The sequence below is a fragment of the Podarcis erhardii genome (genome assembly GCF_964252035.2).
Source record: "Podarcis erhardii genome assembly, chromosome: 4".
NCBI lineage: Eukaryota > Metazoa > Chordata > Lepidosauria > Squamata > Lacertidae > Podarcis > Podarcis erhardii.
In genome coordinates, this window is record NC_138508.1 from 58,661,590 (window position 1) to 58,793,066 (window position 131,477).

A 131,477-nucleotide genomic window follows, 5' to 3' on the forward strand; every position below is an offset into this window, starting at 1 on the left:
TTCTTTCGTTCTCCCCCTCCCCTATTACACCCACATAATTACAACAGCATAAAGAGTGGGCTGGTGAAGCAGCCGCATTTTAAAAACCACATATTCCTGATCTCCAAGCAATCTTTCCCACCTACTTCTTCCCCCATCAGCAGGGGTGTCAGCTGTGTTGCTTCTAACGTGCTCTGAGTCATCTTCTCAGCCGGCTTGTAAATACTTGAACGCACCCATCAATGTCAAAGCAAAGTACCCAGCTACAATGTGACAGAGGGTCTTCAACTTTTCTTCAAGTTGACATAACTTTGGCGGGGTGGGGGGAGATTGGGGGGATAAAAAGGGTTGGCAACTTTTCAACCAGTTTCTATAGCAATTCCCTTAAATAGCAACACACCCTGCCTCAATTAGAAGGTGATAAACATTGATCTTCCCATTGTGAAACACTTCATTCGATGCATCAGTGCTACCTTGTGCAGCCAAAGGTGATGGAGCTGGAGAAAGGAAGCTGATACAAGGACTTTCTCTCCAACCTTGGGTGTTTGCATTTGTAGAGAGACTAGCTGGAGCTCATGGGCCAGGTAAAGATATCTCAGGTGTAGCCTGTGTATTCTCCCCATCCACTTTGACTACACAGTTTGCAGAAAATATGCTCACATTTCTTTCAGGCATGGCAGTTGTTGGAAACTACAGGAAGGGACAGAGCTCTTGCACTCATTTCCTGCTTGAAAGCTTCCCACAGGCATCTGGTCAGCCACTGAGAGAACAGGATGCTGGACTAGATGGACCATTGGCCTGATCCACAGACTCTTCTTATATGATGAAAAGTGTCCATATGAGTCCCCCTGCCCCAACTCTCGTGGTGATTATTTTCTTGGGTAGCAAAATGTTGTGGCCATGTGTACCTGGAAAAGTTTCACTTCCTCTGTTGTGCAAAACAAAAATAATCAAAGCTGTAATGAAACAGACACCGATGAATAAATATTTAGATAAATGGCTGAGATCGGAATGGTCTTTTCATTCCACGTAGCTATTGAAGAGACATTTCATTCAGTGGCGCTCCCTGTGGAGTCAGGGATTAATCAAACTGAGTGAGCCAAGGCAAAGAATCTGGGTCCTGAAGCCAGAACTTTTTCATGTTCTCTGCTATGACTCTGGGGAAACATGCATGGCACTCCATTCATTCCCCTGGGCACCAAAATAAAGAATGAGAGTGGCTTGTGAAGCCAAAAAGCTTTCCATCTCCCTCCTTTATTTACCTTTTCCATTATTCCCTTCCACTCCCAGGTAAAAGAATGTAGCTTGTCTGAAAGGTTGACCTACTGGGGCGTGGCAATAAAAGTTAACGAAACATTGTTGAATAGTTAGTCACTCTTTAATGAATTCTGGAGGAGGCTATGAATCATTTGTTAAAAAATCCTTAAATTCCTAATTTGGTATGCATATGTTCCATCAAGGGATTAATAGAACCCTCAAACAAACATGCCTCTAGCTTACACCTTACAGTTACTTTACCGTATTTGTATACACACTGATAATGAGAGGGAGGGAGAATATTACTTTGGCGTTCCTACTGAAATGAAAATAGCTGCATAATTGTTTTCAGATTCCAAAAGGATTACTAAAGAGCTGCAGCTCTTCCAGAAAAAGTATTGTTCCTAGCCACAACCCCATCAGGGACCCTGGGGGTGCTCTTAATTGATGTATATCATAGGGCTCCCCCTATTGGTGGTTGACCCTTAAGAGACGTCCTGCGGATGTGCAGGATATAGTCAGGATATAGTCTGGTTTCACCCAATGCCTGAGCCAAGCCACTCACATCTGTAACCAATAACTTTGTGGCCTTATTTTTGTGTGGCTATCTTTGAAGGTGACCCGGAAACTACAACTAATCCAGAACGCGGCAGCCAGACTGGTGACTGGGAGCGGCTGCCGAGACCATATAACACCGGTCTTGAAAGACCTGCATTGGCTCCCAGTACATTTCCAAGCACAATTCAAAGTGTTGGTACTGACCTTTAAAGCCCTAAACGGCCTCGGTCCAGTATATCTGAAGGAGCGTCTCCACCCCCATCGTTCTACCTGGATACTGAGGTCCAGCGCTGAGGGCCTTCTGGCGGTTCCCTCACTGCGAGAGGCCAAGTTACAGGGAACCAAGCAGAGGGCCTTCTCGGTAGTGGTGCCCTCCCTGTGGAATGCCCTCCCACCAGATGTCAAAGAGAACAACAACTACCAGACTTTTAGAAGACACCTGAAGGCAGCCCTGTTTAGGGAAGCTTTTAGTGTTTGATGTATTGCAGTATTTTAATATTTTTTTGGAAGCCGCCCAGAGTGGCTGGGGAAGCCCAGCAAGATGGGCAGGGTATAAATAATAAATTTATTATTATTATTATTATTATTATTATTATTATTATCCCATTAACTCAAAATATTTGTGTCCGTGTGTTTATTATCTAAGGGGAATTGTGAGGCTCAGGGCCTCGCCACGCAAATAGCAAGTCTGGCTGGCTGGCTGGAGCAAAACCTGAAGTACTCCACAATGCAACATCTTGTTGCAGGTCCCACTTCTCATATATAATGGTAAATTGCTAATCTCTATGATGTACCGTTAGGGAATTGAACAGCCCTCCTTGGAATAGAGCTTACTTTGATGGTGGTTCTTACTATCCATAATTTGTATAACTCTAATTCTAGCATTGTGATTCCCTGCTGTGATTTCCAAGGGAGAAAAATGTAAAATCTAAAAATATTATTATTAGAAGCTGCATTTCCTTCTTGAAACTGATTTAGGGGAAGCAGTGATATAAAGCTTAGTTCTGCCCTCAGGGTCTCAAATTCTTAGAGACTTGTGGAAAAGACAAAAATCTTTGTGGTGTAGTGGTTAAGAGCGGTAGTCTCGTAATCTGGGGAACCGGGTTCGTGTCTCCGCTCCTCCACATGCAGCTGCTGGGTGACCTTGGGCCAGTCACACTTCTTTGAAGTCTCAGCCCCACTCACCTCACAGAGTGTTTGTTGTGGGGGAGGAAGGGAAAGGAGAATGTTAGCTGCTTTGAGACTCCTGAAGGGGAGTGCTAAAGCAGGATATCAAATCCAAACTCCTCTTCTTCTTCTTCTTCTTCTTCTTCTTCTTCTTCTCGGTGGTTGCACCAATATTATGGGACTCCCTCCCTAAGGAAATGTGCCTCACTATTGTCTCATGGCTGACCAAGGTTGTGTGGGTCCAAAGTGTTTTTGGACTAGTATGATATCTGCCATGGCTTGATATTCATAGCTGCTGTTAAGGGCTTGCTCTACTTTTGATGAACTAGTTGTTCATTTGGGGCATTTTTATATTCTTTTTAAAAATCACCAACACTATTTGTAGTCTAGATTAAACACATTACAAATAAACAATTTATACATAACTAATAATGTATAAGTAAAACATTTATTTAAAAAGCAATAGTAAAATTGTAATCTAATCATTGCTGTTGAATGTAAATATATCTGCATGAAGGTTTTAAATCTGCATCTGCTGAATGAAAACTCTCTACAATGTTGTTGATCGCTGTGTTGGTCAGTTTCTTCTTTGCAAGGGACCACATTTTTCTTACATTACCACCAGCATATAGAAAGCTCTGAGTTATTATTTCCTTCTACAATCCAGTGCAGCTGCATTTAATATGTGAGGTAATGTGGAAGGGTATGTGTTGCTAAGTAACAGGTAGATGTTCCTAAATTTGCAAATGTGTATTTCTGATATGACTGTTAGTCAAGACACAACTATTCAACTGATTTGACCTAGAGCACTTTAGATCTGGCAATGCCTATCTGCGCCTTGTCAACACTTCCCCCTCCCCTTACCATTGTACACTCAGCATCTGCTTAGACTGAAGTTCAAGAATAATGTTATTGTGCGTTCATCACTATTAGCTCAGGGGTGGTGTTGCAGCAGTTGCCTTTATTATCTTGTTCTAGAAATAAATGCAACTCATAGATCTACATATTGCTTTTATAGTGAATGCTTTACTTGGGAAAAAATGCTCTAAGTTGCATGGAACTTTAGGGAAAAGAAACTCCAATCCTATTCACACATATTTGGTGTTCTGCTTTACCCATTTACCTGGCACTGTTCCAATAAGGAGTCTGGATGCTTTCACCTCCATTTCTGATTAACTGAAATTTGCTACATTGTCCAAACAACGGCAAACCATACTTAACATTAATCATAGTTTAGGCTTCAGAGGACATGCAAAACTGTGGTTAATCAAAATAGAAACTTCTAATCTCCTCACTTCAGCAAAGAGAGGAAGGGAAAGTGTGTGAGCCCAGTTGGAAGGTTAGACTTACTCTCTTATCATCAAATCATGTTTTGATGCTCCATCTGAACACAAGCTATAGAGACTTACTTCTGGGGGGGAAGGGAAACCCATAGATTGGATTGGACTGGGTAAGGTAGAATTACAAAGGAATTATATCTATCCTGTATTTTTAGCACCCTTTACCAGAGTATAAGTATCAGCTGGAACTGAAAGCTAGATGTATAGATAAGATAGATGATCGGCTAACCTAGTAAGCTTTGACTTTCTGATCACTTCCTGATGTAATACTAGCTGTAATATCTGATGCCAGCTAATGAAACAATTAATCACAATATTTCACTTTCAAGTTATCAAGTGATAAATGCAGCTATGTTGGCATACATAACATGAAGGATGAGTCAAATTCCACTCCAAGACAGGCAAGACAAAATGTGTGGCAGCATCTTGGGATTTATTGTGCCATGAGCTTTCATCACCAACTTCCGATTCAGATACATTATGGGACTGAATATATATGATATTGTAAATGTCTGACCTCGCTTCTTTTCCTTCCTCTACTGGCAAATGTTGGAAGTCTTCAGTCTTTGGAAACACATAAATTGAAGCACTGGTGCTTAAACAAAGGCAACCATGGAAGAAGGAAATGAAGTGGAAATGCAAAATAACCACAGTGTTTGCTGGGACAGTAAAGATGCTATGAAATATGACCCATAACCACATGAAAGAGAATTGTTTGTTGCAATGAGAGATCATTGTTAAAATCTTTAATTTCCTATAACCCTGATTCAAATAAAAACCACTGCCTTTGGTGGGCTTTGGACACATCTACAGGATTGCACCCTGTATGTGTTTCCACTTGCATGACCTAAAATTCTGGTGCAAGAGCTCATATACAGTAAGTTATCATGTTGCTTCTAAAAACTGAGATTTGTATGGCTACATGTGCTCTTATGGAGACACAAAAGAAGCAAGTGTTCTCCAAATTCTTGATCTTAACTAAAATTAACCTTAATTGCAGGACACATTAGTAAAAAAAAGTCATCATGTTATTATTTTTCATAGTGCTGCATATCAGTTAAGCGCCAGAACTCTTTCACTAACCATTGCAGATGTATGCCAGATTTAAATGCCCCTTATGTCCAGGGTTGCACACATTTTTCCAAAACACCAGAGCCAGGTAGGAGGAGGAACCAGCTTCCTGAGCTCTGCAGTAACTCAAGGGATTGATTATTGGGCACCTGGATTGTGTTCTAACTTAAATTTGTATGTCTTGACTATGAACACATTCAAAACCATCTCTGGACAAGTTCACTGTTTCATTCCAAAGGACTATGTGCCACCAGCAAATCTGATCTATGTGTGCATGTGTGTGTGTGTGTGTGTGTGTATGTGTGTGTGTGTGTGTGTGAGAGAGAGAGAGAGAGAGAGAGAGAGAGCGCACTTAGCAACCAAATACATAGCAGCTCCAAAGCAAGTGAGGTTTCCATGGACACGTTTTTCCCAGTGACAACCCACTTTTAAAAAGAAAAATATAGATTTGTTCGGTCAGGTTAAGAACATAACAATGATTGACATATAAAGAAAGCAACATGCATCTACCTGTGTTGCCACATAACACTTGGATCAATCAAGCAGACAAATGCGAAGGGCCAGCTAAGCTGTTGATTGTGTTGTTGCTGCACTATAATTTTATCCATAAAGACGGAACCGAACCTGATCCGAATTGTCAGCATGCTGCATCAATCACTGAGACTCACAGAAGCCATTTGCTGGCATGGACAAAGGCTCAGACATTGCAGGTGTGCCAATCCATCAGGGGTAGATGCCAGGCCACACACTAGGTGTACCGCCTACACATGGAGTAAAGATAAGAGCAAGGGCCAAATTCAGTCAAAGTGAAGCACTTTCGAATCCTATTTATTTAAGTGGGATACATTCAGGACCATACTTTAATCTTCGCATTTAAATAAATGGCTTAATCATGCCCAGTGCATTATATGGAGGTTATGCGGACCGCCTCCCCACCACTCGCCATGACATATCAACTGATGATGGTAGTGCTCTTTGGTAAACAGGAATAGATTATAGCACTCGTAAGATTGACATTCAAGAATGAAAGATTCTGCAAGAATGAAAATTAAGTGTGACTGAACAATATATTAGTAAGGCAAGCGGGGAAAATCATCTTAATTTTTAAGTGTTTTTCTTCCTTCATATCCAATCTTCTCATCTCAGCTGCGCCCACATTTGGAGCTGGAGGGGGGGATAAGGAAAATAAAGAAGCGATAACATGGGAATCTTTTGGATTAATTTGGAATCCTGAAAGATGTGAATTAAGTAAAGTTAGTTTCATTCTAGGAAGGAAGGAAGGAAGGAAGGAAGGAAGGAAGGAAGGAAGGAAGGAAGGACCTTGTTTGTGAGCGTTGGCTATAGACATAGATGGGGAGAGTTACTTTTGCTGGCCACTCTCCCTTCCAAACTGAACTGAATACCAACAGACTTTCACTTAGAGCAGGAATGGCAGTCCTCCAAGTGGTGTTGGACTTCACCTCCCACCAGCCCCAGCCAGCATAGACAATGGCCAGGTTAATGGAAGTGGTAGGGTTTTCCCTCCCTATCTTAGAGAGTTATCTTAGAGGGCTTATCTCCTCTGGAATTTGGGATGCATACCCTCTACCCCACTGTGTAACTCATCCTTTGATATTTTACCCTGGAGTGTTGGACTGCCAACCACTGGGCATTATCGTTGTCCTAGGTTAAACTGTGGCCTTCCAGTTGTAGTTGTTGAACTACAACTCTGATCAACTACAGCTATGGTCAAGATCAGGCATCCTCAACCTCAGCCCTCCAGATGTTTTGAGACTACAATTCCCAGCATCCATGACCACTGGTCCTGCTAGCTAGGGATCATGGGAGTTGTAGGCCAAAAACATCTGGAGGGCTGAGGTTGAGGATGCCTGGTCATGATTGATGGGAGTTGTAAGCCAACCTCCAACATTTAGAAGGCCACAGATTAGTTATCTCTTTCCTAGACTTTTAGCTTCCTGGCACAAAGGTCCTCCATTATTACCTGAAGATTTTAAAAGTTAACACCTGCCAAGAAAACAGGACACTATTCCACCAGGTGTTTGACTCTCTTGCTGCTGCATCATCGCCATGACGACTCCCTTGATTCACCAATAATCACTGAACTGTGTTATGTAAGAGGCAGTAATTAATGTGAAACAAATTAGTGTATTGCCAACAAGACAATAGACATTAAGAAAATGCCTTAGCATTGGTTGGAAATGGTTCCTAACTGCACGGAGACAGTGCGTATCATTTAAAAAGATTTGAGCTTTCTCTCTTAGGCAGCCCACTCAGATGTACCACACATTCCTATTTTTTTCCATCAGTAGGAGTAATAGGCTATTGAGTGACACTTTACAGACAAGTGCTGCCCATCAAATTGAACTGAAAGGAATGCCCTGTTTTGGATTGATGGAGAAATATTGGGAGACTTGTGGAAAAAAATCAGTAAAACGTAAGAAATGTCTAAGAACATTCCATTGGAAGGTGATTTACCCTGGAATGCCCTCTAGTAGTGAAAATGTCGATTCCTTTGAAGGAGCCAAAGACTTAAAACTTTGACAGGCCAATTGGATTGATAGTTTTTAGCTTTCTTTGGCTGGGGGGTGAGAACAAGTTGAGTTTTCCTGCCTGCTATGAATCCCAGGCTCCCTGTTAGGTGGGGTACCTACTTCTTAATCTCTGTGGGGCATAGAGCAGCTTGGAGGGTCAGTTTCAGATGGGGAAACGGTTTGCCATGCACCCTCTGAGCTGCAGTCACTCTCCAAATTCAGGGACTCCACAGCTGGGGGTGGGGGAGGAAAATTGGTACAGTTCACATTTAAAAGTGAACTTACCAAATACAAACTTTCTGAAACAATGCATGAACCAAAACACAGCCATCTTTCAAAATTCACACTTCTCAGAAGACATATATATGAGGCGAAATTGTGCAAATAACACGCATGCATTATATTAGGGGGAAATGCTTTGCAATTTTGTGTATAGTAAATACAGTTCTATAGAAAAAAAAATATGTACTGGGGGGAATTGGCCCTGAAATGCTGATTGATTTTCATGAGGACTTTTCTTAAAAAATTGCAAACTGATGTGGAAACATGGAGAAGTGAATTGAAGACTGGGAAAAGAGAAAGGAAAACCCAGCCCAGCCCACTTGTCCTTGCAAGAAACCTACAAGAGATTTACTCTATTAAGTTCCCCCTTCGTCCCTTTTATTATTGTGCCAACCACTGTAAAGGAGCTGCAGAGATGCATGCTGGGGAAAATAGCTGTAATAGAGTTGGCTTTCCATCTGTACATCTCATGGAGCGTCTTTCTAAAGCTTGAAAAGAATGTGTGCAAAGTTCCTAAATGATTAGATATTGAATCAAACCCATCTCTTTTTATAAATAAGGAAAAGAAGGAGGAAATATTGCCAACAATGAATATCTCTCTCTCTCTTTCTCTCTCTGTGTGCGTGTGTGTGTTCCTATAGTATGGTTCCGAATGTTTTGAATATTTTCAGGCTTAAGTGCATCAGTGCTAAAGCACTCTAGTGGGAGCAAAGTACTAAAGCAAAGCTATGATTCATAATGATCAAGTCCAGTAACTTATGTTCTAGCACAGATAGCTCTGCACAATGTAAGTAATCTGTTTAATGGACATGTTTTTGGTTTTTGTTTTAATTCTAATTTAGCTGTTGGAAACAATTGTTCTGGCTGTGACTCTTTCATTAGTGCTTTGCATTGTGGGCACAAGTGATTGTGAGTGCAACTTAAATCACTGAGATATGCGTGTAAAATTATTGAGCTAGCCTGATAGCCTCCACTGTAACAGCGGAGATAATTATAGCTGAACAATTACTCCTTGCCCACAGTTTTCATTGGGTGAAAAAAAAAAAAAAGACTCCCTGGAATTGTTTGGTTCCCCCCCCAAAAAATACAAAATGGGGAAAAAACCAACAACACCCCAAACTTCTACCCTTGTTTTTAAGTCCAAATGAAATATCGTATCCCTTCCAACGCACAGGAAATATGACATCATGCACAAAGTAGACCCAGGAAATATGGGCAGAAGAGCAATCCATTGAGGCATTGCCCATCCTAAGTGCAGTGCAGAGGGATTTAATGGGTACCTGCCTCTTAGTAGTCTTGTTACTGAAATGTAGTTAAATAGCGGCAACCCATGTGCAGCACCTGAGCAATGGGAGGCCTAAGGGAGTATAGGAGTTTATGTGTATCATTTTCTTCAGCAACTTGGGTTGCAAAAGGGGCTCCACAGTTACCCTAAACTCCACCCCATTTACTGAGCTCTGAGCTCTTTCTACAATCCTGCACAGATACACACACACAAACATCAAATTAAGTGGGACACATCCAGTAAGTTGATGAATGTATGGCTAACATGTCCCCCCCCCCATTAAGTGATTGTTTGCAGGGGCTAGAGAACATGCATATAGGGACAGGGGGCCACACATATTTTTCTAAGTGCCCTGCTTCTCGGTGGCTAATGAATTTAGGGGAAATTAAGTAAAATATTAATTGGGGAAAATAAATTAATTTAAGATGACTTCATATAAAGATAACTGAAGGGGAGTTGAATTCATTTGGAGCAGCATGCCAAGAAATTCATTGGGAAAATGAATTGAAAGGGAATTGATTTGGAATGATCCATGGTAAGGTGCAAATTAATTAAAGAATTCATCTGGGGAAATTTGGTAAATATTTTGTAAAAATCTAAATATTCCAAGAAAATTTTCAGATTTGTCCAGTGTATACTATCCTAATATCTTATGCAAGTGATTAAATTCTAAGCTATTTGTAGAATTTAGAAATGGATGCAGAAAGAAGTTTAGATGTCAAAGTTCTGCTATGGTAACTGTGAGAAGAATAGGAGGACCCAAAGGTATTTGCAAATATGGTCATTACAGTTTAGTATATTTTTCGTACTTGACTGCTTGTTTTTTGTTGTTTGCTGCAGGATATATTACAGTCGTGCTTTCAAAGGGCAAGACAAAGGTGAAGGTGTTATTGTCTAGATGGCAAGATGATTATCAGAGATGTTTCTGAAGATGTAGTGGTGGAACATAGATCTCAGTATGTCCCTTCAGTAGTTATGTTTAGGTAGCAATAAAAATGACAGATGGTTATTGATTATAAAAACAAGGTGCAGATTGGGGTCTGAACGGCTAGTAATCTGAAGTATGTAGACAATGTGACGCTCATCTTTGGTAAAGAGCATGTGCTGCACATTTTTATAGAGGGAATAATGACAAGTAGCACCCTTCCTGGCTTTTCTCAGACTGACTTGCCACCAGGCAGCACAAGGTTTGGTAATTTGTTTAGTGTGGAGGGTCGGCCTGAATATATATCACCAGACAGGAAAAAGCTGCCTTAGACTGATCGGACCATTGGTCCATCTCGTAGCTCAGTCTTGCCAGGATTTCAGACAGGGAGTCTTTTCCAGGTCTAACAGGAGATGCCAGGGGCTGAATCTGAGACCTTCAGCACGCAAAGCACATGATCTACTACTGCGCTATGGAGAACTGAAGCTAATTTAAATACTTAAGTTTGTTGTGATCAATATAATCTGCATATGAGTTGTCATAGATATCAGTGTCCAGTTGACCAACTGAAGGCAACAGTGCTGTAGCACTTCTGAAGTAGTGTTAGTGTATTTCCAGTGTAAAGTTAGACGTTACGGCTCTTGAGGGTTTTCTTTTTTAAAGGTGGCTGTAAAGTTTAGGATCTTTCAATTTATGTTTATTAAGGTTTGAATCTCTCCCTTGCCACCCAGCTACAAGGAATACTACCACCAATAAGAGGACTGTTGACTTTTGGATTTAAGGGGCAGATGTTCAAAAATGCAAAGAAAGACTGGTGGATATTGACAATCACTTAAATGCTGCTCTCTGGAAAAGGGAGAAGCGTTTATTTTTGGACATTTACAAGCTGTATCTGAGGCATAGCTGTCAACGTTTCCTTTTTTTAAGGGAAATTCCCTTATTCTGAATAGGATTCCTCTCAAGAAAAGGGAAAAGTTGACAGCTATGATCTGAGGTGGTCTAAAAAAAAAAAGAAGGAAAATGAATGTTGATTCATTCCTTTCAGGCATTCTTAACATCGCTGGAGGGGAACTGCTGGTCCCTGGGCCTTTTTAGGCCCACCAGGCATCAGAGCAGCATTTTGGGCAAACCATAACTGCCCATCTCATATGGGCAAATTCAGAAAGTGTCCAGTTCAAGCCACGGCTGCAAATTAAGAATCTTTCTTTGCATCTACATTTAGAATATAAACCACCGGACCTCATGTGATACAATTCTTCACCCCTTCTCTACATGCATATATAAAAAAAATTTCTTTTGCAGCACAACTATTAATCTGAGTTTGTCCAAAGTCTTGACAAATTACAGGTGCAGATATTATTATTTGTTCAGTTGTGCCTTATTCCATCAATTTGCAGTGGAATCCTGCCTGAGGAAAGCAGCTGTGGGGAAGAATTTCAGGGGAAACCTGGCAAGAAGTAAGACTTGCTCTAGCTGGAATAACAGGCATGTAAGTAATATTTCACAAGCTGTGAGGGATCCATAGTAAAGGCAATAGTGTGTCAGGAATCATATGTCAGAATTTATTTTATCCTTTGTTCTGTTTTTATTTGTAATTAAGCATAATGTTTGAAAATAAAAGGGATATTAAAAAAAAAGTTAAAAATGGCAAGCAACCTAGTGGCCGAAAAGGATAAACAAGGCTGGACAAAACAGTATACTGTATTTTGATTTTTTATAATATATTATAATGCTGCTACTTCATCTTTTTGCTCTGTAAGAGCTTCTGTTACAAGGCACTACAGTGGTACCTCGGGTTACAGATGCTGCAGATTACAGACACTTCAGGTTACAGACTCCACCAACCCAGAAATAGTACCTCAGAAATCGCACGGTGATGGCGCAGTGGCAGCGGGAGGCTCCATTAGTTAAAGTGTTAAGAACATGTTAAGAACAGATCAGGTTAAGAACAGTTTCAGGTTAAGAACAGACCCCCAGAACGACTTAAGTTCTTAACCTGAGGTACCACTGTATATACATGTGGTAAATTTTTTAAAAAGGTGCTTCTGAAAGAGCATATGATCCCAGTTAATTACACTGGTGTGACTTCAAGTGTAACCACATTCATTCTGTTTCAGCTGCACCACAGAATTATCCAGCTCAGAAAGAAGTTATTGAGGCAGCATTCACAGGTGAGGTTTGCTGCATTAGTTTCTGTCCCATTTTCTAATGTTCCTTTCACACTGCACATGCTTGTTTCACCACATCTTAACCGATATACTGCCATTTACAGGTAGGTAGCCGTGTTGGTCTGCCATAGTCAAAACAAAATAAAAAAATTCCTTCCAGTAGCACCTTAAAGACCAACTAAGTTAGTTCTTGGTATGAGCTTTCGTGTGCATGCACACTTCTTCAGATACACTGAAACAGAAGAAGTGTGCATGCACACGAAAGCTCATACCAAGAACTAACTTAGTTGGTCTTTAAGGTGCTACTGGAAGGAATTTTTTTATTTTGTTTTGATATACTGCCATGTTCTGGAAAATGTTCTGGAAATCCACCCACCATATATGCGTATGTGCACTGTTGTTCCCTTTCTGGAATCAAGTAACATGGAACTAATCACCAAACGTGTGCTATATTGCATTTGCTTTCTGGAAATGGCTTTTATTTCATGTGAAAGCTCTAATAGAATGCACAAAATTAACAGTTAGGGAAACAGAATACTGTAAAACGCTGTGTGACTGCAGCCTGAGTTGGTCACAGCAGCAGCTTTGAACAGGCTTAGGCTAACTTCACAATATATGAGTGTGAAGCTGAGGCTCCAATACTTTGGCTACCTCATGAGAAGAGAAGATTCCCTGGAAAAGACCCTGATGTTGGGAAAGATTGAGGGCACAAGGAGAAGGAGAAGGGGACGACAGAGGACAAGATGGTTAGACAGTGTTCTCGAAGCTACAAACATGAGTCTGACCAAACTGCGGGAGGCAGTGGAAAACAGAAGTGCCTGGCGTGCTCTGGTCCATGGGGTCACGAAGAGTCGGACACGACTAAACAACTAAACAACTAAACAAGAACAACAACAAGCTTCATAGAATTCAGTAGTGTTTACTTCTGAGCAAATAACATTAGGATTGTGCTGTTGGGGAAATACATTTGTCTGCCAGTGTTAGCTTTGATAGTGGGTTGCATGTGATGTTAGAAATCATCAGAGCAGACCCCCCCCCCAAAAATGGCTATGACTAACTAAAGTCTACTCTGAGTAGACTGAGTTGGATACCACCTATTATCTCTGTGTGCAGAAGCAGATCTGCTGTCTATCTTATTCTGGAGACAAACTACATGGAATGGATATCTCCAACATGGAACTTGCCACAGAAACTAGGTTGGCACCAGTGAAGGTTCTGTGTTGGGCTAGATGGATCTGGAGTCTGACTAAGAGTGGCAATTCTTACATTTTAGAATGGCATCTGATACTTTCTCTTTTGTGAAGACTCATAGAAAACAATAAAATACATTTTTTTGTGGGTTTCTGTAACTTTTGGGTGAAAGGAAGTAAAAAATTGAATTCCCTCTGTGCCTTTCACACAGTGTGATTTTTTTGAGTGCAAAAATTCCACAATTGAAAGAAAGTTTCTAAAGATGCAATATTTTAAATAATAAAACCTTGATCTGAAGTGCAACTAAGCATACTCAAATTATAGCATGCGAGATCTGGCAAATTGCCAATCTTTTTTACCTCTTTCCGAAAGGTATGCTATGAGACTTCTAACTAACTGGCAATAATTGCTGCTTAACATCTTTGACAATATGAAAAATGTCTTTCGGTTTCTGCCTTGGGGAAGCTTCTGTTTTCCTGTTTCATCAATTACATGTTTTCACAAAAACACAACACTATTGTAACTGCAAATACAATAATAAATGGGAACACCAAAGGGTTGTTGGAACAAGTTCAGATTGATCTCTATTATTTTCAGTTAGGAAGCTTTGGGATATATATGAGGAAGCAGATGAGACAACAGAGGGGAATTTCCACCTCATTTTCTGTGGAGATTATGTACAGAACAGAGTTTAGCCAAGACAAAAAGATCACATAAGTTATGGCAATGTGGCTGTCTTACTCGCAGTACCACCACATCATCTACTCAGAGCAGCTAAATACATTGTTGCACAATACCCCAATCTCTGAGCAGTGCAACAGGGGTTCCAGATGCTTACCCAGGTCCATGTTTCCTTTTGGAAACAAGGAACAGCATAAACTGCTGTGTATTTATTTACACATATATCCCATCTGAGCTTATGATGAAGGGGGTCACAGCATTAGCACCTCAAAAGTGTCCTGTTTCTCCCATAACCACAACCTTGGATTCAAATAGACATCAAACATCATGTTCTGCCTCTCTGGCTTTCCAGCATACTGCGTTACTTCTCCAGCATCTAGCTCACACAGCTCCTAATTCCTCTAACCTGTCTACTCTAAACTCTGGTTTATCTGTTGCACGAGTCCTTTGCTCCTTTGTTCTGTTAGTGGCTCATCACTCCAGGCGATCACCTCAGCACAGGATGCTAGCCTAGCTTCATTAGCTTTTAACACTTGCTCGATCTAGGGATTAGAAGTGTCTGGCCCTTCTCGATGAAGCCTCAATTCAATTATAACACTTACTGGATCCATGAAGTTAGAGAGATCTAGCACTCCCGAACTCATAACAATATGTTTGAGGCTGTATTTTAAATTGCTGAGAGAATGAACTTACGTGTGTGATTGTATCAGGGAAATATAATGCAAATTCACAAGTAATTAGTGCCTGGTGGAGTTACAGATTCACGCTCCTCTTCTGAGTTTGATTGTGGGGAAGTAAATTTGTTGAAGTGTTCTGTCCAAATGTTGAAGAGACATTGTGGAAAGCACAATTTCCAGTCAGGGCTGGCCTAACCAATAGACAGAGATGACTGTCTGCCTCAAACTTTACTTTGTAGCATGGGAGCATTATGGCATGTCTCATCCCATGCTGCTTCAGTAATGCTAGTAAAGAAGCACTATCTGGCTGGGTGGGATAATATACTTTCTTCCCACACCTCCATGGCCAGGGACAGGCAGAAGTGTTGCAGACACTAGACAGTAACCATCTTTACAGCTGTTACAGGAACCGGGTCACCACACCACATCTCCCATGGTACAAAAGTAACCTTTGAATCATCCTTTAATTGTTCCTTTACCTTCAATTCCTACTGCTGCTCTATTACTGAAATCAAATCAGCTTTAATGGACTTCGCTTTGGCTGGGTTCTGCTCACCTTTGCCTTTGAAGTAGATGTGGCATAACGGAGTGGAGGTATTCCTTTGCTGATCAGTTTCTTCTGTTTTATACCAGTGGAGGTGTCTCTTATGAATGTGTGAATAGGCATCCTGCTGCTGTTGGTTTGTTGGGTTAATGAGAGTGCTCCCTAACCTTGCTTATGGCTTTGTAACCTAATTGTGCTATAAGGAACAGACAAAGCTTTCATTTAAACTGGCCATTAAGCACTAGGTTGCCATAGGAGTGCAGAAGAAATAGTTCATTATCATTCAAGGTAGCGTGAGTAATGCAATGAATAATCCTATTGTCTTCACAGCATTGCTTCAGGTCTTCATTAGAAAAACTATATAAAATGTATCTGCATGACTCTGAGTAACAGCCCTTGTTTTTCTTAAGTTATGATTAATACTTTTAAATTAATTAATAAATGAAGAAGCAAAGTTAAATGTGGACTCCACACATACAGTAAATGTGCCATTTCCCCCCAGCTGATAGCCCTTAGATTCCTAGAAATGAGTGAAACAGGCAGCCTAATCAAGAACAGATCAAATTTGTCCACTGTGTTCGGCTCGCGGCACAAACACCTTCATGGAACTAAAAAAAACCCCCAGAAAGTGATCAGTTCTACCAATTTGCTCTTGGGGGCTAAATACTCTCCATGAGTAATGCTTTACAAATTGCACGCACATCAGATGTGTGGTTTTCAGATAATTGCCTCTTCAGTGAAGGGTTTTGGTTTCATTTACAAAAACTGTCTGGGGAAGTTTGCGCCATCAACCTTAAATACTGTTCTATTGGCACAACATTCTTGATTTGTGGAATAGCAGATCAGCTGGGGCCACTTACACCATAACCCTCTTTACCAGCTCAGCGAAGGGAGGGGTGGGTTTGCATTCACTCTCAGTGCCACCCACTCTCACCCCACGTACAGCGAAGTGTGCAAAGAGCTCTATATGTGTGCAGCTGTCTGCATGACTAGGGAAACTAGCAAAAGGCATGGTCCTTGGTAACATAGAAAGAGCCTCTCTACATTCATGGCTTCATGTCCACCCATCGGCACATGTGGAATCTGGGGCTTCTCCAACTGGCTGGGTTATGAGCACAGCTCATATGGATACAGTGGAAAGGTCGATGATGAGCCTACAAGTGCTTAACTTGTGCTGGAACTGACTGTGAGTGACATTGTTTAAAGGATTAGCAGTCGTTGCAGCAAAAATGGTTTCCCCTTTGGCTGCTGTGTATGTTTGCCCAATAGGCAATGCTCTACTGCAGCTCTTACAGATAGTGGCAAAAGGTCTGGTGAATCCAGTTCCGCCCAGAGGATGAATCATTCTCTTGCTTGCTGTGACATGTTTGACGTGTTCCTTGATGCTTAGGTTTGTTTGAGGACTCAGTTTGAGGACTGGCATCTTAAATACTGGTTTATTTGGATCAGTTTCTGTTAATAACATTTTGTGAGTCATCTTTGAGAGAGGTGGGTGACCGTGTTTGAACTGAACCCCTGAGTATGCTCCTAGCTGCGGAAGGTAAGCTAGAAGAAATGGGATCCTCTGCTGAAGGTGTGGGAGACCTTTGGCCCTCCAGATGTTCAGTTGCAAGACCCAGCATCTCTGGCTATTGGCCATGCTGTCTGGGGCTGATTGATGCCACAGTCCAGTAACATCTGGAGACTAAAGGTTCTGCACACCTGCTCTACTGGCTGGGGTATCAGTATATCCTCTAATGAAGGCAAAATGCCAGGCAACCTGAACCTCATGGCCATTGAACACCTGCTCAGATGATTACATTTGGAAACAGCTTCAGCACACCTGGATCCTATCATTTCTGGATCCTGGCCAGGATGGTTTTTTTCTGGGTCAGACCTGAAAACTGCATTTTGAACTCTGGTAGATGATCTTCACATAGAGATTTATGAGATGCTTGCATCTTATTGAACCTATTAGATTTTTCTGTGGCTTTGTATACCATTGACTAGACATCATAGATAGTAGCCACTGATAGCCTTATTCTCCATGAATTTGTCTAAACACCTTTTAAAGCCATTCATGTTGGCAGCCATTACCGTAATCGTGTATGAACATTTTACTAGCCTTTTGTACACATAGATATGTGGAGGGTGCATGCTTGGTGTGCCCAGGCACACCCTAATGTTTCAAAAACAACAACAAAAAATAGGGCTCAAAGGAAGCAGAGAGAGAGAGAGAGAGAGAGAGAGAGAGAGAGAGAGAGATATGCAGGCAGAATGAAAAGGCTAGAATGGAGCTGCTGCTTCTGCCTGTGCCTGTTTTTGGAAGCTGCAAATGCTGCAGATCCATTCCAGCCTTTTTCTGCTGCCTGCACCTGTCTTTATCTCATGGCTCTGTCTCTATCCAAACTCCTCTGTCCACCTTCTGTGGAGAGAGATCTGTGGAGTGAGGAGCTCCTTTTGTGGTGCACAAGTAAGGAGGAGGAGGAGCTATCCCACCCTTGATCCTCCTGCCACTTGTCTGCTTGGCACAGGTCTTTTTCTCTGCAGGGGCAAAAATTCCCCCTGTTTCTGCTTCTTGACCACTCTTGTTGTGGTTGTTTTGTAAGCTTTTTTCCTATTTACCCTTTTCTTGTCCTTATTTGTTTGTCTTGACATTCGCCTCCTCCTTCCTTTGCTGAAATCAACCAACCAACCAACCAACCAACCAACCAACCAACCAACCAATCCCTGGGTGCACACCATAATGGAATGTGCTGCACACACCTATATTCACATATTAGAAAAACATTGCAGTGGCTATGTAGCAAGGATTGCTGGAACTCTGACACTGATGTGAACAGCTTCTTTCCAATCAAGCTAGCCCCAATCTAGCAAGTAATTTTGTTCTGATGCTTTCTGCTTTGGTATTTATGCAAAACCCTGCTCTCTTTCTCTGTTTGCATACACACAAGCACATGTACGCATGCACGCACACACACAGAACGAGAGAGAGAGCTTTTTTCTTTTTACACTGCTCTTAAGGACAAAACTCACATTAGAGATCATGAAAAGCTGGCAGCTTCTGCAACACACTGCTTCATTTCAGAATGTACAACTACAGCTCTCTCTTTCTCCCACCTCCATAGTTTTTGCTTATTTTCTGTTTCAGTAACATTAACAGAAGAGACATGATTTAGTATTTTCTTCTAAATGCTCTTCAGGCCTCTTAGGCCTTCCTTTAAAAGAAATAATCACACTTGATTTTAAAGCAGCATATGTTTTCCAGCACTTGCATTTTCCTGGGATAATAGCTAACACCACTATGCAGTCCATCTTCACTGAAATGTTTTGCTACAGGACATGTGGAGTACATTTTCCAAATGTTCAATACAATCTCTTATTTCTACAGTCTAAAATTTGTTGCCTTTCCTGGGGATAGTACAGTTCACAATTTCTCCAAGAGGCCAACAGCTGAAAGAGAAGGCGGGAGAGCTGGCTGCTATTGACTGGTTTTGCATGCTTTTCTTTTTACACTGTACATTTAATAAGATTCCCTTAATAAGCATATAGCTTACACAGGTCCCATCTGCACTATACATTTAAAGCAGGAGCATACCACTTTAAAGAGTCATGGCTTCCCTCCCTCAAATAATCCTGGGAACTGTAGTTTGTTAAGGGTTCATAGGAGACCCCTATTCCTCTCTCAGAACTACAGTTCCCTGGGAAGATAGATAGATTGTTAAACCACTCTGAGGATTATAACTCTGTGAGGAGAATAGGGGTCTCCTAACAATTCTTAGCACCCATAACAAACAAATGTAAACATGATTTTTTCATACAGGTGCCATCTAGAACTGCTCCCCTCACTCAGTGATTCACTTTAGTTCCTGCTTTCTGCCATTATTACTACACTACTTATCTAGAAAACTGGAACGTGTCCAGAGGAGGGCAACCAAGATGGTCAAAGGCCTGGAAATGATGCCTTATGAGGAACGGCTAAGGGAGCTGGGCATGTTTAGCCTGGAGAAGAGGAGGTTAAGGGGTGATATGATAGCCATGTTCAAATATATAAAAGGATGTCACATAGAGGAGGAAGAAAGGTTGTTTTCTGCTGCTTCAGAGAAGCGGACACGGAGCAATGGTTCCTAACTACAAGAAAGAAGATTCCACCTAAACATTAGGAAGAACTTCCTGACAGTAAGAGCTGTTCGACAGTGGAATTTGCTGCCAAGGAGTGTGGTGGAGTCTCCTTCTTTGGAGGTCTTTAAGCAGAGGCTTGACAACCATATGTCAGGAGTGCTCTGATGGTGTTTCCTGCTTGGCAGGGGGTTGGACTCGATGGCCCTTGTGGTCTCTTCCAACTCTATGATTCTATGATTCTATGATTCTAAGACACCTTTCACAGATCTTATAAATACACCTTTAAGTATCTGTTCTATCCAACCCAGGTTGTAACCCTGCATGCTCATTGGATGCAAACACTGTGGGGCATGGAAATGAGTGGGTGCAAAGGGTCCCACCTTATTGTTTCAGGTCTCCTGGTGGGCTCACAATTTCATGAAAGCAATCTAGAAATGAACAAAAGATGTGAAGCTGTGGGTCATGTATTAATCTGTACTTGTTGTGCTGTGCCTGAATTAACAAGAGGGTATCAGTGTTAAAGAAATAAACATTTCTCATAACTGCTACTATTGTACAGTGTTTTCTTCCCTGTAATGTTCTCTCGTTAGATCCAGCACAGTCTGTACAGATTACAACTGTACTGAATCCCATCATTTTCTTGTGTGGACATTTTCCTGCTTCCTTTCGGAAAGTGATATGTATTCCAAAGTCATGCTGTACATTTTGAATGATGAGGGTTATGGTAAAACTAAGACTGTGATAGGGGTGGTGAAACCCATCTTTTCCCTGTAAAAACTTGCCAAAGCCTTTAGGATGCAGTTAAGTTTTCAGATGCATATTTTAAAGGTTTCTCAGCGTTTGCAAACTCAGAATTTTAATTTTCATAAATCATTTCAGGTTTAGTATTTAATTGTAGGCCCCTAAATGTCAACAGCGCTTCCATTTTTATTTTGTTGTGAATGGAAGGGATTGACCTATAATTAGCTTTGTAAGCAGTATTCAGATTTTTATAACCAGATTGTTCTTTTTGCCTGTTCTTAGAATGTAATCAAAACCCTTTCAATATTCTATAGATATCTATGCATCAATAATTATTATAATACTAAAAGTATGTTCCCAATCTTAAGTTTTCTTTCCATATAAAATAATCAGAAAGCTTGTTCACATGACAATAATATGCAACAAGAGCAGCCAATGAATATTCAGATTTATTTATGAAGACTACTTACATCCCAATTTATAGTTCTGAGAGGCTCTCACACCACATTAAGAGAAACTTGTATTTATCCACTTTCAGAAAATGTCTCTGTACATGTAAAACTCAACACCCAATACAGAACCCCAGAGTGCGTGGATATGTCTATGTGAGCACCACTTAATTCCTTTAGTAGGTGTGAGCTTTTCTCTTTTTAAGCATCTCTTGTTGCCTCCTAACGTTTCTAGGCCCTAAGTGTGTGAGATGTAGGGTTGGTGAGAGCATGATTTAGCTTTGGAAGGCCTTCTTTCATTCCTGTTCCTCTACGCTGTGCTTTTACTGCCTTACATTGTTTGATTGAGAATATATTATATTTTACTGTATACTGGCAGCTTTGAATGCCACATTGCTCAGGCATTCCAATAAAGCAAAAAAACCCCCAGCACAATCTTGAAATCAGTGCAGTTTTGAAAGGGTCATTCTGCCATCTTGATTCAAAATGGGATCCAATTGTATCCAAACATAAACAAAAACTCGCCCTTTTTGGAATAGGTCACTCTACAGAACTCCTGTTAAAAGGGTGGTGTCAGACTTTTGCACAGTCCTTGGGCAGAGTGTAGCCTCCAGAAAAGGGTTGTTTAATTATGGTATGGGGGTAATCAAAGTACTGGCGCCTGTTCATATTCATGGATCTCTAAGGGTCACCATTTCCAGGATAGGGTAGCAACAAATGCAAGGAAGAGGCTGCAGCTTTTGGATGCCTGACTTGCCAGAATATTGTGTCATGCTGGCATGACTTGAAGGGTGTTGTGGGAGGCTGTAGCCAGGTGTGGTTGCTTCATGCCTCCTGTGGAACTCCTGCTGCAGTGTGAACTTGGTACACTGCCCAGTTTCAAGGCTTAGCTTAGTGTCCTGCTTTTCCAGTCACATACCTGGAATTACAGAAGCCATCCCAGTTTCTGATTTGACCCCTATGTCCCACTTGTCCTTTTAGGACATCCCACTTTTCATTGGAGAAATGTTGGAGAGGATGGAATAGGATGCCCCCATTTTCATTGGAGAAATGTTGGCGGGTACGTATGCTGTTGCCCTGTATTTGTGACTGTTGATTAACAAGAGAGAGGCTGTGAGAGGCTGCTACTGAGTCTTCAAGGCAGATATAGTTTATAGCTTATCAGAGCCCTGAATGGGGCAGCTCTCTTTGGGAAATGCTGGGACTGTAATGGAACCAGTAATGGTATAAACAACCTTGTTATTATTTGATTTGATCTTTCTCCCTCATGTGAATAGATGTCAATGGAAAACTTAGGGACAGGGGACATTCCCTGGAGATGCCAGGGATTATACCTGGGACCTTTGGCAGTACAAGCATGCGCTCTACCACTGAGTCACAGCCCTTTCCTATGTTGTAGTCCAGAACAACTGGATGTCATCAGGTTGGGGAAGGCTGGTCTATGGACTGTGTTCATTGCTCCGCCCGAGGCACCTAAGTGGCTTCCTCCGCTGCTGGCTTCACCACAACTGTTCTGATCAAATTAGCAGCACCTTCCGGCTACATTTTGTCTTTAAACAAAACACTGAGAGATCTAATCATGGGTTTCCTGTGTATCATATAGTTTGGTCCTCTATGAAGGATGCAGTTAGAGACTCTGAAACGGTGGGTTATCTCATTTCCCATCTTAGGTAGGCAATTTGAAGTTCATTTTGCTTGGCTGATGTACAGCAGATGGCAACCTGACCTCCTCTGCCTTGTGAACAAAACCTGTAACATCAGGGCGAGAAACCTATAAATGAAAAAAATAAAGCATAACAGCACTTGGATCTTAGACATTCAGACTATAGGGTAAATGGCTTTTAAATTTTAACTACATTGTTCTGATTCTAGTTTCCCAGGGCAACAGTTTCACTTCAGCTTTAGCAAGTATTTGTTTTAAATTGCCATGTATTTTTGAAAATAATAATCAGATATTCATACTATCTTTTGTCTTGATACCTAATGGACTGAAGTGCTGGTTCCTAAAGTTAATAGCAATTATGAGATAGTCACCCTAACTCAAGCACGGGAGCCATGTTGGTAGGTGTCTAGGCTAACCTCTGTTGGTGTGAGCAGGCGATGTGGGGCAGTGGGCTTATAAGACCCAAAAATGTGTGTTTCGTTATATGGAATATACAGATTTGTTATTGCCCTCCACCCCCATGATGTATAAGCATTTTCTAAGCTTTCTGTTTAGGACACATGGGGCAAATGTAGTCACACACCACAATTCTTATCCCACAATTGGCTTGGGCTCCCAAGGGATCAGAATATGATCAACAAAGTCATCTTGTAAAGTTGACAGAGCACCAAAGTCACACACCTTTGCTGGTATGGAGCAATCTTACTGCTTCTGCCTTTTCTCTCTCACCCTATCCATGTCGTTGAGAGAGGGCAAATGGACCACCTCAAACCAAATATAAGACATTGTTAGCTTGAACCATTAGACCAGATACCAGTTCCTTGTTTCTTGTGCCAGCCTGCTGATTGGAGGAGGAAACAATAGGCCTGGCAATATATGCTGCTAGCCACTAACTGCACAGCCCAAGGTTTCCTTTCCACTAACTGCACAGCCCAAGAAACCTGCAGTCAAGATGTTGGTGTTATATTGGTTTATATAAAAACATTTTGACCCCGGGTCATTTCCCCCTGTCATTTTGTTATACAAATTCATGGTGGCACTTCATTATTCAGATTTCTTTTCAGGGTCTTATCAGCAGTGATTCCAAGATGCTGTTTTTGCAGGCTAGTGCATACTTCATAAGATAATAAGTACATCAAGACGTGGCACTATTAAGTTCACTTTCATGTGATAACTCACTAGACTTCAGTTAACCATTCTGGTAGTTCAAAGATTTGTTTCTTTGAAAAGTGCACTTGTATGTGACCAAATACACCTCCAGACAACCTCTTTATTGAACATTCAACCTGATTTGCCGGCACAAAGCTTACACAGCGGTTAGGCTATAAAAAGGTAAAGGGACCCCTGACCATTAGGTCCAGTTGTGGCCGACTCTGGGGTTGCAGCGCTCATAGAGCTTGCAGGGCAGCAGCTGAAGAAGGAATCATAGAATCATAGAATCATAGAGTTGGAAGAGACCACAAGGGCCATCGAGTCCAACCCCCTGCCAAGCAGGAAACACCATCAGAGCACTCCTGACATATGGTTGTCAAGCCTCTGCTTAAAGACCTCCAAAGAAGGAGACTCCACCACACTCCTTGGCAGCAAATTCCACTGTCGAACAGCTCTTACTGTCAGGAAGTTCTTCCTAATGTTTAGGTGGAATCTTCTTTCTTGTAGTTTGGAACCATTGCTCCGTGTCCGCTTCTCTGGAGCAGCAGAAAACAACCTTTCTCCCTCCTCTATGTGACATCCTTTTATATATTTGAACATGGCTATCATATCACCCCTTAACCTCCTCTTCTCCAGGCTAAACATGCCCAGCTCCCTTAGCCGTTCCTCATAAGGCATCATTTCCAGGCCTTTGACCATTTTGGTTGCCCTCTTCTGGACACGTTCCAGTTTGTCAGTGTCCTTCTTGAACTGTGGTGCCCAGAACTGGACACAGTACTCCAGGTGAGGTCTGACCAGAGCAGAATACAGTGGCACTATTACTTCCCTTGATCTAGATGCTATACTCCTATTGATGCAGCCCAGAATTGCATTGGCTTTTTTAGCTGCCGCGTCACACTGTTGGCTCATGTCAAGTTTGTGGTCAACCAAGACTCCTAGATCCTTTTCACATGTACTGCTCTCAAGCCAGGTGTCACCCATCTTGTATTTGTGCCTCTCTTTTTTTTTGCCCAAGTGCAATACTTTACATTTCTCCCTTGTTTTTTGCTCCTCTGTTTACTATACAGCGGAAAGGAGCAGCCAAGCATACTAGGACTCAATTTCTTGACTTTAAGAAAGCCGACTTCATAAAACTTAGGGAAGTGCTGGGTGAGATCCCATGGACAGTAATACTAAAAGGAAAGGGAGTTCATGATGGCTGGGAGTTTGTTAAGAGGGAGATAGTAAAAGCACAACTTCAGGCAATACCAATGAGACGGAAACATGGAAGGTGTCTAAAGAAGCCAAGGGGGCTATCTAAAGAACAGCTAAAAGAGCCAGACCTCACCTGGAGTACTGTGTCCAGTTCTGGGCACCACAGTTCAAGAAGGACACTGACAAACTGGAACGTGTCCAGAGGAGGGCAACCAAAATGGTCAAAGGCCTGGAAATGATGCCTTATGAGGAACGGCTAAGGGAGCTGGGCATGTTTAGCCTGGAGAAGAGGAGGTTAAGGGGTGATATGATAGCCATGTTCAAATATATAAAAGGATGTCACATAGAGGAGGGAGAAAGGTTGTTTTCTGCTGCTCCAGAGAAGCGGACACGGAGCAATGGTTCCAAACTACAAGAAAGAAGATTCCACCTAAACATTAGGAAGAACTTCCTGACAGTAAGAGCTGTTCGACAGTGGAATTTGCTGGAATTTGCTGCCAAGGAGTGTGGTGGAGTCTCCTTCTTTGGAGGTCTTTAAGCAGAGGCTTGACAACCATATGTCAGGAGTGCTCTGATGGTGTTTCCTGCTTGGCAGGGGGTTGGACTCGATGGCCCTTGTGGTCTCTTCCAACTCTATGATTCTATGATTCTATGATATCGCTTTATTAGCTGAGGTAGGCGGTGTACAGCTTCTGTGTCATGTGGCCAGCATGACTAAGCCGCTTCTGGCGAACCAGAGCAGCTCACGGAAACGCTGTTCACCTTCCCGCCGGAGTGGTACCTATTTATCTACTTGCACTTTGACGGGCTTTTGAACTGCTAGGTTGGCAGGAGCAGGGACCGAGCAACGGGAGCTCACCCCGTCATGGGGATTCAAACCTCCGACCTTCTGCTCAGCAAGTCCTAGGCTCTGTGGTTTAACCCACAGCGCCGGTATTTATTGAGCATTTCTGCTGATTTGTTTACATGGGGGTTATAGGACATTGCACATTAATCCATATTTGCATATTCAGTGTTCACACATTTCCTGTTAATCGTTAGTTCGTGCCCCACTTTTCAGTAGATTTCCCCTCCCCCCATCTCTCTCCTGACCACAAAAGTCTCTAGTTGCATACACACCATACATTTAAAGCATTTCTAAAGCAGATTTAAAGTACATGGCACCCCCCTCAAAATCCTGGGAATGGTAGTTTGTCCCTCACATAGCTACAATTCAGCACCCTACATTTCCCAGGATTCTTTTGGGGGAAGTCATGTGGTTTAAATATACTCTAAATGGATAGTGTGTCCATAACCTGTGACAAGAGAGCTTTAATTCACGTTAACTGTGAAAATTTGATGTTCCAGTATGCACCTGAAACCCTCCTGCAAAATATTGACAGTCTGCAAGGGGCCCAAGACACTGAGTCAAAACAATGCCTTGTAATTACTCTAGTTTTACTTAAATGTTATGGCATCCAAAGCAGGGCCATTCACCAAGACTTCTTGCTTGCTTGGACCTGTCTGCGTTTCCTAGAACTTTCCATGCAGAGCTGACTGTTACCATGGCTGCAGCAAGTACCCTGAACTTTTTGCACAGCAGAGTTTGAGGTAGACAATATAATCATGCAATCATTCGAAGTTTTGCTTTAGACAGTGCTAATTTTACTTTTTCATCAACTGCCTTGATTCTTACTTTCCTGCTGAAAGGCCATTAAGATGTTGAAAACAACTTCTGGAAGCTTGTTAACAAACAACAACCACCAGCCTCATGAAGTTCCCAAACATCTACCTCAGAGCTTGGGTTTGGAATTTGGAAAGTGCTGAATTGTTCCAGGCATGATTAAGCAGTGACAGAAATAAACAAGACCCACCACATGCGCTATCAGGCCACAAATCATGCTTGGGTGATCTTGGTGATAGCCAGAGGAATGCTTTCCCACAGGCCATTTCAGACTGGTGATCTATCAGTTCTAGGGTTTCATCCAGTGCTCCTACTGCATCAGTTAAATAGATTTCCATTTGTGCAATTTGATCTCCATTTCTTCTCTTTCCCCCTGCATCCCTGCCCCCTCGTACAGCTTCAAAATTTGATCCAGAGATTCAGGGGCATGGGGTGGGTGCACAACAGGAAATTTGTTCTCTTCATGGAAAAGCAGCCTGGGACACAACTCTGTATGGAGTATGGGGCTGTGTGTGTATCTCCACCTACATGCTGCACAGGACTGCTGTGGCTTGATCAACAGGACCCAGAAGAGCCAAGTCCCATGTGCCTCTTCATGTTTTATACAAGGCTTTTTTTTGGGGGGGGGAACCCTGCCAGATGACCGGAGAGCAAGGGAATTTTTTTAAAAGAAAAACTACAACTTGTGGGCATTGTCCAGAGATTACCGTATTTTTTGCTCTGTAAGACTCACTTTTCTCCTCCTACAAAGTAAGGGGAAATGTGTGTGCGTCTTATGGAGCGAATGCAGGCTGCGCAGCTACCACAGAAGCCAGAACAGCAAGAGGGATCACTGCTTTCACTGTGCAGCGATCCCTCTTGCTGTTCTGGCTTCTGGGATTCAGAATATTTTTTTTCTTGTTTTCCTCCTCCAAAAACTAGGTGCATCTTGTGGTCTGGTGCGTCTTATAGAGCAAAAAATATGATATTTACTCAGGATGTCTTTTGTTCCCTCTAGGGCCATCCCTACTATTAGGCAGAGTGAGGCAGCCACCTAGACAGCAGGTGCTGATGGGTGGGCAGAGTTGTGTGTGCACCATGTACCTTGCCATGCATTCCCTGTGCTAGCCTGCTGCCTTCAGGTGATGTGGAGGATGCTGTCCCATTGCCAGTCTTGCAGTAACATGCTGGTCAGCTTCTGCTTATGGAATTGGGGCAGGGGGCTGCCATATAGTTCTCAGACAACAAGATGTCTTGAACAAGTCCTGGATGACTCTTCCTTTTCCCTTCTAGGGACATCCATCTTCCTCTGCCTGACACAACTTTGTCTTCCCACATCTCCCTGATGTGGCTTCTGGAGATCTTTCCCTGCAGCAGCCCCACCTTTCCCTGTTTATTATAGAGCAGTGTTGCCCAGACTTGGGTCTCCAGCTGTTTTTGCACTACAACTCCCACTATCCCTAGCTAACAAGACCAGTGGTCAGGGATGATGGGAATTGTAGTCCCAAAACAACTGGAGACCCAAGTTTGGCCAACACTGCTCTAGAGGGACAGGTTCTGCCTATCAAGGTACATTCATGGGTTCTAAATCACAGTGGGAGCCTACATGACTGAGTAGGTTGAGTGGGGATTTGAATTCAGATCTCCTCAGTCCTAGTTTGGGGGTGGTTGGATCCAGAGGTTGGATGGCCATCTGTCATGGGTGCTTTAGTTGAGATTCCTGCATTGCAGTGGTTGGGACTAGATGAGCCTTGTGGTCCCTTCCAACTCTATGATTCTATGCTTCTAGTCTGTCACTATAACTACTACCCTGTATTGTATCCCATGAATAGCAAATGTGGTATCCTGATGTAGTTGGACTACAACTCCCACCAGCCCTAGCTAGTACAGCCAATGGTCAGGGGTGGTGGGAGCTGTAGTTGTACTCCACCCCATTGGCTACTCTTCTTGTGTCCTATATTAGGGAGGACATGATATAATTCAGTACCCATCCAGCTCAAAAGTGAGACTTTGCACTCCTAATCAAAAGTGCCCATGGTAATATTTGCTGCAGTTAGCAACAGACCTATGGAGGAAAGCTGTTGGAGCAGTGAAAAGCGTGTTTCTAACCACTGCAAGCACAGTACTGCCTTGAATCTAATGGGTGGAATGAAGATTATACAATTCTTCAGCTAAGCGTGGGAGGGAAAACTGTCTTTGTTCTATACAAGCTTTGCATTAGTGCTTCCACATTCATGTGAATAGCTCTCAGGAAGGTGTAGAGACCTTAAAAGGAAGGTGAAATAAAACTTGTAGATAAACTTTAAGAAAGCAGTGCAAGCGGAAAAAGAAGGTTTCTCCCTCCCTCACAACAGTTTGTGGAATATTATAATCATATGTTAGTTAGCAGCTCTGCTGTAATTAGGTTAAAACATAATAAATTAAGGATGCAAATTCAGCTTTGATTTCCTCCTTCTGTTTGGTGGTTTGTTTTCCTTGTCACGAGCTTTTAAATGAGTACAAATCTTTAAAGTGTCCTCTATAAATGCATTTGTTTAAGCTTATGAAAATATGTTTAAATAAACATATAAGGCTGTTAAAGTGTAGGTGGATGCCCCCCTCCCCACAAGGAAAGCAGTGCTGTTTATTCACCAAGAGCTGCAGTGAAGCTTATTCCAAGTCTGAAGCTTATTCCAGTGAAGCTTATTCCAAGAGCTGCAGTGAAGCTTATTCCAAGTCTAGGGCCACAGGTCATTTGCACATATGCACATACACAAGCATATACTGTACACACAACAAATGCACACACTACCAGCACACACAAGCGTACACATGCAGACACCCACTGACCCACAAACAAACACACAGCCCCTGCTTGTTCGTTTTCTGGATCGGGGTCCATTGTTGGGTCAGTTCCGTCACAGTACATACACCATGAGGCAACTCCAAAGGAGTGTTCTCAAAGCAACAGAATGTGTGTCTAAGACCTTTCAGTACACATTGCAAGTGGCTGTGCTTCTTCTGCATCCCAAAGGCCACATTCCTTGACTAGGTGGTCACTTTGCAATGTCACCACAGCCAACCTCCAGAAAATATGTATTCCTTCTTTGTCAAACAATAATTTCTGTACTTCTGGCACCTATCTATATATACCATCCTTGTCTCTCCCCCAACATTGAATTGGTTGCATTCAAGGGGCTAGCTGAATCTTTCCTGACAGTAATAGAAAGGTGGCAGAGGGAGAGGTGAAACATAAGGCACAATACCTTAACAAATGAATATTGAGGTCTTGCTTGTTAGGTTTCACCGCCCTCCCCTTCTATCATTGCCAGACAGGATTCAGCCAACCCCTAGTACTATGTATTTGGAGGGAGCATTGAGGCAGAGCGGGGTAAGGTGGTGGGGAAATGTTATGGGGAAAGAGATGGGAGGGCAGATGGGGCTACACAGGAATAACCATGTCATTGTTTTGTGTTTTGTTGGTATATGACTGAACATTTTAATGAACTGTGAATGCAAGACTTAATTCAATGAAGATGCTCTCCATAGGATATCCTAACTAGTGTGGAGTACCTTCTTTGAGGCAAATGATGAATTGCATCTACCAAATATTAAATAAGTATATGTTTGTTTCCAGGAATGCTTTCTGTGCATATATAACTATAAAAATGAATAAGGAATCAATGATGTATGTTCCTTGGAGATAAAAACCCCTAGTAAGGGATTTTTCCCATCATAAAATGATATATTATACACAAACAAGGATTCACTAAGGTTGTAAAGAGTAAAATAACTCCCCAGTTGTATAGCAATTATATCAAATTACTTTCTGGGTTCCCATTCAATGAAAGTCGTCATCTCCCCATTTGCCTTTATTCCAAAGTATTCCATGTGCACTGCTCTGAATTTTGTTGGAAATATCTCATAAGGACTATAGGAAAGAAGTGATTAGCAAAATCAACCTGTAGCTCTCAGCAGGGGGCTTAGAGTGGGATGCTACTCAACTGCATTCTTAGTAATCAGTTATTTTCAGTCAAATAAGTTATGTAAATAAATGCGAGTTTAAGAGGGTTCTTCATTGAGCTGTTACTACTGTATAACTTACAACTCTGCCTAAGAGCAGCATGAGTCTTGACAGGTCTCAAATACACCCTGGACAAATGACTTTTCATTTCCATTCTACGGTCATAGCTGAAGGGGTGGAGCACAGCACCCCCACATAAAGGGCGACAAGAGGCTGTTTGCAGAATAATTAGGAATCATGACTGCATGCATGAGATTTAAATGATGCCTTAGTGAAAACAGAGACGTGGCTATAAAAGTGCAGCTGGGGTCTTTGGGCACTTCTAGACTACAGCATTTTTGTGCAACTGAATCATCATACTTTGGAGCAAAAGGTGGGATTGCAAGAAGGTTGCTACATTGCACCTCATATAGCTATCATAGTTCCAATATTGCAATACTTGATTTCAAAGTAAGCAGAATGATACATATTACTATCTAAATCCACCCCCTCCAATAAGACCATTAAATCCAGAGTCTAAAATTACCTAACTGCACCACTGTGAACATATTACAAGCAATTTGCTCCCATATATACACAAGACACAACATCTGATCCAAATGCTATGTTAGATATAGACAATTGTTTTGTGCATCTGAAGTTTCTGAGGTATGGGAGATTGGGGTTGCTCTGGGCCTGGTCCAGCTTTCATATCTTCTATTGCAGGCATAGGCAAACTTGGTCCTTCAGATGTTTTGAGACTACAGTTCCCATCATCCCTGACCACTGGTCCTGTTAGCTAGGGATGATGGGAGTTGTAGTTCCAAAAACATCTGGAGGGCTGAGTTTGTCTATGCCTGTTCTATTGTTTACAAACTGGATTATGCCATGGTTAATCTTGGGCATATCACAATGGCAAATCAATGCATGCTGTCAGGCATTACAAAGAATGAAGCAATTGGTGTTCAAGGGAATAAAATAGTAAGACTGGCTAAAAAATGATAGACACTTTAGAAAGAAAACTAGAAAAACCCCAGAGTAATTCCATTTGTTTCTACAATCAATTGTGGTTGGAAAAATAAATTAATTCAAAAGCTGCCTTTCATTAAGAAAGTACTGTGACAAGGGACGCGGGTGGCGCTGTGGGTAAAACCTCAGTGCCTAGGACTTGCCGATCGCATGGTCGGCGGTTCGAATCCCCGCGGCAGGGTGAGCTCCCGTCGTTCGGTCCCAGCTCCTGCCCACCCAGCAGTTCGAAAGCACTCTTAAGTGCAAGTAGATAAATAGGGACCGCGTTCCAGCGGGAAGGTAAATGGTGTTTCCGTGTGCTGCGCTGGTGCAGGCTCGCCAGAACAGCTTCGTCACGCTGGCCACGTGACCCGGAAGTGTCTCTGGACAGCGCTGGCCCCCGGCCTCTTAAGCGAGATGGGCACGCAACCCCAGAGTCGGTCACGACTGGCCCGTACAGGCAGGGGTACCTTTACCTTTACCGTACCTGTGACAAAACTATGTTTTTTCTTCACTTGAATGAAAAAGGAAAGTAACAGTGCTTTGCAGTCCTGTGTTCAATGGGGCTTAGTCCCCTAGTGTGTTTGGAATTGTGGTCTTAACATGTTACCAGATCTTTCAATAGTGAAACAGTTCACACATAATTCGTAGACAAACCATGGTTTAGCAGCATGAACACATGAGCATGCAGACTCCCAGAGAAGATATCAGGGTAGTGGTCTTCTTTTCTTGGTTTACAGCTCCTAGTTAGTTTGTCTGGAAGACACAAACCACAAGCCAAGATTTGGTTGACATTCTAAGGCAAACCACGGTTTAGATTACAGCAGCACAGCAGCAGCAGGACTAGGGGAGGAGCCAAGCAACCACAGTTTCCTGTCTGGGAGCCTGCACACTTGCATATTCATGCTAAACCATCAGCCCCTTGTCAACATGTGCTGGCTACGGCTCATGGGAGTTGTAGGCCCAAATGTCTGGAAGGCACCTGGATGGTGAAGGCTGTTGTAATCACATTTCTTTGATGTCATGGTCACCTATGGCCAAACAAGATTTTCAGGTTTTTGAAACAACAGAAAACCTGAAATACTATTGTCTGCCACAGTTTATGTACTGCTTTCTCAGATTCCATAAAACATTGAACTTTGCCATGAAATATTGACCATTCACATAAACCTATTCAGGAGTGTTTCTGTAAAACATTTTTTAAAAAAGGAATCCATGTGGCAAGTACTACTGGGAACGAGGAATCTTGTTTTCCTGGAGAAATTAAGCTTAATAATTAAGGTATATGTAGTCTTGCTTTCCTCCTTGGCTAAGATTCTGATAAGGATAATTCACTTAATTGGGGAGGGGGAAATGTTGATAACTAGGGGCTTATCCACACTTGTCCTGTGTAATGGAAAAGTTTGTTTTTTTGCCTAGACCAGGTTAATCTGAACTGATCTCTAAAACAGCATGGGCATGATACATTAAAAACAATAGAGTTGTGGTCATCATCATTATTAAAAAATCTTGCAAAAAGTGTTGAATGAAGTAAGAGTTAAATAAATTGAGCAATAACTTTCTTTCTTCTTTCCATCATCCACTTTTCCACAGGAAAGGAAATCAGTAATATTCCTGATAAAAAGCCGTTTCTTTAGAAACAATGAATGGTAGGTGGAGCATATTTCCTGATGTTTTGTGGTTTGTCTAAGCTCACCACAAAGACCAAATGAAAATGTTGCATAGTGTGTAATTCTAGATTCATAAGCCCATGGGGTATTAGATTCCCTCTAAGCTGCCATTTGAACATTCCTGGAAAGGAATTACACAGAAGCCGTCATTTGCGTAGAACCATGATAAGTGACACTGTGGGGAGATGTTTTAAAAACGTGTTCTTTAATGTGCTACTTCAACAGAAGAAGGTAGTATGAGAATTGTATATCTGAGGTCAAAGCTAATAAAAATATAGTAAGTCCTAGTCAAAGAAGACCCATCAAAATTAGTGGGCATGACTGATTTAGGTCCAATAATTTCAGTGGATCTACTCCAAGCAGAATTTATTTGAATATAACCCACAGTATTTAAGGAGTTTGCAGATGGGAATGACTGCTTTTGTTCTGAAGCAATGCACATGATGCAGCAGTGGCAAGTTGATGTTTAAACATAGTTGTTCTCTCTCTCTCTCTCTCTCTCTCTCTCTCTCTCTCTCTCTCAAACAAACAAACAAACAAACAAACATTAGCAGACCACTCATGCCTGTTTTCTCCAAAGTAAAATCTACCTTATTCTAAGTCTCAAGCAGAGGTCCTCTTGAGTATGTTCATCTCCTAGGCATGTGAGATGGGCAACCACAAGAGAGAAGGTTTTTTCTGTGGTGCCTCCACACTTTTGGAACTCCCTCCCAATACAGCTGTGGGAGGGCCTTGCATACTGTTAGATTCCACCCACAATCTCCAAGCACAGCACCATCACTGCTCTGTGCCCTGCAGCTTGCCTTGCTTCATAGGTCACATTCCAGTTTATGCCCCTTGCTAACCTAAGCGTTGGCCTCTTTTAACACAGGCAGGCGCCCCACACTATTTGGCCCTCTTGTTGTATGAATGACCCCTCACCCCAGGCTAACACCTCCAAGGGAAATTAGTCTGACGCAATTGCTTTCTACCACATGTTAATTTCAAGGGATTAGCAAAGTGTCTAATACACAGTTTAGGAACTTAATTAGTCTTTCAAACATGCTAATTAAAGAATTAGAAACATCTAGTATACGGCTCAAATGCACACATGGATCTATCCTAAATACACATGAATCTAGCTATTTCCTGGTTTTAAAATTCCAAGCCTTAATTACATTCTAGAACCCACAAACCTATAATAATACTTATTTGTTTGTGTTGGCCTTTCCTGTAAAAATTTATTGCTCATATTCACTAGATAGAGGCTGGAATATTATTATGTTGGTGGCGGTCTGGATATGTTTTATCATTGTCAATCTGTATTTTTTCTGTTTTTAGTAATATTTTTTTCCGTTATCGTTGTTGTTGTTAGAGGCTTTGGAAAGGCTTTGCCCAGAAAAATGGCATAGCAATATTTTAAAATAATGAAAGCAAAATAATAATAGTAAGTAGTGTGCTGGAAATGCCCATGCATGACCTTCAAAGGTGGAAGAACTCCAAGGAGAGCCTCAGAAGAAGACCTCAGGTGTAGGGCCAGCATGTCCTGTTTTGCCTGCACCTCCTCCTCCACTTCATTGTGCTGCGAGGCATGCTGATGCCATGCGTGCATGCCACAGGGAGTGCACACACGACATGGTGATGTTGCACAGTCCTGGGGCCCCTTAGTCGTGGGGGCAAAGCAGCCACCCTGTGCGTGGGCCAGGCCTACTCAGAAGATGGGCAGGTTCATGTGGGAGAAGGCAGTCCTTTTGATACCATGGGTCCAAGCTGTTTATACCTTTATAGGTAACAGCAAAACAAAGCAGCACTTTGAATTGTGCCCAGAAACAAATCAGTACTCACTGACAACTCAAGTATGCAAATGAAGGGTGTAACATTGCAGCAGACTCTCTTTTTCTCTCTCACACACAACTTCTGCCCAACCCTTTTATTTTCCTTATGAGAGAAACTCACCTGGTTTCAAAATGGTTAGCAGCAGGTGAAAATTGTTTTGTATGATGAATCACCGGCAGACCACCAGTTTTTAGCCATGATTCACAGCTCTATAGCATGCTTTGAGACCAGCTTGATGGGGATAAGCTCCCTATGTGAATTTTTGGAAAGGGGCAATAGTGCAATAATGAAGTGGGGGGGGGGCCTCTGGAGAGGTGGGGGAGGGGAGGGTCCATCAACATAGCTCAAGCTCGGCTGCCTTTGCAGAGTGGTTGCCTAGCACCATCTATTTCAGCTGCAATGCAAGAGAACGACAGTGGAGGTTCGTAGGGCTGGGCTACATGATGGTATAAAAAGGTAAAGGGACCCCTGACCATTAGGTCCAGTCATGACTGACTCTGGGGTTGCGGCGCTCATCTTGCTTTATTGGCCGAGGGAGCCGGCGTACAGCTTCCGGGTCATGTGGCTAGCATGACTAAGCCGCTTCTGGCGAACCAGAGCAGCACACGGAAACGCCATTTACCTTCCCACAGGAGCAGTACCTATTTATCTACTTGCATTTTGATGTGCTTTCGAACTGCTAGGTTGGCAGGAGCAGGGACCGAGCAACGGGAGCTCACCCCGTCGCGGGGATTTGAACTGCTGACCTTCTGATTGGCAAGTCCTAGGCTCTGTGGTTTAACCCACAGTGCCACCCGCCATCCCCAAATACCATCTTCTGCTCTTGGTTTCCTTGCCCCCAGGAATTGGCTGGTAAGCCTGTATTGAAAGCTCCATGAAATTAATGAGATGACCTCCAGCCAATCACTGTCTCTCAGCTTAACCTACCTCATCAATTGTTGTGGGTGCAGTACAGAGAAGGCAGTTGTGTGTGTTTCAATTGATGTTCTTTCTTTTCATTGATTTGAAGAATGCAACATACATATGCACTGCAGATACAACACACAGCACTGCACTACCAAATAACAGTCTTCCTGCCTGAATAGGGCTCCCTCAGCTTAATACTTAATTACAGAGCTGGTAAACCTGGGAAGACTGAAGGCGGGTGGAACATAAGCCTCAGAACATCAGGGGCTGGTAGGCCTTTGTTGAGAGCATTGTGCTGAGGTGTGCAATGTGGGTGGATTCCTGTGGGAAGCTGACAGTTTGTGGGAAATACATGTGGGAGGAACTGGGTTAGTAAGACCAGACTTTATAAGCATACATATGTATAATATTCATTTTGAACTCGCATTTCCCTCCCCATTTTCAAAAAGCAGTTAGTTTAAGGAAAGTGTTACAAGGCAAGTCATATTTAGTTTTGCAAGATTACATATTAACTTTGAACAATTATTTTTGAAAGAATGTCATGGGTGGGAGGGGCTTAGCTCTGAAGGTACGTTGAAGTGTCCAAACACTACAAAGAGAATATTACTCTTATTTATTGTACCGAAGAATGGTTTTTGCAACATTTTAGTGCAGAAAGTACTTCAGATTTCTCCAGTAAGACTCAGCAAAGTACAATAGACCACAGCTGAGTGAAGTGAGCTGGCCAAGGCTGCTCTTTAATGTTTTCTCTGTTGTAAGAAAAGTGCTTGTTATGTTAAGAAAATAAGTTCTCACAGGAAATGGAGACTAGAAAAGGAACATGGAGTTGCATATTTGCACACAATCAACAGACACATGGGGCTAGCGCTACTGTTAGGTAAAGTGAGGCAGCTACCTTGGGTGACAGATAACTGGGTGTCCAGTTTCATGGGCCCTTCAGGCTTGCAAGCAAAGCAGGCAGTGCCAAGTTGCAAATTCAAGTTGAGCAGAGTGTACAGAACCTTGGACAGCTCCAAGGTGCCCTGTGAAGGCAATAAGAAGAGAAGTTGTCTCTACAGGGAGCGAGAGCCAACTGACCAAACTTGAAGTGTAGTGCACACACCAGCTGCTTCCATTCTCCTGAGTTGCATACACCAGTTGCCTTTGCCCAATAGGTCACAGATAATGCCAATGGGAAATACTTCTTTCAGAGAGAGGTTGTAGAATAGCACTCAGCCCAAGGCATGTACTTCAGCAGACATAGCGCATGTACATGTGTTTCTCAGCATCTACAGCCTCCACCGCTATAGGTAGAACAAAGTCATCGTGGCTACTAACCTTGATACCCTTATCTTTCAGGATCCTATTTTGAAGCTATCCAAGTTGGTGGCCGTCACTACCCCTTGTGGGATGAATTCCATAGTTTAACTATGTAGTGTGTGAAAAATTACCTTCTTTTAGATGTCCTGAATCTTCCAAAATTTAGTTCAGTTGGATGTCTCTGAGTTCTAGTGTTATGAGAGAGGGAGAATGTTTTCTCTCCACCCACTTTCTCCACACCACGCACGATCTTATATACTGTAGCTCTATCACGTCTCCTCTTGTGCACCTTTTCCTCTAAATTAAAAAGCTCCAAACGTTGCAGCCTTTTCTCATTGGGGATTTCCTCCACCCCCCCCTTTCCCCAGCTGTCTTATATCCTTTTTGCTTCACCCCAGTCAAGTTGTACGGTACCCAAGACTGGCTATGTTATTAGGGCACCTGAGGCAATGTCTCCCTGGGACAAAAACACCATATGAATAAATTAAATTGCTTAACAATTTGCTGCCTTTTCATAAAATCCCAAATGAGCTACCTGAGGCAACTGCCTCATTCTGCCTAATAGCAGAGCTATCCCTGCCTAAGGTCATCCTATGACCTTGAAATTTTTAACCCAGTTTTCCAGCCAAAGTCCAACATTCAGCCAGCTGCATTGCACACCATACAATGTAATATTTTGTGCTCTGAATATACTTTCCTTTAACATCTCAAAGTTCCTATTGTTGCAGATTTTAAAAAAGCCACTACAATTTCTTCTTTTGTTTTACACCTCTCGGCTGTTTGCTTGCTGTTTCTTTTGGGTGCTTAATATCAGTATAGACCACTGGTCCATCTAGCCCAGTATTGTTCGTTTGCCTGGCAGCAAGCAACTCTCCAAGCTCTGAGGTAGAGGTCATTTCCAGCCAGTGCTGCCCAAGATCCCCTTAACTGGTGATATCAGTGACTGAACCTGGGGTATTCAGCATGCAAAGCATGTGCTCTACCTTATGCTGGTGCTACTTCTATTTTTAACATTCTTATTACCAACTCTAAGCCAGTTGCCGGTTAGAAATCTAAATAAAAAGTAGGACCAGCAACAAAATGTTGACATGCATCCTCCGTCTAGCCAGCCACTCATTCTGAGCATCTTATTCCACACACTCCATTCACTTTCTCTTTCCTAATTTCTGAAGCTACTGCTCGGTTCTTACTGGGTTAATTAAAAAACTACAAACCTTGATTTTCTCCTAAGCATGTGGGAACCTATCTCTTGTTTCCCTGTGGTCTCATCTTGGCTACGATTCTGGCAGCCCTCACCACCCGAGTTTGGTATTAGGAGGAATGGGGCATCCTTCAATATTACACTTTTTAAAACAACAACAACAGGTATGTGATATTCCCATGTACAGTATGACATTTGAGCAACATACACAGAATGCCCTCTGCGGTTGCATTAAATTTTTATTGACACATATTCGGAAAGCCCTGCCTAACAGGCCATGCATAGCTTCATCTAATAAAAACTGCATATAGTGCAACTTTCTTTGTCCTAATTGCTTGGAAGACATACAGACTGATTAGCAAAATGGAAATATAGAAAAACAGAAGGATTGTTGTGCTGAAGTTCAAAAGTGGCTTAGTGGGTGGGGTGGAGCTGCTACATTAGCTTCTTGGCAGGTGGGCTGCTGTTGCTTACCACGGAGAAAGAGGTGAAGGAACAAGGTGGCATGGAGGTCTGCGCTGTGCAAACACACCAGTTTGGCTCTGCTGATGCGTTTGCACTGTACCAACTTTCCCTCCACCTCTCCCCAACTCTTCTCTCTCCTGGTAAATGTGTAGCTAGCATAGTAGCTCCATTCCACTCAGGAAGTCATTTCCACCTTCTATTGCCTCAGGCAGCAAATGATGGAGTAGTTGCAATAGCAGCCCCACAGCTATTTCTCCAAGGACCCCCTACCACCATTCCCCTCCACTGGGTGGGCAGAAGCTCTGCCCACTACACTGCATGTTCTGGACCCCCTAATCTGGCCTGGTGCCTCAGGTACATTGGAGGATGCCATCGTCAATGTCAAAAGAAGATTCCACTGCTGGTCCAGTCAGCTTTTGTACATCGAATGTACAAAATGGGAGGGAGCAGCATATTGTCCTTTACCTCAAGCAGCAAAATGTCTTGGGCTAGCCCTAGTGTTAATGACAGGGCACTGAAGAAAACAGGTGGGAGGAGTTGTGGAGGAACTCTTGACAACTCTCCTCACCACCACCTCTAATGTCAAAGGTACAGTGGTACCTCGGGTTAAGTACTTAATTTGTTCCGGAGGTCCATTCTTAACCTGAAACTGTTCTTAATCTGAAGCACCACTTTAGCTAATGGGGCCTCCCGCTGCAGCTGCGCGTTTTCTGTTCTCATCCTGAAGGAAGGTTCTTAACCCGAGGTATTATTTCTGGGTTAGCGGAGTCTGTAACCTGAAGCGTATGTAACCTGAGGTACCACTGTATATTTATACAACAACATCCAGGGTGGTAGTCAAAGCAAATTTTAGTCAGAGTAGACCCATCAAAATGAATGAACATGGCTAAGTTAGAGCCATTAATTTCAATAGGTCTACTTTGAGTAATTGACTACCACCCAGAGTGTCTGGAATGGGGTGGGGTGGGGTGGGGAGTAAATTCTACCCATATATCTGAGACAGAATACTCCTAGAGTACAGGCTTTCATGTTAGCTTTTAGAAAAATTGCAAATGTGTGGATACAGTGAATCGCTGGCTGTTCCTTCAGTATCTGATTTTAATACATATGTGCTTATTGGTTCTTACACAATATTTCCCACCATCTGGGCAGCATCTGGAAAATCCCCAAAGAGGTAACAAATATTTATTTATCCTCATTTGGAAGTTATTTGTTTGGATTGCTACTCATTTAACCTGGGCTGTTCCAAAGATTCTGTAAATTATTTGTGATTTCTAATTAGCAGATTGCTGTAAAAAGACAGCCCTTGAGCCATATAAATAAAATATCAAACATGAACCACTCTAGTGTAAATGAAAGCTGAATTCTGAACTGAACTTCAAGATGTTTGCTACTCATTGTGTTTTATATGCTTAGCAAGAGGGCGTCCTTTGGTTTGTTGTGTTACTGGAGAGCCAAAGCTTCCATGGTAATGGCAAGTCTTTGCTCCAGGAGCTGCTTAGATCCTTCCCTAATCTACAAAGCATTTAATACCATATCTAATTTTAGATGGATGTCCAGTGTTTAATTTGTAAAGTGAGAAGTGCCATGGTCCAGATAACTGTTTTGGCAAACTAACTACGTTTATAGACCAATTTTTGCTCAGAAGTTCAACTTTGTTGGTTCCACCACCCTTGTTCCATAATGAAGTAGGGAGGACCCCCCCCCCTTATAAAATGCCAGGATGACATTCAGGGCTCCTTTTGGAGAAAGGGTGGTATATAAAATGAAATAAACACCAAAAAATGCAAAATGCCTGTTGGGGTGTGTGGTAGGTTTGGAAAGGAGGCATGGCTGTCTGACTGTATGGAACACCGAACAGAAACATTCCATGCTACAACATTTAACAGATCTCACTTGTACTGGTAAAATTTGGTGACAACACCAGTTCCCTGGCTTTCCCACACATCTAAAGTGGAGGCTGGGAATGTGCATCAGACCATAGCCTGGACTTAATTAACAGCCAAGAGTAGAATTTTTTAAATTCCTTGGATTTCAAGATAAAGGCGGAAGGTGCTCCTAGCAGTGCCAGAACACAGTGCCAAATAAATCACGAGAACTTTTATTTTCCCCATTTGTTAGGATGTAGAGAGAGGTCAAAGGCATCTTTTGGAATTGGAAGTAGGGGGAGATCAATTTCAGAAGCAGAGGTTTAAACACAGCAAATGATAAATCTGTTCCTTTTCAATGAAGCTCGTCTTTCTCAGTGCCAGTCTAAAAGGATGACTGAGTAGATAGGACTTCCGGGGCAGGGGAGTCATTCTGACCTAGGAATTAAATTATTGCATTTTATAACAGCCAGCTATTCTCTTGATTATGATTGGGAAAAGTTCCCTTGTTCAGTGCTGTGAGAGTGGCTAGACTGCTCCTTGCCATCTTCCAGCCCAATGCATTTGCTGCCACAACAGGTACTGGATGTGAAGCAGTGATGCTTCTGCTGGTGAACAAAAAGAATCGGTGGCACAGTCTAATCACAGGGCTCTTCCAGGTTGCCTGTTTATTGAGCATTCATCTTGATTTAATTGCATAGAAGTTATACATCTTGCTGTCAAACGATAGTGCTTTTTTGAAACAACAACACATCACACAGAAACACAAAATTTTGCTTTTCGTGTGATCTCAATGACTCCCACCTGAATGTGGGAACAGTCTCCATTGAAAAGCATTGTGTAGGTATAGTGAAAAGGTATGTGAGTGATATAAAATCTCTTGCCCATTCTGTGTCATATGCAATAGCCGCTTGAAACATGCAAGACATCATTTGATGTTGCTTTCCTCGAGTAACAAACATGTGTGTGAATTTCTCTAGAGCCCTAGAAGGAACCTTGGCACCTTGAAGCAATGGTACTTAACTTATTCAATTTTTATACTGCCCTTCATCCAAGGATCGCAGGGCAGTTTCATAGGGCCACCTATGAAAATTCTGTGATTCTTTCTTCCTTATTACCACCTTCAGTAGGCCTAGATAATGACATCTGAAAAGCTTTTTACTTCATAGGACCAAATGGGAAATCTGTCAATATAATAAAGAATGAAATGTTCTGAATTGAGAGGCCAACCACCTGACTGTTCTTCTTACAAATCAAAGGATAATGTGAGAGAGTGGCAAAATTATGAATACTCCAGATGGCCTTTTTAAAACCCAGATAAGGAGGTTTGCCTGGAACTTCTCCATGCTCAGAGAAGTCAGGTGAATGTGTGTGTGTGTGTACACATGCACACATTCCTCATAAATTGTTTTTTACAACATGACATGAACTTATTTTTAAATAACACATAGTCATATCAATCAGTCAATGCAAAGGGCAAAAAGAAGAAGGAATCTACTTGGTCCTTTAAAGAGGCAGGATCTTATGGACCATTCCTGCCCTGGAATTATGGCTGCAGGGAGGAATACACTCGCTCAAGTCTGCTCATGTCAGGAGAGTTTTGGCACTCTAGCAAAGGAGAAGGTTGGTTCTTGGAAACCAAATGTCCTCCAGCCTTTCTTCAGGTGTGATAACAAAGGAAATGGTCAGGCTACCTTGGAGCAGAGATTGAGAACCAGGTGCACTAGGTATATAACCAAGAGATGCAGGCAGCTGTTCAACCCCGACAGCTAATTAAGATTGGCAACAAATTATGTTTTGCAAGGCCTCCGAGGGTTACTAGCATATTCTGTACTGTATTTATATTTTATATTTGTTGTCAAGCCACTTTTTGGAGAAAGTTCTCCAAACGCAGAATATAAATCCCAAAAGTAAATACGAAAAAAATGAAGTAGGACCCTCCCTACTTCATTATCACAACCAGCATTGTTAATATTTGGGAAAATAAAATATTTTGTGGAAAGCTGGATTCTCCCTTATCACATTTCAGCAAGTGGCTGATAACATGGCTCCAAATTAGCTGTTGCTGAATAAGTCTCTAGCCCTCCATGTCCTTCCTTGGTTGTTAGCACTATTAGGACCCCAACCCACTTTAGGGGAGATTATATGTCCAACCTAAAATCCAGCATTTATTGCCATGAAATCTTTAGGAGTTTTTGCCTCTTATATTATGGTTCTTCCCCCCATCCCCCTGAAGCAACTGTGTACATTTGAAAACAAAGGAAAGACCTACTTCTGAGAATAATTGGGACACATCTACCTTCCCCTCTGAACTTTCTGATGAGTTTCCAGAGGGTTGGACAAATCTGCGCCTTTCCCTGCCATGAAAAGTTAATCACACTTGTACAAATTGTTTGGGAAGTTCCTGCTCTTGGGATCATGGTGATCTGGACTGCATAGCCCAACTAGGGGTGTGGAATAAGGGATGGAGGCTCCTGCCTTTTGGCTCTTGAATCCCAAACTTCTTTTTGTTTGGAGTTACAGAAGGACTACTGGTGCCCTTAGATGTAGAAACCCAGTCCAGTGACAGCTAAACAAACATATCTCTTTGAAATCCATGGGCTTTAGGCATTAACTGAGTACTTCGTTTCTGTTGATTTCAGTAAGATTTAATGACAGCTAATTTCAACTGGGTTGTACCCTGGATGTATTAGCATTTTCTTTGATTGTGTTGGACTTACACTGCAATTCTACACATGTATGTTCAGAAGTAAGTTCCATTGAGTTCACATATACTTCTAGGTAAACGTTTATATGACTGCGGGATTAGTTTCTAAAATTTTAAAGGATCAGACAAGAAGTCTCACTTGATGAGTGGTTAAAATGTAAATTATTTTAATGCTTTGAATCATTTTGAAAGGAACTTAATTATTCCAGGCAAATTATTCCAAGTTTTAAACGTAATTTGGGGCACTGTTCTAGTTAATGTAGAACAAAAACCCAATATCTAAGTCTAACAAATGAATAGCACCAGCTGACAAAATATTTTCTGTGCCCACAGTTACCAAATTTCATATCATTTTCAGAATGCTTTCATAGATCAAGCAAAAGGAAGGATGCAGCAGAATATCTCACAGAGGTTCTTATTAGTGAAAAACCCATCCTGCTCTTAAACCACAATTACTTTGAAGTAACCTATATCCACGTACATATGTTGAGGATTGCATAGCTAGTAAAACCATTTCCCCAATTAGCAAGATTTGTATCTTGAGTGTGGATACTCAGGGCTGCCAAATGTAGCAGAATGAGTAAAATTGTAATTGGCAGGTAGCAACATAGTTGCCAGGGACTCTGTGGGAGCTGCTAGCATTGTTGCTATGTTGGCTCTTTTTCTGCTGCTATTATTTGTGCTTTTGATTTCTGATGCCGAGGAGCACAGAATCCTAACTACATTTCACCAGCATTAGCCCTGGCATGGGGCGGCCATCTTAGCTGCACCATAGGAACAACCTGTGCATGTGACTTTATCCTGAGGCATGAAAAGATAGTGGCAAGTTACATAGTTGTAGAACATTGCGTATAATTGTATCACAATAGAGCAAATGTATTATATGGATCCTATTCCCCTGGAATTTGTCATTCCAGATTGTAATCAGCAATGTCCCTCATTCTTAGAATCTATTTGTTTCTTCATTAGCTGCTCTTCCGCAGTGTTAGTGTTAGTCAGTGTTAACATATCCCATATTTTTTCAAACCGTCTGAGACTAGGAGTGCTGCTACCCCCACTCCCATGCTTTAGCTATGTTTGCTTTTGCAGTGGAAAGGATCAATCATCTTTTTTCATGACTTCTTGTCCCAGTTCAAAATTCTGCCCAGATTTAATTTTAATTTTAAACAAGCATTTCTGGAAAAGCACCTATGGGAACTTTCAGGATCTTATTGAGCAGTACCAGGAAACCAAATCAGGCAAACTTTCTCCTTTCTATTCCAACAGCCAGAAAAAAAGATGAGTTTTGACTGGAGGGAAAGTAGCGGCCTTATAGAAATCTGTGTGTGTAGGGAGTTGTGCGATTAGCCATACATCTGTATTTCAGTAGACTTTCAATGAATGAAAGAAGGTTCAAATGCAGCATGAGAAAATGTCACAGCTAGTCCAAAGATCTGTGCCGAGTGAGGCTGTAGGGAAATAAAGGATGCCAGCAGAGCATGCTGGTCACCGGAGGATGACATTCCTCCATACTTTGAAGTCCTAGACAAGCAGCCAAGTCTTTGAAGAATTTGAAGCATTCCTACCACCAGGAAGAATGACAAGAAAATATGCACCACTTTGCCCAAAGTCAATGTGGACACACTGGCTCCACCTGCCACTTCCACACTTAACTTAAGCTGTGGAAGAAAGGCTAAGAAAGGAAAGGAAAACACTACAAACATGAAACATAAGTGACATTGGACAACCTTAAGATGTTGTTGTTGTTTTGTTGTTTAGTCGTTTAGTTGTGTCCGCCTCTTCGTGACCCCATGGACCAGAGCATGCCAGACACTCCTGTCTTCCACTGCCTCCCGCAGTTTGGTCAATCTCATGTTGGTAGCTTCGAGAACACTGTCCAACCATCTTGTTCTCTGTCGTCCCCTTCTCCTTGTGCCCTCCATCTTTCCCAACATCAGGGTCTTTTCCAGGGGAAAAGTCTCCTCCAGCACCATAATTCAAAAGCATCAATTCTTCAGCGATCAGCCTTCTTTATGGTCCAGCTCTCACTTCCATACATCACTACTGGGAAAACCATAGCTTTAACTATACAGACCTTTGCTGGCAAGGTGATGTCTCTGCTTTTTAAGATGCTGTCTAGGCTTGTCACTGATTTTCTCCCAAGAAATTTCGTGACTGCTGTCACCATCTGCAGTGATCATGGAGCCCAAGAAAGTAAAATCTCTCACTGCCTCCATTTCTTCCCTTTCTATTTGCCAGGAGGTGATGGGACCAGTGGCCATGATCTTAAGATAGAGAAGAAAAACAAACATTGTTACAGAACTCAATACTATATTCATAGCCTCTTGTAGCTCTGCTTTCTTTAAAAAATGCTCATTTTTGAACTGCTTGTTAGTTAATAACAAGAATTATTTGAAAAAAACAGAGAGAACAGAACTTGAAGGTATTTTAATGGTTATTTGGCAGGCGGAAGAGAGACTGGTGTTGAAATAGACAAGCAAAAGGAACATGCAGACACGATGTCTCTTCCATTTTGACTGCCCATGCTGTATTACTTCTTAACAGCCCATAGCAGATGGCATGGCAGGGGACAGTGAAGGCTGTGCCACTCACCTGACTTCCCTCCAGCTAAGTTGCTGGTGCATAGCATGTTGGAGAACAGGAACTACAAGATGGTGGGAAAGTCTCTGTGTTACAAATGGACCAACAGGAGTGCTTGGACTGACTGTGCCAGTGCAATTGCACTGCACCAATCTCACTACCTTCTTGCCCCCTGCTGCCCTTCACCAGGGACTCAGCCAGAGGTAGTTCAGGTGACAGGCAGAGCCCTGCCGCACCATCTGATTCTGTTCAGAGCAGATAAATTTGTTGTTGTTGTTGTTTAGTCATTTAGTCGTGTCCGACTCTTCGTGACCCCATGGACCAGAGCACGCCAGGCACCCCTGTCTTCCACTGCCTCCCGCAGTTTGGTCAAACTCATGCTGGTAACTTCAAGAACACTGTCCAACCATCTCGTCCTCTGTCATCCCCTTCTCCTTGTGCCCTCCATCTTTCCCAACATCAGGGTCTTTTCCAGGGAGTCTTCTCATGAGGCGGCCAAAGTATTGGAGCCTCAGCTTCAGGATCTGTCCTTCCAATGAGCACTCAGGGCTGATTTCCTTAAGAATGGATAGGTTTGATCTTCTTGCAGTCCATGGGACTCTCAAGAGTCTCCTCCAGCACCATAATTCAAAAGCATCAGTTCTATTAGTTGCATTTGATTTTGCGCTGTTTACTTCCTCTGATCACTAGTCATGAGGTTCCCACATCTCCTGACTTCTACCAAAAAAGAAAAAAAAAGAAAAAAAAAAGAGTAATGTCTGTACTCAACACAAGGAAACTAACATCAAATCAACTGGGGGCTTTTTTGCATGCTGTTTATAGTCTGTTTTGTTTAGTTTTCTATGAGCACTTATTTATCCATATATTAATGAGTGTTTGTCTTTAAAGATGATGCTGTAATTGAAGTGCGCCATAAAGCTATGCAGCAGAACTTCATTATGTCTAGTGTGATCTATTATTAAGCAGTAAAATAAAACTAATCAGTAAATGGGTGTTTACACAACTCCTCACTTAAACTCACAATGGAAAATAATGTAAATAAAAATGCTTCTGACAGTGAATAGGTGCCTTGGGGACAAATACTGGTTATGTTTGTTTATGTTTTTAGTGCCTAAGACTGTGAACTATTTATTCTAGTGGACTGAAGTAAGTGTGACTATTCTGGAGACAAAGGGATGAAGATTACTGTTTAATTATAATGTACAATATTTTAGTGATAGCAATGAAGATACAAACTTCTAGAACATTTCCTGGGAATTAATTAATGACCTAAGAGATGTTAATGGCTGAAAGTAAAACTGAGGGGCATTAACATCAACTAGGCCATTAAGTCCCCAGAAAATACTTTGTGCAATTTGGAATTTCTCGTCACAGTCTTGATATTAATGGTATACATCACAATTAAAGCAGTGAGAGCAATTTCCATGGGCTTTCTGAGAAGCAAAATTGTACTCTGAGATTTTAACTGTTTCCCACCTGTGTTAGTATTTCTGGAAATATTGCAGCTTGCAAGTGTCTTGGAGGCCACAATGCATCAGGGTGTTGGTAATAAAAAGAGAAGTAGATAATAAATCTTAACCTCATCTAAGGGGATCAATAATTGAGAAATTATCTGAGAAACTGACATATTAGCTCAGTTTTCACAATCTACAAAGCTAGGACCCACCTTTAATCGAAAGCTTTTTATATGCTAGTTTTTCTGTTCTCTTTTTAGGGTGACACATATTAAGGTGAAAAGGAAGGCACTGGGTTGGGTTTTTGTTTATGCAGTTGCGGGGGAGAAAAGCCACACTTATCAATGGTGTATCTGCGGTACCTTCAGCATCATTCTTAAAGGTAAAGGAATTCTGCCCTCATTTCCCTATGATCACTCTTTGATCTGTCTCTGATTCTCTTCTTTTCTTTGAGCCCCTCCAGACTGCCATTGTATTGTGAGAGTATTCTGCAACATGTTCTTGTCACAATAATAGTGTGCTACTGGTGGATTGGTTCTGCTTTGCTTTGTTCAGCTATGTTTCCCTAATGATACCACATTATTGCTGTGTGGAGGGCTTATAGTGCAACAAATTCAAAAGAAAACAAATCACAACATTAATGTTATGAAAAGTTATGGGGTTTCAGCAGGAAGTTACAGGATATGCACTGAATGGAAATAAAGCAGTATAATCACCCCACATGTTCTCGAGGTGCAAGCAGTATTGAAAGCATCATGAGCACAAATTAGCATGAATGTGAAATAACACAACTTGGAGAGCCCATTAAGAACAAGCCCGAACATTCAAACAAAAAGTAATGGCAATGCTGGTGCAATCCACATTAGGCTAGTGCAAGTCCAACTGCCAAGTAGGTGTCAGCCAACCAGCTAAAGACCAATGGCCCTGCTAATGAGAGGGCTGTGCCACCAAGACGGAAAAGCATATGAGGAAGAGATGTTCATTTCTATATGGGCTGGATCTTTAAACAAAATTAAGACATTAAGTTCTACACCAGTTTGAGGAAGGTGGAACACTTCTAGGATTATGAACTATAAAGCCAGTCTAAATAAATATTAGGAAAGAGAGTCCAGCTACATAAGTCTGGTCTTGGACAGTGTGTGGGAAAGGGTTATTCATCAAGATGAGTAAACAGCGCTCCTTGTACCAGACTGATCTCCTTCCTAGATTTCTTGGAAAATCACACATTAATGTGTTGTCTACACTGCAGCTTGCCAGAGCTGACCTGTTTAATGTTAACTTGTAGAGCTTCCCCCAATTTGGCACCTGATGTTCACTTTGGGCAAATGAGAAGTGAACCCCATTTTTGCACAGCTGTAGATTTATCACCTGCCTAAATGACTGGCATTACTTCCTCCATGCTCTTGACAGTGCTTTTGCTGCTCGTACAGCTTTCTCAGATTTAAGAAAATGTAGGATAATTTTTAATGTCATAGAGGACCGAACTGTCACAAATGCACAGAGGTTTTGTTGCAGGTAATATGCACAATCGTGCCAAGAACATGCACCAAGCAAGGTAACTTTAGAGCTAAACAAGTTAAATGGATACCTGATCAACCATTGTGTCAAGTGGAATGGACAAAGCCAAGCAGGAAGCAAAAACAGCCTGGGCTGTACTGTACAATGGCAACCACAGTAGCTGGATGGCAATCTGCCTTCATCCCCACATAATCTTGTATCACATCACATTTTAGTGCAGGGGTGGATAGGGCTGCTTTCCCTTATGGGGCTGCAGGTGTAGCCAGAGGCAAAGTTGTGTGGAGTAATGGGTGTCAGTCTTTTCTTTGTCCAGTACACTACATACCAGCTTACACAAAACCCAAAGGTTTACACACGCACGTCTCTCCTTCAAGGCAAGCAAGATGCATTTCCTCAGCTCAAGGAAACATTTTCGCCAGGCAGAAGCACTCAAGGATGGCACAGACTGGGGCCAGTGAGGGGCATGGCCTGGAGAAGTGTACTAAGGGCTGGATATGGACTCTCAGGTGTTTTTCAGTTCAGCTGCTGCACATCAGCTGTGGCATGAATAAACTCCCAAAGTACCTGTTCCTGTGGTGAATCTATAGCATAAATAAGCCTGAGAATGAAAAGGGGCTGTTGTTGTTTTTCCAAAAAGCTGAATTATGTGGAAGACCAAACAAGCATTTGAAGAGTCCGCTGATTCATTATCTGGAAATATGAAAATTCTCAAGGGCAGAGAAACTGAACAGTATCAGTACAAGTTCTGATGACACAGATAGAGGCACCAGACATACACAAAGTGTTTGTCTCTTTTTGAGCATTTCTTACCCACTTTCCCCTAGACTTAATGGGGTTTGGGGGCATCTTTCTGAAACTTTGTTATGAATTGCCAACAGGCTTCATTTGTTTAAATATGGTAAAAAGAAATGGCTCATTGTGTGTTCAGAGGTAATTTCTTCCCAGACATATACAACAGCTTTTGTATTCTGATATTCTTTTATTTTGACAGCCACAATTAAAATGAAAAATAAGCTACAGTTAGAACTGGATTTGGAACAACTGATTGGTTCAAAATTGGGAAAGGAGTACGACAAGGCTGTATATTGTCTCCCTGCTTATTTAACTTATATGCAGAATTCATCATGTGAAAGGCTGGGCTGGATGAATCCCAAGCCGGAATTAAGATCGCCGGAAGAAATATCAACAACCTCAGATATGCAGATGACACAACCTTGATGGCAGAAAGTGAGGAGGAATTAAAGAATCTTTTAATGAGGGTGAAAGAGGAGAGCGCAAAATATGGTCTGAAGCTCAATATCAAAAAAACGAAGATCATGGCCACTGGTTCCATCACCTCCTGGCAAATAGAAGGGGAAGAAATGGAGGCAGTGAGAGATTTTACTTTCTTGGGCTCCATGATCACTGCAGATGGTGACAGCAGTCACGAAATTAAAAGACGCCTGCTCCTTGGGAGAAAGGCGATGGCAAACCTAGACAGCATCTTAAAAAGCAGAGACATCACCTTACCAACAAAGGTCCGTATAGTTAAAGCCATGGTTTTCCCAGTAGTGATTTATGGAAGTGAAAGCTGGACCATAAAGAAGGCTGATCGCTGAAGAATTGATGCTTTTGAATTATGGTGCTGGAGGAGACTCTTGAGAGTCCCATGGACTGCAAGAAGATCAAACGTATCCATTCTTAAGGAAATCAGCCCTGAGTGCTCACTGGAAGGACAGATCGTGAAGCTGAGGCTCCAATACTTTGGCCACCTCATGAGAAGAGAAGACTCCCTAGAAAAGACCCTGATGTTGGGAAAGATGGAGGGCACAAGGAGAAGGGGACAACAGAGGACAAGATGGTTGGACAGTGTTCTCGAAGCTACAAACATGAGTCTGACCAAACTGCGGGAGGCAGTGGAAGACAGAAATGCCTGGTGTGCTCTGGTTCATGTGGTCACGAAGAGTCGGACACGACTAATCGACTAAACAACAACAACCTGAAATTGCTTGGAAAGAAGGTGTAATCTTTGGCACTGGACACAATTCCTTCAAACACAACAATATCTATCTATCTATCTATCTATCATCTATCTATCATCTATCTAGGGGGAAATTCTCCAAAGTATGTGTGCAGAGGGGGACTGTCAAAGCAAACCAAGGAGGACTGAGCATGTTCGATGACCAAAAAATACTCACTGAACATTGGGGGCAAGGTAGAAAAAAGAGTGAAGGAAAATGGAATGGAGTGGCTGAAATTCTCAACAGCAGCAGGATTTGCTTCGTAAAGAGACATTCTATTGAGGGCCCACTTGTTTGTTTCTTTAAAAAAGGTTATAAACAGAATTTCTTTTTGTCAATTGAAATTTACTTTACCAGATATGGATTGCACACTTTAGTGCAAAATACTAGAGGAAAACACCAGTCCCAACAATACAGTATTTTTTCTCTATATGTGTGTGTTTATAGTTTTTACCTACACAAGGCAAGCAGGAATACCTTGCCTATTTTTATGCTGTGAGAAGCTTCATACTTTGAGTTTTTTAAAAAAATCACAAGTTAGCTAGATCTGATTTCCTCTCCTCCTCCACTGTGTAAAAGCTACTGTCCCCAAACTGTGTAGCCTCAGTGATGTGCTGTAGAATAGTTTGTAGCCTCAACAGAAACCTTTGGTATCACCAAAATTAATAGCCCAAATGACCAGTTCTTGTTGTTTTTATGCCAGCCTGGATTTAATTCATTTGATGTTCCTAAAATTCAAATATGCATTCTCAGATCAAGCATCCTTTATAGGCACAATTAATTTCACTGTGGACTAAGTTTTGTATATCTCCAAGACTGGAAAGATTAGATGAACAATTAGTGGAACTTGCTTAAAAGAGCCCTTTTGCCTGCTGCACAAGTAACCAGGATGTCTAGGACTTCAATGGAGAAGCTAGGTACTTCTTTTTAGAGTTAGCCCTATTCAAGGCTATATTTCTAACCACACTTGTTAGGACTCAAGGCAGCAATTCTGTGCACACTTACTGGGGATGGGGGTGTGGAGGGGCGGAGAAGACCCCACTGCGCACAGCGCAGACATTACTTCTCTCAGTAGATATGCATTAGATTGTGCTGCAAATCCACTGAAATCACTGGAATTCACTCCGGTGTACACATGCTCTGAGCAGAACGCCGATGCCAGTGCCTTCAGCGGGCTAAAACACTTAAAACCCCAGTCTGAAACAAACCCCTCTGACGTGGGCGTCCAGGTGCTGCGATTTACTACCACCAGGTAAGGGGAGTGATGGTCATTTTATCCGCACCCTGATCCTGTGCTACGTGAGACAAAAGGGACACCTTTCAAGGTAAGCAAGTTTCGATTCTGACGTAGGCAGACAAAACTATTTAAAATCCAAGCACTTCCGCTCATTGCACTCCTCCTTGTAGACCTAGATGCGCCTGCCTCGGCTGTGCAACGGATTTGTGACCGCAGCAAAGGAGAGCGTGCTCCTATCTCCTAGCGCGCGGCTCGACTTCCCGTCGCCTCCTCTCTCCTTTCTTCCACGGTGGGGGCAAGCTTGAAGTTTACCCGCCGCCGGCCCTTTCGGGGGCGGCGGGAAAGTGTGCAGGCGCGTATGCGCGTCCGCAGTGCGCGCGCGCCGTGAAAGGCGAGGGGGCTCCGCGTGGCCTCTGTGTGTGTGTGTGTGTGTGTGTGTCTTTCTCCCCCTCCCCCTGGCCCGCCCGCCTCCCCCGCTTCCTCTCTCCGAGAGGCCGCGTGGGTGGGTGGTTAGCTGGCAGGGAGAGCTGGGTGGGTGGCTGCGCGGCTGCTTGGGAGGGGGCGCAGACAGGTGGGCTGGCCCAGTGTTTCAGGCGAGCGTGGTCGGCGACGGGAGGAAAAGGAAGGGGGCGGCCGGGAGAGCAGCGGAGTCAGGTGACTTGACTGACGGACTGACTCTCTCCGCGTGTGTGTGTGTGTGTGTGCGCGCGCCGTGCGCCTCAGTCAGGTTGTGGTGCAGGCGGGCGGAGGGGGCGGCCTGGCTGTGTGTAGGCAGCAGGCAGGCTGGCGAGAGGGCTGCGCGCACCAAGCGGCGCCAGAGGCGCCTGGAGACTCGGGCATGTGATAAAAAGCAAAGAGGGGAGGAGGAGGAGGAGGGCGAGGAAAAAAGGGAGGGCGCCGGCTATAGATGCGCCGGGACTTCGCAAGCGAGGGCAGCCAGCGGGAGAAACGTGCCTGGGAGAGAGCACGCGCTCTCTCGCTCGCGCGCTCCTCCTTTCCTCACGCGCTCCCTCCCGGGGAGGGAGTAGCGGCTCGTGGACCTACGAGGCGAGGCGGGGAGCTCTCTCCCTCCCTCCCTCCCTCCCTCCCTAGGAATCCCAAGCGGCGAAGGAGCGGCACCCGCAGTGCGAGGCTCCCCCTGGCTGTTTGGAGCGGGCTGAGCGAGCAGGGGCGGGCGAGGGGGGAAGCCCAGGGAGCTGCAAAGAGCCGCCGCCGCCGCCGCCGCCGCCGCCGCCGCCGCCACTTCATCCTGCGGCACCAGGAGGCAGCGAGCGCGAGAGGAGAAGCAGCCCATGTGCGCAGGTGGGCAACACCCGTTTCCACCGCATTGTCAGCCCCGGGTGGCTGCAGCCATGCGGGCGGCGGCGGCGGCGGGCGAGTAGGGCGGCGAGCCAATCGGGAGACCGGCTGCTGCCTCGGTGGGGTCTGTTTGTGTGTCTGAGGGAGAGATGTAGCGCACAACTTGCTGCCTTGCTTTTGCTGGATGGAGGTGCAGGGCTGCAAGAGTGAGTGATTATTCGCGGTGGTGGGGGTGGTGGCAATCGGTTGTTTTGCTCCTCACCCCCCCCCTCCATTGGCTGTCTAAAAATACATATGCATGTAACCGTTCCTATAGCTCTGTGCGCGTGTTGTGTGGCTAATGGCAACGGAGAGGGTTCCCCCCCCTTTAGCGTGGCTTGCTTATGTTTTGTTTTGTTTTTTTTACTTGGGGTTTTGGACCGAAGAAGTACCGAAGCGAGGGGCAAGAGAGTAAGAGCAGCGTGTGTGCGTCTTGACAAGTGGCTCGGCGTCGTCGAGCGGGCAGGGAGCCTGGCATGTGCAGAACACAGCAGTTCTAGAGTAGTAATTTCCAGGGAGAGGGAGACGAGTCCGCTGCTGTATGTGCTGTGCAAGATATACAGTGAAGCAGTACAGTCTGGTGTTAGATAAAATTGCTGCTGTCCATGCGTGTTCAGATTTTGGGTTAAACGCATCTAACACAACAATTCTGATGACTGGCAGGAAAGTCGTGCATGTGGGGAAAACAAAACCTCTTATAGGAGACAGCTTGTCTCGCTTTTCTGACTAGCAGAGTATGAGAATAATATTGCCCTGGCAGGGGAATCAGGGCTGAGGGTATTTGTTGGAGGGCAATGTGTTAAATTGGTTGCATAAAACACTCTTGATTCTAACACAGAAGTACTCTTTAGAAAATGGACGCGGCAACATGTACGTTGCAACATAAATAGAATGGAGAAAACTTCTATCACAGAAGTACGCTAGGCTTCCCCTGCAATCTTGTATGCCCTTGGAATTAACGTGGCTTACTTTTGAGTAGACACCAATAGGGTTGCGGTGGAAACCTCTGTTTACATTTTTAGCATACGCGGTTTGTGTACTAGCTTCTGATATGTATATGGGTTGTCTTTATAGAATAACCATATCATTTAAATAGTTGCTTATTGCACATTTTTTGGGTGTGTGTATTTCATCCAAAGCTAATCAGGGACGTTTTAATGTTGCTATATATGTTATTGTACACCCCCCATGAAAGCTGTAAAGTATTAAATATTAAGACAACAAATGCATCTTATTTTTCCTAACCTTTACATGGTCTTGAGTTAATATAGAAGAAATACTTCAAGGATGCAATCCTGTACTTAAATTGCCTGGGATTAAGCCCTACTGAATGCACTGGGACTTTCTTTTGAGTAGACGTGCATGGAATTGTGCTGCAAAAGAAACTGCAGCTATCTTTATGCCTATATTATTAGTGGGAATGATTGAGTCTCTAGGCTAGAGTTTGGATGTGACATTAGGCTACCAAGAGATTTAATAGATGTCTGATTTCTTCTATTGACTATAGATGGCAGTGTGGAAGCCAAATACAAACATTGGCAGAAGTTATTTTCTCTCTCTCTGAGAAAATGAAGAGAGTGTACACATGACTAGGCTTGGGAACTTGAGAAACCACAGGTATGTAAATTGATTAATCTAACTGCCTATAGTGCTCCCAGTATTTACCAAATTTTGACAGTTGGCCATTTTTAAACAGAATTTAACTTAAAATATCAGAAGCATTTGAGCTCGTTTCAAAAGCCAAAAGGTACAGAAAAAACATAGCTTGAAAGTAGAATAGTAGTTTGAAAGAATCGAGGAGGGCTGGTATGCATGGAAGATCCCTTGAAAGCTATGCTCTAAGGTTTTTCTTCAATATCATGCTCAATAAGTCCAATGTCGTCTTCTGCTACTACTGCTAAAATCATATGTTTCAGTTCCGCAAAACAATGATTTCTGGCACAGATAAGCTAATTAAGGCTGGCATTTCCCTTTTAAAGCTGCCTAATTTACTTATTTCCTGAGCCTCAGTGCATTCAAAAGCAAGTTAAATTAAAATCAATGTGATTTTAATTTATATAAAAGTGTTTAGAATAGGGGTGGCAGCCAATGGCAGTTTCAGAATTACTGTTGAATCATATCTCTGTAGAGATAAGGAAAGTCAAGATGTTTTACTGAAAAGATGTGGACAAGAAATATATTTTCTGGGGATCCGCAATGCACTGAACAGTGATGAACATGTCTTTTAGACTAGCAAGAAACAGGTGGTGTCTCTGATCTCTGGTTTTTGGAGATTGGAGTCATAGGCTTTTGGAAAAATGAGTGTTTATAAAAGCCATAATGGCATCAGGAATGAGCTGCCACTCTTCTGCTGGCTCAGAAGAAATGAAGATCCTCTGAATCTCAGCATGAGGTATGGTGGAGCCCAAACCCTTATTTGAGGCTGTTGCTGCTTTGAAATGCCTCTGAAGCTCAGCATGACATCAGAGGGAAGGTCTCAACCTACTCTAAGCTCAGGTGAAGGGTGAGCACACACACACTGATGTTTCAGTGGGATTTGGAAGCAGTACGTTTGAATGCTTCCAATGTTCAGTTTGATGCAATGGCTGAGAACTCACTACACTCCTGATCCAGGACAGGGGCAGGGTTGGTAGTTCCCATAAATTTTGGCTGGCTGCCAAGGCTAGCAAAAGTTTTCAGCTGCTGATTGTAGTCTGCAGATTACACTGTCATAGGAGAGAGGCTGTGTTTGGTTAAATCTCACATTTGATATTCTTATGTATGCTGATCATAAACTGATTTGCTTGTTGTATCGTACCAGTGTGTTTAACCATGGCAACTGCATGCACTGAAATGGATTTTTACAGTGTGAATGTACTGATTATTCTATATAAAACTCTGGTGATTTACAGTCTTTTAAAATAAATATATAAACAGCAAACACTGTTTAATGTGGTTATATATATATACACACACACACATATACATACAGTATGAGAGAATAGTGAACATGTGGATGCAGAATTAAAGTAATTAACAATGTATTTTCGTTAGCTGATAAAATTTCAATTAGCTATATAGCGATGTCTTTAAAAATGAATATAGACGTTTCCAAGAGCTTTCAAAGAATATAATTCAGAGGCATTTACAGCAAATAAGTTGCAAAAACCAGGACTTTGAATGTTACTTCAATATAAGTGCCTTTACAGTATATCATGCTAATGCCAATATATATCTATTTTGCTTTATTCCTTTTCCATGTGTCAAAATGAGTTTTTAAACCAATCTCTCCTTAGAGAGAGAATTGAACTAAGTAAAGTAAAAATAAACATTTTAGCTCTGTTTCTTTAAATACCTTGCAGTATTCAAGCACATGCATACTTGTACCTCTATCCTTAAAGTACTCATTGGGAGATCTGAGATCGATAGGATTTATAACATGTGGCATAACTGATATATAAAGGTAAGCGGAACTTGCCTGCTATGCAGCATTTGGGCTTATGAACATATGAATTTGGAAGCTTATTGAATTAATTGTATTACTGGCAGGTGTACATCAGAATGAAAGCATAAATTCATAGCCATACATATAAAAATGTGGTAGTATGTTGTCGTATTACAGTAAGCAGTCATAAAATATTAACAGTAATGTCTAATGTAAGTGAAGCAGTAGGCAGAGTGCTCTACTGAGGGTTCTTATTACAGAGACTTCACTAGTCTACAAGTACCATTACTGTACATTGTGATGAATTGCCATAAATAATTGAAATAAACTGTCATCGCATTCAGAGTGCCTGATCTGTTTTTTTGGCGTGTTCACAAAGTAATTGGGAGAAAAACTCTTCCATTCAGAGAGATTCCACAGCTGCTTTCTGTAAGTTGATGAGGGTATAATATACGAGCGTCAAATTGCGTGTATTCATTATCAAAAATCTCGGGGAAAAGTTTCTGTTGCAGACAGGTTTCTTCTTTTCCCCGGTTCTCTTTGGGGCTCCACTTTCCACAGTTCAGCCATCTCGGCAGCTTGCATTCCTGCTGTTTTGAGTGCTACACAACATGGATCCTTGCATTCTTTTTTGTGTGAGTCAAACCACGCAGATAATGATCAAACACTGGATTCCAGCCAAAAGGCAGATGCTGATGGTTCTTCTTCCAGACAAACTCCAAGGATGGAGAGCCTGTGAGCACAGATAGCATCCTGAAGCACTTACCTGCGTTGGAAGAATTCATTGTAACAGCAAATGCTTTCAAGCTCCAGCTGATCTCCCGAGGACAGTATTAACAGAGCATGGGAAGCCTCTGTAGCCCAATGCTAGAGCACCTGCTTTGCAGAAGGTCCCAGGTTCAGTCCCTGGGCCATTTCCAAGTAGGAATGGAAAAAGGTTTCCTGCTTGAAACCTGGGAGAGCCACTGACAGTCAGTGGAGGCAGTACTGAACTGGGTGGCCAATGGACTGACTCAATATAAGGCAGCTTCCCATGTTTCTAGGAAAGTGGAAAGCATAGGACAGAGTTTACTCCCCATTTGTAAACCAGGAAAAGTCCTGTTATGAGAGGAAAGGCAATGGATATTTTTGTCTAAATGGATTTGCTATGGTGGGGCTCAAGTCCTGGAACCTTTATGCAGGTGCAAAGAGTTGAGGAATTGTTTGTTTATAGCAAGGTACTAGTTTCAATGCAAAGGTCAGTAAATAATATGGAGGAAAGCTGAAATATAAATAACACCCCTGATTTACCTGAAATCCTTGTGTCCATTGTAAGAATAGTCGTAGCTTAATAGTATGGGGATGGGGTAACCTTTGTTTCCTTTGCTGTGCAACACACAGAAATCTTCCTAAAGGCTTAATCAGGTGGTAGAAACTTTGGTGTCTTTTTCATTCTATGCTAGTTCAAGATCCAAGCTATATTTTATTACTGGGGGGAGCAGGGCAAATAGTTGTTCTTCGAAACAACCATGTGGGGAATCTGAGGTTTGCAGATGGGGTTCTCCTATCCTTGCATAGCTGTCAACTTTTCCCTTTTCTTGCAAGGAATCCCATTTGGAATAAGGAAATTTCCCTTAAAAAAAGGGAAACGTTGACAGCTATGTATCCTTGCAGCACAGCTTGTAAGGAAGGAGGTGGTTACAGGGTTGAAGGACAGCTTTGACCTTGTAAAAAGCATGAGTGCAGGGCAAGAAGGTTGGGATGTGGATTGAGAATGTGAGATTCCAGTATCTTTTTCTTTGGTTTCCTGCATTAGATCAGGCATGTACATGCCCATGAAAGTTTTCTACTTGGCATCATTCCAGAAAACAGTACTCTGTCTCCGTCTTTGGCATTGTTTGTGGTGAGTTGTGGCATTCATGCAATGTTCCCACAGCTAGTGGCTAGCTGGTAAAATGCTGTTGCTGGAAGTCATGTTGGGCAGAAAAGGAATTTGGCAAGAAAATGTTGCCTTTTAAAATTTAGTAAAAGGGCTAGAAGCCAGAAGGAATATTAGATAAGAGAATCATAGACCTTTCTGCTTCATTTTTCTTTGGTCACAGAGCATTGGGAGTAGATTTTTGATATATAGATATATAGTGTATATACTGAAATTGGCTGTTGGTAGCATATAAGGCACTTAAGTAAGGGCTGGATACAGAAGAAGAGTTTTGAGCATGCCTTTATCTCATTCACATGATGGTTTGGACTTGGTTAACCTAGTTAAGTAGCCATACTCAGTATACTTGGTAGTGTTTTGGCTGGTAACTTATGAATTATGAATGGGAAGTTGAGTGTGTCAAGGAAAATAGACGCAGCATTAGTGGCATGTCTGGCAACCTGCAAACAAGGGGAAGGGTTCAAGAGAGCAGGACTTACCAGCACCCCGTCCCCTGCTCTCCCTCATGCAGTTGTAAACATGTGCAGACAGAGAACACCTGACAGCGCTGGATTTAGGGTGGAGTGGGCACTCCCTCCCCCACAGGGCGCCTTGCTGAGGGGGTGCAAAACTGAGAAGATCCATAATTGACAAGATCCATTTGGGCATGCCAAATTTTGCTCTAGCACAGGGCACCAGATTACAAAAGATTACAAAAATCAGCCTCTGCATCTGAATAGGTTTACCTTCAAAAGAGCAATTTTGGTTCAATACGGCTCAGCAACACCTCAAGGACTGCCTCTTTCCATATGAACCTATCCGGACCCTGAGACCATCTTCTGAGGCTTTTCTTTGTGTGCCTCTTCCTCCAGAGGTTCGGAGGGTGGAGGGTGGCAACACGAGAATGGGCCTTCTCTGCAGTGGCTCCCCATCTGTGTTACGCTCTCCCCAAGGAAGCTTGCCTGGCGCCTTCATTATACACCTTTAGGCGCCAGGCAAAAATGTTCCTTTTTAACCTTAAGGGTGCATCTATTCCTATGTTTTCCTGGACAATACTTACCAATATAATAGCATACTTTTATTTTGCAATATTGGGGAAATTCCAGTGGGTCACTGGGTATAATATTTTTTAAATATGGGGAACAGTATAATATAACTTGCTTATATATCCAAAAGCAAGTCTTTTCTGTTCAACAAGACCTTTCTAATAACATGTATTAGTCTGGTCCTCTCAGTTTTAAAATTTGTGTTTTAACCTTGGAGGTTATTATGCGTCTTCTAGCTGCATTTATCTTGCTTTTGATTTTATTTTTATATGTTCTATTTTGCATTTGTGTTGTTTTTGTGTTTATTATTGTAAACCTTCCAGAGAATTTTAGGTTATTGGACAGCATACAACTGTTAATAAATTAGAGAAATACATTGTGGTGTGATTTCCCCCCCATACAGAAATAAAGAAAATGCTATGTCCTCTTAAGGATTTGGGGGGAGGGGGAAATACTTGGGAATCTTACTAATGAACTGTCACAGAGGTTTTTTTGTTTTTGTTTTTAAAGAGAATTGCCTTTTCAGTTAAGGAGAAGTTGTGAGATTACGCAGGTTGCATAAAATCCATAAATTTCAGCAGAAATCGCAGATCTAGAATATGATCATATAAATACTGTATATACAAACTATAAAAATACATAAAGGGGGGGTGGCATGTAAGAAAAACAATGGGTAACAAAGACACTAACTGATTTGTGTGTGTGTGTCCATTTGTCTATCAAACAGTTGATATTTAATTGAGTAATTGGCCAAGGTGATTTGATAATCAAATGTCAACCTAGAACTTCATGCAGTAGTTAATGAGAGTTGCAGAATGCTGTCAAGCAATGAAAACAAATATGTATGCAGGTGCTTATCCTGCTGTGAGTGAAGGAGTACCTTCTTATGAAACTTGAAAGTACTTTCTTAAACTGGGACAATTAAGGTTGTGAGGTGTATTATGGCATATGGAATATTTCATAAAATGGGGCAACTGGCATTCTACAAATGGGATCTGTCCCCTGAGGCAATTTTATCTGCATGTGTTTAAATTTGCAGTTTTTGTTTATGCAAAATGCATGCATCTATAGATGTGAATGAGATCTTTCTCTTTCCCTGGTTTCCATTTATCTGTAGTCTTAGAGAAAAACGTCAGTTTATATACATATAAGCTGTTTATAGTGTTCTTGTGCACATGGGTTTTGAAAGATGTGATTGCCGAGTATGAAATGGAATGTGTGACACATACATGTATGGCATGTTGCAGCAAAATTAGGCTATTGGATGTGTAACAGTAGATAAACAGCTTGTTACTTTGAAAGTTGTATTTTACCCAATGGATTAAAGAAAACCATGTCTATATCTTTTAAAGACTCTATTATCTGATCCTTTAATGATTCCTTTCCACTTCCATCTTTGTATTCAGCTTTAATCTTTGTATTTGTTCATACATCAAAAGTCTGAAGTGTAATTAAAATGTGGCAAAAGTCCCACGCTAATCAGGTACTCTTCCTCAATTACTTTGGCAGTATCCAAAATAAAGAGAAGGTGGGCAATATATATGCTTTCACAATCCTCCGTTTCATATCTTGTGAGGTAGTTTAGGAGTAACACCTCAAAATTAACAGCCTTGATGTCTCTTGGCTTGTAAAAGTCAATATTTAGTGAAGTGCCAAGCAACTAGACCCCCCCCCCCTTTAGAATAAAATGTTTAGCAATTCAACTCTGAAGGAAACATGTCCAAAATTGCACTGTAAGATGCTTACTTGGGCTAGTATTTTTTTTTTACTCTTGCATAAGACTCATTGAAGTAAATGGGGCACACTCATGAATAATTTCAGGTGAATAATATAGGTATCTTTCTAATGCAACATACGAAGGACTCCACTGAGCAGGCTCAGAGCAGTGACGTTCCTTCTGCCAATTATATATGGAACTAAGACAAGTTTATATCTAAAGATTAATGGTAAAGGTAAAGAACCCCTGACTCTTAGGTCCAGTCGCGAACGACTCTGGGGTTGCAGTGCTCATCTCGCTTTACTGGCTGAGGGAGCCAATGTTTGTCCGCAGACAGTTTTTCCGAGTCATGTGGCCAGCATGACTAAGCCACTTCTCGTGAAACCAGAGCCGCACATGGAAACACCATTTACCTTCCCGCTCAAGCGGTACCTATTTATCTACTTGCACTTTAACGTGCTTTTGAACTGCTGGGTTGGCAGGAGCTGGGACTGAGCAATGGGAGCTCACCCAGATTCGAACCACCGACCTTCTGATCAGCAAACCCTAGGCTCGGTGGTTTAGACCACAGCGCCACCTGCATCCCCATCTAAAGATTAAACACTCATCAAAAGACCCTGCTCTTTTAGTTAAGATGCTGCTTCAGATAAGGGAAAGACCAGTCAAATGACATGCACTTGGTGGGATCTTTCAAAAGGGGGCAAGTGGAAGGTTAGCCTTGAAAAAGGATTCAGACAAATATTCATAACATTTTATGAGGGCCCTAGGAGATAAGGGATGCCATTGCCCACAGGTTGGGCATCACTGCTTTATGCTGTTCCACGAAGTGGGACTGAACCTCAACAGGAAGAACAAAGTAAGTTGAGGTTTTGGCGTTTTCTGTCTCCAAGTTGCAGGGGCAGCTATGCAACCTGCTCAGAGACCACTTCATATGATGCTTATGGTAAGAACAGCTATTCCTTCCCTGAGCTTTCCTCACATTAAAGTGTTTGCCAGCAAGACTATCTAAGTTGTTGGAGCTCATGGCTGGATTCCTGTTTTTTTGCACTTCTGGATCTCTGTTTCCCCCCAGTAGCTTCCAAGAATCCTAAATTCTGCTGTGTGTGCTTATGTACCAAGTTATGCAAATGCTGCAAAGCCAATGGAAACTTCCACTGGCTCCATTGCCATTACACACATCACACATTCACACTTCTTTGACCACATTGTCTTAAAGCAAAACAACCATTGAAAGAAAAGGAGGGGAAGGAATCAAGCTTCAGAGTGAAACTTTAATGACTTGGATTGTCTCAGAAACTTCTCCCTTTGGTTCATTTCTCTTTGTTAATTTAATTAGCATCTTGGCAGATTGTGAAAAAATGTGCCAGGTAAAGAGCCAGGAGGGATGTTAAACATTAGGGAAGCTAGAAATTACAATATGATTATGATACTTTGAACAAATTCTCTAAATTCAAGAGTAAGAAATTCCTTAAACAGAAGCATAAGGTTGTTCATGAGGGGAGTAATCAGATTAACATAAATGCTCAGTAATTGGCAAAGTGTTATTCCTGCGGATTTAAAACTACAGGCTAAACTGTGTACAGCAAATATGTTTTGAACTGTAATTTACTTTTTCTTGTGATCATTGCTCTATCATAATACCCTTTGTTTAAGATTCAAGACTTGGAAGACTGTTTTCTGTCCATACTGCAGAGAGGATATGAAGATAGAGTCAGTGGGAGAGGGGGAAAAAGACAGCAGAACCAAAATTATTTGAAATTATTTTTCTTATGAGACCCTTAGCTTCAAGGGACTAATGATGTGTTACACTGTGGGAAGCCATGAAAGGGTTTACCAGGGTTCCACCAACATGACCCAAGGCTTAGATAAAACTACACTCTGTGTAGAAGCATAGCAAAGTAAACATCAGATTAAAAACTTGTGTTTACATTCTTCCCAAATTTCACTCTTGATCACTGGCTCCATTTGACTGAAATGGAAGCTTGCTAATAAAGAACAGTATGTCAGCACATATGTGTTCTCCTCCTTAGTGAATGTTACATGAGGTGCAGCCTCTCCTATTAAAGGCATTCTGGAAAAGAAACTGTCAGAATATAATTTTTCACTCTCATCAGTTATTAAACTGAGAGACTGGTCCATGGGGTCACAAAGAGTCGGACACGACTAAACAACAACAACAATGATAATCTTGCATCCTTCAAACTTTATTTACCAGAAAACATATTAGGTGAGTTCGAGACCCAGCTACACCAACACTTGTTTCCAGTAATTCATATTCTAACATCTCACAATTGACTAATAGTATCAAAGGGGAAATCCAGTGTGTAGCTAAGCAGTAAGGATAGTTAGTGAGAGACTTACCAGTTGAAATGGGGCTTTGTTTGAAAACTGGTAACCTGGAATTTGTAGAATAAAATACAGTAGTTAATAGGTTTTGAAGGCTGTGTATTTGTGAGAAGAAAAGAGTTAGCTCGTGTATCCGTAAAAGGATTCTTGATCTGTGAACAGCTAATTCTCCAGCTAACCATTCTTAGCCTAGATATGGTTTTTTTCTGCAAAGGGGACTGCTGTGAAGCGAGAGAAGCAGTATAACTGCTTTAACATCCCCTTTTAAGTTTGGGCAAATAAATATTTTAAAATAAATATCATTTAAAAAAAAAAAAGTTTGGGCAGGAGAGGAATGGGTTCTGGGTTCCGTTATTGCCTCCTTTGTTGCCTCAACAGCCTAGTGACCAATGAGAATTCTCAGGAAGTTTCAGAGCCAATCATAAGAAAAGAAGCGACAGCACATCTACATGCTTACTTTTTTGAAAAAAGTACAATTATGTACCACATTTTCCTTCATGGGGCTCAGTGTGATGTGTGTGGTTCTTTGTTCCTCTTTTAATCCCCACAACAACCCTGTAAGGTAGATTAGCCTGAGAGAGCATGGCTGGCCCAAAGTGGCTCACCGGGTGCAGTGCGCTTCATGCCTGAGTGGGGATTTGAACTACTCCAACACCCTAATCATTACTCTCAGTTTCCCTGAAGAAGGACCAGTTGGGTCCAAAACACACTGCGATAAAAACATCTCTTTTGGCCATTGTTTTTTTGCTCCTACTTCCAGTGCCCTTTGGTGGGGGGGTTCCCATTTTTGTTGCAAATATGTAAGTTGACCAGAATACTCACCCACACTACAAATGCTTCCCCTCCACTACTTCATCTGTGTGAATCATGATCAGATGCATAAATAGCACAAGAGAGGTTCAAAGGGAATTTTAACCTTGTGTAAAAAAGTCCTAAATGCAAAACAATTTCTGATGTTCTTTAAACAGTTCCACCCACCACCTCTCTGTCTGTTCCAGGAATTACATTTTACAGGTTGTGTTTTAACTTGTAACTTTCAAGTTGTAAGTTAATTATTCTCCATAACTATATCTGCAACATTTTAAAACATCCACATTACATTTTCATCAGTGGTAAAGACCTCTAGACTGATGTGTGGAATTTCACTAAACTAAATATGTGTAATAAAGTCTATTGTCGCATGTGTGGGGATTTCTGCATCTTCCTGAAATGACTTTTTCTTTCTTTCTTTCTTTCTTTCTTTCTTTCTTTCTTTCTTTTTTAAATTTTTACAGATTTTGGCTCACATAGTAATGATTACATGAAGTAATTTACCATGGGGATTTTACCTACCCAACCACAGGCTACTGGTAATCTTTGCAATCTGAAATGAGAACTTGTTTCTTGATGGGAATGTGAAGGGATTTTTTTGTATATATGATCATGTATATATGATCATACTAACATTTTACATAAAATTCTCTAAATATAGAATCAATGCAAATGATTTCATGTAATATGAAGGAGGGGGATATGTTTAGCTTATGATTCTGTATTTTTCCTTAGCTCAGTTCTAAAAAACACCTTTTAATTTCCCCACTTTTGTTAAGTGAGCAATGAAACTGAAGTTCTCTGCAACCTTTTGACTTGTATAAATGATTTTATGAGCATAAAAAGATGGAAAAATCAGGCTGGTGTGTTGTTTATATTAAAATTTTATATCAAACGTGTATAGTGCATTCAAATGTCTTAATAAGTAGAACTGTAGTCTTCTTTCTACATTTTAAAATAATCAAATCCTGCAAGCTTTCTACACATTACACATAAGCTAATCAGTTGATGAAATTTCTCAGCACCATCCCATGCAGCATGGCAAATAATTTTTGAAACCTAGTTGTAATCTTACCAGTTCTGTTATAATAAAATGTATTTTCTGCAACTTTGAATATTTCCCAGAAACTATCTTATGGATGTAAATATATATTATGTGCAAGCCAAAGCACATTTACTCAGAAGTAAGCCCTACTGAGCCCAGTTGAGCTTACTCACTAGTAGGCATACTAAATATTGAGACATTAGCTGATTTGGGTTTTTTAAATTTGGAACTGAAAATAAAAAGGACATCTACAAGAAATGGAATGATGGACAGCTTGCCAAGGTCTAATAGCCCAGATTTGTAGGGGTAGTGTCAAGAAAAAAAGCTTCAGGAGAAAGCTTTAGCCATAGGAAAGTTAAAGCCTGGAACAAGTTTAGGTTGGTGAGGGAAGTTATGAGCAAGAAAAGGGAATTACTCAGGTATGTTCAAAGGAAGGAAGAGGAAATGATAGCCACACTGCCTAGCAAGGGTGGTAAGGAAGAACTATTCACTTCCTATTTTGCCTCCTCTTTTGATTCACCTCACATAAGCTGCATAACTAGCGAAGGATGAGGATTGCAGTTCAAGACTGATATAGAATTGGATATGCAAAATGGACAACCACCTGTTATATGTTCTAGCTCTGGATATCTTGCATTGAACAAGGAGTTAGACAGGACTTCTTCCAACTCTGTGATTCTAAGGTTCATGGTGTATTTTCCTAATATTAATACTACTTCATACATAAAGGCTAGCATAGAAAAAGAAAAGGGGGAAGAGCTTGGCTTAAAATGCTCTTAACCTATGGTTTTCATTTACTGCTTTTTTAAAAAAAGTCTGGAGTAAATAATACGAAAGAATTAAGAAGTCACTAGGAGAAGTGGCTATATGACAGGACATAATGGCAGAATTTTAGGCATTTTGTCCCATATTTCTGTTTTTAAAATCCTGCTTTTTCTGCCTAGTTGTCTTTTTGGGCTAGTTTTTCTCCTCCCACAAGGAAAGTCTGGCTTCGACAGCAATCCTAGACTTCAGCTGTAAGGTCATGTGCAATACTATCATCACACAAAGCCGATCATGGCTGCTGCAGAGGAAACTGCTGCAGTTCTAACTACAAAGAACTTTCCAGGAACTCGACTGCTGTTTGCGGAAATCTGTTCTGGATATCTACAGGTCAGATGTAAATTACTACAGCCTGTTAAAAACTAGAAGAAAAAGCGATTGCATGAATTCCATCGGTGGAGAAAAGGGAATTTCTCTGTACAGGCCTTTCAGTAAAGAATAAGTGAGCTGCAAAGGAAAAAAAAATTAGTCATATTAAAGTCATGTTGGACAAAGTGAAGTAAGCATATGTCAGCCCTTCAGTTGAAATTCCCCAGAGAGGAATGGAAAATCTTGCTTGGTTATGCTCATGAGCAGGACAAAGCATATGGAAATCAGGTTCCTAAGTGGCAGCTGTTGATCAACTCATTCCCCACCTAAGCAATTCCTCAGGATATGCAGGCAGGATGTTGTAAGTATTTTGCATTTGGAAAATGATAATCGATAGATCATATCACATTGCTATGGATGCCTGGACTAAAATGTTTATTAAATTAAGCACTATAGAACTGGGAAATTAACAAATTAATGAAAATGGGAAACAGACAAATGTAATACAGGAAACTGGCAATAAAACTCACAAAGTAAGCTTGATTGTTGTGTAAAAATAATAGAAAATTGATGATAGCAAAAACAAAATTTATGAAATGGTATATCGAGTGTATGAGAACAGCCTTATTCTGAGTCAAACCATTCATAGTTCTGACTACTCAATGTAGTTGCCTGTTGGCATCTGTCTGTCTCAGGAGTTAATGGAAGAGTGTGCCTTTGGGGGTAATGTCAACCATTGGAGAATTACAGCAACTGCTGTGGCTGTAGTGACTGATGTGGGACAGACATGTTTTGTTTCACCTGGGGCAGATGAAGGCATCCGGTTTTGCTGCTACAGGTGCACCATGGTGTTCCTTCTCTCTGTGCTCCTCCCAGCGATCATTCATCATTCCTCCTCTGGTCACTGCTGTGGGAACACAACCTGACTGTCTCCAGGCACTGTGATTGTCTGCAAGGGGTTCCCAGACTGTTGGGTTAATGTTGCCAGCCTTCAATGCCACATTTGCAGACATCTTTGTAACACAGAGGTGGTCTACCAAATTGACCTAGTGCCTGAAGCCAGCTCCCTGTAGAGGATGTCCTTGGGGATCCTGCCATCTTCCATTCTGTGTACATGACCAAGCCAGCATAGATGTTGCTGAGACAGGAGTGTGAACATGCTGGGAATGTGGGGTTGGGAGAGCACATCTTTGTTTGAGAATCCAAACAAAGTCTCAAAATGTGATGCCCAAAATCTTCCTGATGCAGCTCATATGGAAGGCATTGAGGCATCGCTCCTGGTGAGTGTAAGTTGCCCACAGCTCACTTCTATAAAGCGGCATGTGCTTCTAATGTAAATAGAAAGTATAAAAATCGAATTGATTTGAACTTGTAGACCCTCCTGTAACAGAGCATGAATGCTGTTTCATTAGCATCCATTGCTAAGGTTTTAATTTGCTTCTCGTGGGTCAGCTAATTTCTCTTCTCCCCACCCCAGAATAGCAACTTTAGAGGTTCAACTGTAGATAATTATGAGACATTTATAAAGGAAATAAAGAAGTATTTCACTAGCATTCTCAGGCAAATAAAAAGCTCTTACATGTTTTTGAAGTTCAATTTCTGCAAATCTTTAATAAAATGAAAGAAAAAATGAGTAGCTTTTGAGGAAAATTCTACATTAGTTAATAGCATTGGGGGATAGAGTTTGTGAATTTTTTTCCTGCGTTGCATTCAGCTGAATTTATGAATGTTGTTGCTAGTAGCTGAAGGAAAATGTTCCCTAAACTTGTTTTTGAGATTATATGGCATCTAACCTTCCGCTTTCTTTTCTCCTCTCCTCTCTAATGCATCTTACCTTTATCCTCACCTGGAAATAGGGCCGGTGTGGTTCCTAAAAATTAATAATGAATGTTGACTTGTGAACAGTCAGAAAGCGTTTGCTGGAGTGGAATGTTTCCTTCTGTTTTTAAATAAATTCCTTGCATTTAGTATTAGCATACATAACAAGGGTGCATTTGTTCAATAATGTGTATGATATCTAACAGACTAAAGTGTATAATATAATACAGTCACTGTTATATATGGATTTTATAGGAAACTATTAAAATGTGTGCACAATCCCAGAAAGCCTGGTTGCAGCTGGATTTATACAGCAGATTTAAGTAGTACAAATAGCTTGAACTGTCGTATTTTAGACGAGAGGCGAGTGATTCTGATTTTTGACTAAACTCTGTAGAACAGGGAGAGAGATGGGCAAGAATATTTGCCTTCGGGGTGTCCCCTCCCCAAAGATTTCTAGAATGCTTTGTGTTATAGCATAGTGGGACTAGCGATCTCCTACTTTCTCCTCTGTATGTTAGATAAAGTGTCCTTCAGTTTCTCAGATCACTTGTCTAAGGGTGAAGTTGTCTGCCTCCCAACTTTTTTTTTAAACAGAACAACAGCAGTAGAAAATGCAAATCCAGCCAGAAAGGGAAAGAAGGTGCTTAAGCCTTTCCCCCATGGGACATTTCCACAGTCAATATTGCATTATCCCACCTTCTTCTCCATTTATAGAGGAAAATATATGGAGCTCTTGTCTCTTATCCTTGTGGCTGAAATGCTGCTTGAGAAGGGAAACTTTGCATTACAGACTTGGGGGCCGTTATATAAATTCAGAGGAGCAGGTGGTTTGTGGAATGTGGGTTGTTTTGCAGCTGAAAACAGTGAACTATCTGACGGTGAAAAGTGTTGATAGTTCTCAGGGCATGATGGTGCTGGAAAATCTGGGCTACTAAAAATATTTATTCCATTTGTGGTGCTGGGTTAGACTGAACTTGAAATTCTAAGTTCTTGGAATCCTGAACAAGGCAAGAGTGAGAGAGGAAATTACATTAAATGCACTGTAAACTTTTGGAGCCTCTAAAATAAGTGTAATGATAATGTATTGATCTACAAATTTCAGTATTCGGAATCCATCACCTTTAACAAAATATGGGTAGAGTCTTGTAGGAAGCCACGTGGATATGAAAAAGATAAAAACAGGTGTAACATATTTTTTGAAACATCACATTTTATAATATAAATGCTGAATTCATTCTCTATATAGGTTGCTTATTAGATTTGTTTGAAAGCATAAAGCTGGGAATGCAGTGTTTATAGATAACAATTATTTTGTTAAAGAGCTTCCAAATGTTGGAGATATTAGCAGTTTCGAATAAGAGCTGCTGTGGTTGCTAAGTGCAAAAATCTAGCACAAGCAGTGGGAAATAATATTAGGGTGGGGAAATATTGCTATGGTTACAAAATACTTTCTTTTGAAGGAGAGAGTGATAACACAGCAAGGATCATTGAAAAATACCTAGTGGTGGATTTTGCAGAAACCAATGATGACTAAGGGCAGTAGTATACATTATGAGTGCTGTAGGAAATGTTGCATGATTGCTGTGGAAATCACTGGTATAAAGTGTGAAAGTTAAATATGCATCTGGGAAACCTGACAGTTAGAGCATAACTCTTGGCAGCAGCATGTTTGCTTTTACTTATTACACAAAAACAATGTCAAAAGGTTTTCTAATTTTAATTGAGAAATAGGAGTGCATTCTGTTTCCAAGAACTACGATCATATCTGTGAACCACGATCAACAAAATTTCTTTGTTGTTATTATTAAAATTATTGTCTTTAAAAACTACAAACATTACTTGTATGATGAGCTTTGGCTATCGGGGACTGCTCAGGGGCTATCCCTCTCGGGATATGAGAGGAGGGCAGTGGCTTTCAGAGTAACTAATTCTGTGCTTCTCACACTAATGCAGCATCTAGGAGGTTGCCAACTTTTGCCCTTGCCTACCTGTTGGGTACTTACATTTGGTTTCTGGTATTGAGGTAACATTGTCCTTAAGATGTAATGATGTAAGGCTATGAAGGACTTGATCACAAATTTATTGACAGCTGCATGAGTTATTATAGCTAGGAAGTGGGAGGGACAAGGTGAATATAAAATGGAAGAGTGGTATAAAGAGGTGTGGGATATAGTTATTAATGATAAATTAACACGTGCTATTATAATAAGGTGGGGAATATGCAGGAGAAATGATTTTGAGAAGATATGGAAGGTGTTTGTAGAATTTGTACAGTACTGTCAAAACAGAAAGGGGTCAAACCATCGCAAGAGGCATGGAAATTTTGGGAGGTTGGATAGTTACAATGGACTGGTCTTGGGGGTGGGGTGCACATTTTTATTTATATTTCTTATTATTACAAAAAAGATGAAGTGATAGCCATCCACTAGGATGGCTTTATAAGGCGGTTAGACAAATTTATGTGGAATTACACAGTGAATGGTTACTACCTAGGATGGCTACATTATCTCCAGGACCAGAGGCCTATGAATACCAATTACAGTGGTAACTCGGGTTAAGAACTTAATTCGTTCTGGAGGTCTGTTCTTAACCTGAAACTGTTCTTAACCTGAGGTACCACTTTAGCTAATGGGGCCTCCCGCTGCTGCCGCGCCACTACTGTGTGATTTCTGTTCTCACCCTGAAGCAAAGTTCTTAACCTGAGGTACCACTGTACTGGGGAGCACAGGTAGGGAGAGTGTTGTTAGGCTCATGTCATACTTTGGGCAGAAGTGACTCACCTAGAATTTTTGTTTAGATGAAATTCAGAACAGGGAGTTATTGTAATCAATCAAGGTATTCTAAGAAAACAAAAGCAAGTGTTTAAAAAGCCCAGTAACATTTTAGTGGAAGGAGGGTTTCAGTTCATCCGGTGTTACCCTCTGGTGGGCAAAACAAATAGAAATGGTGTCACCTGAACCTGAACAACTTGAAAAATGCAGTTCTAAAAGCTGAAAGGTAGATGGGATATAATAGTGCAAGTCTGATTTACACTGGTGTCACAATCAGATGAAATCCTGACAGGTACCGGTAGTTAGTAGTGTGAAAATTCACACTGCTTTTAAATAAAGAACGTGGACAGAGCTCAACTGAGCCAATATGGTTTGCTCTTAGAGAAGGTGCTGAAAATTATCATTCCAAAGAAATTATAGGAAGTTGGGGATCTCTCATGTGGAAGTTGTTGACTCCCCACTCCCCAAAAAATGTCTGGAGTTTTTATTATTATCTGACATATTGCTATTCAGTATTTAGGTCACATTAGACCATGCACACTTTGACAAGAAACATTTGTCTAAGGGAGGCAAATACCCTGCATTTTCTGTACTAAAGAGAAGTAGTAGTACTTTGCTTCTCTGCCATCTGCTCTTAAGAATTTATTTGATCTATAGAGCTTGGGTGGTTTTTACAGTTTACTCTCAATTGTCTCTAGCCCAGCAGCAGATACTTGGAAGCTGAATGGGTTTCACATTCCTGTTCAGGTAGTGTTCGTCAACACAGCTACTAAAGCTCTCAAATTTAAGATTGAAGACTAACCTTAGGCCATAGATCTGGGAAGATAACTGTAGGCATTTATAACATTGAAAGGTGAGGAGATGAATGAGTTGATCCCTGATGTTGTGAATGATATTTTTTAGCTCCTATAATGGTGCTTCCGGAGTAGAAATGGAACACAGTTGGCATCTCAGTCTGTCACAGGATGAGTCCTATGTCTGTATATCTATTATGTAGCCTAATAGCTGTTTTATATTGTGTGCATTCTTCCTATTTCAGTTTAGATGAGCAAAGCATTGTACTGGTTAGGGATTCCATGTATGGGGCCTTGGCCATGGCAACTGCAGTTCCTGTCTTCTACTTTTACTTCCCATTCTTTCAAATATTACTCAAAGAATGCTAGCATCATACAAAATGATCCAAAATGTTTTCCCATCGTACTCAGTCTGCATGACTTCAGTGTTCCACTTAAATATTTAGCGGAATTGGGGAGTGAAAGATCTGTTTTATCTATTGCCATTTAATGCTAGGGTACTTCCTTGCTCCATGAATTATTCATCAGGCTGCTTTTATTATAATGCTGACATTATTCAGTACCAGAGCTGCTTCTGCAATAGCTTTCCTTTGCTAAAAAGCTACATAGCAGCAGCTACTACTGGTTTTGGAAGTAAATAAAGATGCTAGTTTTTCATGATTGCTGGAGAATAACACCATTCTAACACCCTCTCCTTGATTCTTTGTTAGGAAAATAAATTAGCAAAACAAAGAGTTATTGCTATGATCGGCCAAATGAGTAGCTTTAGACTGCAATCCTATATCCATTTACCTGGCACTAAATCCCATTGAACTTAGTAGATCTTACTTCAAAGTAGACGTGTACAGGATTTCACCCTGTCATCGCTTTACTTTTCCAGGGTACATTTAAGAAAACCAGTTTCTGTCTTTTGCCAGTTGTGAGTGCTTACATTATCAAGGCACCGGTGTATGAAACTATATGATACAGAAATGTGGAAAATATTTATATTCATATCTCATATGCTTTTTTCATTTTTAAAAAATTTGCTTGCAGAACCCTTACCTGTTGTAAGCATGCATAAATGAGAAAAAAAGTTTCTTTCTTATGCTTGGTTTCAAGTTTTCAGTCCTAAAAACCTGTGCTTTCTTAAGAAAAGAAAAGAAAAATCCTAGTGCAAATGGTACTTTCCTCCTCCTCCTCCTCATTTTTAAAAAGCCAGTGACAGTAACTGAGTCCACTAGGGACAGTCCCCGTGCAGAACGGGGATGCCAAGTCTGGGCTGTGTGCAAGTATTTCTCTAACAGACAACTGCATGTGCTTGGTTTTCTCCCCAAGAGTGTGATTTTCAAAGTGGCATTTGATTTCCTTCTGAACTGGTATGCATAGCGCTAACTTGCCTTCAGGCAACAGATAAGGGGAAGCAAGAGGAGGGGGGCAAAGCAGAGAGCAGATGGATGAACGATTAGATCATTTGGATCAGGAATGTTGCATTTTCTTTTCATTTTTCTGCTTTATACTGAAGTCTCTCTTCTGGTCAGAGTTTCTGAAGGGGTGGGGAGAGAACTTGTCTCAGAAATCCCAGAAAACGTCATAAATGTTTTTAGATGTGTGCATATATATATATATATATATATATATATATATATATATATATTGTTATGGATACAAGTAACAAGGCAAAGAATAGGACTGAAAATATATGTGGTTTCGGAAAATCTGAACCACGTAGCATTACTTCCACTTTTGTTTCCTCGGCTTCCTAAAGTACGAAACATCGGGGAGATAGGAGTTCTGATTTAGATAATGTCTTGCAGTCTTCAGAACAATACATTCTGCTTGTTGGGGGGGTGTTTACGTAAAGGACGTGACATCTGAATAGGGCGGCTGAGACGTCTCAACATTAAGCAGATGCGTTTACAGTGGACTCCAGCTGTTGCCTTTTTCTGCTGAATGTCTTTTTCCTAAACAGGGAAATGTAGGTAAAATGACAAGGGCACAGGAAGCTGCTCCCCCTCCCCCCCCCATAGCTTAGCTCAGACCACTCTCTGAGCGCATGGTAGTGGTACAAAGTGTGTGGTCTTTCAGCTCTGACTAATGCATTTTGTACTGTGTGACTGAAAATGCCTCATAGCTTGCCAGGGCTGACTGAGAGTTGTGGAATGTGGTGCCTTTTCTCCTTTTCTCTGATTTCCTGGTGGCGGTGGTGGTGGTGGGGTGTGTGTGTGTAGAACCTGAAGATGCAGAGAAATGCTTGTATGTTGTGGAATTCGGCTGAGAAAGAGAGAGAGAGAGACCCCAGCCATGCAAGCGGTGAACGAGCGAAAAGTTGGAAGAATGGATCAGGGAATGAGGATGGGGGCGGGGTAGGAGAAAGAGAGAAGGAGGAGGAAGAGGGTGGGAACAGAGGGGCCCATTTCCCCCCTCCCCCCCCCCCAAGCAGTGACAGCTGGTTCTGTCCTGACTCACATGACAAAGTACTATGAAGTATTAAAGCTTAAGACAGCCTGAAAAGATGGTCAGCTGACTTCCTTCTCTCAAACTACAGTCAGGTGATCAACTGATATCATCCAGCTCATGGGAGGAAAATACCTTAGATCACAGGTAAGTGAAATTGCTTTCCTTTACAGTATGTTGCATAAAAGACTTTCATCAGTGATTTAAGAAAATATTATTATTATTATTATTATTATTATTATTATTATTATTATTATTCTGTAGTCGTTGCCATGTGACAACTGTATGAAGCATCTTCTTCAAACACTGTTGCATGTTCCACTTGTATCTTGTTTTGGTAGACTAGAAAACACCTTGGATTTTTCTAAATCTGTTTTGCCTGTCGTGTTTGTAAATGATTTATTGGAAGAGTTCTGTTTATAAATATAGGTTTGAGGTTTTCATGGGTGGTGTTGAATGCTTCTTTCGTTTGTCATAAAATTATTTGTCGTACTGCAACTGTTTCAAAAATTAATGTTTGAAGGGGAATTCCCAGGAATGAAAGTATGAGTCAAAGAAATAGGACACCTTAAAAAAAAAATCCCAAGCCAGAGCTGTGACTCATTTTAGCAAGATGCTTTTATCAATTGTGTTTTCAGGGCCAGTTGCCTATGCTGAGGATGAAAATATTCCAAACTGGAAAATTAAAAACTTGTAACAGTGCTATTTATTTATTCTAATTGTTTTTTACCCCCTTTTAAAAGAGAAGTTGGGTGGTGAAAGATAGGTTATCTTGTCACTTACTACTATGTTTATTTTAAGTTTGAGAATAGAGTAATAAATGCAGGTGCCCACTGTACTTTGGTTTTGTCACATCAAAAGAACATACAAAGTGACTTTCCTTGCTGCAGCACAGTGCTGAATATTCTTCAGGGAATACTCCCTGGATTTACTCAGCAGAGCTCTTCCTCACCCTTCTGCAACTCCACTCTGTGTGGAGACACTAAGTGCAAGTTGATGAAGCTTGCCCTATGTTCATGAACCTCAGAGGGCTATTATTTAGGTAGAAAAAATGAAATAAGCTTTTGCTGTAGAATCTGCCTCAAAAACAAGTGAGGTGCCAGATTAAGTACCCACATTTTGATAAACGTGTCATGAGTGTCAGCACAAAATGGTTGCCATGGGCAGGGTAAGGAGGGGAGAAATAAAGAGGGTAAATAGGAATGCGCAGTTAGTTCAGCCATGTGTAATTAATTTTATATTCGGTAGGGGTTGAGTACTGGAAGATTGCACCAAAGGCTTAATGTAGAAGATGGGTTTTGAGGAACAATCTCAAGGCAAGATTCCACACAGATGTTCTACAAGAATTTTCTAACCATAAAGAGGCATCTAATCTATTTTCTTAAAAGTGTTATGCATTTTTGGCCTATTTTGAAAGGTGTTCCTAAAAAACAAAGGACAACATTAGGAGTTCTCAGATAGCCTGAGTTTTAGTCTATAAACTTCATTCATTTGCCATCTTGCTTTGTTTAATTTATATTGAGGGTAAGGAATCATTTCCATCCTAGTGGCCACATTCCCTTCTGAGCAACCTTGGAAGGGTCACCTGACAGTGTGTGGAGTGAAATGAAAAAGTGGATGGAGGAACAAACACAAATTTTGCCTTCATACAGTAGGCTAGTTTGTACATCCCCCCTCTCTCTCCTCTCCAGACAAGCAAGCATCGTTATTATCAGAGTGGAAATACACATTCCAGCCACACTTAATGAGGCTGCTGAACAAGGGCAGAGGAAGAGGCTTGGAGGGCCACATTCAGTGCCCAGAAACGAGGTTTCCTAGCCTAATCTGTGTAAGAACTTTTGAGGCATTTGGTATATTGATTCTACTGCACACTGTAGTCACGTGATACTTCATGCCTTTTAAAATTGATTGTTATGGTGGCTGCAAAGATCAGTGCATGGGCCCATGCCCCCCTCCACGTTTTCCCAAGGTCTTGTTCCATATAGTCACCTGTCATAGGAAGAAAGCTGTTTGAAGGGGAAAGTGAGGCGTGTTTCAGGGAAGTTGTCTGCCTCTATCAAGAAATGGTTGTAGCTGTTTTAATGATGTGGTGGTGATTTCCCAAATGGTAAGTCAACATCCTCTCATGAGTCAATCACCAGACTTCCAGCAGTGGATGCTGGAGACAAAGAACACCATCTGAGTCAGAGGGTGGGACCAGGACAGAGGATTGGCCCTCAACAAAGATTACATTCTGTTTGTGGATTTCCACAGTAAAAGCTTGGGGAGCCACTGTCATGTAGTCCAGTGTGGCATAGGAAGTGAAAAAAGGGATTTGCAACTTGAGGTTACAGGTTTTGCTACTGGAGGTTATGTATTTTACAAGTTCATCTGAGCCTGACCTATTCTAAGGTATGTCTACATGATTCATGTTTTAGTAATCAACGTTCAAAGTATGTTGAATTGTAAGGTGTGGGTATTCTGCACTGGGAAACTAGATGCAAACTAGTTAGAATACCCAAATATTTCGTATGGTACATGTCATTTTCAAGTGGTGGTTCAATTTGAATGGTAGCTGTGATGTCCTCTAAATTATCTCCATGGACCCATTGATTATGTTGGGTGTTTTGCCTAAAGAATAGTTCATCAGAGGAATCAGAAAGTGTAGCTCAGCTTTGAGGGACAGGTTATCTTCTGCTTCTGTAGTTGAAGAGAAGGAAGAGGAAACAAGCTGCTGTTTATAGGGCTCTGGGACTGGAAGAATGTTTGGCTCCCCCCCCCATATGCAATACATAGAACATGTTGCTACCTATGGGAATATATTGCCCGTACTATCTTTTAGGTCACCATCTGCTGGTGGCAATGACGAAGACTAGCACCCACAAAGATGGACATTGGGTAAGTGCATGCTAAAGGTATAATTTAAAAATAGATGCTGTTACACAGCTTCAGTTCATTTGGAACTTCCCAATGTATTGTGCCTTGTTTTATCTATATTAAATACCAAGGAAGGGAATGAAAAGCATGTGTGTGTTTATGTGTGCATCCGTGTAAACCACAATTGCTTCCCTAATTAAGAGGTTCTGCTACCTCAAAGCAGTGATTAAGGCCTTTTGAAAAAGTGTTTGAGGATTTGGGGGGAAATGTTATAAATTTTGAAACCATAGCACATGTTTGGGAGCAAGTAAAGTTCAGGTGGTTGATTTTATGTAAGAGAGCAAAAATTGGTCTTCTGTCAAACACAGTAAGTTTCTCTCTGTTTGCCCCCTCCCCGCCTCACTTTATGCCTTTTTAGGGAAAATTCCTGGCAGGTTGGTGCATAACAGGGATATCTGCAGGATTTATTCAGTTATAGCACAAGTATAAACAGGAAATTTCATGTTTATGTACTTGAGCTGTGCTAGTAATAGGTGAGAGGGGGACAGAAATCTAACAATGATAGGAGATGATTAAGCCTTTTCTACTTGGATAACAAACTTGTTGCAGCAACAATGTTTTACCTTCAGAATCTATACAAATGTGTGCACACACTTTAATCTCTGAGGTTCTGTTTCTATAGGAATGATACAATATATAAGGAGGTTTGGGGAGTAATTTATAGTTACACTCAATATATTGCTTATATTCACAATTTTGTACCAAAGGTTAGAAAGTAATGGTGTAGTGACTAGTAAAATTAAATATATGCTGTTTAGGTTAAGCTGCTTTGCAGTTCCAGCAAAGCCTGGTAGGGGATTTTTTTTTTTTTTTTGGAATACTAGTGGTGAATATTCAAGCATGAGAGTGAAAGTTAGACAAATGTCATTTAAAAGGAGATTGCAGTACAGTAGTTAACTATATTTTGGTGTTGATAAATTTAGTAGAAATCTGAGTTTGACACCTTCTTATCAAGTTATTTGAAAGCACAGCATATCTTCAATCAGGTGGATATAAATAATTGATTTAAATAATTAAATTGTGTTAACCAAAGAACCTGTATAAACTCATGTGAATTCAACATTGGTATATTTATATAAATCAGAATAGTTCTGCCTCTTTCATGCTGCTATGCAATGTCCTGTTTTAAACAGATGTTGTAAGAGTTGCTTGATACAAAAGAAAACCAATTTATGCATTTAGTGATAATTTGATGTGGCTGCATTATGTGTGGTGCCATCTAGTGGTGTACTTGGTGTACTGTAAGGTTTTGGTATTTAATAAACATTGATTAAGATTTGCCGTTTTACTGTTTATATGGGAAGCTTTTAAAACACTTAAAACATTTTTTTCAACCGAAAGCATTGTACATAACATAATTTATACATGCTAATTGAAAGTGTGAAAGTGTTCATTTTTAAAGCATGAGTAGTGTGCTTTTAACTGTGAAAAAAGACAGAATTTAAAACAGGCATTTAAGTCAGCTTTAGTGAAAAGAGGGGTAAACAGTAGAAAAGGGGAAGAATATGGGGAGGAAGAGCATAAACAAAACATTTAAGATTCCATTAATGCTGCTTTGGGGCTTGAAAAGTGCCACATAGTTCTATGCAAACTGGAAGGTAGAATATGAAAGAGATTGTTGAAAAGGAACTGCTCAGGGATTCCTACCATATTCTTTTTGGAAAACAAATGTACACACCTATGTATTAAGATGTAGATGTTATAAGTGTAAGACTCTCATGCTATCCTGACATGGGATGTTTTAAGGCATTCACTTACAGCAGAGTAAAATTTCATACATTGCTTAGAACTTTCTACACCTCTCAGAAATGCTAATCTTTCCAGGATCTCCTTAGGATTTGAGTGTGTGTTTCTGTGCCTTCTGGAGTTAATGTGGGAAGTGCTTATACATTCTTTGGTAGCAAATCATGAGCCAAGGGAACAATTAATGTGTGTCTTTACTTACTGATGTTGGAGACTTCTTCCTTCTGTTTAAAAAGCTCTTGGGGAACGTACAGGAATAGTATGCATGTATAACATCCTGAATAGTTGCAAGCTGATGTTTATTACCACCTTTTCAGGAATGATTCCAAGCTCCATATGAAGAAAGGAAATATGGTTACCTAAAATGCAAAATATTTGTTCAATTAATAGCCAGAGAATAGCCAAACTAACAAAAGAACCCCAAGAAAACCACAGGGCAGAGCCTGCCATATATTATACTAGACTCTCAGACAAGCTAGTGAACTAGTGATGTTTAGTTGCATTAAATCATTGCCTGTGACAACCAGGTATTCAGAATCAAAAGTCTGGTTCCTGCCACAACAGGCATCATATCGTAACACACAATCTGCCCATCAGTTACATAATCTGAATGTATGTGTATAGGAATGTGGAGAGAGGTTTAATTTACTGTTCCTTCCTCTGGATTGTTGCCACTGGATTACTCCAGACAAGAAAGGTTTTCTATAGAGTGTCCTTATTTATAACACAAACTGAAGCAGTCTGCTATTTGGCACAGGTTACAGTGGTTAAAATGCTTTAAAACAGTGCTACATAACAGCATTCCTTAAAGTGCAATATGGCCTAATCTTACATGCATCGTATATTTACTTGGTGTGTGTGTGTGTGTGTGTGTGTGTGTGATGCATGTAAGATTATATATATATACTGTGTTGAGTTGTTGGTAACAGTGTGCTCTGGCTTCTGTCACAGTGTCTCATTGCACCAGAAGCGGTTTAGTCATGCTGGCCACATGACCTGGAAAGCAGGTTCTGTGCCCCAATTGGGAGCATAAGCACACATATATTTATTTATTAAATTTCTATGACACCCTCTCTCTGAGGAATAAAGGGCTGTTCACAATATAGAAACACAAAAATACGTAACAAAGTAACTAGCCAAAGGCCTTGGGAGAAGAGGAATATTTTTGACTGACGCCTAAGCATCTAGTCTCATTGATTTCACTGAGACTATATTTTAGCCTTGGAATTGGGAACCCGCTCCCCTCCAGATGTTGAAGAAGAAGAGTTTGGATTTGATATCCCACTTTATCACTACCCGAAGGAGTCTCAAAGCAGCCAACATTCTCCTTTCCCTTCCTCCCCCACAACAAACACTCTGTGAGGTGAGTGGGGCTGAGAGACTTCAGAGAAGTGTGACTAGCCCAAGGTCACCCAGCAGCTGCATGTGGAGGAGCAGAGATGCGAACCCAGTTAACCAGATTACGAGTCTACCGCTCTTAACCACTACACCACACTACACCCATCAACCCTAGCCAGCCAGGCAAATGGTCAGGGATGACAGCAGTTGTTGTCCAACAAGCCACAGGTTCCCTGTTCCCGTTTCAATCTCCAATAACAAATATGTCCAAGACTTCATATTGCAAAGAAGAAACGTGCATTTACGATTAAAAAAATAAGTAAATGATAGTGTGTGCTTAGAGTAAAAGCTGGAGTAATTCTTAACGGACCTGAGATATGGTCATATTACCTGAATTATAAACAGATGCCTGGTCTACTCAAGCAACTAAATTAGGTGGTAGAATCCTGTGTTTTTAAGCCTGGACCATACTGCTTCAGACTTATAGGTAATATAGTACTTTTTAAAAATGATCCCAAGGATAAACATTCCTTTCAAACAAAAACAAAAAGCCTAGTACATCAGAGAGAAACAGGTTCTAGCCCAGTGTGTTCCCTGCTGAGCTAGTTTTCTACCTCCATGAAGTATTTTATTTGAACAAAGCTTTCAAAAATGTGCTTTCCCAACCTATAGTGGGAATCTGAAGTGATTCAATGAATTAAGGACTACCACATTTTGCTGCCTATGCCGACTTGCTCAAAGTGAATTTTAATAGACTCTAGGAAGACAGAATGTTGGGGTTGGTGAGTTTATAGCAGAACTGAAATTTGAACCTGATTGGCCTTGTTGGCGTGTTGCTAGCGTTCAGCCTCAGTTCCTATTCTACAAAAGAGACACCACAATGCTTCACCTCACTGTGTTAACTTAAGGGGTAAGCATCACATTCAGCACTTGAAGACCACACAGAGATGCTATTGACATCCTATAGTCAGCTTGGCCTTTTGTAGCTATCAGGGTAAGAAGTTTTCATTCTAACAGATGGATAGATGAATAGATAGGTGGATGGATAGATAGATAGATAGATAGATAGATAGATAGATAGATGATAGATAGATAGATATCTCGCTGCCTGGTACATTAACACAAGAGAATGATAAGTCACTGAGTTTACAGAGTAATACAAGTTGTTGGATGGAATATAAATATGAAGAGGGAATATAAATATGAAGGAGGGGAAACTTTACTACTGAGTTTTATTTTTCATTGTGGCTGGAGTTGTTGCCCAGGCTGTTTTAGGCACTGTAATTTTAATACTGTAATTATAATATAGTGGTGTGTCATCTATATTGTAGAATTGGTAAACCATAATAGATCGAATAGACTTTGCCACATGACATATTAGTGGCTTTCTTTACTGATTCGTACTCATACCCCTGATCTCTCTTACAAATGGGAAAACAAAAACCTATAACTTGAAACCTTTGCAAAATGGGTAGCTGTTTACCAGCATGAATTGAGGGCAGATCAACACAATACATTTGAAGCACATTAAATACATATTTAAAGCACGTTAATTCCCCCCCAAAATCTTTGGAAGTCTTGTTTATTGAGAGTGCTAGGATATATAGCCCTGTGAGGGGGGAAATGCAGTTCCAAGGATTCTTTGAGGCGCTCATGTGCATTGAATGTGTTTTAACTGTATTGTGTGGGTCTGCTATTAACATATGAGAAACTGACTGTTACCTCTTGCTGAAGTGTCATTTGTTTTCTTTCTTATTGGTACTCCTTTGGGAATATCCCAATAGTCATTTGATGCCATGAAACACTGCTGGTATTAGTCTGAAAACAGTAATGCGTGGAAAGCCTTGCTGATTTTTCCCCCCTGTAAAAATATTACAAAACCATTATTTTTATTGTTTTACATACAATTTAAATAACACAAGGAATAGTACAATAACAAGGGAGTTGAAAATGAGGGAAAGGAGAAGCAAGGGAGGTAATGATAAATATAGCAAGGGGCTAACAGTAGTCTAATCAGTCACCATTGCACACTTACCTAATCATTATTACTGATAAGTGTATTAATTCTTTAACAGAGAACTTCAGGGGTATAAGTAAAATACGTTTTCTATAGCTGCAGTTCAGAACTGAGAAGGTGTAAAGAACTACTTGAGACCCCAAGCATACAGTTTTAAAAGCACTAAATAGCTAAAGAAAGGTGTCAGGAGTTGGGAGCGTGGTATTGAAAGACCTGGTGTTTGGAAGGGAAAGGGAGCAGGAAACATTGTTGGTGTTAGAGAAGAATGGAATGTTTAAAAGACCAGGGCTTGTTATTTCCAGGAGAAGGGCGGCTGCTGCAGTCTGCAAGAGCTGTGGGAAGCACTGACTCGATTAGACAGCCCACTCACAGGATATAAGAGGGAAGCATGATCCAGTGGGCAGAGGTCACAAAAATGCCGTGTGTTAGCCTTTCTAGAGATGACTTAGGAGGTACTGCGGTTGCATATCCTGAATTTCCATCACCTAATGCACTGGGTTTATAAAGGAGGGTGAGTTTCAGGATGCAGGGTGTGTGGTGTGTGTAGGCAGCCGTTCTTATATGACAGTGGGTGGAGATTGTAGCATTTCTTGTGCTTTTCCTGTGACACTTTTCCTTAAAGAAACAGGCTGCATTTTATTAGGGCCAGTTAGCTTCTGTTTCCCACCCCTCCCTTCCCCTGCTCTAGTATAGAGGGTGTTGAGGTTATATTTAAAGCCCCAGTATTAAATACCAGTTAGAAAAAGCATTCCTCACACAGTAGTTGTGAAGATGGCAGGTTATAAATTAGCTTGCAGGGAGTTTTAGAGAGATTGTAGTAAGTTTAAACCTATAGCAAGCCAGACATTGGAACAGTACACACATGTGCGTGCACACAACACAAAAATAAATGATTGGTGTTGTGTGTTTTAGGTTTCGTCTCCAGAAATACAAAAGCAATCATCCATTTTGCTCCAAGCTCTTCATATTTGCAAATGAATACTTTTTGCAAACCAATATTTCAAATGCATTCCCCCCCCTTTGGATGGTATGACATTAATTTTTCTCTTTAAAAAAGGCTTTCAAAATGTATTTTGTTGTTGTAACTCTTAAGTCTGGTGTAGCTTTGAATGGGTAATCTGTGTCATATATAATTCCCAAATTTTTGGCTCTAAAATAGTGAACAGCTTGTCTGTACTAGTGCTTCTCCCCCTCCTAAGCACATAACATTTCTCCATTTAAAGGCATAATAAGACTGTCAAGAGTTTGATTTTCTTATATGTTTCAGTCTGTAGACTGATCTTTGCTAACTCTCTAAACTTTTCTGTCTTGTATGAATCTTTTCAGGTCTATGGGTGTCCCAACACTCCTTTTAACTCAATTTATATAATTAAGTCTTCCTCATGCACTTCTTTCCAATTTCCTTACACTTATATCACCCCTATTCTTAGAATATGCCCTACCATAATTGTTCACTCTTTTACATTTGGCTCTGCCCAGTCACATCCAGTATTTCTTAGCAGTTTGCCACTCAATATTAGGATATTAGATCTCACTTTTGAGCTTCATAGGAAAATAATTTCTCCTAAGCTATATGGTTACCAGACAATGAGTTGTGGGTTTTTGTGGGGGTTTGGGGCTCAAAGTTCCTGTTAAAAATTCAAGCAGTTGAATATTCTATTCATACTAACTTGGAAGTAATGGAACCCAAATTTAGACATTCTTGTGTTAGAAAGAAATATCTAAAAGGTTCAGGAAAGGGGGAGGAAATGGATGACAAATGTTGATGATCTAGGTACTAATCAGACCATGTGAATGCCTCTCCCCTCACATATTAACTGATCATTATTAACTATCCAGCAATATGCAGTAGTAGATAAAGTCATGCTCTTTCATCTTTGTTCAAAGTATGCATTAGCTTGACTCTTCTAAATTTGTAAGCTTCAGATCATGGTTTAGGTGCTAATCTAAATAATGGTTAGAGGAGAGCCTAGTGTGCATCTGGTATCTGAATTTAATGTAAGTATATACATGAAGATTGTTGAAAGGCAGGAAAGCTGTTATATTCTCTAACATTTCCTTCTATTTTTGCATTTTTATGCAATGTAACAGTTGTCACAGGACTTAAATACCTGTGTGATTTTGTTGTTGTTGCATAAATTATTTTTTCTTGGGCCCTGAATGATACAATCTCATATTCTTGATTATAACAAATGTTAAAATTCTAAGCCAGGTGGGATTCTTTTTCAAGTCTGAAAGAAATGAAAGTATGTCATAATTCACACTGTTACTATTTGCTTATATTGGTTACAGAAAATCTGCACATTCGACATGTCAGTATATTGTTTTTCTGAATGTTTCAGATACCAAATGAGAGTTTAGTGCCATGTTACACACATTCTACAACATTTCTGTTTTTCTTGCATGTAAGATAAATGTACAATTAAATGGTGTGAGCATACTCTTGTAGCATAAGGCAGCAGTGTACAGTGCACTTAAATTCCTGTAACTGGCATCTCAGACAGTTTGTAGTCTTTTTAGCCTCAGTAACTCTTGCAGTGCCATCTTCTTTCTCTTTCTCTATGGCCCATATGCTATTTCAGCATTGCATGAAGTGATAACTTTCCCATCCATCCCCAGCTGTATTATGAAGCACAACTCATTGCGTTACTTGGCACCATCATGTGGTGCATTTCCCTGCGCCTGAGCAACATCACTGGCAACTGGAGGCAAGGTAACTTACCTGTGCAGAGCATCCTCTGGGGAAAGGAGGAGAGAGGAAGTGAATCTTGCCCCATGACTCATTGTGCGGCGGTGCTGGGATCAGTTCCCACACCTTTTAATAACATTTAAAAGCAGAAATTGAGCAGGTGAAAACTTCTTCATAATATTATCTTCATGCCATAAAAAAGCATCACCTGTGTCATTTCTGTTGTCAGGCCCCACTTGGGGGAAAGGTGGTGATCTTAGGTATATCTGCTGCACAAAATACATGGAAATGCTAGCCCATCAGCCTGGTGTAGTGTAATGCAACATGTGCCAGTCATAGTTCAGTGGGGGGGGGGGTCCAAACTAGACATGACCACAGTTCTGTAAATCTTTATCCTGTGTTCATTAAAAAACAAACAAACAAAGGCAGAATACAAAGTGCTTAAGAGGAGGGATAGAGGGGAATGGTAGAGTAACTTCATCAGTCTTTCTCCTCAAAATTGCCTCCCCCAGCTGCTGTTTTTTCACTGTAGATGAAAAGATGTCTTATTTTCATACAGGTAGAAAAGTGTAAGAGGTAGCGTGTGACTTCAGTTTTAAAGGGTGTCAGGAGAACCACCGGTTACTGGTGTAGACCAAGCCAGACCATGAGTCCATCAGCTCTGCTCAGTGTTGTCACTGTCAGCACCTCTCCAGGGTTTCAGAAAGGGGTCCTTCCTAGGCCTCCCTGGAAGGATTGAATCTGGTCCCTTTTTGAATGCAGAGTGCATGCTCTACCACTGAGTCATGGTTTCCCCCCATAAACAGAAAGATACACATGACTGCATGCCACATATAGTTTAGGTCTGAGTTGCTCTCCAAAATATGCAGTGAAAATAAGTTCCTGCAGTACAATAGAAAGTTGGCAGTCTTACAGTTTCATCTAGTGGCATCTAGACCACTATTGTCAATACAGTCGTCTGAATATTTTCACTTCTTTGAAAAAGAATCATCTCATTGCTGTACAAGACAGTTCTGTACAATTCTTTTTAGAACCTGCTTATAGAGGCTGCACAGATGATTCAGATCCCTGATTGTGTATAGCTTTATGTTGAGTGGGAAGCTTTCACATGTACCCTATTGCAGGCATGAGCCCTGTAAGACGTCGGAAGCAGCAGAGATGGGACAGGGGCACTGCAGAGGTGGCAGGGCTACCCAAGGTTGCTGCTCTCCCTCACATGATTTTAATCACATCGAGGAACTGTACACCCAAATAGGGCTTGTGGTGTTCATGTGTGTCCCACACACACACACACACACACACACACACGTGTACATAGGATTAATAGCTGTGAACTGTGTTTATTTTTCTAAGAGATATTCTTTTAAAGTGATAACTGATTAACTAGTTCAAGAAATATAGACATTTTCAGCTTTAGTTTTGATATCCTTGCTAAAAGCTTTGTGATGGTTAGCACACTACATAAACAAAATACAAACATTATCTTTTTCTCTCTCTACTCACAGTGGTACTGCATACTTGTGGTCTGACTTTTGCCCAATGCCTCCATGCAAAGCCGCAGATTCAGACTGGGTGGCATAAACAAAAATAAGGGTTTTCTGTTTCTGTGTTGACTTGTTTTATAAACTGAGGGCATTACTTTTAAGTAGAGCTGTTGTGTGAGGTGTATGCCTTTCTGTAAGTAAATGTCCTCTGTAACCACTCAAGAATATAAAGTGCATCACATCAGCATGCAGAAAAAGTCATGTGAGTATTGAACTCGCCCATATTACTAGAGACAGGAAGACAGGCAAGGAAAAGAGTTCTCTTTCTTTCTTTCTTTCTTCCTTCCTTCCTTCCTTCACTAACTGGATTAGGCTGTCCACCTATAAACATGTTTTTGAAGGGTGAAAACATATTCTCTACCCTTCCTTAACTTAAGTTTGCAAAAGACCACTCAGTGTAAGAAGTCATATACTCACTCTGTTCCTTCTCCCCCACCTCAAGAGAGAGATGAATCTGGAAAATCCTATATATTGTCCCTCACTGGGATACTGAAAGGCTGTCTGATTGCATTCGCTCTCCTTCTCTTTCTAGCTGGAGGTGGGGTGGGGGGCAGGGGAGAGTGGATGGGTTGGGGGTGGAGGACAGAATTTGAGTTCATTAAACGCTACTTCATTCACCCACCTAAGTAAATACAGAAAGGATTGCTGGCTGCTTTTGGCCTCTCTGTCTCTTTCTCTCTACTCTGTCTCTTTCTCTCTATCAAGGAGAGCCAGGTGGGGAGGGCGGGGGGAAAGCAAGCCATCACAGACACCATGGCACCACTATGTCCATGACCTGTCTACCAGGTACAATTCCATTATGAAAAGTGTGTCTGCCAATGCTTAGTTAGGTACCTAATAATTTATTCTATGTTGGGGGGGGACTGTTCTTAGTACACATTGTGAATAAGTAGTTTCTAGTGCCAAGAGATGCCCCTGCGTTGTAATTCTAAATCCAGTGATGGTGGCTGTTGCTGGCATAGACTGCCAGTCTATAAGGTCAGTGGTAAAGTATCTGCTTCACCTGCAAATCCCTGGCATCTCAAATTGGGCAGGGGAAAAGCTTGTCTGAAATCCTGCAGAGTTTATGCCAGTCAGTGTAGACAGTACTGAGCTAGATCTTACTCCATATAAGGCAGCTTCTGCTGTTTCTGTGTTTATCTGCTTCCGTGTGAACTCTTTGGGTTTGTTTTTGATGCTTGCAGAGTACCATATTGTTCATTACTGATGTCTAAATTTCTGTTTTATCGTGTGTGTGTTTTTATCCTGCCCTTCCTCATATGGTTTCCCTTCATAACAAACCTATGGGGTCAGTTAGACTGACAGATTAGGACCAACCCAAGTGGAGCTTCACATTTGGGGGTGGGATGGATTTGGGCATTGCTGCCATTTCTTCTCTCTCTGTATGTTTGCTATTGCAGTGTCTCATTTGGTCTGAGCACATTCCAACCGGTATTTCAGGACTTTTTCACCCCAGTGGGAGAGATTTTAAGCATGTGCTCAGCCATCCCAGTAAAATCAAGGAGACATCAATATACTGAACTTGGGGTGGATTGTGCCAAGTATGTTTTGGCAAGATCCCCTCTTGTTGCACTATTTGTTGTATTGGTTCTATTCAGTGTAATTTACTGTGGTTTGGATTCTGGAAGTTTGTCTGTGAGGTACAGATGTGAGGTGACCCTGTGCTTTCACAGGTCTTTCAGTTTCGGTGAGTTTTATGAGAATGAGTTCCCCACTGCTACTAAAGAAATAATTATTTCTCCTTTTGAAGCATACAATTTTAATTGCATTACAAATAAAAAACAAGTTATTATCCTTTCAGACTATTAAAAGCTGTTTTATAACAAACCGCAAAAGTCCCAAGAATCAACTAGAGGGGGGGGGGACAAGTCAAAGTCAAAGTGAATGTTTTATTTTTTGTGTACGTCATTTTAAAAGATCATTGATAGAATGATAATTTCATCCCTCTAAGCATTGCCAAATCTGTACTTGCCGTAGTTTGACTTTAAAATCCATTTCAGAGTTGGACAAATTTCAGACTGCTGTAGGCAGAATGACATTCAGCCCTATAATTTACTCCTCATTACCACAGCGACCAGGCAGAAGGGCATCCCAGTACAGTAAGATATTCTGGAAGCTAAAATTTATTAGTGATAACATTCAATAAGAGGAGGGGGAGAATATAAAAGGGGAGGGCAAACTTCAGTCTTGATAGATCTACCAAAGAGAGTCAGGTGCAAAAGGTATACAGTTAGAATTAAAAAGCAAGAGTGCCTCTGAGCATGTTCTGTTTTCAGTAGGGGGCCTAAACTGAGCTCACAGTTCTTTCACATAAAAGTCAATTCCTGGAAAGTCAATCATTTCAGCAGTCTGATTTAGGTGGGAAAAGTCATATTGTTGTTGTTTTGGTTGAACAGCTGGAAGCCAGAGAACCTTGTCAATCTGCTACAAATCATCCAGAGACCAGTAAATTCTGATCTATCCTCTGTCCATTCCTGTTATAGGGAATCTTGGAAACTGAAAACTATCATTTCTCTTGATAAGCAAAATTCTGACTTCTTAGGATAGACAGTTTGAGAGGAAAGGCAGCAACTATAAATGAGCTGTCTTTGCCACATATTTGATCATCTTTCTGATTCATAGTATTATATTCTCCTTTCCTTCACCCACAGCAAAACAAACTTAACTTGATTCATATCCTTAAAAAGGGGGGGGGGGAGAGACCATCCCCAAACATGAATTACTCACGTGGTTATGATTAAGTTATTGGCACAGAACCTTGCCCCCTTGAGCTCCTCCTCCTTATACCCTGATGACTCCCTGTCTCAGTCATTGAATATTTACACAACTTCATTTCAAAACTCTCATTGAGTAGCTTTTTAAAATGGAGGATTAAAAAACAACAGTGTTTCCAAGGAGTTATGATACTTAAGTCTACAGACGTTAAAAAGTGTTAAACACGCAGTATAATGATACAAACAAAAAAATTATTTCAGTGAGATGAAAGAAGGAATCTTTATATTTCTCAAGTAATGCAATTCTTCAGTGAATAATCTGCCAATGGTTCTTTCATAATGAAAATCTGTGTGTGTGTGTAAAAACATTTTGTGGAGGAAGAAAAACTTTACATCCCATAATGGAAATTTCAAGGTTCCTAACAACATGCATGAAAACAGAAATCTCAGTAAAATAGCATAAAAAACAATAAACAAGAATCTATTTGTTACAGTAAGTAAATCACATAGATAAAAAGGATGCAAGTCAGCTGTGGACTTGCTTGCGCAAATCAGGGTGGGTGGGGAAGAGAAAACAAATTCAATTCTTACTGCTTTCATTGGGTTTCCTGTGGGTGGTGGTGTTATTGGTTTGGTTTGTTCTTGTTTTTATTATGTATTTTGTGTTTTTATCTTGTATTTTTATGCTGTGAACTGCCCTGAGATCTACGGCTGAAGGGTGGAATACAAATATTAAAAATGAAATAACATAAAATAATATTTGAAGTCTTAAAATTTTGTTTTAAAGTTTTGAAAGTTGTGCTTGTTTGTTTGTTTCTGAGCCACTTTGGGGGGGCCTCCTCTGGCTGAAAGGCAGCATAAAAATAAACTTAAATGTATATACAGTCATACCTTTGGTTGCGAACGTGATCTGTGCAGGAGGCACATTCACAAACCACATCGTTCGTAGCCTGAAGTGCCGCTTCTGCTCATGCGCGTGATGTTATTTTGTGTTGTTGTGCATGCGCGAGCGCTGAAACCTGGAAGTAACCTGTTCCAGCACTTCCAGGTTCGGCACGGTCCACAACCCGAAAATGCGCAACCTGCAGCGTTTGTAGCCCGAGGTATGACTGTAACATAATATGAAAGACTAGATAACTCTATAACTACAGCTGCCTGACATGTTGTTCAAAAGCTGTCTATTACTATTGGAAATCCTACTTGGCTTTTGGAAAAGTTCACTATGTGTCTGTTGTCAGCATTGCCTTTTTAAGGTGCATTTTCACAGAAACCTGTTTGGTTTTAGGATGAATGTTGAGATTCTTTGCTTGGTGCAGCCCAGCTGGTGCTGCCCTGTGATGGGGGCTTCTTCATAGCAGTGCCCAGCTTATGGAGTCCCCTCCTCTCTGGTGAACTGCATCTGTCCCCCTTATTATTAGCATTGAGGCAGAAGCTTAAAACGTTCCTGTTTACCCAAGCATTGTCAAAAGACATTGCTTCTAGCAACTTTGGAATTTTTAGTTGTGTAGATATTTGGTTTGTCTGAAACATTTTTCAAAAATTTGGATTGTTTTTATTGCCTCGTTCCCTGCTGCCTATGGCTCATTTGGGAGGAAGGATAATCATCATCATCATCATCATCTGTTCCTGGTGCTAAATGTGGTGTTTTTGTATTTTTTGTAAAAATACAGTAAATAAATATATGAAGATACAAATATGCATAGCCCCTACTATAGTCACCCTAATAATGAATCTTAAATAACTTAGTGCTACATTAAGAATATATCAGTTTATCATTTTAGATTTCTGACCTTTTAAATCCAATTCAGTTCATGTGAAGAGTTATAGGTATGTAATACCTATTGATTTGCCAAATGCAGGTTATTAGAATTTGGATCACTTTTTTTTTTTTTTTTAAAGTAAAGCCACAGTATTCACAGTAAAGCCACAATGAACAAGCCTTCCCAGAGGGGTCCCATCAGCCACACAACCTGAAATGTAGTGGATGCAAGATGCAGAAAATAGAGGAGGTAGCTTCTCTTTGCAGTTCCTTTACAAAGATATGAAGGAAGAAGAGACTGAGGGAAGAAGTAAAGAAGGCACTTGCCTTTTCTTCTCCCACCCTCCTTACCTTGCAGGTGTTGGGTTCTCCAGAGATGAAAGACAGGTACCAGGTTGTTGTTTTTTAATGGTTCCTAATTGGGTAGGGCTAAGAATTCATAATCATTACAAGAGACAGGAATGTGATACATATTAAGAAACATCTCTCTTAGTACTTTTAAGAGAACACGGAAGGAGCCAAACACCTGCAAGGAGTGAGGGAAGCAAAGCCCCTTGGGGTTGCATGCAGGCATTTTGTATACAAATTTAGGCAAATATCAACTTCTCTTCTATCTTCCGTATATTCGTTGGATGCTGGTCTCTACTTGCAGAGCCCCAGCCCCAGAATGTTATTGAAAATGTAATTCACCTAGGAGGGGACTTACGTTGTGAATGTTGCTAATATGTTTCCTGGTTACTCTAGTTATACTTCTTTGCTTGCATAGAGTAAGTCTGTTGTGGCATAAGCTTCCATGGGTCAGATGCATCAAGTAGCCCGACAAATGCATTTTTACCCCATGAAAGCTAATGTCACAGTAAATATGTTTTTGGTCTTTCTGACCAAAAGTTGGCAAAGCCTTGACATGATAATAGAAATGGAAAGCATTTAGTGCAACATGTTTTAGCAAGATGCCTTCTTCAGAGGTGCTACGAGATAACAAATTATATTTCAGGATACTTAATATAAAAGTACCCACTAACTCAATTTGAACAAAGCACCCACAAGCATAACATGAAAAAATGGAAGTATTTAAAATCAATGTAATTGCATAATATAAGCCTTGAAATGCTTTTGAAAATTTAAAATATGTTAATAAAAAAATTACTGGTGACTAATAACCAGAGCATGAATCATATAAAATATTTACAAGTTATTCAGCACCAAAAAGGTATATAAAACAGAATGTGTGTTTGTAGTGTGTAAATATTTGGTTTATATATTTACATAAAAAGACAGTCTGTAACCCTGTGCTCACTTAGATGAATTCAGTGGGGCTCAACTTTGAATAGACCAGTTTTTGCCATCCTGGTACCCTCCAGATGTCTTGGGCTGCAAATCCCCTCGGCCCAGTCAGGATTTGTGGTCCAAAACATCTGGAGTACTTCATTTATAAGACTGCACTATAGGAGTAAATAAAAGGAGGGGGGAAGAACAAATAAATGAACAAAATTGTCTGCTCTACCTTGTCGCTACTTGATTAGTAATTTAATCTATAATCTTAACTCCACTTACTGGGAGAAAGCCCTATTGAATTCAGTAAGACTTCTGAGTTAACATGGTTAGGATTGCATTGTTAATGTTTTGAGCAATTTCCTTGTTTAATGGGGAAACACTTCATGGAGCGGGGGGTGATAGGTGCTTCCGCCTGATACTTCTTCCCATTGAACTCACTCCTATGCATGGTACTAATGGATGCCCTGCCACTGTTCCCAACTGTCTGGTGGTTCTATTGCTAAATGCCAGTTCAGTCTGTAATAAAACCATGCTGATCCATGATGTGATTGTTGATGAGCATGCAGATCTGATCTGTATCACCAAGACCTGGGTGGGGGAGCTGGGTGGACCAGATCTGACTCAGCTCTGCCTACCCTGGTACTCCATATGACATCAGCCCAGACGGGAGTGGTGGAGGAAAGTGTGAATGTAGTCCATAGGAGTTCACTTCCCATCACCAGGAAACCCATCTCTCTTTGAGCAGGGCTGTAGGGCCTGCATCTGGTGCTGAGCCAAAGAGACAGGTTAGGGATGCTGTTGATGCACAACCAACCTGCTGCTTATCCCTGAGTAAACTAGCTGAGGTTATCTCGGGTGTGGTGTTGGAGGAGCACATAACTGTGGTTTTGGGTGACTTCAACATTCATTCTGAAAATGTCTACGGTTCTACTCAGTAGTTCATGGCCTCCATGCCAACCATGGACCAGGCATGGGCTAGAGTGTAAGTGGCATAAATTGTGCTCAGAAGCAGACCAGTCATGTGTTTGGGCTCATAATTGGTCTTACCACATGACGGTGAGAGCAGTGCTTGAGGAGCTGTCCAGCAGAGTTGTTCCATATGGTCTGAAGGCTGCTTACTCCTGACCAGGGGCAAATCAGGAGAGACTGTGAAAGTTCTGGATTGGTGTCTGAGCACAGCGATGGTCTGGATGAAGGTCAATAAACTACATGAATCCTGGGGGAATTGAGCTGCTTCAGGTGGATTCCTGTTTCTAGGAGATAGGTAGATTGCCTGTTCTGGATGGCGTTGCACACCTTCTGAAGGAACAAGTCTGTAGTTTGGGGGTACTCCTTGCTACATTTGCCACTAGAGACCCAAGTGTCCTCTGTGGCTACAAGTGCCTCTTACCAGCTTTGTCTGGTTTGCCAGCTATAGCTATTCTTGGACAGGGGTACCCTGATCATTGTAGCCCATGTGTTACCTTGAGGTTGGGTTACTGTAGAACACTCTTCCAATAGAGATTCAGCAGAAGCCTTCTGTTTCAGCTTTTAAACGCCTGTTGAAAAGTTTTATATTCCATCACGTTAACGCAGGCATTTAAGAATACATCTTCCCACAGTAGATATCTGATTTCTGATTTTAAATTTGTATATGATTTTTACTGAATGGCTGTATAGATAATATTTTTTATGAATCAGTGGTGTATATATATATATATTTTTATAAATAGCTAAATGCCCATCCAACCTCTTTCTTCCTGATACGTGTACCAAAACGTTATGTATCATGAGGGAAATGGTTGAGGTTGAGAATGGACAAGTGTGCAAGTTAAAGAAACCTAGTTTCTCAAAGCACTGGAGATAAAACATTCTGACGGCTTATCTTGTGCATGTCTATTCAGAGGGAACACACTTTGCTTAGTAGTGTTTTTGTCGAAGTAGATGTACACAGAGTTGGAGCCAGAGTTACCTAAATATTGTGAAGAAAGGGATGGACAAATCTTAATTCTGAGAAAGTCAGATGGGATGGGATGGTGTACTACACAATGTGATCTTGCTCTTCTGCTCCCTTGACTGTATAACAAGATACAGAGTTTTCTTGGAGCAGGGTGCACACGTAGACATGGTTCTCCCTTGGTTGTAAGATAACAATGTACTTGGATCTGAAATATTGATGGGTTGAGTCAGATTTTTATCACAATCAAATCTTCGTTTATAACAGTATGTTATGTCATGCAGCAAATTGCTGATCCCCCTAGCTTTGCAACCAATTCTCTCTGTGACATAGAATCACAGCTGCTGGCTGAGCAGCACTGAAGTTGCAGTGAGATGCAGTTCCTTGTTATAGCTGGTGCACGATCCTTATATTTCTGTATTTGGGCCACTAGGGTGTTAATATAGATGGGCTTCAAGACACTCTTCTGGAGTGTGATTTATAGAATTCTATTAACACATTAGTTAAGAACATCATATAATTTGTATCATTTTTTTGAAGCAAGAGAAGGCTTTAGGTTGCAAAATTCTAATTTGGTTTAGTGTTCCCAAAGAATCTTATTTGGTTGGAAATTCTGTAAAAAGGAGACACGTTTTATAAAAGCAACACTCCATTAAAAAAATCAATGTCCTTTTTCTTTGGGATTGTCCACATTTGAGAATTATTTCACCATTAATCCACTCCCACCCATCCCCATTCAAATTAGACCAGAGTAGTCCACATGTATTTAAATTTATATAGGCATGTATTTAAATTTATATAGGAGGAGAAACTTCAGTCTTTCTTTCCATGTTTAATAAATTCTTCTTGCAAATGCTACTTAGTGTAAAAGGGGGGGCATCCTATTTACTGGATTCTAGCAATCTTGAGACCAAAACTGCACTGTAATCCCTAAATTTCTTGTGTGCCTTGGTCACCTGCCTAATTGTTGCGTTTGTTGCTGTTTACAATTTGCTGGATGAAGTTATCTTTCCTGTGACAGAGGTTATATGGGTGCAAGACGAAGATGGTTGTTTGCATCATTATATATTTATTAAAATGTATAGACTAATGTAAAGTCTAGGGAGGTTAATTTAAGGGGGATTTGTTTGTATTTCTTTGTGTCTTGTTTTACTGTGTTTTTACCTTTTCATTCTGATGTGTTAAGAATTTACCTGGAGTAGTTATTGTAGATGGACTTGTGTATGTGTGTAGAATCTCAGTAAGAAAGTGAGAGCAATGTGTCTTACAAGACAATAGCTCTTTTATGGTGCATATGTTTTAAATAAATACACAGTCCTCAGAACTTGTAAGCAGATTCTGTTAAAAGTTGATGTGAGTTCAGTTTCATACAGATTATCCTTAGAATTGTAAGAAAACACTGTTCAAATTTAAATTACCTTGAATTTCTTCTTAAGTGTAATGGATAAGATTTAAAAGAAGCTTTAAAATAACCTTCGAAGCTTTTGTTTGATTTAAAGACATAGCTTGATATTTATATATATGCTGTAATGTTGGTATTGCCAAGAACCACCAAGTACTAACATGCCTTAAATCAATTCCATATCATCATTTATGAAAGGCATTTGCTGGTTTTAATATGAAATGTATTTATTATAAGGTGTTTATTATAAGGGTGTTCTGACATAATAACTTAAAAGTTAAATGCCTTTATTTCCAGAAATTATTTTCCCCAAAAGCAATAAAAAATAAACTGGAAAGGGTAGCCTATAAAAGGGTGATGTGTTAAAATATTTTAACAAACAAACAAACAAACAAACATTTTCTTGGCTGTAAAGTATGCCTTGTATATTTCATTCTACTGCAACTATGTGACACAACTAAGTAGTAATGCATCTGTGACATGTCATGGTTGCAGCAAAGTGAAATCACAGATAATATATTTGGAATTGGCAGTCCAGAGTTGGTTGATTGGAAATATATTTTGAAATATATAAATAGGTGTTTCTCTGGGGGCATTATAATTTTTTCATGTAATTTGTATAAAGCTGAGCTTTAATAGGATCTACAACTAGGTTATTAGACTGGTTCATATGTATGCATTAATTTATTTGCTTTCTAAGTCTGGCTCCTGCTCTAGTCAGGCAGGTACCAACATGGCTGTTTAGAGTGATCCAAGATTGTGATGTGATGTTTGCACACATTGTAGCTTATTCAAACAGAATATTTTTCTCTGTGGCATGTTGTGCTCTGGAGATAATTCTGGTGTAAAAAGCAGTTACTCCAGGACAAGCTGTTCTGATTTAGTCTGGGATATCAAATTCCTGCATTGCTATCCCAGGATATGAAAGCACTCCAGAGTAATTTTAATGCATTTTCTGAATATAGCATAAGGCTTTTTGAGTCATACCTATAAGGGGTTATTCTTTCCCCTGCTAAAGAGGGCTGTTGTTCTGTGGGGGCAAGGCAACTTGAGTCATCTCTTATGGTTTGTCCTGGCATATGGTTCGTGCCCATAAATTGGGATTGGCCAACTATAACAGGAGGACGAAACATTACAAGGTACTCCAGTTTTTACAGCAGCTGCAGTAACCATATGATGCTTTTAACCATATGCAAATCTTCAGGTTCAGAACTAAATTACATATCTTATATATTTTGACTTTATTAGAGCAGTACTGAAATAGCTGTTTTACAGCATCAATGTTTTGTGAAAATTTGGAGTAGCAGTACTGAAAAAGTGATTTTATTCTATTATTGTTTGAGGCTAGTAAATAATAGAATTAAATGCATGGAATGAAATTCAGAGTATCATGAATTAAGAGTAACTGTTTTTCTAAACATGAGAATATACTTGATTGTCACCAATCTGCATATAAAATAATTGTTCAAGTTGATATTCAGGCTAATATACACACACACATCTAATTACGTTCATGAAGAATAAATAATGTGGTTTGTGGTGGTGCAAGTTTCTTTCCTTAAGATCATAATGTTGTTAATCGTACCTGATTGCTTGTTTCTATGAAATGGGTCAGTTTTAAGTGATCACTAATTAAGTGAAAGCAGGAAAATTGGCAGGGCAGCGGGCAGCATAAATAGGTGTAATGTATTTATAAAACAAGATTTTAGGGGTCCTGACTAATTTTCATGTGTAGTAGACATTGTTCTGAATTTGTGTGTCTGCATGAAGCGAGGGAGTTTCCTGCTTTAAAGCACTTAACAGCAGTCAGCCTGGGCGTTTTCATTTTGTACTCACTGCTTCCCCCTCCCAATGAGTGTCCTTTGTGTAACCCCAACTAATTCAGAAATCTCTCTGCTGTAGTGAGGACTGCCCTGTCATGTGACTGAGGCAACTAGTTGCAGCCTGTGATTGGGCAAGAGCTAATTGGCGGCTGTGTATAAGAACTCCCTGCCTTCGAGTTAGTAGAAGCTTTCCTCGCTCGCATTGCTTAGTTACATGTAGTTTGTAATGATGAGACTAGGCGGTGATTCAGCAACATGTGATAAAGTTTAACACTCATGTGGGCTTGACCAAGCCAAATGGTAGACAATAAAGCCAGCTGCAGCCAATTTGGATTAATGAGCGTCACCTTGGAGTTTGGTAACTGTCACTTTAAGATTGCTTACTATTTTCAGAAGACTGCAGTTAAGAATCTTTGACAGGAACTTGTCTGAGCCTCTTTTCCTTTGTCGTTACCTTGTTTTTATCACAGGAATGGAGTGCTGATGACTCTTTACTCTGGAACATAACTGTAGGGGGAGAAACTTTCATGCTGCCTTCTGACAAAGGCATTTTGCAATCTGTCTTGTCTAGCTGTAGTGCTGAACGCTTTTTAGTTAACGGAAGCTGTAAAATCTTTTCACCAGGAAGTATTATTTGCTCGGCATGGGTAAGTGAGAAGTGGTGCTACCTACTGCAACAGATAGTCTGTTATTTTGTGTTTAAAATTACATCCGGATTTCCATGTTTCTAAGTAATAACTGAATTGAAATGGAGAATAGAAATGATTTGTTTAATCTGTTTTGGTGTAGCATGTTTTTAAAAAACATTGAGATGTTTCTGTGGTGATGTTTTAGGGAAGAGGCATGCAACTGATTGAAAAGGTAAATGTTTTTCAGGATTTTTTTGTGGGGAGGCAGGAAATTGTTAATTGGAAATTGAATAGTATGTTCTTCCTCCAATGCAGAACTATTTTGTACTGTCTGTCTAAATGCATAATAAGCTGTCTTTAGAAAGGAAAGAGACTCTAGTTAAACTGCTAGTTTTTCTTTCCACTGACTACTTGCAACATACTTACTGACAGGAAGACATCTTGAAATATCAGTCTGTCATGTTCTAATACAAAAAGGTTAGCACAAATTGGCACCCCATTTCAATAACAATTATTTTATTTTTTATAAAGTGGAACTTGTTGAATATGTTGACACTAAAGCCGCAGAGAAAAGCAAGTACATAGTACAGGACATAACAAACCTGAAAGAGTGTTCATAAGTTTTGAATGAAGTTCCAGTATAATAAAAATGTCATGAGCTAACAGAAAAATATTTTTCTCTGTTAGTCATACTTCCTTCAATTAGCTCATTTTCAGATTTTTCTTAGAACATGTTGTGTTGAAACAAATAGAGGAAACAATTACCTTTTAGTCAATAACATTAAGTTTACTTAAATTGCAGGGTAGACTTCTGTGTAGTAATATCTCACCTTTATTTTTCAGTTTATTTTAATTATACTTTTGAAGGAAATGACTTAATTGAGGCTGGTCTAGGTAAAGACTGTGTAAAATGTTCTGTCTCTAGTCTTAATCAGTTCTTTTCTCCCCCCCCCCCTTGTTTGTATAGCCAGGGTTAATTGTTTTAGTGATGTTTTCAGTACTCCATTGTTTGAGACACATGGCAAAAGGTAGAAAGGACCTGCTTTTGTTCTATATTTTTCTAACACTTTTCAGAATAGTTCCTTCTTTTTTCCTACTAAATGCTCACAGAGTCCTTTCAGTAAAAATATAGATTGCTGTCTAAAAGGTAAAAAATAAGCAGGAAATTCTTAATAAGAGGAGCAATAAAAAAAAAGGACTTTCAGATAAGCATGCATTTTAACAGCCTTGTTCCCTAGTAAATCAGGAAGAATGAGAACCCCACCTTGGCAATCATTCTTGTTCTAGTTAAGGTGTGTCCAATGAACACCTGGAAAAGGCTGCTTGCTAGTCTTAAGCAAACTGTTTGGAAGCCTTCACAATGTATTTGCCACTCATAAAAGATAGCATTATAAGTGAAAACTTCCTATGTTAGCAATCTAAGAAACAGGTAATTTTATCCATGCTCCTTCCACATTCTTGCACTTAAAGGAAGCAAGACATGTTGTCACTCAAAATTACCTTATCTTGTTTGATCACTGCACTTTGAAAAGTCTCTTCATGTGATGTATGTACCTGTTCTGAAGTATTAAAAGTGAAGACAGAGTTAAATGCTCTCCAAAGTGGCCTTCTCTGATCCCTAATTTTTCTTTGAAGCATTGTATTTCTGTGGTGAATTTCAAATCCCACTTTGACCTCTGATGTAGTTGACAATGAGGAAGACTTAAAATGTGATTTTAATTAATGAACAGCAGTTCTTTCATATTCCGCTTGCCAGGAAGACCCTCTGAAAATCTGGATGCTGCAGTGAATGAGTGAAAGGGAACTTATAAAAGAGCCATTCTTTTAAAAATTGACTGGTTGGTGGTTGCTAGAAAAAGTGCCGCTAGAATTACAGTAATTGTAGTCATAAATAGATTGCCCAGTTTATTTGACCCACATATGTGTGTTCTGGGAACAGTTGAGAATCTATTATGTGAACAAAGTCAGATAACATTATTTGAGTACCTCTGAGGAAGTTCTGAACTCAAATGTTGTTTGAACTTGTCCTCATTCACAAGAGCAATTAACTCACCCCTCCCTGCCTAATAATAATATGAGTGTTTCAAGCAATATAGATTCTTCTCTTGCATCTTTTCATTGCTGGGGAAACCACTGCAATATAACTTGAAAGGATCTCTTTAGAAAATGAATATAGTTGGTGTATGGTGCTCATCTTCTACCAATGTCCTTATCATGAGTACCTTCATGTGGATTTGGTGCCACTGGGTTGCTAGTTGATTTTGGAAGATTCCTTGGAAATTCAGATTAGATGATCTGCATTTACACCTATATGAATGAAATAGCATAACAGTTTTTCATAATATTTGGATCAGGGTTTTAGAACATCACTTCAAAATATCGCATTCTTTATATATCTGTTTTACAACACACAAAATACACTATACTGTGCAGGACTGTGGGTGTTTAAAAGACAAAGTTGGTGGCTCATTTGTAATCACCAAAGGATCATAAGAACCAATTTAGTGTCAATAAATTAACAGGGTAGGCCAAAGTGAGTCATGGCCTTAGCTGTACTAGGATAGGCGATGGTTGTCTTATCAATAGGCAAAATCTGTCTTATAACAATCAAAAAATAGATTTAGAGCTCAGAAGTCTACCAGCAATGTCCCTACTTTTCACCCATTCCTTAATGGGCAATTATGTATGCAATGAAAATAATTAAAAGTTTCTGGCTGTCATCTTCCATAATTCCACGTGCCATTCCAATTAATATACCATATCTATTTTCTGCCCATAAACGTCCCTCCTCCCAACTGTTGGCCATGACTAGTATGAGCAAGTTTCCATTCCTACTGCAGGAGAAATGTAGACCCTATTTAATGTAGACCTCACCTCTGCACTACGATGTACAAAATTAATGGAGCACCAAGCACCTTGGGGAATGCATTCATCTAACATGGTATGGCGGTAGCATACAAAGCAGGTGGAGCAAGCTGTTGGAAGTGGCTACAGACTTGCTGATTCTGTAAGCAAGTCATGTAATCCTAAAGTTGTAAAGTTACTGGTTTAGCAATATATTTTTCATTTTCTGTAAACTGCTTTAAAGATTTTATTTTTATACAACCTAGTGGTTTATAAATTTTTTGAAACAAAGTATTATAGAATGCGTATTGCAGTAGGGGAAAATGGGTAATGGTTTTGCTCTTCTGAGTTGCATGACATTTGCAAATTTTGAAACAGGCTACACATTAATCACACATTTATCTTCTTCTTAACTACCTGAGCAGATAGGATCCATCTTACTTAAGCTTTCTGGAATAATTCTTTGAAAAGTGATAAATATATAAGTATTGTGGTTGTAGTAGTTCAGCAATTGTCCTTCCTGATTGAATTCTAATAGGTAAAGACTTCACAGTAGTTAAGCATTTCTAAGATGGTGCTGGTTGTTCCTTTTTAAAGAATGAGTTATTCTCAAGTGCTGACATAGTCCAAGATAGTTCACTTTCATCCTGTTGATTGAACTGAAATAAAAATAGATGCCATCAGCTGTAAACTAGGCTACAGTCCAATTTACTTATCTGCCTTGTACCTTATACAGAATGGGCCTTACTTCTGAGTAAATCCAAGCCTAAGATTACAGTCATAAACATGCATCCCAGTAAGTTCTATCAGAATTCTCTTATTCTATTTTGGTTTAAAAGCACAGGGTTTTTAAGGCTTAATTTTACAATTTGCCAAGTAATTCAGATAATCCTCAAATATTTTAAGGTGGAGTTTTCCATATGGCAAGACCCTCAGATATACAGTCCTGGCACAGCTGCAGGAACCATTGTGTCCACTTGGATTTTTTAGAAGTTGGCAGGCAAAATAACGTTCCCTTAAGCACTTTCTGCACTAACTTTGTCCTCTCACTCTCAAAAGCATTCACTAAGATTTAGACCCAACAACATGTGTAAGGCTAAATATCTTGTGCCCCAATTAAATCAAGTTACCGTACGTCAACTAGATTAATGTTTCTATTTGCTTCTTAAAATTATTGCATTTATGAATCACTTCCTGTGAAGCATCTCATAGTGATCCCCCCCCCCCAATTCCCTTATAGTCTGAAATGCTTAACCACTTTCCATTATGGCATTGCATTTGCCCATGATGAATGGAACACCATATGCATTATCTTGCCTTTTACTTTTTACAAGTTTAAAGACAGAGGACAGATGTGAGGAAATGCATCCCTACCACAAGATCCCCTTCCCTGCTATAGTCTGAGTGGTAACAAAGGCATGCCTTTCCAAAGTTAGGTTAGTGACCTGGCATGACAGAAGTGATAATGCCAAAGTTCCACATTAAAAGGAGGGGAATTTTGAGAGGCATTGGTGCTGCTGTTTGTCTGTGGGTGGGTGGAAAAACACCAGGGACTACCTATGTGCTTTCTGTTGAAGTTCGGAGTGCGCAAGCTCATTGATTTTACTGGGCTTGCATGTTGATAATTGTGCATTGGTTTTGACCATTAAGTATCCTATATCTTACTTAGGATGGGTTCCCATGTTACATATTTAGGTCCTGATTCATAGCTTTGTTGTGCTGCATAAGATGTCTCTGTGCTGGTACACTTGTAGACCCAGCAAATATCAGTCATGTGTGGATTCTAGGGATCACAGAGTTGTGTAGCAGTAATGCTGCTGTGGCTCGGATAATTCATTTATAGCTCTTGCAGGAAATGCAGATCATAGCACCTTATTTTATCCAGCTAGGAATTGAGAAGCTCTGGTTCTGTGGTGGCAGATTTAGCTCTTAGGTATGCTAGGAGTAAGATGTATGGCAGCATGGAAAAATCGTTTTACTTACATTGGTATGTTTCTCTCTTTTTATGTCCAGTAAAAGTAACTATACTTGTCTGAAATAACTTTTTGCATAATGTGCGTCTCTATTTAAAGAATTCATAATGCATCTGTAATAGGTATGTGCAAAAAACGTAGTGTGTGCCCCTTAATTTTAGGTACTGTACAATGGTATTAAGTAGCAATTCTATTAAAAATATTTGGAATAACTGACTAAACAAATAAACTATCCAGTAAATATAATTTATCAAAACTTACCTGAGCTAGACCTTCCCTAGCCCAGATGTAGTTGTGTTGTTTTCATTAGGGATGTATTAGATATGAGAAAGTTACTCTAGTAGCCCATAGGATTCAATCCTAAAGATGTTTATTAAGAATTAAGATACACTGGACTTAGTAAGAATTACTTCTGAGTAAGCACACATTCAGTTGGTGTGCTAAAATAACTGTATTACTAGTATTCACTGCAAGTGAAATGGAATCCATGCTGATGATCCTTTTAAAATGCCAGTTATTTGCTGTACTGTATATTTTATGATCTTTTCTCCAGTGGGAAATACAACAATAATTCAGTGTGTTTCTGGGATCTTTTATTGCCAGATTACATTTTGTACAGTGACAATTATTCTGTATTCCTAATGCCAGTCTCAGTAGCCCCAGGCAAGTGCTAGTCACATATTAAGTTTGACAAGCAAGTTGTGTTGCTTTTAATTTCCTCTGGTTTTCATGTCATTTTTCCTGAACTGTAATAAGGACAAATTCATCTCAGGATATGTAGCTCTTTGATATGGGGCTATCATACTTTGAAGATGCCTACTAAAGAAGGGGAAAAGAACATTCAATGGGCATTGGTTGTCACTGTGTTTTTAAAACAAAAGCAGTTTAAAGCTGTGTTTCCACTGGCTTCAAACACAGCCAGGATTTCAGTTCTAGCATAGATATGTTTATAGCTCCACTTTAGAACACTGTTTGAGTTTTAAAGATATTATAGTAGTCTGGCTGTTTATAACAGTCCCCATTGTCTATCACTTATACTTTAGCTGAGTTTTTCAGAAGCTCTTGCACTGCCTGGAAAATCCATTTTTTAAAAATTTCTTAAGGATGCAGAAAACACATTATGTTCTAGTGAACACACAAAAAAAATATTGGTTTAGACGTGGGTTCAATGGGCTTGACAAACTGCACAATTGCTGTATAGTGGTGATTTTTTCAGAGGAATTATTCAGTATAGCTAATACCAAACACAACAGTTGTAAATTGATGCTCAATTAAGACATGAGGGGTGAAGTCAAAAGCTTCACATAAGAAATGAGTTTTTAAGGAAGGTTTACAGAGATGGCACAACATGGGTATTCTGGGAGGATAGTGCAGGTGAGAGGTGCATCAAGGATGAATTCATTTTTAATAGTCCTACATTTATCATCTTACTTTCCAATATTGCTGCTTATATTTGGAATCCAAGATGATTTACCTTGGGAATGGTTACTGTATAGGTGTCTCCAGCAGCTTAGTGCTTTTTCATTTTCTGAATCCTCCAAAAACCCATCATGATTCTATCAACATTTCCTCAGATTTGTTCCCATTTTCCTTTCAGGTCTCCCCATCCACTTGTACATAAACAATGAACTTTCTGCTGCTTTTGAGATTCCCTTTCTGTGTAGCATTCCTGTGAAGACATCCTTCTTAATGAGCAAGAGACAGGAAGCCGTTGACTCCTTAGATTCTAGTTCTGAATATACTTGCTGTTCTCTCTTTCTTTGGAATGCTCAGATCTGCTTGCCTGGAGGTTCTTGGTGGTCTCTACCATAGAAAGGTAGAGCAGACCTGTCTTCTTTCTCACATGGGCTGTAATGTAGGCTCTACCCTGAATTTCTCTCTCTCTCTACTTCCTTTGAACATGGTGAATGTGAGGACTCGTAGTTTGAAAGCATCCCCACATGATGATCTGTCTATGTGTGCAAAGCTACCACATTGAAGAGGACTACACCACATGCCTGTTTTCTGTGTTTTGACTCTTTACCCTTTCCATTTTTTGAGTCTATAGGCCATCTGCTTGTAATTTCTACCACTTGTGCCTTCAAATAGTGATGTGTTTTTCCTTCTGCATCCTTTTCTGTTTATTATTAGGTGATGTAGCTTTCAGGAGTGGTTTATCAGTGTTTGTGTGTTGTGTATTAGAAGGTACACATGCAGTTAACTGTGTAATAATAAATCTGGAGTGGCTTGTGTGCAGTTTGGTTTTGCTCCACTTTCGGCCATCTTTCTTGCACTTAAATTTCAGTGGTATGTGTGCCAGTTTTAAGTGGTAAGTGGGTCTTCTACTTTGACTCCTCATGATTCCTGTCTGTAACTTTGGCCAAAAATCTCTAAACTGATTACATGTTGAACAGGCATTGTAAAATGAGTCAGTTCCTGTTCTTTTGGCTGGAGCTTCGTTGGGAGTTCTCAAAAATGGTATTTCAGAATGTGGATGTGGTCAGCCGAGTCACTTTCAAAGCATCTTAAAGGAAACCAACATCAACTGTGAAAAGTGAACTTTGTAACGGTACTGGTATACTCTAGAATGCCTTCTCAATCACAAGGTGCACTGCAAGTCTGTCTTGCTTGGGCTAAGCCTTCCATAGTATGAAACAGGTTGCTTCTCAGTCCTAATCATTTCAAAGTTGTCGGCAAAAACAGATAAGAATAAGATAACAGCCAATGTGGTGTAGTGGTTAAAATGTTGGACTAGGAGCAGGGAGACAAGGGTTCAAATCCCCTAATCAGGGCTGCCAGGCATCCCCATTTGGCTCACCATGCCATTCTTGCCAAACCACAGCCACCTGCCCAGACCCTTTTACAGTAGGGGTTGGATTGTATGTACACCTGCAGAAGGTACATTTCCTGCACATAACTAAGAAGTTTTTTCTAGTTCCCGGAAAGGAGTCTGTCTACTAAGTGAAAGCAAAGAATTAGATGTCAAAGCATACAGCAAATGTACAAGTCCATTCCTGTAAGAATGTAAACAGATGTACATTACTCATGAAGAAGTAAAACTTCCTAAGCAGATGGCAGGAAGTAGTTATGATGGCAAAGTTCTTTCTTGGTAAAGTGAATGCTTAGATCCACCAGTGGAAACTACTGCACTCATTCATTGAAGAAAACATGTTCAAATGTAAGTGGAGGTGCCAGCAACAATGACCAAAATGTGATCCCTCAAAACAAGTTCTTATTTGTCCTTTCTGGGCTAGCTCTAGTACATTTGAAGAGCCCATTTAATTGCAGCACAGGAGAAGTAGAAGATTTCCTGCATACTGTGAAGTAGTCTCCCTTCAAAGGGAGCACAAGACACCTGAACAAAAACCACCAGATTCCATAGAGAGAGAAGTTCCTGTAGCAGGTAAAGCCACTGTACACTGAGCAGAAACAGTTTTGTGCTGCAGCTACCAAAACTTACACTAGCTGTGGAGATTGCAGAAGCAGAAGCCATTTGGGTCCTTCTGACCACAGCAGTTCCTTCTCTCCCTTGTCTCTTCCTTTTGTGAGCTATCTTTATAGGGAGGCTGAGATGTAGTGCTGTCTTCTAATGCCAAGGTTAGAGAGGTGTCCCAGATCCTAACACTAATCTGTGCGCTCACCTGCCAAAAGATGGCTACTGGTGGATTTGAAGGCAGAGTAAGTTAAGGAGGCCCAGTTTGAAAAGTTTTGAGTACACTGATAATATCCCTTTAGACAAAGCATGCTAAGTTTTACTACAGTTTTACATAAGAGGAATCCAGAGTGCTTTGATTTCCAATATAATCTATGCTGGTTGCTATAGCCCACTCTCTTGCAGGCTGCTATTAGAGTGTGAACTGCTCTTGTGTTCCTATTGGTCAGTGTGTTTGTTAGTGGAGAGCTCGGGAAAATACTAATTCCACACATTGATTCTAACCTCTTTATTACTGCAACTGTGCTGCTGAGCTTGGCTTGAGGAAAGGTTGAAATTGGGACATCACCATTGGCTATGAATTCATGTTCTCAAGCCTCTTTGATGCTGCAGCCAACTGTCAACTCAATGTTTTTGCTTCCCCCCTTTATCTCCTTCTACCTTTTATTATTCCTATTCTTGGGTTAGTCTTCTTCCTTCTGCTTCATTCACTTCAAATGCCATTTTCCCAGTAATTTCTTTGTAGCTGTTTTCTTAATCACTGTTTTTTCAGTCCTTGCAATGCTCCATCTCAAGGGATCTTCTTCCCTCCTCCATCCCCATACTGTGTGGGCTTGCTGAAATTTCTTACACCTACCAGGTCATCTTTCAGCAAATACTGTTTCTACCATCTTTGAAAATTATTCTTAACAGTGTTAGGAAAATTTCACTGCTCGTGCCAAAAGCCTCAACATTGTCTTCTAAATTCAACCCACATATTGAACTTATCCCGTGATACATTCTGCCTCTGTCAATATATCTACACCTTTCCACATGCCCCTCCCCCATGTGTTCTGCTTATGTGGTGAATCTATTTGAGCTTTCTGTCCTCCATTGTTCCTGTCTTCAGGATTTCTCATTGGCTTGAGCTCCTTTTGTTTTCTATGACTATAGAGAGCAAGCATACAGATTGTAATGGCTATTGGAAATGTTATTCTCCTGTTTCTGCATCCCCATATAATTACATGAATTATTATTTTTACCTTTCATCAATAATTTCCTAGCCATAGAATAATGAGAGGTTAATGGGAATAAGTCTAAACTTTTTTACCATCCGCCTGAGAGGGAAACATTCAATAGGCAGCGAGTGTTTTGTATATTTCAATAAAATACAAAATGTGCATGACTTTTCATCATTTGAGTTTGCTTTGCTTAGTGGCTGCTAATTTGGGGGCTTGGCATTAATATTGCCTTGCTACTGTACACTACTTCTTTACTATATCTCTGGAGACTTTATTGATCGTTTCATGGTAGCAGCCACCAAAATTGATACAGACTCAGTGCTGTGCAGGATGCAGTTGCTGGTCATCTTTAGAAATGAAGTTAGCCCTTTTCAGATAACAAATTGAGGATATCCATTCACATAGATGGAAGGGAGTGGGATCACAAGTTTTGTCCCTGACCCTGTTCATTCAAGATCATTATCATTTATTTATATGCTGTCTTTCCACAGTAAACCATGCTCAAGGTGTCTCACAGCATCAAAATGTTTCGCATAAGTCAGTAGCTTTTATAGTACATAAAAATCAAATAGTCATATAAGCAATGAACTAATGAAAACATTTCATATTAACAAATATACAATAAAATCAAACAATTCAAGAGTAACCCAGATTAGCAGCAAAAACAAACCAATCTTTTGCTGACTCTTCTTTCATGAGGCTATCTCTTACGGCTTTGATTGGTTACTGTTTATGAAAATTAATAAAAAATATTTAGAAAAACCAGAAGGAAATCCAAAATGAAAACTTGCCCTAGCAAGAATTCTAGAGCAGTAGCCCACCCCAATGGTCTGTAGATATCATGAGCAACAGAAGCAGACCTTGTAACTGGGGGCAGTCAAAGCCCCACGTGGAGATGGGCCAGAGGAGCAAGGAGCCAGTCTTGCAGGACTCACAGTGAGGTATCTCCTATGCATGTACCAGAATGCATGTATGATCTCCAGATGAATGGGAATGCTGAAAAACAGAATCTAATCAGAACTTGAACAAATGTGCATAGGTCATGATTGGAGCCTACCACCATTATGCTGCTCTCAGCATTCTCTTTCCACCTGTGTATGATCATATCCCTAGCTTGTTGTTAGAAAAGGGCTCCTGTATCACACTAATGAACAGCTTTTATTGACCCCCCTCCTGCTGGAAAACCTAAACAGTTAAAAACCCTCAGGTCTCTGGTTCATCCTTGTATTTATTTGACTCTAGTTTCATTAATCATAGCTGGAAACCAGTCTCTAGTAATACACAAAGAAGGTCTCCTAGGCAAGCTTTGAGATAAAACTATCTACCTCAAACCTGCACTTTTCCCACAGTTGCATCAAATTTACAGATTTCCTTTTAGCAGTGAGAGGCATTTAGATATTGATATTGCTGTATACTCTAGTCAGCTTTTAAAATGCCTGCAGCAAATGAGGATTACCTTGTCAATATATGTATTCTGTTGTCATTGGAAAATTGATAGGCTGAGAGCTAAATATTTATTTAGGTAACCTTAACAAGATTAGAATATTTATCAACAATCTTCTTAAAAACTGACAGTCTTTATTTATCTAGCTTACAAAATTTTTGGAACCTGTCGCTTACTGCCTTTATGCATTGGGGTTATTAAGAAATAAACTATTACACAACTTTCCAAAGACATCTGAAGGCTGTCCTGTATCAGGAAGTTTTTTTAATGTATGATGTTTTGCTGTGTTATGTTGGAAACTGCCCAGAGCGGCTGGGGCAACCCAGTCAGATGAGTGGGGTATAAGTAATAAATTATTATATTACTATTATTCTGAACCCAGGAAGCAGAATGCTAAAGGGAGAAAGGCAGGTGAGGTTTAAGAGGAGGGTAGGGAAGTGGAGTTTTTGATGATACCATGTCTGCTAAATTCTGCAAGGGGGAAAATTTAGCTTACAGTAAACTGAAAGCTAAGGAGCATCGCAAGGAAATTTCTCAAGTTTTTAGAAGTGAGAAGTGGACTGTACTCCCAAGATGCTTTAGGAATTCTCAAAGTACTCCCTGATCTGTTGTAATGATAAATTACTGTGCTTGCTAATGTTATTAAACTGGGTGCATCTTGGAATGATCCTGACTCTGAGATGGCTTCTAGGAGGATTGTGGTTGGTTGCTTAACCTTTTCAAGCTACCCATCAATTGCAAGTATTGGATAAATCTGTGGGAATGTTAGCTCCTCTCCCACAAGGAATTTTGATGTGACTCTAAGATCCTGTGAAGGAAACGTTGCCCTGGTTGGTAAGTTTGGCAGAGATGTTAAAGGTTTGCCTGGGGCTCATAAAGTCATTGGCAATTGCGATTTGGAGTTACTGCTGCTCAACCATGTTCTCACACTGGACCACACCTTTATGTCATCACTCCTGTTTTATTTACTATGTTTTATTTACTGTTGTAATCTTTTCTGGAGTCAGCACCTTTCTCTTATCTATCAAGAAGCTTTCACCAGTTTAAAAAGCAAGATTTTCTTTTTCTTTTTTTGGCAGAATACTAGATTAAGTTCCTCAGTGACATTCCTATCTATTCAGCTCACAGAGTTTTAAATGAACCCATAGTTTCAGAGGATCAAGCATATAATGCCCTTACTTGGCTTATCTTTGCATGTTAGCAATGTACTCTGGGTGGAGGAGCAGTAGTAAAATGATGAATGACTTGCTTCTCTCTCTCTCTCTCTCTCTCTCTCTCTCTCTCTCTGCTTCTTTACCATATAACACAGAAAGTTGCACACCTACTCCAAGAGAAGATACCTGTGTCCCAGATGTGGGGAGCAGGGGTACCAACTTGGATAGCCCCATCCCGCATAAGCACAAGACACAGCACATGCATACCATTGGAATGGCAATGCCCCTCAACTTGGGGGTGGTGGTGGTGAAGGGACCTTGGTCCCTAGAAGTTGGCACCTATAGTGGGGACAGTTCACACAAATGTCCATTCTGATTAAGGTTGGCTGCATACATTACAGCCTGGAGGAGGATGGAGGAACAGGGCATATGAGCACCTTCTGTTTCTTGCATTTTCAGCGGAAATACAATGTGCAGAAGAACTATGGAGAGACATGGGATGTAAGCCATTTTTTTGTAAACAGCTTTGTGCTTTTTTTGTTCTACAATCAAGCAGTATATAAATATTATGAAATTATATCTTACCTGATAGGCTGTGGTACTGAAGTCTTGAAAATCTTGTCTATGGAATGGACTCATAAGATGTAGGGTGATTTTTATGAAATTGGTCATCTTTCAGAAATGCTCAGTGCCTCGAGCTCTTACAGTCTAATGCATACTTTCCAAACTAGGCAAGCAGCTGCTTCTGGTACATGCTTTATATATTTTCAGCCACCCATAGCCAATGAGCTGCAAGGATGCGTTGGAAAAATAAGTATCCAAATTTGCCGCCTTCATCTTTTCTGCAGCTCTCACAGCAACATACCTGGCTCTTAGAGAGCCTTATAAATGTAGTGCTGATATCTAGCATTAAAGCAGCAATGTCACACATATATTAATAGAAAATGGAAATACATTGAGACAGAAAGTTTTGTCTTTCCCTAGACTGTGGCCCATGGATTTTCAGGATATTGGATATATTGGGGGTAGGAAGTGGTGAGCCACAGCATGTTGTACCACATCTATATATTATATATTGTATTTACAGTGTTCAACTGATGTAATAGGTCATATTGGTTAAGGCTGCTGCTGTTTGTCCACTACTGCCAGACAAAATGAGTTTTCATCAACAGAAAAAAAGTAGCATGCTGCACGGTCTTGACGTATTTGTGATCTGTAGTGGAGCTGGAAGAAGCCCAGATACCTGATGCTCAGGAATTTGATGCCATGTTGAGTTCTCTGTAAAGTTAATTCCTTAAAATTTTATGTTGGTGCCTAAGGAATCTGAAATATTTTGTCAAGCTTGCTTGCAAGTATCGTTTACAAACCTCCAGGGAACCTCCTATTGATAACCAAGGATAAAGGTAGCTACTTAATTACGTTTATCAGCAATTAAAACTAGTTTGAGTCTGTCTTTATGGGCATACCAGTGGTTTTGCCTTTGGGAACTCGCTCTAGAGCATTGTGCCAGCCACCCACCTCTTCAGGCCTGCTCATACTAGTATTATCTGGCAGAGTGATTAAAAGTGCCTTGGACAGGAATTTCCCTGGCTACATTTAGTTCAATCTGAAACTTATTTTATGGAGCACTTTATTAATTAGTGTGAGTCAAGTGACCATCAGCTGTTAGGAGTGTGTATGACCAATACAGTCACAGGGTTTCAGCTATTCAAGAGCTGGAATCATTACAAAAATCATAGATCCTTTCTTAAGGTATGCAGGCTCTTAGTTCAGTATGTAACAGTAGCAAATCAAGTTTGCAAGAATGTGCTTTAATTAGGCACCCAGGTTTCAACTGGTAGCTCACATCTGTGATAACACAAAGTTGTACAAAAATGTCGTCTTGTTTTGGAAGGGGGGGGGGAGCTACATCTATGATTCATGCAATCTGCACCCTCCTACTGGTCTAGATGAGTGTTGTATTGTGCATTTTCCACACAGTAATCTGTTTAGCTGAATTCCTGAACTAAGAAACAAAATTTCCTAAATATTGCATAATGCAAGTATAAAAGGAGTTAATGCTTCATGTGTGCTTCTTCATCTAAGTAACATACCCTTACTCTTGCCAAGTGCATGTAGAGGAACAAGGTGTGGAGTTTGCACATGTGCCTGGCTGTGCACAATGAAAACAAAGAGTGGGTGGGTTCATGTCCCCCTCCCTCAGCTGCAGGGTAAGCACGTAGCTGCAATACCTGGCGTGGGAAGGGAGAAACCTCCATGTCCCCAGTCGGCAGCAGGACCCCAGGGTTTACTGGCCACTGTGGATGTTGCAGCCTTCCATTTATAAGCTCCCCCGTCAACATTACCTTCTTCCTTACAACAATAAAATCATTACTGAAGCCAAGATGACGAATAAACAAAGAATAGAGAGGTGGGCAGAATCTCAGAGTTTTGATACATTTCTTGCCTTTAGCGTATCTCTGGTACATTGTGGATCCAGCTGTCTTTTAGGGAAGAGAAAAAAGCCACAGTTTATTTGTATATATACCTTTTTTATGTTTGCAAAACCTAATATTTACCCTTTGCTTCACACACTTGAGGCTGAATTACAAATAAAATCTGGGTGGCAGCTTGTTTGAAATCTGGCAGGTGGCAACCATATACTCTTGCTTAGCTGACCTACGTAATGAAAGCTTGTGTAATGTAATGGCTAAGGGAACAGCTAGATATGATGCTGGGAGTGCAGTAATAACCAGGGTCATATCTAGTTGGGACTAGAGGGTAATGGGGGTGCTAATCATATCTTCCTAGGGGAGATTTTATTTGGAAAACCCTTATGTGGCAAAACATACAAGTGCCCTTGGGACAAATAGCAGCTTGGGAAACGGTGGGGAATTAATGTGCCCCATTCACCCAGCACTGTAGTTCCCCTGGATGCTCTTCAACTTACTTTTTTTAAAAAACAGGTGACTTAATTATCATTTGCTCCAATACCACATTTAGCTCCAGATGTGAGCTGAGAGGTTCCCATTTCAAATGTTACCCCAGCCACAAACTCACTAACTGCCCTTGGGCTCACTGTTATTTTTGCCTCTGGTCCCAGTCTATATAATATGCAGGGTTGTCCACAGGGGTTGTTCACAGGGTTGTTGTAATGTATGTGAAGTTCTGTAAGACTTCTAAGGTGTTTGCCATTCATAGTGATTGCAAGCTTTGCTAGAGGTCCAAAGTATATAAGTACAGCTCATATACAAGCAGTGGCTTGTCCACTTCATAGTTTGGGGGGGGGGGGGAGCTTTGCTCATGCAATAGTGTTGCATAGAGAGCTGGCAGTGAGAAGTGGTAGGAATCTGGTGGGTTGGCAGACACTTCGGGTGCAACAGTTTTATTCATTCAAGAAGCCAGTACTGTAAAGTAGTTTTTGGAGCCATCATAATTACAATTAATTGCAGCAGATTGCCCTTCCAAATGAACTTTTTAATTCCAAAGTTTAAGTGTGTCTGTTTGCTGTATTTACGTAAGGCAGTTCAAGCAGGAAACTGTGTTCTGCCTGTTTTTCTTTATGTGTGTGTACATAATTCATACATTTTAATTGTTTCCACCACCACCCCAGATTTATTAAAAAAAAAACACCTGATGTGTGCATCAGTCTAATGTACATTTGATTGATCAGTTTTAAGAACATTAAATCATACCAGGCAAACTTGTGCTTTGATTCAGGCTAGAACAGGCCTGAGTGCGTTGGGATGTGACTCACAAGCCCTTGAGTCAGCTGCCTTTGTGTTGTTGCACAATAATGATGTTGTATTTTGCTTAATATTTATTTGACCTTCTCTTGGGTGCAGTCTCCTTCTTCTGTTTGTTAATGAGACATCTTATTAGCTTAAAAAGGAGCCTATTAAGGGGTGCTCTGGATTTGATCCCCCCCCCTCATTTAAGCTATGCACATCTTTTCCGACTTTGAATAGTGTTTTTCAGCTCTTGTTAGAATAGCAGCAGGAAATATTTGCTTGAATCTCAACTATTTAGCCAGGTTTGAGGATTTTGTGTATCATGATGTAGTGAATCTTAAACCCTTGCTCTGTTAGGCCTGACCAGGCACACAGTCATGTTCATTTATTACAATGTAGATTTATATACAGGAAAATGAGTACGTGTGGGGGGGGGGAGGAGTGTCTCTTAAAATAATTTTATTTGCTGACCTGTTTTTTATTCCATTGGATGCTCTTATTGGTTCAACAATATGTATTACCCTACGGCTATAGCTTTACTAAGTAACTACTTAGTGAATCTGACTAGCTTCACTAAGTAACTCCTCAAATCTGACTAGTGCAAAGCATCGTAAAGCCATTGTGAGGACAAGCTGCTGGACTAGATGTTGGTAGGTTCTTCTTACGCAGAGATTAGACATTAAGGGTTTCAGAACAAACACCTTATGGGCACAATCCAGTCAAACTTAAGCACTTGCAAAACTCCCCATCTTAAACCAATGAATGAAACAGAGAATGAGTATCCACTCTTTAGTTGTCTTGTTTTTAACTTAGCTGGTTCATCAGTTGCTAAAAGTTAGAACAGCAGCAACATCCATTATAAAAACAAATACTGCCACATTCAATCTTATATTTATGAATCTGAAAATGTGGAAGTGGCAAATGATAAGAAAGAAATCTGGAAGATTAGAATTTGTTAGTTTGTGTAGGGAGTCCCCTTGGGTGAATAATTGTAGGTTAGATTATAGGATGTAGATAATATTTCAAATCTCTTAAAATTATTACTGATTTTGAAAGCTTTCTACAACACAAGTAATTGCAAGTGCTAAATTGCATAACTTTATTTAATATCTTTTAAAAACTAAGTACGACCTGCCTTAGCAAGTGCTTGGAAATTACTTCAGGTGATGTGTACACAGTTGACTACTATGCAGTATATTCAAGGAGTGGTTTGCTTAAAAAGAAATGTATCTTAATCTTAAAGTAGTTGCCCTCTTTCCCCCCTTCCCTTTCCATTGCCTTGTTTATATTATATTGAGATTTTGGTCTAATATGGTGCCATGTTGAGATTACCCTTGAACAATTGTAAGAACAAGTACTAGGATTTGTATCTTGTGAAACAGGTAACAGATATATATATATATATATATATATATATATATATATATATGGCTGGTGGGTTTCTGATGACATTTCCTTTCTATACATCGCTGAAACATGATAATTTGGTATAAGAACTATTTCTTACTATGACGTGTTACGGATTTCCTTATATGCAGGAAATGTTAAGGCTTCCAAACGTGCTTCCTAAAGGATCTAGTCAAAGTAACCTAACTTAACAAGCCTTATTGCAATGCCTTAGTGTGAGGGAATGTGCAATTCTTTAAAAATGTGTGGAGTGGTGGGTTTGAGGTATGTGTTTAGCTTTTGTTTCTTTTACCAAGATATAAAATCTAGATAATTACTTCTTATTCTTTTTCTACAGGTTTGGCGTAATGGTGGAGGTGCTGTTGGTCCAGAAATTTTAGTTGCTCCTCAGTCGCTCAGTAGTCAGTGTAGATTCTGTTTTCTCAATCAGCAGCTACATCTGGCTACTGGGTCTCTGAAGACATCTTGTGGCATCTCTTCACTGATGACTATTTGGATACCTTGAACTGCTGTTACTTTTCCATGATACAAAAAAAAATTATTCAGTAATGTCCAGAGCTATGTCTAAAAATGGTTTTCAATAAAATGATCCCACTTTCCAGTGAAAGGCTTTTATGTTTCTGATTGGATTTAAGGAGGCCTTTCATGTAGAGGCCTATAATTTTATTATAGAAACGATCACGATTTACAATAAACAGTAGCTAATTCTAGGCAAAATGCACAGCAACCAGCTGCTGTCTCTAACAACAATCGCAGTCTGTTGTTCAAATCTCATATAGTCAATCAGGAATTCTTTGTAACAATATGTTTCCCCAAATGAATTTCGATAAGACTTTGCAACTGTGTTGTTTTTATTCAGTTCAGAATCAAAATGTATATTTGCTTGAGACATGTAATAACGTAATCTGGCTCACACTTATATTGGGCACACTTGCTAAAATGTGACATTTGAACCTGTGCACGGCAGCTTCTGGGGGTTCCCAGCAGGGCTCTGTTCAATGGAAAGCCGGGGGGGGGCATTGAATGGGAAGCCACAGTAGACTGGATTGTGAGCATAGTGATCTCCACTATTTTTAGTAGTAGTTCACTGATCGCCTCCATATGCTATTTGGGTGCGCACCATCAATTTTAGTATTGATTTAGTAACATATCAAAGAAGAGCAGCCAGTCTTGGGGCCTGAACCTGGCATACAATGTAGAATTCTGTGTTTGTTAATCAACAGCTACATTGTCTGCTGGGTTTCAGGCTGCTTGGAAATTGCAAAGCAAATTTGTACCTGACACCTTCATTCTGCATCCTTCTGCCTATTTTTCATTGTGAAATAAAGTTGAGTTGTATATGAAAAATGTCATGTTGCGATTACTTCTCCTGTGAAATGGTTTAAAGCCTTTCTTTCATTCATTGGTGTTCTTTTAATCTTAGTAACTTTCTCTTTTGAAGAATAAATTGAACGTTTCAAGCTATGTACTGTATTTTAAAAGATAAATTTTTTTGAGTTGGTGTTGTTACATTTTCTGGATAAAAAGAAGAGCAAACTATAAAGGGGCATTTAACATACTTAGTCCAGTGAGATCAGTTTTTTTATACTGAGAACATATCAAAATGCCCTTTAACTCTACACATGTAGGACACTGTTACAGCACAGTCTTCCATGATTTCTTTTATTGCTTTAGAGTGCAAGTGGAACAGCTTCATAACTCAATGCTTTTCTGCATCAGAACTAATGCATCAGCAAGGAGGCAAAGTTAGAATTCAAGGCTACATTTCTTAAGAAAGGGAGTCTTTGGCATGGAGAAATACTCAGTAAAGTCGTTTCCCCCACCTGCATTCTGAAGCGGTGCAGTCTGTCTAGGGCTACATCTCATGATTCTTATGAATGTGTAGGTCTGCTCTTGGAATCAGAATCAATATAAAACTCTTGTGCTCCACTGTGTTCCCAAGACCTATATTCTAACAGTATATCATTGTGTGTAGTGGATTTCTGTTTTGACATTTTGCTTCTTGCCCTTCAGAAAGTGTAAGCTAAAAATCCACAATTATATGACAAGCAATAGCTTGATTCTGTGAGCCACACTGCCATGGAAAATGTGTTCCAAGTGGGGATCTCAAGAAGTGTGGAGGGCAAACAGTTACAGAAACATGAATTGTTGTTAGGCTGATGATAGACACAATAGTTTGATGATGCTGTGCAGTTATGCCATATAATCACCCAGATGATCATGGTAGGGGTGGTGAAACTTGGGTAATCTCAGAGAGATTGCAGAGTGGCATCTAACATGCCACAGAATTGACTTACCATCACATAACTTCATATGCCTCATATTCATAGCAGCCTGTTAATAAAAGAATAATGAATATGCAACATGACAGCAAAACATTCTCAATTGGCCAAGCACAAAATGTTGCAGTAGTTACCTGGGTGGAAGCTATACAGCATGCCATCTCAGCAGACCATATTGATAGAACCTAGGTAATTATTATTTTTTGTGCATTTTGTTGTCATTGGAAAACTGCATTGCAAAATTCAGAGAAGCACAGGGTTTGAAGGAGGGTTGTGTTTCAGTCTGTGTATTGATTAACATATGAACTGAACAAATCTCTCCATCCCTAAATTTTGCATTATACTGTAGCCATGTGTAACATTCCTGCAACCACCCTTCACTGTTGCAAAGTGCCCAAAAGCAGTGAAGAAAGGCTACTACATTTCTTTCTGTAGTAGCTACTTTCCAACAGAAGCTTCCCTAGCTGCAATCCTCCTACCAATGTTCTGGAGATTGGTGTATTTAGCAGATCTAGAACCCTGTTTTGGTTCTATGGTTTGCCGTATGGTTTGCCATAGAGCAAAGACAATTAGACTAACAGCTGAGAATTAGAGAGGGTTGGTGATCATGGGCCCTTGGGAGCAGCTACTGTCCAGCAACCCTACTTTGCCCCATTCATAGTGATGAACACTACATAAACTCATGTCAGTGCTACTGTTAGCAATGAGTCACCTCCCTCAGCAGTTTCACTTCCCCACCACATTTCAGTTGCACAAATGGTGTTGAAATATCCATTGTTGGCATGTGGTTCAGGTTCCTGAATTGTCCTTAAATCATGCTGCTTGCGTTTGTCAAGAAGAATGCTATAAGAGTTGCTACTGCTAATTGTTCTTCAGGTGATAGGTTTTGTCAGCCAGTGGCAGAGATTCCTGGGTGATGGGAAGTCACCACTTAATTTATTATACACAACACTCTGTCGTGCCCTGCTGGTGGTGTTTCTAGGGCAACCGGCTTGTCACTATTGAATACTATTGAATACAGTGGCAGAGATTCCTGGGTGATGGGAAGTCACCACTTAATTTATTATACACAACACACTGTCGTGCCCTGCTGGTGGTGTTTCTAGGGCAACCGGCTTGTCACTACTGAATACAGTGCAAGCCAATGGCCCATGTAGTCCAGTATCCTGTTCTCATAGTAGGCAACCAAATGCTTACAAGCAACCTGCACACAGGACCAAAGCGCAAGAGCACTCTCTCTCTCCTGTAGTTTTCAGCAACTGGTATTCAGAAGCATGCTGCCTCCAACTGTAAAGGCAGAGCATAGCCATTGATAGATAAATTCATGGATCCAAAGACTAATTCTTTTAAAGCCACCCAAGTTTGTGGCAATCACTGTGGAGCCAATTCCATAGTTTAATTATGCATTGCATGAAGAAGTCCTTTATTTTGCTCATCCTGAATCATCTGACGTTCAGCTTCATTGGACGTCAATGAGTTCTAGTGTTATGCACAATTTTATACACTTCTATCACGTCACCTTTTACTCACCTTTTCTCTGAACCCCAAAAGTTCCAAATGCTGCAGCCTTTCCTCACAGAGGAATTGCTCCTTAATTATTCCCTTTGCCCTTTTCTGAACCCTTTCCAACTCTACAATATCCCTTTTGAAGTGAGGCTACCAAAACTCTAAAAAAGTATTCCAAATGCTGTCACACTGTAGCTTAGTGTAATGGCACTATGATATTGGCAGTTTTATTTTCAACTCCTTTCCAAATTATCCCCAGCAGAGGGATCATTTGCCTTTCTCACAGCTCCCACACATTGGGTCGGCATATTATTTCAGCTATCCACTATGACATCAAGGTCTTGTTCCTGGTCAGTTATCACCAGTTCAGACCCCATGAGCATATATGTGAAGAAAGTGTATCGTCTGGCATTTTACTGCCCATTCACTCAGTTTGGAGAGGTCCTTTTGGAGCTCTTCACAATCTCTTTGTTTTAATGACCCTGAGCAAACTTGGCCTCGTCACTGCTCACCCCTAGCTCCAGATCATTTATAAAGAAGTTAAAAAACACAGCGAACCAATACTGATCCTTGGGTGTCTTCACTTTCTACATCTGTCCATTAGGAGAACTGTCCCTTTACTCCCATCCTCTGCTTTCTATTACATAACCAGTTCCTGATCCACAAGAGGACCTCTCTTCTTATCTCATGACTGCTTAGTTTACTCATGACTCTGGTGAGGTAGTTACAGGTAGGTAGCCATGTTGGTCTGCCGTAGTTGAAACAAAATAAAAAATAAAAAAAATTCCTTCCAGTAGCACCTTAGAGACCAGCTAAGTTTGTTATTGGTATGAGCTTTCGTGTGCATGCACACTTTTAAAGTTCAAGTATACAATGCCAACCAGATCATCTTGTATCTACAGTGGTACCTCCAGTTACAGACGCTTCGATCTCCAGAACGAATTAAGTTCTTAACCTGAGGTACCACTGTATATGCTTGCTGACACTTGTAAATAATTTTAGTGGGTTAGTAAAGCAGGGCTTGCATTTGCTGGTTCTGCTTCAGGAAGACTTGGCCTTTTTAAAAAATATTGAACAGTACTTTCCACCAGCTTTCCTCAGACAGATTTCTGTATTTCATTGATGCATGCCACAAAGGGAAGAGAAGGGCACAGTAAGTGGGCAAAAGGTTCATGCATATTGCTGCTTATAAGACCATTTGCCAATAGTTGCATGGTCATGATTCAGTTTTAATACAGAAATAAAGATTTTCATTTATATCAAATATGGGTTTCTTTTTAAATCAGAATATTTTTAAAGAAATGCTTATTATGATTGAATTGGGTTTTTTAATTTACATTTTCAAATTAAAATATATGACTGAAAATAAAATGTTAAAAGGGTTAATTTATAATCTCTTTTTTAACCACCCTGGTTAGGTGTCTGATATCATGCTCCATTGAATTAGAGTACTTTAAGACTATAGGATGACTTAAGGTAAAGGTAAAGGTACCCCTGAGCATTAGGTCCAGCTGCGGACAACACTGGGGTTGTGCGCTCATCTCACTTTGTAGCCCGAGGGATCCGGCATTTGTCCGCAGACGGCTTCCGGGTCATGTGGCCAGCATGACTAAGCTGCTTCTGGTGAAACCAGAGCAGTGCACGGAAACTCCGTTTACCTTCCCGCCAGAGCGGTATCTATTTATCTATTTGCACTTTGTGCTTTTGAACTGCTAGGTGGGCAGGAGCAGGGACCGAACAACGGGAGCTCACCCCGTCTTGAGGATTCAAACTGCCGACCTTCCAATTGGCAAGCCCTAGGCTCAGTGGTTTAGACCACTGCGCCACCCGCGTCCTATAGGATGACTTAGCATTGGTTTTTAAAAAATCACTATGTTTCATAGCTTATTTTATCAAAATCTAGGCAGGGATTCTTGATTTACCAGTTTTAGCTTGTGAGTTTACATATAAAGGCATAGTGAAGGCAATTTCTCTCACTTGGGGAAAGAGAAGCACATGCATGAGTAATACAATTAGAACAAGTATTTTATCTTCACTAAATAGAAAGTTTTATGTAGAATCATGTATCCTTTGTTCTTTCTGTTGCTTAGTAACACTTGCAAATGCCAGGCTCTTCTCAGTCAAGGCAAAAAGGAGTTTGGCTGTTAGCTCCAGTCATCAACTGAAAATACTGTTCTAGAATTAAGGTCTGTCAAGGTAATGTTGCTACTTTTCAGATCAATCACTCTGCATATGACGACTATGCGTTCCCACATGGAATAACAAATTTTGTTTGTCTGTTTTTGCTGTTCTTCATTTATGGATTCCATTTGCTGTTCTTCATTTATGGATTAATCATGCACTGGACTTAATGGATCATTTGCTTCATATAGCAGAGATTGCTATAGCTTAAAAAAAAAAGTTCCTTTAAATAGGAAAACTAACCATATGCACATTTTCCTCCTACGTTTCCATAGTCCAGCCTGCTCAGCTATAACTGTTACCAATGCAGCATCAGCAGCTGTAAAGGGTATCGTCTGTGCTGAGACCAGGAAATATGAGCTGCTGTTCCCTTAAGTGCACCTTCTCTGTTGCCTGAAATTCTCTTAAGCAATCTGTGTTTGAGTCCTTCTTTTGGTTTGGTTTTCTTCTTGAATCATATAGGAAGACAACTCTATTTACAGTATGATCCACACTCACAAATGTGACCCTGTGCACATAGCTTATAGCTGATTTTTAGTCCCATTAGTTTAAATGCAAGAACACCAGCTCAATTGTCTAGTGGATCACAGTCGTCGTTGTGATTTTGCCAAGTGTCCTCTGAATTATGGCTTGTTTACATAGACATAGTGACTCTACTTGCCAATAGTTGTCTGATGCTAAGAAGCCAGTTTCATTTTGTAAGGGCGTGAATACTGAACACAGCTAGGTCAAAAGGCAAATGACACTAAAATGATTTAAAATGCCTACAGCATCACTAGCTTTACCAAAATGACTAGCCAGTGGAAACCCTGTGATCTAACTCTGCAGCTGTAAAATTCTTATTGAACCATAAGCAGCTTTATCTACAACCTATAGTCAAAGATCAAAGTGAAATGGTTCTTGCTGTGGTTGAGCATAGCTAGAAAAAAGTACTTTAAGTAAACTTCTCACTAATAAGCTTATCTAATCCACACCCCAGGGGAGGACTAGCAATTACAACCCTGTTTTAAGAAATTGAACACTTTACTTAACGCCTAGCTTTGCTTTGCTTTCCTTTCTTTCCCCCTTTCCCCTTTCCCTTTCCTTTCCTTTTCTTAAAATAGCCATTGTATTTTGGTTGTGTTTTTAAAGTCAAGTCATCTTTATATTGGTACGATCATGCTGCTCTTTGGTACAATTAACATTCATGAGATAATTAAGTCCTCACGCATTTTCACTGAAGGGCCCCCTGCCTGGACTCACCAACTTTACAGTTTCCTGCATTGCCAAGGGTTTGGTTAAATGACCTTGAGGTTCCTTCCAACTCAGTGATTCCGCATGGGCAGATTACTGGTACAGTGGTACCTTGGTTCTCGGACTTAATCCATTCCAGGAGTCCGTTTGACTCCTGAAACAGTTCAAAAACCAAGGCGTGGCTTCCGGTTGGCTGCAGGAGCTTCCTTCACCCAAGCGGAAGCAGCGGCGGACGTTTGGCTTCTGAAAAACTCTTTGTGGCATTCAGGAGCTGATTGGTTTGGCAACTAAGTCGTTTGAGGATCAAGGTACCACTCTATTCTGTTTTGAGTCTTGGCCTACCCCACAAAAGAAGCATACACAATACTTTGTTTTATTATCTTCCAACTTCTGCTCACCACCATATAAACATTCAACACTCTCTGACTATGTGAACAGGTTCAGAAGTGATAAACTGTGGGTGGGTGGGGGGGGAGAAGTAGGATATGGTTGTTTCCATTAAAAGATGTTCCCTACCTTTGCCAAAAATGCTGAAAGGTGGAAGGGATTGCTTTGGTTGACAGCACAGCTCAACCTGAGGAGCCATTGGGCAGCAACTGAGCCACGGGGACTAACCTCAAGAGCTCTCTCTGTAGGTTCATCCAGACTTCCTTTTAGGCACAGATCCATGCTTTAAAGCTCTGTGTCTGAGTGGCAAAAATTTGAATGCCATTTGTTTCACTTCAGTGGTAGAACATGGGTTTTCCCAGGGAAAGCGCTGGGAAAAGAAAAATGCTCTGACACAGAGTTTTAAAGCCCAGACCTGTGCCTACAAACACAACACAAAAGGAAGTCTAGATGAGCCCTCTATGTGGCATGTGTTGGAAGTGTTGGGATGCCACATAGCTTGTATTGAAGTATGAGAGAGGGGAGTAGAGAGAGGAGAAACACTCTTGATTCCTAGTCTTCCTGTTTCCTTCTCTTCTTCATGCCTCATTGGGAGAGGCTATATCTTTCCTTCGCCTCTCTCCTGCAGAGATGAAAGAGCAAGCATGGCTCTTTGCATCTCCACCTTAGTTACCTAGATGAATATATCCTATTATCAACTTAGATTTCTTATTTCCCATACTCAGAAGTCTCAGTGTGATTGCATAAAAAGTACAGCATGCTCCTCCAAGCAGGTATTCCAGTGCACAGTTCAATTTCTGCTGATGCACTTAAACTAGAGATACCAGCAGCATCTCCAAAGTCCCTTTCTACCCCACCTCAAAGTTGAGGAAAATTAATTTCACTTCTCTCTCTTCCATACCTCTTTCCCTCCCCATCTGAAGTCCTCCTAGGTCTGTCACTTTCTAATACCCAACACCATTCCTTTCCTTTTCCTTTTTCTCCTTTACAACAGATATAATGCCCATGCAATTCAAGGATCTCATAGTCAACCTGCTTTATTCTTTTCCATCAAATATTAAGCTGCCTGATTTGCAGATCTGGTGCAAACACAGCTCTGTCACTTTCCTTACCTTCATTCCCCTTTCCTCTGCAGCCTTGCCTCTTAATGTATTTGAAAATGGATGTGCCCTCAAATAAGAGCTATTGGCCTTGTTAGAGAAGCTGGGGCTAACACATCTAAGTGTATAAGGATATCATGATGGTGGTGGTGATGTTCAGATGCAAAACTGGAATGCATGTCTTCCTTCTACTTTAGCTCATCATCTGTTATTTTGATTTATGGAGATGGATCCACAGAAACTACATACCCTGTGATGTGAAAACTTAAGAGTTGAGGAGAGCGTATCACAGGACTTCCTTGCAGTGCACCTGCTGCACCTGAAATGTTTGGATGTTCTTGTTAAGTACACAGAGTTCTCAACTGGGTACTCTGTAAACAAGAGCAGGTGGAAGGTTTTCACCAGTTTCTGCATTTTTCCTGTTCTAAGCAAATCATTTGGAGGGGGAGGAGACGCATTTTGTGTATACTTGTGAAAGCTGTAATTTTCCAAGATGAATTGGAGGAGGGTGCTGGAAACAATAATTTCATTCTGTGCCCCTACATAAAATATGGTGTGCCTACCCAAAAAGAAGGAATGAATTAAGAAGCCTCTTTGCTTTTGTGCATCTCAAAGCAGACTTAAAGCAAGACTGCTTGGGGAATCTTTGTGCCTCCAGAAGTTGTTAGACTTCAACTCCCGTTGTTTTCAATGTGCATGGCTGATGGTCAGGGGTGATTTAGCTGGAGATCCGGGGGGGGGGGCAAGGTGAAGAACATAAGAGTAGAATTTCAATGTATTTTTTAATAAAACAATATATGAGTTTTATACTTTTAACAAGCCAGGAAAATAAAAAAGCTTAAAATAAATACCAGGAGCATTTTAACTTTATGGTGGATTGTGACCAAGAGAGGCAGCTAAAAATGTAAGCAGCTATTTTAACATAAAAGTCTAATTCTGCTTATTAAATAAGATGATCTGGCAACTTCATGAAGCAGGCTTTATGCTTTAGTACTGGCACCACTTAATTTACAGCCTGTCTCATCCTGCATATCTGTTCTCTTCCATCTGTTAATGTTCTGCAGCTTTCCTTATGATAAATACTTGCCTATTAACACCCGTTCCCTCCTCCTAGCTTCCTTCAATTCTTTTCTGAATGCCCTTTGCCCTACCTGCAATTTCCCCTCTTCCACAACCAAGCTGCTTCTCTGAAGAAAGCTGTCTAGGTGTGAAGAGAAGGCCATGGGAAGGGACAAATCTGGCATGAGTAAGAATAACTGGGCTGTAGCCAGAATCAAACTGCTTCAATAGCGTGGTTGCACAAATGGCAATTACATCACTAACAACAGTTGTACGAATTGTTGTGCTACCGTGCACTCATAAACTTCATACAAGTTGCTATATGTGATCTATTTTTACATCTTACTTACTTTTGACATAAAGCTTGCTTCACATGGTAAAAATAGATAAAAAGTAGACAGGGGTGGCTCCAACAGAGTCTGCCTGTGCTGCAGTATGTATTGTTTGCACACACAAAGTGAGACTGGCATTATAAAATCAATTATTTAACAAGCTGGAGTTAACATGAAAACAATAGGATGGAGCAATTAGAGCTACATGTTGCCTGTAAGAACTGAAGCAGGAACCATTAGTATCCACTTGCTCATTAAAGATCAGTTGTGTCGTAAATGCTGCTTAATAAGCAAAACAAAGTAGCCAAGAGTTGTATTCATAGCATTTTGAACAAGCCACATATATAAACAATTTCAAGAGCCTCTAAAAGTGAAATCCCTTGAGACCAGCATTCCGTGGCCTGATTTTCATATGTAAGATTCAGGTTCAAATCTCTGCTTATTCACTGAACTCACAGTCTGGGTCGAATTGTGTCGTGTCCCAGGGTTCTTCCAGATAAGTGCTTATTATGGGATTGCTGCTCCTCATGCATGCAAATGTTTTGCTGCAGCCACATGACATGGTTGGCATCAAAATGCCAGCCTCTATTTCTCTTCCCCATTTATTCCCCATTTATACTCTCGGGGAAATCCAGTAAATAGTAACTAAAAATGCCACCTACCTCTTTGTGATATCTCAACTACCCATTTACAAATTAATCTGGAAGCACCCATGCCCTAACTTTCACGCCTTTAAACCCTGAGATTAGAATGGTATTTCTGTATTGACCAGAAAAGTGTGAGATTAACAGGAAGCATATTCACCTCTGTTGTATGACTGCATGGGTGATTCCAGTGTCTGAGCTTTCTCTGCAAGTTAGGAAAATGCACTGCAGCAGAGGAGTACAAGATAAAAACTAGCATCATATATTGGGATGTTGGGTAAAAAACAGACAACTATTGAAAAATAGCTGATACAGTTTTTGGAAGACTTTCTGTAAAGAGGTATCATCTGTACAACTAATTAAAATTTTAAGAAGCAAAAATATAGCAGATTTGATAAGCCAAACACTTCCAGCAGTGGTAGACCTTGCGGTTTCAAATTTCAGTACAGTAGTGCCCTGTGCAACACCAAAAATTGGTACTCCCCCCACCTCTTGCACACCATTCAAAGTAATAGTTGTGGCACCCTCAATGTTCCACAACCAGTACAACCGAACCAGTCACGCTCCCCTAAATCTGCCTCTGCTTCAAGCATTTTGCCTTGGGTAATAACAGAAATTAATCCCACAAAAGCAGACCAGAAGAGGGGCTCTGGATACATTACAAATAAAACATTACACGGTTTTATGATACGGAGATCAGAGATGCTGGCAAACATGTATTCTAAATGGAAAGATGGGAAACTTCACACAACAGGCATTAAACAGAAGATAATTGTCTCCAAGCACAGTATACATGGGCCAGAAATACATAGCCAATCATGACTGCCTAGAACATGTTCTCTAAAGCTTGGAGATGCATAGATCCCTTTCAAAGTTTGTGCATTTAACACAGAAAACAGCACTGTAGTTGCAGCAAAGATGGTTGCTGCTCAATTGGATTAAGGGTTTGGCTCCTTTATCCTAGCTGCATTATACTGATATTGATGAATTGTTGTGTTTGATTGAGGTTTAGCATTAGAACTTTTAGGTCTCACACTGCAACCTGGTAATTATTTTCCTGGTAATGGTTTTCCATATACAGTATATGCCTCTTAAGTTCAGAACATACTGTGTCTCTGTTTAACCTATAAACCTCACTTAAACAGTGTGTGTTTACAGTTATTTATAAACACTGTATCATGTGAGCTGTCATAAAGCAGAAACGCGTTCCTGAGCTGGGCCTCTTGCTGAATCAGGTCACTGACTTAATATTGAGTGTCGCCATCTCAAAGAGTAGAATCTGAACTCATTTGACTAGTGTTGATCAGAATTCTTTCTCCAAATTCACATGCAACACCTTAAGAGAACAGCTAAACGTTGTTAGCCAAGGGCTATCATTGCATGATGAAAGATCTGACTATATCCAAGACTAGTGATGCCCCTGGCATACCTGATCAAGATATGTAGTTCTAAATTGTCAGGTTTGTGCACTTTGCTTCAGAGATTAACAAATCCAAATAAAGCTGTACATGGTGCAGGTCTCCTTGCTTTAATGATGATCTTTTCAAACCATAGTCTGAAAATCAAGCTGGAGGGCCCTGTTGTTAGCAATCACCTTGGGCAGCAGAGTTCGGGTATCATGAAAGGACAGCAACTTGTGGTGTAGTGCTTAAGAGTGGTAATCTGGTGAACTGGGTTCGCTTCCCTGCTCCTCCACATGCAGCTGCTGGGTGACCTTGGGCTAGTCACACTTCTCTGAAGTCTCCCAGCCTCACTCACCTCACAGAGTGTTTGCTGTGGCGGAGGAAGGGAAAGGAGAATGTTAGCCACTTTGAGACTCCTTTGGGTAGTGACAAAGCAGGATATCAAATCCAAGCTCCTCCTCCTCCTCCTCCTCCTCCTCCTCCTCCTCCTCCTCCTCCTCCTCCTCTTCTTCTTCTTCTTCTTCTTCTTCTTCATGATCTAATTCATTACTGTTGTGTTTTTATTGCCAGAAACAGGTGCCTGTGGGGTTTAGGGAAGAAATGTAGCTCTGTGGCAGAGCATCTGTTTTGCATGCAGAAGATTTAGGCTCAGTCCCTGGCATCTCCAGGTAGGACTGAGCATGTCCTCTGTCTGAAACCTTGGTGAGCCACTGCCAGTCCGTGCAGATGGTACTGAGCAAAATGGTCTAACTCATTGTAAGGCAGTATCCTGTGTTCCGTCTCAGAAATAAAATAACTTGACCAGCCTTATACGTGTTGCATCATGGTCTGCGGACACTGCGGGTGGAATGCATTATTTGCTGCACCACCTCAGGGAACAAAGTGTCTGGTGCTCACCCTATTTAAAGAAAGGGGGAGAAGTGACAAGAAGGAACCACATAATGAACCAATCTGGGACATTTGAGTGCTTAACCTCCACCAGTGAATATGGGTAAGTAGGGAAAAACATTTAATCACACATCGGGGGTGGGGGGGACTCCATCCTAGTAAGTCCATGGGTTTTCATAGCACAAATTGGTTAATATTGTTTGCATTTAGCAGTCAGGAGAGTATGCCAACTTGGAATGAGCTGTCTCAGGGTGTCTGAATACAATAATCCCATTAGGTTTTTTTTAAAAATTCTGATGTTCCTGTTATTTTAAAAAACAACAAATCAAAGTGGCATCTTTTTACAAGAAACTCAATACGTTGAAGAAATGCAGCATCTCTGCTTCCAGACTCTCATCTGTATCTTGTGTGAAATGATCAATAGGGAACTTTAGCTTCAGGAAATTATTTCAAAAGGGGGAAGGGGAGAGACTGAATGCTTATATTTAACAGCTTGCTTATTACCACAAAACCCCAAATGATTTTATTTATTTGTAGAAGATCTAGAATATGCTAGAGTCCCTATGACTAAGGGATTTTTCCTCCAGTGTAATTAAGACTTCCTTGCTCACTCGTAACCATAACCACAAGGTTAAACTGTCCCCTCTGTTCTTGAGAATTTCATCTTTGAAAAATGCACTGAACTTCAGCTGCTGCCAAAATGCAGGGATGTGTCCTCCACAGGCATTTTCAGTCCAATGCAGAGCCACAGCCCAGGTATGTGACTAAGCCTTAGTCATATAAACAGAAAGTGCTCATGTTATATTAGTAATTGTCTTCCCTTCTCAAGCTGGCACTATATAGTTTCCTTTTTTAACGAGCACCCACAGTGTTTCATAGCTGTTACACAAACCCGCAGACTATGAGTGCTAAAGACTCAAAGTACAGAAGCTCTTGGGGCAGAAGCATGTGGTTCTGAAACCCACAAGACCCCAGGAAGGCATTATTGGAGAGGGGATACAAATTTCAGGGGGCAGGGAAATGCTAATTGTCCTTACAGAAATGTATCCTCAAGAAATATATCCTCTCAGCCATCTGAGAGTTTTATCTTAATTTGCACCAAGCAGTAATGGGTAATAGCATTGTGTGAAATTTAGAAACAGGTGAAAAAATGTAGGGGGGGGATTGTTTTGTGATTTCCATTTAACAATGGAAATGCCTACTGCTTTTTTAAAAAATGTCATTTCTCACTGTCACTCAGCTGTATCTTATGAAGAGGTTTGCTGCCTACAAAAATAAGCTCATACTAGAGTAAACCCACTTCTGCTACAGGCTTACTATTTTCATTCTTCCAGAATTTGCTTCCAACAGATTCCATATATGTTTGTGTGTGTGTGTGGCCAACAATTATATCTGATGGGCCATTTGGAAGAGGGAGTGGGAAGCTGGCTAAAACCTAATTCCATCACACACCTGCACATTTTTCACAGTACCCTAATGGAAAAATCCCACCCCCCCTCACCATCCCTGCATATTCCCCTCCTTATTCCATATAGTTTGGGATGCAGTAAGATAATGCGAAAGGCTGTTGCCCAGCAACAGTCCCACATTTCTGGAGTTCTACTTCTGTCCTTGCTTGCCAAAAATGGTAAAAGACGTGCAACATGTTAAGTGTGTTGGAAATGGTTTGAACACACATTCACCTACCTACTCATTTTGGCACTTTCTTCCCTCCTCCACCCTCCTCCCTCACCCAGCCCATGGATATCTCTTAAGCACTTACATTTTCCCAGCTGCCTCTTGAAACAAGAACTGAGATGTGGTGAACATCACTCCTCTTCTTGCCTATTTAAAGAATAATTTATATTAACCTGACTGGCACGAGATCCAGCCGCACAGAACTAGTTCCCATGCTTCTCAGGTCATGTTAGAGGGTTACTTGAATTCAACATTGATAGGGCATATGACACCTGTCAAAGGGTCAAATATACCCAGGAAGTTATCAGCTGTGACTCATTGTGCTTACATGTAATGTAGATGGATGCTTGCTGTAAAAGAAAACTAGTTGAGTATTTTGTATATGTGGAAACTGTTACATCTCAACCCTACCCTGAAGTGAGAAGCCCTGAATTTGAACAAACTCTACTACAAGGAGTGAAAAGTGAAAAAAGTATTTTGGGTGAAAAGTGAGTATAAAAGAAATGCCTGTTTCAGTTTGAAAGAAACCTAAAATGATAGGGTTCTCTTAGAAAGCAGAACCCAACATTTTTAGTTTACATTTCCTAGAAATTTGTAAGGAGAAACTTAGTAAAAGTCCTTATGAACTTGGAACATTCCAGTTCCGGCATTGAGAGAAGCTATTAACTAAGAGCATCACAGAAAAAGCTACTTCCAGTCTGATTTTCATATTAGCTAAGGCACATTTAACAGTAAGAAAGGGTCTCTTAATGCATTTCCTTTGCAGAATAGGCCAAAAGACTCTGGAATTAGACAGGGAGAAGTTATGTTCACTGCAGTGAGCTGCTTCTGTTAAAAGTATATTTTTTTGCCTCAAATGAAAAGAAAACAAACAAGTGTGTGTTTGGGTTTATGAAGCTGAGCTCATCACCAGAAAATACACTCCCTCCACCACATGATGGAGCAGAAGGAA

General features: G+C 40.7%; 2 long non-coding RNA genes across 2 annotated transcripts; both read right to left on the reverse strand.

The window, feature by feature from the left end:
- Window positions 1-60,534: 60,534 nt before the first annotated feature.
- LOC309340116 lies at window positions 60,535-87,650 on the reverse strand. Its single transcript, XR_014155809.1, has 5 exons — window positions 87,549-87,650; window positions 85,621-85,713; window positions 85,010-85,129; window positions 64,092-64,126; window positions 60,535-63,416 (listed from the first exon to the last, which is right to left on the reverse strand). It is a non-coding gene; the product is annotated as an uncharacterized lncRNA (long non-coding RNA).
- An 11,050-nt stretch (window positions 87,651-98,700) lies between these two features.
- Window positions 98,701-105,290, reverse strand: LOC309340123. Its single transcript, XR_014155817.1, has 3 exons — window positions 104,961-105,290; window positions 101,931-102,172; window positions 98,701-100,976 (listed from the first exon to the last, which is right to left on the reverse strand). It is a non-coding gene; the product is annotated as an uncharacterized lncRNA (long non-coding RNA).
- Window positions 105,291-131,477: the final 26,187 nt, after the last annotated feature.